Source organism: Taudactylus pleione, unplaced genomic scaffold, assembly GCF_031769625.1.
Source record: "Taudactylus pleione unplaced genomic scaffold, aTauple2 ptg000130l, whole genome shotgun sequence".
In the NCBI taxonomy this organism is placed as follows: Eukaryota; Metazoa; Chordata; class Amphibia; order Anura; family Myobatrachidae; genus Taudactylus; species Taudactylus pleione.
Genome location: NW_028284532.1, coordinates 1,836,860 through 1,981,038, shown reverse-complemented (window position 1 = coordinate 1,981,038; position 144,179 = coordinate 1,836,860). Strand labels below are relative to the sequence as shown.

At 44.5% G+C, this 144,179-nt stretch overlaps 1 protein-coding gene across 1 annotated transcript; it reads left to right on the top strand.

The window, feature by feature from the left end:
- The first annotated feature begins 59,839 nt into the window (after nt 1–59,839).
- Nucleotides 59,840–140,575, top strand: RAB5B (RAB5B, member RAS oncogene family). The gene is made up of 6 exons (XM_088473071.1): nt 59,840–60,025; nt 104,455–104,717; nt 118,618–118,769; nt 119,307–119,429; nt 119,886–119,979; nt 136,450–140,575. Exons 2-6 carry the CDS (start codon nt 104,555–104,557, stop codon nt 136,563–136,565), a joined length of 648 nt encoding a protein of 215 aa, XP_088329197.1. The 5' UTR covers nt 59,840–60,025; nt 104,455–104,554; the 3' UTR covers nt 136,566–140,575.
- Nucleotides 140,576–144,179: the final 3,604 nt, after the last annotated feature.

Sequence of the window (144,179 nt, the reverse complement as noted above, 5' to 3'; positions counted from 1 at the left end):
CCCTGAAGTAGAAAATATGAGATATGGTAAGAACTTACCCTTGTTATCTCTATTTCTACGAAGTCCATAGGGTTCCACAGGACTCCCGCCCTGTCGCACCTGTGCTGCAGATGGGCTTTGCTCTGGTCACCGGTTTTCCGTCTCCCTCTGGTGAGAATGTGATTCTTGTATGTGTCCAGATCTTTGTTCTCTCTCTTCCTTCTCCTCCTCCGGCCTATGGCTTGGTAACTAACTGAGGTGCCTTGGCTCGGGGGCGGGGTATAGGAGGGGGACCTAGTGCATCCTGGGAGGCTGAAAGCTTAAGTCTTTGGTGCCCTGCGACTGACGTCACACCTATACCCCAAGGTATCCTGTGGAACCCTATGGACTTCGTAGAAATAGAGATAACAAGGGTAAGTTCTTACCATATCTCATATTTTTATGCCGCTATTTTCTGTATCCCGCTTTACCTGTCCCCCAATTACCCCTCCTTCCTAGTGTAGCCCTTGACAATTTACTTAAACTTGCAAAGTGCCCCCCATCTGAATTAATTGCCCACCCCTGTTCTACAGTCTTGTTACTGTAATGTGCCCAGGGAAGGCTAGTCATTAGAAAGAGTAAGGGCCTGAGGAGCTTGCTAATGCAGCTGTGACTGTGTTTTTTTGCCGCAGGGTGACTAATGCCGCAGAAAGATAGTGTTTTACAAAGGAGTACAATCAAATTGGCTTTGATCCTGTGAACTAGCCAGTTGATTGGCTGATAGATTTTAGAATTTCCCTGCATGACATTTCTAACTAGTAACACAGGGCCTGATTCAGAGCAGGACTCTTTCAGAGCGCTCGCTCTGAATCAGTGCCCTCCCTCTCTTTTTTTAGAATGGCCTCCTGTCTGCTCGCATAGCTGTGGGTGACCACAGCTATAACGAGCGGCCAAAAAGATGGTCGCGATGATCATGACCATCGGACTTGCGACGAGACCCTTGTGGTAGGGTCTCGTCTGCCGCAAGCCCTGGATTGCTTTTGGCTCTATCAGAGCCAAAAGCACTCCCACTGACATTACTAGTGATGTCAGTGGGGCCGGCCCCAGATGGTAGGCGATCCCATGGGAACGCCTCCATCTGGCCAGGCACGCCCACCAAAGGGAGCGTGCTGTCACTCACCATCGACAGCACGCCCCCTTTGTAGCGAGACCCATAGCGACGGCTTGCCCGTCGTTATCCGGGTCTCGCGCATGCGCACGATGGAGCCAGGTCCGTCGTGCTTATGCGCACTGGCCCAACATCGACCCGCTTGCGAGCGCTCCTGAATCAGGCCCACAGATCTATACCTCTAATCAAAGTGTTTGTTACTTCCACTCATTGTGCGGAGTTGGACGAAGTGGCGATGTCTGACGCAGTGGAGCGATTTTTATTTTGTTTGTTCTGCACATGCTTCCAGGATTTGTAAGCTAATGAAGTTGGAGTTGCGATTGAGGAACATGGGAGATGCACAATCTCTGAAATGTTTTATAAATGTATTTGACATTCCTGGGCGCTGACAGAGAGGTGGGTTAGCAGATGCACCGAGATTGACCGTCTTTGAGCTTGTTCTTAGAGTGTCGCTATTAGTGGATGTGTACAGAGACTCGTGTATATTTACTAAAGGTCGGTTTTTAAATTGATCAACATCGATGTTGTGTTTCTGGGGCTAAATCACACATTTACTTACAGACAATTTTTTCTTTGTGTGTTCTTCAGGGTCTGTAGGGCTCCACAGGTAGACATTTGGGTGTAGGTGGGACCTGGAGGAACAGACACCAACAGCAAAGCTTTTCAATCCCAGGATGCTTCGGTCCTTCCCCATATACCCCGCCCACAGCCTGAGGGCACTTCAGTTTCATGCGTGTCCGGCAGGAGCTGGACCACCATTATAACGGGGCTGCATTAAACAGCCCAAGCTTTAATTTTATGATTTAATTAACTTTTTCCTTTTACGATAATGGGCGAGCAGCACCAGATTGTCCTCCGAGCGTCTGTGCTGCTGTCCCATTGCCCCTCCATGGCGCCATGACACCAACCTGTGCTAGGTACATTCTGCGGAGCTCCGAGGGGGGCTAGCTAGCAGGCTCCCTGGACCCCCAGACTGCAGCCCAGAATCCAGGGGACAGGTAACACGGAACCCCATTTGCGGGGACCCGTGTCTTGGTGCAATCTTGCCTCCAGTCTCAGGAGACAGACCGGAGGCGCTGATGTGGAAACTGGTTCGCCCACGACTCCTGTAGACCACCGGGGCCCAAATATACTGGCACAGAGGCACATTATAAAGGCCAGGAGACCCGATGGTTAACGTCAGCCAGGGGATAAGGCGCTCTCCCTGCAGCCCCTCCCCCAGCTCAGAGCGCCTTTCCACTGCGGTCTTGGTGTTCCCTGGGCTGCTCCTCCCTCTCCCTTCGCCCCCTCAGAGACAAGCGGCAGCCTCTTTATGCAAGCAGGTCTTCGGGAAAAGCTGGGTCCAGTCTCCCTGTATACCTCTCCCACGGGCCAGGTTATACAGCGTTAAATCCTACCAGCCACTGCGGTCTGTGTAATTGATTTTATGCCCATTGCAAACATGCGTTTGTATGTGACTTGTGCTAGCGCTAATCTGTATTTTCTATACTGTCAGTTTATACCTGTCCCTTTTTTCTACTATACCCTGACCTACTAAGCGGTATAGGGGGTTTATTGTACCTCACATATTCTAATTGTGAGGGCTATCACATACTATATAGCACAGTTGCACGCTACATTGTGCCATATATAGTGCGGTTACACACTACATTGTGCCATGTTACAAATACTGCAGGGTGTTCACCGCACTGTATCATACTGTGTATTCTATTATTCTTGTGGCTAGATCTGGCAGAGGAAAGAATAACAAGCAGCCTGAAGCTGCTGCCCCTACTCTGTTGTCCTGTAAGTCCTGCTCAGTGGGCTTAGCCCCAGAGGACCTCATTCAGGATGGTCTTTGTACTAATTGTTACACAGCCCCAAGCACCTCAGGACCTACCCTGGGCGGCCTTTTCACAGATGCTGACAAAACTTGCGGACCACGTAGCAATCCCCGTAGTGGCTCCCCCTGTGGGATGGCCACAGCAGGTACTCCCTGCAAATCTTTTGCCTCCTCCACTGTCTACTTCAGGACAGAGTTTGGCTAATACCTCTACAGATTTTCAGCAAAAGCTGCAAAAGTAAAAAGCATTTACCTACTAAACGTGCTGTGTTATCTTCCCAGTCCACTCAGTTATCTGATTCTGATATATCATCTGGGGGAGGCAGAAGACTCAGACCTCTTTCACTCTGAATCCATCTCAGGAGAAGAGGAGCAACCCTCTAAACTAAATATATCTGTTCTTGTGAGAGCTGTAAAATCTATTTTACAAATAGAAGAGGATGAACCTGTCCTAAGAAAAATAATGCACTTTTTAAATGACAAAAGGTAGTTTTACTAGAATTCCCTCAATCGGATCAGCTATCTGATCACATGAGTGAAGCATGGAATATGCCCGGTAAAAGGTTTCAAATTACAAAACGGTTCAGTTCCTTTTACCCTCTTCCAACTACTGATTGCACTTAATGGGAAGTTCCCCCAGCAGTGGATTCTCATGTAACACGTCTGGTTAAAAATGCCATGTTACCCATTCACACTGCTACCTCCTTGAAGGAGACTACCGATAGACGTATAGAAGCGTGTCATAGATACATTTACTCTCTTACAGGAGCTATTACTCCTCCTGCTAGGGCATACTGGGATTGAAAAGCTTTGCTGTTGGAGTCCGGTCCTCCAGGTCCCACCTACACCCCAATGTCTCCCTGTGGACCCTATGGACATCGAAGAAAGAGAGTTAACAAAGGTAAGTTTTACCATAACTCTTTTCTTTAAGTATTAGTAAATGTCTTTCAGCCCCAGAAACACAACATCAATGTTGATTGATTTTGATCGATTTACAAAAATCGATCATTCTCGCAGTGGCACAAGCGAGAAATTACATAAGCCCCCAGGAGTCAGAAGGTGTGTTTTCCAAAGTCCAAGTTCCAGCTTTTTATTCTCTAGTGTGTCTCTGTTGGGATAGAGACACGTGTCTACTCTCCAATGCATGCATTTGCTGGGTAGAATGGTGGCCTTCTTCAGAACAGTGACTTTTGCAGTGTTCTATTCATGGCACTTTAGTCTCAGTGACACACATCAGGCTCTGAGATCCGATTACTTGACTCAGCACTGCCACTTCGCCTCCTTGAGGTCCCCTGTGGATCTCTGCAGTTGCCAATCTCTCCTGCAGTTGGCACCTTTCCGGATCATTTCCTGGTCCCAGCGCTACATGGGAGTCTTCATATGGGTAACAGTCAACTGACTCCGATTTTCCAACCAGAGGTTGCTTTTCATCCAACGGACTTGAGCAGCCTATAGGGATGTTGGGTGCCCTATTTTAACTCCTGGTGGAGCAGTTCATTGCCAGAACATCTTAACCTGTGACTTTACCTGACTCCAGTCTGAACAGCTTCTAAGCTTCCTGTGCTTTCTTATGTGTCTCTGCTCCACTGTGCAGCATCCAGCAAGCTTCAGAATCTCACCTACTGTGTGCTCTATTTTGTGAACACCAGCTCCACTGTGCAGCATTCAGCAAGTGCCAGCATCTTCTATCTGCTGTGCACTCTCTTCAGTGTTTTACAAGCTTTACTGTGCACTATACAGTGGGTGCCAGCAATTTCTACCTGCTGTGCACTCTCATCAGTATGAATTCCAGCATTCCATCTGCTGTACACTCCCCAGCTGCTCCAGCAGGCGTAGTGTATTCCTTCTGCAGAACGCCACTCTAACTTTTCCTGCCTACTGCTGTGCTTACCGCAGTGCCTCTTCACCAGCCTATACTGCATTCACAGATCCTAGTAAATCTACTGCATACCAGCACACCCTTTGGTGAGGTCTCTCTGAGGAACTACGGAATGAGGAGGAGCTTCATTAGACCAGCATCCACAAACAACCCGTTCTCTGACACTCAGATCCTTGCTCAATATCCCAGGTCCAATCCCTATTCACTCAATACTGTCTGACACTGGGATGGTGGCTTCTCCCATCCAACCTGATCAAGGGTTGTATATTAAATTGGGTTTTGTGACCAGCGCTAACCTTGTATGTATGTGTGTCTAAAATGGTGTATTACAAAAATATATGAGAAGTTGCATATATAAAATAAGATAAATAATCTGATATATTAAGTAGGGAGTCACAATGGTCCTTAAATGGAAAGTATAATTTCCAGGACAAAGTACTCATGTCACTTGAATTGGCTCGTATTAGGTGAAGTAAGAAGGCTACTTTAGGGTGCCTCTTTCCGAGTAGCACTCAGTGCCTACGTTTCCCTATTAACACTCTGAGTGAGAACCTGATTGGTGTATGTGTAAATATCAGCTGGTCTTTAAGGAGACACTCCAAAAAGGAGAGTTAACCTGTTATTGGTGTGTGTATTGTTTTGGTCTGCCCTTATTAAAGGGTGACCTACCATACGAGTAACTGTTATCATATGTCCCCTCACTTACTCTGTGCCAGAGAATAGTGTCTGTCTCAAATCAGTGAGTAAATGCTGAAGGTAATAAAAGACAGGGGCGGCGTCCCCGCACTCCTGTCCTTACTAGATGTAGTAATCAGTCTCCTTCTGACTGGTTGCGTCCCATCTCTAATAACGGTTGTTGGCTTCTCCCTTCTCCTTAGGAGGTGCTTCTTGCAGGGACTGTTGTCAGTAATGCACAGAGCGGGAGCGTCAGTGTGCAGCATGTAATGAGTCACTGCGTTTCAACCAATGGGCCTTTCTCAAGTTTACACGTGCTCTCATGGGTGATGTTTAAGTATGCTGTCAATCCAATCAAAGATCAGTGGGCATCGCCACCTATCAATCACAGCAGTGGTGTCTAGAAAGTTATTTACATGTGCAAGTTCATTTATTCAGTCAACTGCTGGTTCTCTACTATTTGCACTTGTTAGGGAATAATAAACCTGTGTACCCTAACATGTATTCTATAGCAATATTTATCTAAAGCATCCCTTGTGTGTATGGTTAAGAGGGTGTGGGGGAGGGTGGGGAAGGGGTATGAAAAGGAGCGATCTATATGAAATAGAAAGAGGAGGGGAATGGGATAGGGAACAGAGGGGGGAGGTGAGAGAAAGGAAAGGACAAGGGAATAGGAGGAAATCCGTTAGGGGTGTAAGCTCGAGTCCACTATAAGGTTCCTAGAATTCATCTAATGTGTCATTGTTTAATTATTTTAAATGAATGTGTGTACCGCACATATCTCTATAGTTAATATTTTCCAGAATACACATCTACTGCGTAATGTTTCCTTCTGTGTAAATGTATGTGCGTTTGTTAATATTATCAATTAGTCTAGCTACCATTCTAATCAATATGTTAGTGTGAGATTTCTCTCATTTATTTTCTCTGAATGTATAATTCTATTTATCAGTCCGTGTGCTGAACATTCCATCTAATATGGTAGTGTGTAGTATCTATATAGCTCTGCCATATGAATTTATGGTTCTGTGTGATGAGTAACTACGGAATGAGGAGGAGCTTCATTAGACAAGCATCCACAAACAACCCGTTCTCTGACATTCAGATCCTCGCCCAATATCCCAGGTCCAATCCCTATTCACTCAATACTGCCTGACACTGGGATGGTGGCTTCGCCCATCCAACCTGATCAAGGGGTGGCCTTTATCAGTTTGGGACTGGAAGTTTGTACCAACAGACTGCAGCCCCTCAGGTTGAGGTGCAATGATGATGGGTCTCCTGCTTCAGGGTCTGTGGTCCAGGTAGGAGTCCTCTCTTCCCATCACTGCCTGGAAAAGGAGCTTGAAGAAGGAATCCTCTGGTCCTTGTTCCCGTGAGTGCTTAAATGGATCAAGAGGGAATAAGGGAAGGTATTTTCATTAATACCAGACTGGCTCAGGAGGGCATTGTATGTGATTCTGATGCCATGATGTCAGACATCTTTCTCAAAGAAAAAACCTATGCCAAACCTGTTACTTCACCACAGGTTTTGAGTTGTTTGGCTTTGGCAGCATAGCCCAAGGTTTTGTCTTGTCAACCTTCTGGCCCACCTGTCTCTCCTTGAGACTTGAATTTGGCCTTGATGGCTCTCCAGCATACTCCTTGTAGGAAGCTGAAGTCAGTGGAGCTGATAATATCTTATCTGAAAAGTTTTGGCCAGCTGGCCTTCACTTTGTCCTTTCCGGTGCCAGACTTGGCATCTCTGCCTTGCAAATCTCCCTTGTTGAGTTTCCATCCTTGCTGGATGTTCCTGAGGACTCATCCATCCATTTCATCCAAAATTTGTGTCCAGTTTTCATCAGAATCCGGACACTGACCTTTCGGCCTTCGAGGTTCCATGTTGATCGATCTTCAATCCATAGATCACTTGGTCCTCTTTTGTATGCTGCTCACAAATGTTGTTGCCCAGCCTCAAGACGGTATTGCAGGCTGGCTTGCTGCACCGATCTAGCTCGCATGTGTCCAAAAAAGGGCTTGTACAGGAGACCATTTGGGCCCACTCTTTCTGTGGGTGAAGTGACATGGCACCTTAGCTGGCAGGCTTCGCAAGACGATGACCTGGTCTTCTGTGCACTCATTTGCACAATTTTAAAGGTTCAACAGTTTTGTTTCAAAAGGTGTCAGATGGTCAATGACTGCTGAATGCAGCATTGCAGATGAGTTCCCTTCTTAATGTAGGCTTGCTTTGGGAAGTATCAGAGACAGAAGTGACCCAGGAGTGGATGTAAGAGAAAAGGATTTTTGTACTTGGCGTAAAATTAAATTCTTGTAATCTATCTGGGAAAGGACACTGCGTTGCCTCCCTCTGTTTGTGGCTATGGTCCCACTTGCTCTTGTGATTTTTCAGTATTCATTTGGTATTCTCTCCATTAAGGTTTTGTTAATAAACAGACTGCGGTCCTTTTGGAGGTGGGATTGTATAGAGGGGGAGAAACTTCAGTTTGATCAGATAAAACATTTAAGTGCATGCTCCTATTACAGAGTCAGTAGTGTCCCCCAAATGGATTACGATAAATGGATTTTATGATTTAATCCAAAAATCCTCTTTTTTTTTTTTAATTTTGTATAATAATGTATTTGCATTGAATCTGATTGTTTGCCAAATTTGGGTGTTTTATTTACGGAACATCTTTGAGCTCATATTTTAAAGCTGCACTAATCTTAAATGCAAAACATGGCGGGCTATTAGTGCCACTTTACATTTCAAGGTCAATGAAATCTATAACCAGTCATACATAGGTGTTCAGCATTTACAGTGCATCTGGAAAGTATTCACAACGCTTCACTTTTTCCACATTTTGTTATGTTACAGCTTTATTCCAAAAATGGAATAAATTCATTTTTGTTCTAAAAATTCTACACACAATACCCCATAATGACAATGTGTTAAAAGTTTTTTTACGATTTTTGCAAATTTAATAAAAAAAAACAAAACTAAGAAATCACATGTACATAAGTATTCACAACCTTTGCTCAATACTTTGTTGATGCACCTTTGGCAGCAATTACAGCCTCAAGTCTTTTTGAATATGATGCCACAAGCTTGGCACACCTATCTTTGGGCAGTTTCGCCCATTCTTCTTTGCAGCACCTCTCAAGCTTCATCATCATTGTCCTGAAGCCACTCTTTTGATATCTTGGCTGTGTGCTTAGGGTTGTTGTCCTGCTGAAAGATGAACTGTCGCCCCCAATCTGAGGTCAAGAGCGCTCTGAAACAGGTTTTCATCCACGATGTCTCTGTACATTGCTGCATTCATCTTTCCCTCTATCCTGACTAATCTCCCAGTTCCTGCCGATGAAAAATGTCCCCACAGCATGATGCTGCTGCCACCACCATGCTTCACTGTAGGGATGTTATTGGCCTGGTGATGAGCGTTGCCTGGTTTGCTCCAAACATAACACCTGGCATTCATGCCAAAGAGTACAATCTTTGTTTCTCATGGTCTGAGTCTCCTTCAGGTGCATTTTGGCCAACTCCAGGCGGGCTGCCATGTGCTTTTTACTAAGGAGTGGCTTCCATCTGGCCACTCTACCATACAGGCCTGATTGGTGGATTCCTGCAGAGATGGTTATCCTTCTGGAAGGTTCTACTCTCTCCAGAGAGGAATGCTGTAGCTCTGACAGAGTGACCATTGGGTTCTTGGTCATCTCCCTGACTAGGGCCCTTCTCCCCCAATCGCTCAGTTTAGACGGCTGGCCAACTCTAGGAAGAGTTCTGGTGGTTCCGATCTTCTTCCATTTATGGATGATGGAGGCCACTGTGCTCATTGGGACCTTCAAAGCAGCAGATATTTTTCTGTACCCTTCCCCAGATTTGTGCCTCGAGACAATCCTGTCTCAGAGGTCTACAGACAATTCCTTGGACTTCATGCTTGGTTTGTGCTCTGACATGCACTGTCAAGTGCGGGACCTTATATAGACAGGTGTATGCCTTTCAAAATCATGTCCAATCAACTGAATTTACCACAGGTGGACTCCAATTAAGCTGTAGGAACATCTCAAGGATGATCAGTGGAAACAGGATGCACCTGAGCTCAATTTTGAGCTTCATGGCAAAGGCTGTGAATACTTATGTACATATGATTTGTTAGTGTTTTTTTAAAACTAAATGTGCAAAAATCTCAATAAAACTTTTTACACATTGTTATGGGGTATTGTGTGTAGAATTTTGAAGACAAAAATGAATTTATTCCATTTTGGAATGAGGCTGTAACATAACAAAATGTGGAAAAAGTGAAGCATTGTGAATACTTTCCAGATGCACTGTAAACATGGTGAAAAGAGATTTGTTTAATTTGCTAAGACATTTATCTACCTAAATAACCCATTGTTTTAATAGACCAATCACGCTGTGGATCAGTGAAAAACATACCCGATTGTCTACTGTTGTCCACTATAGATGCCATCAGGGGCGTATCTACCTCTTGGATAGGATGGCACTTGCCCCCGTGCCAGGGAGTAGAGTCAAAATGGGACTGCCAAGACTGGAGTCCCGGGTACGCCCCTGTCTCCTAGATGCCCAGGACTGGGCACCTGCTGGCGCTTACCCGTTGCTGTCCGGTACTATGAATGAAAAGGGTTTTTTTTGTTTTTAGACGAGCTACACATGATGTCACGCGCTCCACATCGCTGCACTAAAGAGCCTGCCGCAGCCAGAAGGTGCAAGATATGGTAAATATCATCTGTGGGCTGCGAAGGCTGGATGCTGGGGGCCAGGGGCTGGAGAGATAGAAGGGGGGCTGGCTTGGGAGATAGAAAGGGCTGATTAAACAGAAGAAGGTGCTGGCTGATTAAACATGGGGTCTGACTAGGGAGACATAAAGGGGGCTGGCTGATGAAACATGGGGGGTGACTGGGGAGATGTTATAAGTACAGAGTGTAATTATTCGGAAAATATGGGGAGGTGCCAGTCCATTACTTTGCAATGGGAGCTCGGACCCCTAGATATACCCCTGGATGCCATATGTACACAGCACACTTCAACGATTTTTATTTCACATTATGTATGTGCTGCATTTAGCAAGAGGCTGACAGCACCACTGATGCACCTAAAGAAACCAACAGTCACCCTGAGCTCTGTAAATGGTATGAAATGTACTTGCCAAAAATATATAAAGTGCCAAAATAAGTTTAATCATCTACAGCCAGTATTGGTTAGTAATGGTTTAAGTCCCACTTTACAAAATTATTTATGAAAGGAATCGAGATTGTGATCACTCGCTATAGACAAGATTTTATAAAAAAAAATATAGATTGTCGATTAACAGCTCTGGCATATATGTCTCTGAGGGCCTGATTCAGAGCCGCTCATAAGCGGCCGCTCGTTCGCTCCGAGCGATGTTCGCACAACTGCGCATGCGTATGGGTTGTAATACGCATGCGCGAACCAATCATTGCGGTCGGAAATTGTGTGCTCGCAAAATAGCGAATGCCTGCTAATTTGAGTGACAGAATGAGGCGTTTGTGGGTGGTAACAGGGGAAGGTGCTTGAAAATGGGGAGTGGAGATCCGAACGCAGGCGTGCCAAACGGTCAAAACGGGTGTTTTAAGGGTGTGCATAATTAACAAAGCAGCGTCATCGACCACGTCACTTGATTGTCTTTTAGCCTGAACTGCTCGCATGATTGCGGTAGGAAAATCCTACCACAAGCACTGCGAGCAGTTCATACGCCTTTAGATGTACTCGATTAATCTAATAAATAGCGGAGATGACGGATGCGAGCGGCATGGGCGCGTTTTTTTTTTAAAAAGTGAGCGCATGTTTCGTTCGCTCGATCAGACATAGAGGCGTCAACAGACCGCAAAGAGCGAGCGCTCTATTTAAATATCCGGCCCCTTTTTCTGAACGAGCGAGCACAAATTACGTCTGGCTCTGAATCAGGCCCTGAATACCAAACTCTGCCTGGAGAACACACTCTCCTCTCTCACTAAACAATGTGTGTACCCAGCAATGGAACAACGCAATGTAATTAAAAACAACTGTTTACATAGTGTTTCTAGACATATAGCCCACTGCCATGGAGGTGATGTGAAGTCTTTCTGTATAGGGGATTGAGCAGGTGTTTCCCACTTTAAGGGGGGGCTGACAGGTTAAATTTCCTCTGCAAGAGAGGCATATTGGATATTTGTGCTGGTGACGTTAATACCCGGCGGATTAAACGAAAATATTGAGCTTAATAATATTCACTGATCCTCCACCTCTGTTCCCTCTCTCTTCTGTCTTTTTTATGGGTAATTAATGGATGGTTAGATTAGTTAGACATTACTAATATGCATGGTTGTGATTTAACATATAGAATGAGACAAGAATTTTTTGTGTACAAATTGACACCATAGAGCTATATGACCTATGGGAGTTGATGAATATAAACCGTATAAAGATGTACTAATGGGTGTCTTATTGTTTTTTCATCATGCAGATACAACTGTAAATATAGATATGTAAACTCTCCTAGAGGTCTAATTAATTATTATAAACTGTTCCTTGTTCTATAAATCTTTCCCCACTTAGTTCTATCACCACATGAAATAACATAAAATGCTCAGAGTTCTCTGTATAATATTAGTTTATCAAAATAGGATTACACAGTACATACATGGACCTGATACAAATAACTACAAAACTATATATATTCAAACACACGCACACATATATATATATATATATATATATATATATCTATCCTAATGGTTCAATGTAATAATAATAATAATGATATTTATTGTCCTTGGGATTACAGGCCTGGTTTACACCTTTCCATTCAGCAGTGTCCAACACATGTGTGCTCAGCCTCCGTTCATTCACATATATATCTAGATCTTGGATGTAACCTGACACAGGAAGCAGGAGAAGCAATCTCTATTATTTGATCAAGTGTGTGTGTGTGTGTGTGTGTGTGAGAGAACAAAGTGTGTAGCTGGCAGAGCAGAGAAAGGAGGGGGTTGGGAGAACAAAAGGGTTGAATTATCCTATAACAAATCCCCCTGATGGCAGTTTCCTGTTCTTAACAGATTAGCTGACATAATAATAAAAAAAAAATATATATATATATATATAATGTAATAATATGTCACCATTTTAGTGTGTATATGTACATCTGATCAAAGAAGGTGAATTATGACAATGTACTTTTTACAGTTCAGAGTAAGAAGTAATGAAAGGGTTGAGAAGCAGCGTTTCTCTCCTATGACATAGGTAGATGAAAAAAATTTTTTTTTTTGTATTTATGCACATTTATATAAGGACAAAAAAAAATCTTTGTAAGCAGCAGGTCCTTTCCTAAACATTTGAAGCTAAAGGCCTATAGTTGTTTCTTTAATGTTATCTTCTTCCCCAAATGAGGTAGGGGGCACTTCTGAGGTGTAGTCATCTTTTGGACATCTGGTTTGGATCATCTGTGTCCCGGTCCTTCCGATCTGTCTTCCGTCCAATCACCTTAGGGTCCATGCAGTCATCTGTCAGAAATATCGTCTGTCTACAGCTGGGCCTCCTTCTCTCTCATCTGCATCTAAGTAAGAATTTAAGAGATATCAGTACTTTTGAATGTATCCACCTTTCCTACCAAATCTGACGTCTTCTCTTCCATCCGATCCACCTGCAGCCTTTAGATATCCTGGTGCTGATTTGGTTCCCTGCAGAGGTGAAAAACAGAAATTCTCCTGGGGATTTCTCCCTCAGAGCATTAGTTGTCTCTCCAAAATAAAATATCACTAATTTTGGAAGTCCTATCCTACATTTTCATCCTTCAAATACCCATAAACCCCCCCCCCCCCCTTTTTGCCTCAATCCGTGTGTTAATTGGTAAGAAGAATCAGAGGTCTTGGGCTCTTTTTGGTCCACTTTGGCCTGCTTTTCGATGTACTGCGAAAATAGAAAGAAATATTATTATACATAATGCAGGTATGTCAATGTGTAACTTCTTCCTATCCATTTCCAAACACACAAACTGTCAACAGTTGTACCCATTCAATTTTACTAATAAGACCATTTTTAAACAACTTGCTCTCTATGAATAAACATAACACAACTCTAAGTTTTTGAAAGAAATAACAAAATGAAAAAAAATTATTTATAAATTGTTATATACAGGGGAAAAAATTGTCAAAAAAAAATAAAATAAAAATTTCCTTGTTTTTTTTTTCAATTAGGTGTGTAAACTCTATTGAGTAGAAACAGCACATGTGGTTTACACCTGATCAATATGTACCCAGAATACCCTGCACCTCCTTTGAGATTCTTGTTTAGTTGTCAGTGGTCCTTATACTTTTAGCATAGTATCACACATGACTTCAAGAACTTGATATGGCCCTTCCCAGTTTGCTTCCCAAGGACCTGCTTAACAGAAAACTTTAACCATTACTAAATCGCCTACAGAGTGCTTTGGTGTCTCCCCCTGTAGATAGGGTTTATACAGCCACATAGCTGCATAAGGCAACAGTCCCTTGAGATTATCTTGCACCTGTTGCAGGAACACATCTCTTGCGACAGCATCTTTAATGGAATTTCACAATTGTGGCTCATTAAGGAAACAAAGTGGAATTTTGCAACCTGTCATGAGCTCAAACCGAGTGATCCCTGTGGTAGTTGCTTCCGTAGCCCTAATACCTATGATTATTGCGGGTAAGGCTGTTACCCAAGAAGAGCCCTTCTGTAACAGTGCATTGGCTAACCAGGCCTTGATGGTCCGATTTCATTCGTTCCACAATCCCTGCCGATTGGGAATGATAAGGAACATGGAAGCGCTGCTTTATGTCCAGAAGTTCACAAAGAGCTTTCATGACCTTGCCAGTGAAATGGGTCCCTTGATCAGATACTATGATCCTAGCGATACACCAGTGTCACAAAATCTGTTCCCATAGAACCCGTCCTGTAGTGGCCGCTGAGTAATTCGCTGATTGGCTTCTACCCATTTTGAGAACACGTCAACTACTACCAAGGCATAGTGACAATTTCGGCTAGAAGTGGTCCTATGAAGTCTATTTGTAAGGTTCACCAGGACCCCTCTGCAGGAAGTACATGCTGTAACATTGGCTTAAGAGCTCGTGCCCGAGGGTTGATTTGGGCACACACCAAACACTGTTGGGTGACATTTTCTACTGTTTTGAACATACCTGACAAGTATAATTTGCTCTTTAAAACAGAGAAAAGTTTATCCCGGCCAGGATGTCCAAGGAGCTGATGTTTGAGCCTTGTCAGTTCCACTTGAAGATGTGAGGGTACTGCCGGGAGAGGTTCTAATCCTTCTCCTGGTGAGTGGCATAGTATACCTTGTCTGATAGACCAGGGATCTTGTGGTTAAATTCTGTGAGTCATAAGAACAGAGTCTTTTTGCCTGTTTCTTTTCAAATGACACCGGTCCTTCTTCAAGGACTTTTCTATGTATTGCTACCTTGACTGAGGGCAAAGTTTCAGCATCCGGACCCCGAAAGATCCCAGATATTGCTGCCATTTTTGCCGCTTCATCCGCTGCATTGTTACCTAAGATTAGGGGATCGCTCCCCTTTTGGTGTACAGGCACTTTAATGATTGCTGCATCATCAGTATGGGTCTTACCCCATTCTCAAAGTTATTTTAGAACTGAAATGTGCGCCAGAGGTTTATTCTGGCTGTCCACGAATCCACGCCTCTGCCATGTCTCCAGGTGCAGAGTAAGGGACCGAACTACATATGCACTGTCGCTATATATAATACGTGGTTCTGGAGGCTGAAGAAGTAGTGCTTCCTTTACTGCCTCCAAATCAGCCCTTTGTGCTGACAGGTGGCCTGCTAGTCTAACAAGACTCTGAACTCCTGTAGTCTTATCCAAGACTGCATAACCCATCAACATAGATGACTCTGTCATCTGGATATGTGGTCTGTCTGAAAAGGTGGGTAGGTTCAGTGAATGGAATTTATCCAGTCATGTTCTGTTCCTGCTGTGTTTAGCAGTTGAGACAAAACATATTTGACGCTAATGGTGAGGGTATGTCCACTCAGTTCCATTATCCATCTCCCAAAGAGAGTGAGGAGGAGTCTGCACCACCAGTGGTCTGAAACCTACAATATGTTCTGTCACTTTAACAGCGTAATGGATTGCAACCAGTTGTTTAGCACATTCATCAATACCTCTTTCTACTGGAGAAAGAAGCCTGAAGAAATACCCTAGTGGTCTACTTAAAGATTCTACTTATTGTAGCAGGACCACTGAAATAGACTCTGGGCCACCATGGGCCTGAATGGCCATTTCACCTTCTGGGTGTGGAATCGCTAGCATTGGGGCAGAGGAAAGATTTATTTTCAGGGTAGAAAATGCCACTTCCTGTGCTTCTGCCCATTCTTTTATTGAAGGTTCCTCACCTCTTAGCAGTTCATAAAGGGGCCTCGCTTTTGTTGCAAAATCCTCTATGAACTCCGTCATGAAGTTTGCAACCCCTAATGCTGGCCATACACGCTACAATTATCAGGGCGATCCGCCTGATATCGGCGGATCGCCCCGATAATTGTAGCGTGTGGGGGGGCGACCGAGGGTTAAATATTGCTCGGTCAGGCATGCCGGATTGTCCAGCATGCCAGTCCGATGCGATATTTCCCGGTAAACTGTCGGCCGCATCGGGCAGTGTATGCCCAGCCACGGCCGACAGACAGACATTTCCTCCCCCGGAGGCGGAGCGCGGATGTTGGGCTGATACACTGAGAGAAATCTCAGTGTATGCCGGCGACATCTGTGGCTGGCAGGCTGCCAGATAAAATGTCTGTCGGTCTGACAGGCATTTTATCTGGCCGTGTATGCCCAGCATAAGAAATTGTGTAAGTCTTGTAGAGTGCCAGGCCTGAGAAACTTGACCATTGCTTCAATTACTAAATTTACTAAAGCTAAGATCCACCCATTCTGTCATTACATCAGTTCCAATGATGTTATCAGAACCGGAGTAATACCACATTGGGATTTTTAATGTGAGGTTATTGCTGATTTCTAAAGTTGCCATCAATTCAGACCCCGTTGGAGGTCTTTTAAGGAGTATGAGTCTCCCAGGCATGAATTCGCTATGTACAAAAATAGGTTTTCAGCCTTGGAAAAAATTGGATACAGCTAGTGATTTTTTTTTTATCTCCAGTGACCCTCCCACACAGGAGGGACCGGAGAAAATTGGTTCAGGAACCTATAGGAATAGCCTCACCACAAAAAATAAGGCTAATAGAAGATGTGGAAAATGAGGGGGGTCTTGTAAAACAAGCAATAAATTTGATAAGAAACTATCGTTGAAATGCCACTTTGCTAAAAAGGACACTGGTATTAATTTTTTTTTTTTCCAACATATTTTTATTAAGGTACATTACAAGAAAAATACATGAAGATAGTAAAGCATCAATGACCTCATAACAAATACATCTTTGTCAACAGATTGTCCAGAGGTCATTCACAGTTGTTAAAAGTAAATATACCAACATTTTCAAAAGTATTATATATTTAATTAGTAATAATTATAAAAATATGAGATATGGTAAGAACTTACCCTTGTTATCTCTATTTCTACGAAGTCCATAGGGTTCCACAGGATACCTTGGGGTATAGGTGATGACGTCAGTCTTCAGGCACCACAGAGTTAAAGTTTTCAGCCTCCCAGGATGCATCTGGGTCCCTCTCCTATACCCCGCCCCCGGGCCAAGGCATCTCAGTTACGTCACAAGCCATAGGCCGGAGGAGGAGAAGAAAGAGAGAGAAGAAAAAAAAAATCTGGACACTCACAAGAATCACATTCTCACCATAGGGAGACGGAAAAAACGGTGACCAGAATAAAGCCCATCTGCAGTACAGGTGCGACAGGGCGGGAGTCCTGTGGAACCCTATGGACTTCGTAGAAATAGAGATAACAAGGGTAAGTTCTTACCATATCTCATATTTTCTACTTCAGGGTCCATAGGGTATCCACAGGATACCTTGGGGATGTCCCAAAGCAGTATCCTTTAAGGGTGGGGACGCTCCTGTGCTGAGAGGAGAATCCGCCGCCCGAAGGAAGCATCCTGAGAGGCAAAGATGTCAAAAGCGTAATACCTCACAAAGGTATTGACAGAAGACTACGTAGCAGCCTTGCAGATCTGAACTGCAGAGGCACCACGTCTAGCTGCAAACGAAGGACCCACAGACCTAGTGGAATGAGCCCTCATCAAGGAGGGAACTGGAAGACCTTCATGAAGATAAGCTTCTGAAATTGCCATACGAATCCAGCCTGCCAAAGTCTACTTTGAAGCAGGCCAACCCTTTTTACGGAAGCCATAGAGGACAAACAAGGCGTCCGACTTCCTAAAAGAAGAAGTGCGATCAACATAAATTCTCAATGCCCGCACAACATCCCAAGTGGCGTCACCCACTGAAAGTCCAGGTGAATTGAAAGCCGGCACAACAATTTCTTCATTGATGTGAAAACTGGATACCACTTCGGGAAGGAATCCCGGACGAGTGCGAAGCACCGCCCTATTCCTATGAAAATTCAGAAAAGGGGGTCTACAAGAGAGAACCCCTAAATCCGACATCCGTCTGGCCGAGGCAATGGCCAGAAGGAATATGGTTTCAGCTGTAAGCCATTTAAAGTCCACTGAGTCCAGTGGTTCAAACGGCGGTCCCTAGCGAACTCTCAGGACCACAGCCCAATTCCAAGGCGCCACCGGTGGAACAAAAGGTGGCTGAATGCGAAGAACACCTCGCATAAAGGTGTGCACATCAGAGAGCGCAGCAATCCTACGATGAAACCAGACTGACAGGGCAGACACCTGCACTTTCAGAGAAGCCAGGCGAAGCCCATGATCCAGTCCAGCCTGTAGGAAAGCCAACACCCTAGACAGGCGGAACTCCCTAAGGGAATAACCTCTAGGTCTACATCACCGGAAGAAAGTATGCCACACACGATGGTAGATTCTTGCCGAGGAAGGTTTACAAGCTCTTAGTATGGTTTGCACCACGGAGCTAGAAAAACCCTCTGGACCTTAGCATGACCGTTTCAACAGCCACACCGAGTCAGGTCCGGGTGAAGACAAGGACCCTATGACAGCAGATTCGGTCGTAATGGTAACCTCAGAGGAACGTCTACTGACAGACTCTGGAGGTCGGAGAACCAGTGCCGTCTGGGCCACTCGGAAGCTATCAACAGTAGCGTACCTCCTTCTTGATTTGAATTTCCGTAATACCCGCGGAAGAAGGGAAAACGGAGGGAAAAGGTAGGCAAACTGGAACATCTACTAGACGGACAGGGCATACACCAGAGACGCCTTTTCGTCTCATGTTCGAGACCCGTACACCGGCAACTTGTTGTTGTGCCGGGACGCCATGAGGTCTATCTCTGGAAGACCCCACTTGTCCACCAGACTCCGAAAGACGTCCTGGTATAAAGACCACTCTCCCGGTTCTTCCTTGCTGGTTTAAATAGGCCACCGTGGTGGCGTTGTCCGACGGGACCTGCACAGGGTGACCCTGGAGAACCGGCTGTGCCCGCTGGAGAGCTCTTGACACCGCATGGAGCTCCAGAATGTTTATTGGAAGCTCCGCTACCGCCCGAGTCCACCTGCCCTGAAACAAGTGTGGACCCGTGACAGCTCCCCAGCACCGGAGACTGGCGTCCGTTGTTAACAGGACCCAGTTCGCCACCCAGAACGGGCGTCTGCAAACACCAGGTTAGAGACAGGTGAACATCCGGAGTGAGCCCCATCGTCTGGGACTTGAGACACTGAGGCAATCCATTCCATCTGGACCGGATCAATAGCAGCAGAGGTTTGGAGTGAAATTGGGCGTACTCCACCATGTCGAATACCGACACCATTGAGCCCAATAATCTCTTTGCCAAGTGTGTCGACACTCGACGACACTGCAGACAACTGCGCACCCTCAACTACAAAGCAAGGATCTTTTCCTCCGTCACAAAGATCCACTGCTGCCTGGAGTCCAATAAGGCCCCGAGGTGCAGGATCCTCTGAGACGGAGTGAGAGTGGACCTCTGCCAGTTTGTCAACCAGCCGTGACGTTGCAGTACCGCAATCGTCAGATCCAGATGGTGTAAAAGAAACTCTGGAGACCCCGCTATCAACAGGAGGTCGTCCAGATAAGGCAACAGTCGGACTCCCTGCGTCCGCAGGAGAGCCGCCATGACCTTGGTGAATACCCGTGGAGCAGTCACCAGGCCAAAAGGCAGTGCCCGGAACTGGAAATGTTCGTTGCAGATTGCCAATCTGAGGAACTGCTGATGGCGCAAAAAAATAGGGACATGCAGGTAAGCGTCCTGGATGTCCAATGACACCATGTAGTCCCCAGAATAATGGACCGCAGGGTCTCCATCCGAAACAGAGGCACCCTCAAGGACTTGCTGAGGGCCTTTAGGTTTAGTATTGAACGGTAAGACCCATTGGGTTTCTGCACCAAAAATAGAATGGAATAGAAACCCAGGCCCCTCTGGGAAATTGGAACATGCACTGCGACCAGCACCGGGCGAACTGAAGCAGGTGCCCCCCACTTTGGGGTCCCCCAAAAGGAGGCCTGGACCGTCAGGCCACAGGTTTGTTATCTGACCTAGGAGCCGGACATCTGGTACTCCAGACCTGATTCTTGGGCTTGGACAATTTCTTGGCCCCAGCCTGCCGTGGACAGGACTGTACTTTAGGCCTACCTTGGGCCCTGTGAGGCCAAAAGGACGACCCACCAGCACTAGAAAGAATCGTAGCAGACAGAAGACATGCAGATTTTGCTGCTGCCAACGTAACTACAATTTTGTCCAGATCTGGACCAAATAGTACCTGTCCAGACCTTCTTATCCCTTTTTGGAATCCGCGTCCGCTTTCCAAGAACGCAACCATAAGGTGCGACGAGCAGCCACGGCTGCAGAGGAGATCCTAGAGGTGAGCATACAAATATCTAAGGCCGCTTCATTAATGTAAGTGGCCGAGTCTCGGAGATTGCCCACCAACTCGGTCTGTTCAGCCGAACAGTCAGAGTCCAAAGACGCCTCCAAATTATCCACCCAGCGCTCCATAGCTCTGGCTACCCAACACACGGCCAGAGCCGGTCTGGATGCTTCCCTGCAAGGGAATAAACGGCTTTGAGGCAGATCTCCACCTTGCGGTCAGTGACATCCTTCAAGGATGACATCGAAGGCATAGGCAATGTGGCACTTTTGACTAGGCGTGTGACATGTGAATCCACTTGCGTAGGGGATTCCCGCTTAGAAAAATAATTGACCGCAAACGGATAAGCCACGGCTAAGCGTCTCTGGGGCTGAAACCGTTTACCTGGATTTTTCCACGCCTCCTCTAAATGATCCACTAATTGATCAGAAAGAGGGAACACCGTAGCCTCACCCTTAATATCCTTAAAAAGGCATATATGAATGTGGCCACCAAAGGATCAATATCCTCAATAACTAAAGCCGAGCGGACCGCTCGAATAAGACCAGGGATATACACCCTGGACTTAGCGTCCGGCTCTTTGGTACGGAGAGGTTCTTGGTCAGATAGATCCAGAATCTCCCCATGATCTGACGTCTCATCGTCATCCCCATAAGGAGCAGATAAAGACGCCACCGGCCGTTATGAGGCCGCAACACAGACTCCCCCTGTAAAACATCGGACAAATGCTGAACCGATGTAGTTAAGAGTATTAACCCACGCAGGCTCCGGAGAAACCTGGGAAGGGACAGGGAGACTGTGGGGTACCATCAATTGTCTCGGGAACTCCCGCATGGGTGACGACACCACTGACTGCTGGGACAAACCCGTCTGGGTAAACGCAGGTGGCGGAGCTAGCTGGCCCACAAGGGTTGTAAGCGCCTTAGCGAAACAAGCCCAGGGAGGTTCCTGTACCGGGACCGTGACCATAATCGGCCGTGACAGTGCAAGGCACTGGGGGCATAACCCCTCCGCGTTACCCTCTCCCTCCGCTATTGGTACCTTACATTTAGTACACATGAGCTGGAGAGGAAAATCAGTCTCAGACATGATGGTAAGTATGTGACACTCACACCTATACGTATTGGTATAGTGTGAATAACACCCTGCACACCGCGCACCGCAAGGGCTTTGAGCAGAGCAAGATCAGGGACAGTAATAAAGCTGACAGTAGAAAGTGAAAGTACAGACAGCAGGCTAGCAGTTCAGTCACATACAATGCAGAAGAAACAAATCCCTGCACTATTAGCGCTGGTAGGACTCAGCGCTGCATACACTGACCTGTGACAAACAGAGGAGAGGTATGCTGGGGGACCCAGACCGCAATGCCACCGCTCACAGGCTTCCAGCAGTGTTCACCATGCTTTAAAGATGGCCACCGAGGAGCAGAAGATGAAGGAGGCCGGCCTGGGGAGGACAGCTGACACACTGGCCAATCAGGCAGAGCAGAGAGGCTGTGTGCAGCAGGGGAGGCGCCGGCTGTGAGACAGGGAAAGCGCGCTCCCCTGGCATGCATTTAACCCCTGGGACGCCGCAGCGCATGCCGCTCAGCAGCGGCCCGCTGTCCCAGGGGGTAGTGGAAGCGCAGGTTGGTCGCCTGGCTCCACGCTGCAGCCAGTCCCCAGGGAGCCCCCTGCCTGGGGACTCAGGACCATGTGACCAGCAGGGACCCACCGCGGGACCCCGCTGCTTACCTGCATCCCCTTGGATCCGGCCATGGTCCAAAACATCTGGGGACACCGCTAGCCGTGACCCCAGATGTGTACCAGCATCCCCGGATCAGTACCGGCGTTCTGGTACCGGCGGGGTGTAGGGGAAACGGCATGGACGTCAGTACTGACTGTCCATGCTGTACTCCCAGATGTGCAGCCAGCGCTGCCTTTAAAAGAAACTTCAGGGGCTCTTCATAGCCCCCCTCTGCACAGTGCCTCCGACTCCGGCCAGGCACCGACGAAACTGAGATGCCTTGGCCCGGGGGTGGGGTATAGGAGAGGGACCCAGATGCATCCTGGGAGGCTGAAAACTTTAACTCTGTGGTGCCTGAAGACTGACGTCATCACCTATACCCCAAGGTATCCTGTGGATACCCTATGGACCCTGAAGTAGAAATAAGAATATAGCAACATCAACCTGTGCTCGTCCACACCAGAGGCCGCCGATCCATCCATGGGACAAAACAGAGGCAAGACAGCAAGCAGAGAGAGAAAGAGGGGAAATAACAAATGTCTGACTATAATATAAAGAACAAACAAATTAAATGGTGATAGGAGTTTGGTTATCTAATAGTTGATAGGAGTACCAAGATGTAAATTGAAAACACTATTGTATTGCCAGTTTGGTTGAGGAGGGTAGTGTTTGGACGTATTTGCCCCAGCAATGAAAAAGCGCAGGGGTTAAAGTTTCCTAGTCTAAGGATGCCTCCAGCCAATCCATGTTAAACAAAAAGAGTAGTCTAGAAGTGGCCATACAAACAGTTGGTGGCAAATCATGAATCCACTGTTGCAGGATGGCCTTCCGACCCACTGCTGATAGGATCATTATAAGCATTTTATCAAATTTGGGAATCTCGGGTTGGTCAGTTAGATGCCCAAACAAAGCCCAGGACGCAGTACATCAAAAAGAGATGCCTAGCACCTCAGACCCATAGTGATGTATTTCACTCCAAAATTTCCTTACATATCGACATTCCAAGAGGCAGTGCATAATGTCTGCATCTGTAGTTGAGCATTTGGTGCATCTCGACTAGTCCGATATACCCATCAGGTAACGTTTTTTGGGCGACAAGTACGCCCTATGTAAGAGTTTATACTCCATCTCTTGATATGAACTGGCAGGAATAAGCTTTAAGTTAGTTTGGAAAGTTTCTAAAATTAAATTTGGAGACATAGAGGGGATCTGGGAGGACCATTTATCTAATTCCGGAAGTTCCATTTCTGGATCTATTTCCGTGTGTATACGTGTGTATATTGTTGAGCAGGAATATGTATTAGTGCGTGTGAGAGAGTCTAAGGGGTTTATATAATCCTGGTCATTTAATTGGGGGAGGACAGAGCGTAGATAATGTATGGCTTGGTAGTAATAAAATTTGTGTTGGGGTCTGAGTCCATATTTTTCCATGGCTTCATTAAAGGTGAGGGGGAGTTATGAGTCATTTAAGAGCGTGCGTAGATTTAGGATTCCAGAAGAGCGCCAGGTGGTAAAAGGCAATGTTGTCCCGCCTTTCTGGAAGTCTAGATTGCCAATAAGGGGTAAAGTTAAAGAGTGGAATTGCTAGAGTTTAAGTAATTTTCTAGAGGATTGCCAAGCCTGGATGGTAGATGCGAGGAGAGGGTTGTCTAGATTAAATGACTGCAATCTCGAAGGCCGCATATGTAGTATATAGCTAAGGGAGAGCGGAGCGCATAGCTGGGACTCCAACCTGGCATCTGCATATATATTGTCAGTGATCCAGTCTATGGCGAAGCGTAGAAGACAGGATAGATTATACTGTTTAATATTCGGTAAATTCACAATCCCCCTTGGTATGGTTTGGGACAGTTTTTTTGGGCTAATTCTAGATCTTTTATTATTCCAGATGAAGTTAGAGAGAGTAGCTCTAAGTAGAGATAAGTCTGACTTCGTAAGTAGGAGAGGAGTCATCTGCAGAACGTACAGCAGTTTCGGGAAACAAGCCATTTTAAATAAATTACAGCGCCCCAACAGGTTAATAGGTAGATTTTGCCACAAACTAAGGGCCTGATTCAGACCCACTCGCAAGCGGCTGTCCGCTCGCAAGTGGGTCGATGTTGTGCACTGCGCATGCGTACGACGGCGGGAGCTCCGTTGTGCGCATGCGCCAGATGCGACGAGCGAAGGAAAGTCCTTCGCTCGTTGTGTCTGATCAAAGGGGGCGTGCTGTCGATGTTGATTGACAGCACGCCCCCTTTGGTGGGCGTGCCAGGGGCGTCCCTCCCAGACGGGGGCGTTCCCAAGGGAACGCCTACCGTCAGAAGCCGGCCCACTGACATCACCAGTGATGTCAGTGGGAGTGATTTTGGCTCTGATAGAGCCAAAATCACTCCGGGCCTTGCGGTTGAAAACCTCAACCGCAGGCTCCGGCTCTCAGTTTTGATGGTCGCGATGGTCACGACCATCGCGGCCATCAAACTGCACGCTCGTATAGGCTGTGGGTGGTGACCCACAGCTATACGAGCGTCCAGGAGGACGCTCCAGAATTATGGAGGGCGGCCCTCATTCAGAGCGTGCGCTCTGCTCAGAGCTAACGCTCTGAATGAGGGCCTAAGTTCGGTTTTTATTTTGCGAATGACTGGATCAATGTTTAGGGTATATAAATGTGGCAAGTGAAAAGGGATTGCCACCCCTAGATAAGTAATGTGGTTGTTTGCCCACTGAAAAAGGAATGTACCATTCCATCCCCTCTCCACATGATTGAATATGGCCAAAGCTTCCGATTTTTCAAAATTAATGGAAAAACCAGCAAAGGAGGAGAATCTATTTATGGCATCAATTAAAAGAGGAATGGATTGTCTGGGGTTGGACATAAATATGAGGAGGTCGTCTGCAAATGCTGTAATACGTATCTCTCGATCACCAATTCTACTACCAGTAAATCTAGGCAATTGCATAAGATATCGAATAAAGGGTTCCAAGGCCAGGTTAAAGAGGAGGGGTGAGAGAGGGCACCCTTGTCTAATGCCTCTTTCGAGGTGAAATGAAGAAGAGGTCACGTTAATTACTACTATTTCGGCAGTGGGTGTATCATAAAGGGTTTTTTCTAGATTACAGAAAGTTATACCAAAACGATGATGCAGTACTCTGTCAAGATGGGACCATGCTATTTTATCAAAAGCTTACTCTGCATCTAAATTAATCAGTATGTTATCCACAGCTTTGTGTATGTGGCTATGTGTTATTGCTGCAATAGCGGCTCTTATTCCCTGTACCGATTGCCTATTCCTAATAAATCCTAGCTGTGCAGGGGAAATTAGTTGGGGCAGGCAAGCCTGTAGGCGATTAGCCATCAATTTAGTTAAGATTTTAAAGTCCTGATTTAGCAGGGAGATGGGGCGGTATGACCCCACCAGGGTTGGATCTTTGCCAGATTTTGCTAATACTAACAGGGGTATTCTATATTGGTGCGATAACATCGTTTTTGCGTTAATATCGCAATTATGACGTCATTATCGCAGGTTTTACTTTTACACCCTACTCAATTTCATCTTTATCGCAGTTTTGACAAGTCTTTGATAAAAAATGGCGATAACTTTTCACCATTGAATAGGTGTCGAAAAAAAGTGCAGAATTGGGGTTTAGGGGTGCAGGCTTAAAAAAAAAATAGCCTGCACCCCTGAGAATGACATTTAAAAAAGAACTGTGTCAAAAAAAGTAAAAAAAAAAAATAGGGACACCCTAAAAAATTAATTTAAAAATTGGGGTGCAAAAAAAAAAAAATGGGAAAAAATTGTTAAACAATAGGGAAATAGGTTCAGGGCTATTCTGCAAGTATGCGGCAGATGTTTTCTAGAATAGAATTATAGCGGCAGGTGCACAAATGCAGAACTTAAAAAAAATTACTTTAGGGACACCAAAATATGCTAGTACCCATATTCATGTACCCCAAATTTGATGGGACCACTTAAAAAAACGAAAAAAATAACCTAAGTGCTCTTCTGCATCACTTCTTCAATGTCGGGAAAAAAACACCTGCTGCGGCTATTTAAATCCCCGACTTTCAATTATAGTGTTCCCCCATGTTTTTACAACTTTAGGGGGGTCTTACAATTATTTTAAGGAAAAATTCGTAACTTTACGCAAATCCAACTTCAGAGTTTCCTGTTTTCGTTAATTTTATATTGAATACAGGGATAAGCGGGAGCGCGCACCAGACTTTAAAGCAGGAAAAAACTCAGATATGAAACGTTAACTTCGACAGTGAAGTTAACGTTTCATATTGAATACCCCTCAATGATTGTAGCTTCATTGAATCTAAGAGGGGTCTCTTTCGTGTTGAGAATGTGGTTATAGAGTTTTGGCAGTGTAGGGGTTAGGACTATTGTTATTTGGGATAGATTTAATAGTGTCAATTACTTCTTTTTCTGTGATGGGGTCGTCTAGGGATTCTCTCTCTTCCTGAGACAGTTCAGGAAGACGGGCTTCATCCAAAAAGGAATGTCCCTCATTAATATCATCCGGGCCCCTGGCATATAGTAATTTATAAAAGCTTGCAAATTCAGCGCAAATATCAGTTGGAGTGGTAAGGACATTATTGGAGTTCTTTATAGCGTTTACCCAGGTCTTACTATGTGGGCCTTTAATAAGGTTGGCCAGTATCTTCCCTTATTTGTTTCCCCATCTGTGGAATTTATTCCTCTGATAGTCATGTTTAGTTTGGGCTCGTTCAGTGAGAAATGTGTCATATATCTGCCTAGCAGAGAGATAAGCCTCCCTATGTGTGGAATTATCAGATCGTTTATATGCACGATAAGCCGTTGTAAGTGTAGAGCTCAGTTCTTGTAGACGGGAGGTGAAGTGTTTGCATTTGGAATGAATGTATGAAATGACATGTCCCCTAAGGACAGCTTTGGAAGCCCCCCAAAATAGCGGCGCATCTGCTGCATGTGATGAATTGTCATTGACGTAAGTCAGCCATGTATGTTTGAGAAATAGATAAAAATCTTGGTATTTGTTAAGATATGCAGGGAAACGCCCTTAGAGAAGCGTCGGGGCATGGTCAATTGGATAGTCATAACTATCAGGGCATGATCTGATATGATAATGTTCTTAATAGATGTATTAGTGACTTTATGGAAGAGGTGTTTGGATATAAACAGATAATCAGTGCGAGAGTGGGTGGAGTGTGGATGAGAATAAAAAGAGTAGTCTCTTTGGAGTGGGTGAAGTATACGCCACGGGTCCAGTAGGTCTAATTGTGTACAGAATGAGGAGAGAAAAGAATGAGAGTGGTCAGTTACTTGTGTACTCACCCCAGATCTGTCCAAGGATGGATCGACAACTGTGTTCAGGTCACCCCCTAGTATAAGATTTTGACTGCCCCAGGAAAGAACCTTCTGTAAAAGTGCTGCAAAGAAAGATTGATTAGAGGTATTCGGAGCATATATATTGAGTAGGGTATAGATTACCTCATCAATTTTGATATCTAATAATCTATATCTTCCATCGGGGTCCAAGTATTTCCCACAAATGGAGTACTGTAAGTTTTATGGAGTAAAATGGCCACCCCTCTGTTCTTATTGCAATATGGAGCAGAGATGCAATCTCCAATCCATATGGCCCTTAGGGAATTTCTTGGATCGTCAGTCCAATGGGTTTCCTGAAGGAAGGTTATATGTGGGGACATATGTCCAACGTGTGAAGTCACCTTTTTACGCTTAATAGGGCTGTTAAGTCCCTCGACATTCCATGATATTATGTTAAATGGAAGAAGTGAAACATCTCTCTCTATAGATGATTGAGGTGGGGTAAGGTTTGCCATGTTAACCTACCCCCACAGCTGGAATTAACGAGAAGATAGATTCAAAGACATATAGGGGTCCCTCCCTGTCCCAGCATGAGAGGAAAGGAGAGCCCCCGGTAGATTGGAGCCCCAGGCACAGACAAGCACAAAACATATCAATGGTTAACAAAACAGTAAACATGAAAAAATTGTGTAAAGAAGAAATTTAATATTTCGTGTACATATGTGGTTATTCAGTGTATCCACAGTGTGGCCTATATTTATAAGTGAAACAGGCAAAGTGAAATGCAAGAAGATTTAAATGCATATCAGTCAAGTATCAGGACACAAAAAATGAGCCTTTGCTGCAGCTGGATCATCAAAGAAGAGTGGCTTTTCTCCCTCGAACACCCGCAGTCTGGCTGGGTATAGTAGAGAAAACTTGACTTTAGTATCGAATAGATGCTTGCAGATCGGGGCAAAGTTCCTGCGTTTATTAGTGACATGAACAGAAAAGTCTTGAAACATGAGAAGACGTTCTCCTTTGTATGAGAGGCTAGCTGTTTTGCGGTAGTGATCCAAAAGCTTTGTTTTGTCTGCGTAGTTTAGGATTTTCATTATGACAGGACGTGGGCGATCGGAGGTGTTTTTGCGATCTGGCCCAATTCTGTGTGCCCTCTCAATGGCCAGTGGCATCCCCTTTAGGTCCATGGCTAGTTGTTCCGGAATCCAGTTAGAAAGGAGGTCTAGTAATTCATGACCCTTTATAGATTCTGGAATGCCTATGACCCGCAGGTTGTTGCGTCTACTACGGTTCTCTAGGTCATCCAGCTTATCGGTGAGGGTGGTGATGTCCTTATGTTGAGATTCGATGGTATGTTGGGCTGTGCTCAGGTTATCTTCTAGTGTTAATACCCTCTGTTCCATTTCGTCTAAACGAGTAGAATGTTGGGTTAATTGAGATAGAGTACATTCAATAGCTTCCTTGATTCCTGCAAGTTTTTCATCCAGCAGAGGGCCCAGGATAGCGGCAATATCAGCAGGTTTCATCTTGGATATTCTAGAATTGGATGTTGATTTGCGTTTACGGTAGGTGGTGGAGCGAGTGGAAGAATAGTCCAAGTCGGAGGAATTTCCACCTGGGGTATCGTCACGGGGGGCCTGAGCAGAGCCAGTAGGGGTGATTGACGTGGAGATAATAAATTTTTTCATATAAAATATGAGTTCAGGGTCGAATGTGCAGTTGTATTACGCAGGGGTTGTTAAGGTCACACAAGTGGATACATCCAAGAAAAACTAAAAAACTACATGAGGAGGGTTGAGTAGAGGGGAGTAGATGTTAGTGATGCTGAAAGTGGCATCTCAGTTCATTATGTATTTAGCAATTTGTGAGATTCATGTAATTACGTGATAGAGAAAGTGGCGAGGTGGATGTGTCACTTCCATCAGCGCAGGCAAGCTGTCGGGGTGTCTGTATAATGATCTTCTGGCAGTTCAATTGAAGTGCTGGTTAAGATATAAAATGAAAGCTGTAATGGGATAAGAAGCTGGGGTAGCTCAGGAAAAGTATGCTGAACATAGGTTTTGTGGGCTATTAAAATAAATGCTGCAGTTTTCTACACAGCAGGGTATGTGTGCAGCACTGGAGGAAGATGCTACAAAATGGTGTCTGTCCCAATTCTACATCCCCTTTGTGCACTGGTTTGCCTGTGTCTTCACTCCCTAGTGCAGCCTCCGGGGAAGGAGTTATATCAGAAAAAATTATTTGCAGACGAGGGGAGAAAATCTTGAATCCATGGCCCACAACTGTATATGGGGACTCCGCAGAGGTTTCAGGTCATGCTGTGTTGGGTAAAATGGCAGCCCCCTATGGTCAGTAGTATCCCACACCACCGTCTGCCGATATCCGCACGGGGTAACAGGAGGTATCACAGGGGCACAGATTATCAGGAGGGGGATAGGTGAGGTGCCTCCAACTCAGCACCACCAGAGGCTAGAGGCTGACACCCACCTGGAGACAGGCAGCTGCAGCAGGGTCGCTAAAATGGCGGCCTCCCGCGATTCGCAGGTCCGATGGCGGGTCTCTCCAACGGCCCTCCAGGGATGCGTGCAGTCTGGTCGATCCAGCGGCCAGCCGCCCCTATACAGTCGCGGGGTCTGCGGCCGCGATGCGGTCTTTTGCCACTTCCGGTCCGCGGCGCCGGCTCCAGCCGCTCAGGAAAGGCCGCGGCTTCAGGCGGTCGGGTAGGCCTCAGTGTCTAGGAGGGCGCTTTGTGCAGGAGGCCGGGCCCAGGGTAAACAGGTGAGTGTAGTGGCCACCGGGAAATCGGTTGGGTATAGTAGGCTACGCTGTAGATGGGATATCCCAGGGGGGATGACACTGGTATTCTTAAAAACTGTGAAGAGAATTCAAAATCAGGTTTAAAAAAAGCCTCTAAATTTTATCCTGTGGAGTCCAAGAGTAGCCAGATAGACACTTTGTTATGAGTTGGTAAAAAAAGATATATGTGGATCTGGACCAAATAAGAGAGTCTAATTTAAGTGATTCTGAGAAAAATGCCTTGAAGTTTCTTAAAGACAATTGTGATATTGTGTTAACACAGGCAGACAAGGGGGTGGTCTTGTGATCTTGAATAGAGTGGATTATGAGAATGAGGCTAATAGACTCCTGGGTGATGAGAATCATATAGACTTTTGAAAAAAGATCCTACTGAGTCTTTTGTATCTGAAGATTTTATGAACATTGGTCTTAAAAATATGAGATATGGTAAGAACTTACCCTTGTTATCTCTATTTCTATGAAGTCCATAGGGTTCCACAGGATACCTTGGGGTATAGGTGATGACGTCCGGCATCGGGCACCATAGAGTTAAGTTTTCAGCCTCCCAGGATGCACTAGGGTCCCCTTCCTATACCCCGCCCCCGAGCCCAGGCATCTCAGTTACGTACCAAGCCATAGGCCGGAGGATGAGAAGGAAGAGAGAGAAAAAAGATCTGGACACACACAAGAATCACATTCTCACCAGAGGGAGATGGAAAAACCGGTGACCAGAGCAAAGCCCATCTGCAGCACAGGTGCGACAGGGCGGGAGTCCTGTGGAACCCTATGGACTTCGTAGAAATAGAGCTAACAAGGGTAAGTTTTTACCATATCTCATATTTTCTACTTAAGGGTCCATAGGGTATTCACAGGATACCTTGGGGATGTCCCAAAGCAGTATCCTTTAAGGGTGGGGACGCTCCTGTGCTGAAAGGAGAATCCGCCGCCCGAAGGAAGCATCCTGAGAGGCAAAGGTGTCAAACGCATAATACCTCACAAAGGTATGGACAGAGGACCACGTGGCCGCCTTGCAGATCTGGACTGCAGAGGCACCACGTCAAGCTGCCCACGAAGGACCCACAACCCTAGTGGAATGAGCCTTCACAGAAGGAGGAACCGGCAGGCCTTCATGAAGATCAGCTTCTGAAATTGCCATACGGATCCAGGCTGCCAAAGTTTGCTTTGAAGCAGGCCAACCCTTTTTACGGAAGCCATAGAGGACAAACAAGGCGTCCGACTTCCTAAGCGAAGAAGTACGGTCAACATAAGTCCTTAAGGCCCGCACAACATCCAAAGTGGCCTCGCCCACTGAAAGACCAGGTGAGTTAAAAGCCGGTACAACTATTTCCTTGTTAACATGAAACAACTTTGGGAAGAAATTCAGGACGAGTGCGTAGCACTGCCCTGTTCCCATGAAAAATCAAGAAAGGGGGTCTACAAGAGAGAGCCCCTCAATCAGAAACCCGTCTGGCCGAAGCAATAGCCAGAAGGAAAACAGTCTTAGCTGTTAGCCATTTAAGATCCACTGAGCCCAGTGGTTCAAACGGCGGTCCTTGGAGAGCCCTCAGGACCACAGCCAAGTCCCAAGGCGCCACAGGTGGAACAAACGGCGGCTGAATTCGCAGAACGGCCTGCATAAAGGTGCGCACATCAGAGATTGTAGCAATCCTACGATGAAACCAGACAGACAGGGCAGAAACCTGCACCTTCAAAGAAGCAAGGCGAAGCCCATGGTCTAGTCCCGCTTGTAGGAAGGCTAGTACTTAGACAGACGAAACTCCCGCTGAGCATAACCTCTCGGTCGACACCACTGGAAGAACGTATGCCAGGATCCGGGACACCTCCACGAGAGCCGCCCGACTTCGGGTTCCTCCTTGCCGATTTATGTAGGCCACGGTGGTAGCGTTGTCCGGCTGGACCTGCACCGAGTGACTTTGGAGAACAAGATGTGCCTGCTGGAGAGAATTGAAAACCGCTCGGAGTTCCAAGATGTTTATTGGAAGCTCTGTTTCTGCCCGAGTCCACCTGCCCTGGAACAAGTGTGGACCCGAGACTGCTCCCCAGCCCCGAAGACTGGCGTCCGTTGTTAACAGGACCCAATTCGCCACCTAGAACGGACGACCCTTGTTGAGATGGGTCGTCTGCAACCACCAGGCTAGGGACAGGTGAACCTCCGGAGTGAGCACCATCGTCTGGGACTTTAGACTCTGAGGCAGTCCATTCCATTTGGATAGGATCAGGTGCTGCAGAGGTCTGGAGTGAAACTGGGCATATTCCACCATGTCGAATACCGACACCATGGAGCCCAGTAACCTCATCGCCGAGTGCAGAGACACCCGGCGGCTCTGTAGACAACTGCGCACCCTCAACTGCAAGGCAGAGATCTTTTCCCCCGTCACAAAGATCCTTTGCTGTCCGGAGTCCAATAAGGCTCCGAGGTGCAGAATCCACTGAGACGGGATCAGCGTGGACTTCTGCCAGTTTATTAACCAGCCGTGCCATTGCAGTACCGCAATGGTCAGGTCCAAGTGGCGTAGAAGGAGCTCCGGAGATCCTGCCACTAAGAGAAGGTCGTCCAAGTATGGCAACATGCGGACTCCCTGCAGCCACAGGGAAGCCGCCATGACCGCCATCACCTTGGTGAAAACACGTGGTGCTGTCGCCAGGCCAAAAGGTAATGCCCGGAACTGAAAGTGGTCACTGCGGATTGCAAACCTGAGGAACTGCTGATGGCGCGAAAGAATAGGAACATGCAGGTAAGCATCCTGTATGTCCAATGACACCATGTAGTCCCCAGGTTCCAGCACCATAATGATGGACCGTAGGGTCTCCATCCGAAACTTCGGCACCCGCAAAGACCTGTTGAGAGCTTTGAGGTTGAGTATCGAACGAAACGACCCATTGGGTTTCTGCACCAAAAAGAGATTGGAATACAAACCCTGGCCCTTCTGGGAGGATGGAACAGGCACTATAACTCCAGCCTGGAGCATAGTGTGCAAGACCTTCCGCAGCTCCGTGGCCTTGTTCCAGTCTGATGGTAGACCCGTGGTGAAGAATCGAGACGGGGGGTCTGTACCGGAAGGAGAGGGCATACCCGTGTGAGACCACCTCGTGAACCCAAGTGTCTGTCGTGGTGACCGACCAACACCGGGCGAACTGCAGCAGGCGGCCTCCCACCTTGGGATCCCCCAAAGGGAGGCCCAGACCGTCAGGCCGCAGGCTTGTCATCTGGCTTAGGGGCCGGACGTCTGGTACTCCACGCCTGCTTCCGGGGCTTGGCAGATTTTTTGGGGCCAACCTGTCGGGGAAAGGACTGTGCTTTAGGCCTACCCTGGCCCTATATGGCCGAAAGGACGACGTACCTGAACCGGAAGGAACTGCAGCAGACGGGAGACATGCCGATTTGGCTGCCGCCAGCGTGGCTACAATTTTGTCCAGGTCCGGACCAAAGAGAACTTCTCCGTTAAAAGGCAACGCTTCCAAACCCTTTTTGGAATCAGTGTCCGCCTTCCAAGATCGCAACCCCAAGGTGTGACGAGCAGCTACAGCTGCCGAAGAAATTCTAGACGCCAGCGTACTAATATCCAAGGCCGCTTCATTGATATAAGTGGCCGAATCCCGGAGATTTCCGATCAACTCCGTCTGTTCAGCCGAACAGTCGGATTCGAAGGACGCCTCCAACGTATACGCCCAACGCTCCATAGCTCTGGCAACTCAGCAAATGGCCATAGCTGGCCACGCTGCCCCCCCCCCGCAAGGGAATAAATGGACTTTAGGCAGATCTTCACCTTGCGGTCTGTAGCATCCTTAAGGGAGGACATGGATGGCATGGGTAAAGTGGCACTACGTACGAGGCGTGTCACATGAGAATCCACCTGTGGAAGGGATTCCCACTTAGAAAAATAATTATCCGCGAACGGATAAGCCACCGCCAAACGCCTCTGCGGCTGGTATCGTTTGCCAGGCTGTTTCCACGCCTCCTCTAAATGGTCCACCAACTGACCCGAAAGAGGAAAGACTGTGGCGTCACCCTTATCATCCTTAAAAAAGGCATATTTGGATTTAGACGCAGGAGGAACTTCGTCCTCAATCACCAAAGCTGTGCGGACTGCCCAAATAAGTCCAGGAATATATACCTTGGAACTAGCGTCCGCCTCCTTAGTACGGGGAGGTTCCTGGTCGGAAAGATCCAGAATCTCCCCATCATCAGACGTCGCTTCGTCATCCTCATAAGGAGCAGACAGAGATGCCACCGGCCGCTTATGTGGCCGCAACACAGACTCCCCTTGTAACACCTCCGACAAGTGCTGTACAGAACTAGTCAGGGAATTAACCCACGCCGGCTCCTGAGAGAGCGGGAGAGGGGAAATAGGGAGACTGCGGGGTACCACCAATTGCCTCGGGAAACCCTGCATGGGTGACGACCCCACTGATTGCTGGGACAATCCCATCTGCGAGAACGTGGGCTGCGGAGCTAACTGGCCCACCAAGGTTGTAAGCGCCTGAGCGAAACAAGCCCAGGGCGGCTCCTGTACCGGTACTGTGACCGTAATTGGCCGCGCCAATAAAAAACACTTCCGGCATAGGCCCTCCGCGTTACCCTCCCCCTCCGCTATAGGTACTTTACAGGTAGTACACTGAAGCTGGAGAGGAAAGTCACTCTCAGACAATGGTGGAAAGTATGTGACCCCCCTCACCAATACTTTTAGTATAGCGAGAGACCACCCTGCAGCACCGCACCGCAAGGGCTTTAGCATAAAGAACAGGGACAGTGATAAGGCTGACAGTTAGAAAATAAAAGTACAGACAGCAGCGCTAGCACAGTCACATACAATGCAAAGAAAATCAATTCCTGACCTAACAGCGCTGATAAATCAACTACACAGACACAGAGTCTGGTAGGACACAGCGCTGCATACACAGACCTGACCACAGTGGAGGAGAGGTATGCGGGGGGACCCAGACCACGATGCCTCCGATCATAGGCTTCCAGCAGCGTTCACCATGTGTTGGGAAAGATGGCTACCGAGGAGCATAGAGGAGGCTGGCCTGGGGGAGGAGCGCTGCCACAGGGCCAGTCGGCATGTGCAGAGAGGGCTTTGTGCAGCGGGGGAGGCGCCGGCTGTGAGACAGGGAGGGCGCGCTTCCAGCGCTACCGTACTGCCGCGGTCCTGCTGTCCCAGGGGGGTAGTGGAAGCGCAGGTTAGTACCTGGCTCCACACTGCAGCCAGTCCCCAGGGGACTGCCTGGGGACTCTGGACCATGTATCAGCGGGGACCCACCACGGGACCCTGCTGCTTACCTGCTGACCCCCTTAAATCCGGCCATGGTCCTAAGCATCTGGGGTCACCGCTAGCTGTGACCCCAGATGCCTACCAGCATCCCCGGATCGGTACCAGCGTTCTGGTACCGGCGGGGGTGTAGGGAAGACAGCATGGACGTCAGGACTGACTGTCCATGCTGTACTTCCAGATGTGCAGCCACAGCTGCATAGAAGAAAACTTCAGGGGCTCTTCATGGCCCCCCTCTAACAGGTGCAACGGACTCCGGCCGGGCACCAAACTAAACTGAGATGCCTGGGCTCGGGGGCGGGGTATAGGAGGGGGACCCTAGTGCATCCTGGGAGGCTGAAAACTTCACTCTATGGTGCCCGATGCCTGACGTCATCACCTATACCCCAAGGTATCCTGTGGATACCCTATGGACCCTGTAGTAGAAAATGGGAGTATAAACAAAGATGAATATAATTATTTATTTCAGGATAATCTGATAGTGCCAATCTTTTATTTTCTCCCGAAATTACACAAAAATGTTGAGTGCCCACCATGTAGGCCAATCGTGGTGGCCATAAACTCGCTTATGGCCAATTGTTCAGAATATGGTGATATATTTCTAAAGAATGATGTTATTACATTGAAATCATTTGTTAAAGATACCACATCGGCCTCTTACAGTAGGTGTTCCTCAAGGTTCTGTTCTTGGACCTCTTCTATTCTCCCTCTATACTTCCTCTCTAGGTGAACTCATCAGCTCTTTTGACCTCTATTATCATCTCTATGCTGATGATACTCAAATCTACATTTCCTCCCCTGATCTCTTCCCCTCTCTTCTGACTCGTATCTCCAACTGTCTCTCTGCCATCTCTTCCTGGATGTCCCAGCGATTTCTTAAACTTAATATGTCTAAGACAGAGCTGATCGTCTTCCCACCCTCCCACATAACCTCACTTCCCACTATTTCTTTATCAATTGGTGGTATAACTATCTCATCTAGCCCCAAAGTGCGCTGTCTTGGAGTTATCCTGGACTCATCCCTCTCCTTCAAACCACATATCCAGAACCTTTCTCAGTCCTGTCGTTTCCATCTCAAAAATATTTCTAAGATCAGACCCTATCTCACCCAGGATGCTACAAAAACCCTCATACACTCACTGGTCATCTCCAGATTGGACTACTGTAACCTCCTCCTATCTGGCCTCCCCAAATCCCATCTCTCTACTCTCCAGTCTATCCTTAATGCTGCTGCATGGCTTATCTTCCTCTCCAAATGCTCTACATCTGCCTCCCCTCTCCTACAAGCCCTCCACTGGCTCCCCTTCCCTTTTAGAACCCAATTTAAGGTTCTCATGCTCACTTACAAAGCCCTCACCCAATCTTCTCCCATATACATCTCTCACTCTCCTCTCCACTCTCTTCGTTCAACTAATGCACGCCGCCTTTCATGCCAGCTGATTACTTCCTCCCACTCCCGCCTCCAAGATTTTTCCCGCACTGCTCCCCACCTCTGGAACTCTCTCCCACTCCCCATCAGACTCTCCACCTCTTTGCAATCCTTCAAACGGGCTCTCAAGACCCATTATTTCATCAAAGCCTTCCAGCTGTCATTTTAACTCCCTGATACATACACCTTCCTCCCCATCTGTCACCCGTTTGTCTTCCCCTCCCCTATATATTTTGGGCTTATTAATGTATATATGCAGTGATTAACTCCATTAATGTATTATGTTCTTTATCTCATTATATGGATGTTATTTGTAATGCAGTGATTAAGGAACTTCCTGTCTCCTGTTTTGGCAGCCAGCTTGAGTGGGGACTATTTTTCAGACTATCTTTTTCTAATCCAAATTTGGAACATTTGGTTAAGATTATCATACTGCCAAAGATATCAATCAGTTCACCGTTACTTACATTAGAGGTGACTGGCTTTGTACTATAGATAGCATAAGTTGTAACTACCTAATAGTAGAACTACGTCCTGTTTTAGTAGCCATCTTGGTTGGGGCTAGGTAATGAAAATGATGTGGAAAACAGGAAGTTCCTGACTCCCTAATTGACATGATTGATTGTTTCATTGTTAGTGGTATATTTAGGACTTCAGGAGCAGGTCAGTTTATCCTCCAGATGAAGTCCTGGTAACAGGTGGACGAAACACTTTGAGGCTGTAATTTACTCCGGCTCTGTGACCTGTACGGTTTGTTGCTGTTCCTTCTGGTTCAGATAAGCTTTTTTTTGCACTGATTACAACTCTGTGCACATTCTTTTATGTACGCTTAACTTTTTTTAAGCATACTGCACTATATATATATTGTTTTATTTTGTATATCTGCACTTCTTGTAAAAGTCCCTAGGAAGACCGGTGGAGCTGGGATTTGAATCCAGGATTAATCACTATTACAAGCGCTTTTAGCCCAAAGGTATTCCCTGGGCTTTATATATGGTACGTGTGGAATCTATAGAATTTATATGACACTAGGAAAGTCTAAATTTAATGCACTAGGAGGTGCCTTTTGCCTTTATATTATGACATATATATATATATATATTAAGGATACTGCCTTTGAACCTCTATATACTCCTGCCTATACCTTCTAATATCCTTCCTATAAACCTCTAAGGATGATGCTAATTTGCGTACGCAGTCATTTAGTAAATAAAGACTCCAGACCTAGAACATGTGGTTCCAAAGCACAAAGTATTATTCAAGTAAAAGTACAGCAGTTACACGCTATGATACTCATATAATCTTAGCGCAAAGAGATTATGCAGACCCAAGTACAATTATACATACGCAGCGCTCTCTGGTCCAGATGTTAGGCATCAGCAAGAAACCCCTCGTCAATCAGAATTCAGCACAAAGACTAGGAACCCAGGGTCAGAGCACACATATTTATACCCCCCAGAAATAAACTACACAATAGAGAAGTTTGTTGCTAATACCATTGGTCCTAAAGGAGAGGGCATATGTTACAAGGCATTTAACAGGCTGATTCAAATAGACACAACCCAGCCTCTAACAACTGGGGGTCTCTGGTTTCCTGCCTCATGCAACATCCTAACAGTTGTTCATATAATGTACATTTTGTTGCTTGAAGTCTCTGCGGTCCATAAGTTGAGAATGCATGATGCGATCTCCACACCGATGGTACCGGAATACTGTTGAAAGAGTACGCATCAGTACAATACCAATCACGGCTTACTTATCATGTATAAAACCTTAGTTACCAAATAATCTTTATTTCACAGAATGAACAAACTTAAATCTTATACTTTAAAGCTTATTAAACCTTTTATGTGAATATGTAATGTGTAAGTATGCGGGGTGTGATGTAAAGACGCTAGTTAACTTGGGGCAGATGCGTGCGCATGAAGCTAATAAACAGCGTTTTCATACAGGATCTTATGCATTCGCTAATATGCGATTAGTTAACAGCGCAATTGTGCGTATTAATGTGTGTATGAGAAATGGTGCACTTAAATCTCACTTAAACTAAGTGAACACCTAGCAGTGTGGAATGCTGAGCCTTGTAGTTCCACACGCCCCCCTCTCTCAGCAGCCCCCACCCTTCCCAGGCTCAAAAGTACAGTCCTTTGTTCTCCCAGGTTCTTGTGTAAATGCAAATTAGCACAGCTACAAGACCCAAACCTCAGATAACACTCTTGGCTTTGAAGGTATTTTATTGTAGGAAGCCTGCTAATGTAAGGTGCTACAAACGACCCTCTTGCTGTATTCGAGCAGGGCCACCTGGAGTGAGAGCAGATGTTATGTCCATGAAGCTTGTCTACACAGGCTAGTTGTCACGTGGCCATTTGCTCTGTTTAGCTAATGCAATCCAATTTTGACATACTGTACAGCCATTTCTGAAATATATCCTTTAGGGGAATTATAATAATATACACTTTATCCAGAGCACCCAAACTACGTAAAGTCATGAAATGGGCTTTTGGTGAATCGCCGTAACTTATGGCGATGGTCACAGATGCAATCACATGATGCTAATAGTAATATCGCCACATGTACTAAAATCTGAGTTTATCTAAAATGGCGCTTAGGCGGCCATTCCCAAAATGGCGTCTTGCGATCTCATTTCCAAGATGGCATCTTGCGGCCAGTCACAAAATGGTGTCGCTGCGATTCAATTTAAACTGATCTTGTCTCAGCCAATAATCTAGCTTCGCCAGTCCACCCTTCGATAGCGAACAACATGCTATCACAATCTGATTTTAAAATATAACTTAGGCTTACATTTATATACTATTTAGTGTTATTATGGGATGGCACAAGGTGGTTCTTAATCTATCAATAATGTCTCTCTCAGTGGGGACATAAAACTACTATTATACGCACACCGCGGATCTTGGAAGATCATGTGAAAGGTGTGGGGATACACCAGTCCTATAAAGGCAGTCTTGAAGGGGAATTGACACTTTACATTATCTGAGGTGTTTTTAAAAATAACATTTCAATAATACATGTCTAAATATAATACATTAAATGCTGGTATTTCCTAGTTCAGGGTTGTAATGCAGTTCTGTATTTACCTCGGTATTCATACTGACCACCATCATAATTTCATTCTTTCGTTTTACTCTATTTTTACATTTTCCACACTTCAACACAATAGGAACACACCGGACGCATATGCCAATTATTATGATGACAATCAGTATAAGGATTAAGAATTTGCCTATGCTGGTGATCATTTCCTGGACCCATTCCCCTAGACCTGAGAACCATTTCACTGGTTTCAGCCATGACACCCATCCTTCTATCTTCTCCCTTACTTCAGCCACTGAAGCGTTATGGTTCTTACGAAACTCCCATTTTAGCTGCAGAATTTCACCCATCTTCCGGTCTATCACCTCCTTGGGGTTGCTGGTATCATTGGTGACATAGGTGCAACATTTTACTCCAAATTGGGTGGCCAACGTTACGCAATACCCTCCAGTAACAGCAGTTAAATAATTTAACACTAGCCTGTGTTGCACCAGTTCTTTCTTGTACGCTTGCAATTCTTTCCCTGTATACCTGAATGTGTCATCGTACATCTCGGTGATAATATCTATCAATTTAGCAAGTTCCTGAATATATCTAAAGTTTAATGTACCCCGAGCGATCCTGGTGGGATCCAATGTGACTAAAACTTGAAAGCTAGTTGTCTCACTAATTAACTGAGTGGCTTTGTGCACATCACCAGGTATCATATTTCGTTTGCCTCTGTGTTCATATTGTGTGTGAAGATATGGTGACGGTGTGTTTTTATGTATACCAAGCATTTCAACATGTGTGAGGGTCATAACTTCTGGGACTACTCTTCCCAGGTAACACAAACCTTCGGAACTCGGGGAGAGCCATTTATATGCTTTTCTTCCACATATAAAATATACATTATCAGGGAGAACATAAGGAATGGTATGCATCATTATCATTATGCACATTTCCCTTGCAAACAATCCTATTTCTGAGTCTTCCATCTGGTACATGCAAGTTTCTGGCTGTATTATTTTAGCCCAATAACAATCTGGCACCTTACCAATAATTTCTTTGGTGGAAGTCAATGTATACCGATACCTAAAATGTTTCCCACAAGATTTTATTGAGCGTAACAGATCATGGTTTATGGACTCATTATCAGCTCTTTGTGAGAAGGCCATCATCTGATTATTCCCCGTCACTTCCCAACTCCCAGGTTTATTGGAGTTGGTTATGTTTAAACACAAAAGTGATCTATCTGCTTGGAATTGATATAGTTTGAAATGAGGTGGTTTGGATGTGAGAAATTTTCCATCCAATGTTTTCCCTTTTTGTAATTCTAAAATTTCCGTGATATTCAGCGGAAATGGCACCAACCCTACATTAAGCTGTCCCTGTGGCACATGTGAACACACCCAGCAATCAGTTTGATTTAACACTTTGCCTACCATGCTATGATCCTCTAAAGGATACCCACCCCAGTACGGGTTATATTTAGGTTGGCACCGTTGGATACAGTTCTCATCAACTAGGGACCCACAAAGCTCACAAATACAGGAATCTTCAGACGATAAACCTCCACACCGTCCCCGAGTATCCGGAATAACAGCTCTCTTAACAATAACAGTACTAAGAATGGTCAGACACTCCCCTGATTGGCATAGCACTCCTCCTGACTCCACTCCATCAGCACTGCCATCAGCTCTCATTTCCTCAATCGGTCTCCCATCACAGAAATTGGATATTCCCGAACCGACCAGGATGGTGAACACTCTAAAAGAGAATATGAAAATGAACACAGCAGGCCCATCCATTGTCACAACAAGACCTGCAAATTTCTCTTAGTTCAGGTATCTCACTACGACCTTTTCAATCCACCCGGAAAAAGCTCGCGAGCGACAGGTCCACGCTATCAGCCTTGTCTCCGACTTGTTTCTCCACCGGTTGATTGACCTTTTTGCAGTGAGTGGAATGGACCCAGGTATCTCTCAGCCACCTTCAAAGATGTAGTACTTGTCAGCAGCACCTGGTACGGACTTTCCCACCGATCAGTCAAACAACCTGAACGTAAGAAATTTCTGATCATAACATATTTTCCTGGTTCAACATCATGACAGTTAGTTTCAGGCATATCATGGGACAACAATTTCAGTTTCTGCTGCTGTTGCTTTAACTGCTTACTCATTGATATAAGATACTTTACAGTTACCTCGTTGTTACCCTTCAAGTCTTCCTGTGGACTTATAATCAAAAGAGGTTGTCTACCGAACAGTATTTCAAATGGGGACAGATTTAGAGGAGTGGTCTTTATGCTATGTAGGACCAAAGGTAACGCTTCTGGCCGTCCTAGTGTAGACTCTGCCATGATTTTACTTAACTTATTTTTAATAGTCCCGTTCATCCTCTCTACCTTGGCACTGACTTGTGGTCGGTAGGTGGTGAGAAGTCGGCTATTAATACCCATCAGCTTACACATATTTTGAAAAACATCACCTGTGAAATGAGTACCCCTGTCACTCTCAATGATTTTAGGAAAACCGTACCTGCATACAAATTCCTGAACTATTTTCTTGGCAGTAAACGCAGCAGTATTAGTGGCCACTGGGTAGGCCTCAACCCAATTAGAAAATACATCTGTGCACACTAATACATACTTAAGATTCCTGCAGGGTGGTAATTGGATGAAATCAATTTGTATCACCTGGAAAGGTCCATCAGTCGGTGGAATGTGGGACGGTTTGGTAGGGATCGCTTTCCCTATGTTCTTCCTCAAGCAGGTCAGACAGGACATTGCTATCTTTTCTGCTTGTGAAGAAAAACCTGGTGCGCACCAGTATGCTCTCACCAACTTGCACATACCTTGTTTTCCCAGATGAGTCAGACTGTGTGCTGCATCAGCCAGGCTGGGGTAATATGCCTTGGGGGCTACTGGTTTACCTTGTCTGTCCCTCCAGAGCCCGGAGGACTCTTGCCCACATCCCTTGGACTTCCAAATGGACTTTTCCTGAATTGAACACAAATTTTGCATCTCAATTAATTTCAGCATATCAATTGTTTGGAAAGACAGAATTTTTTCAGTGGGAGAAAACATTTTTAACCCTGCTGCCCATTTTGCAGCTTCATCGGATCTGTTGTTGCCCAGTGGCACCAGATCATCCTCACATGTATGGGCTTTACATTTAATTACTGCCACCGCTTTGGGCAGTTGGATTGCTTCTAAAAGATGTTTTATGTGTCAGGAATGTGCAACTGGTGTGCCTGCTGCTGTCATAAAATTTCTCAGACGCCATAGAGCCCCAAATTCGTGCACCACCCCGAACGCGTACCTCGAGTCAGTGTAAATGTTAGCAGATTTGCCTGCTGCCAGTTCACATGCTCTAGTTAGAGCTACTAACTCTGCCACCTGGGCTGAGTGAGGAGGACCAAGAGGTTTAGCTTCTATGATGTCTGTGTCATTTACAACAGCATAACCTGTACATAATTCACCTGTGTCTGTTTGTCTATGACAACTCCCATCCGTATAAAAAGTCACATCCACATTCTCTAAAGGTGTGTCGTGTATGTCAGGTCTAGCAGTAAAGGTCTGATTCAGATATTCCATACAATTGTGCGTATCATTATGTCCGCTGAACTCACCTCCGGCCAGCAACTTGCCTCCTTCCACCCTTTGTACATCATGTTGTACATATGGTAAATACGTTGCTGGATTCAGCGTGCTGCAACGTTTATCAGTGATGTTTGGCGGGTGCGATTAGAGCTAATTCCCATTTGGTAAAGCTAGCCGAAGAGACGTGTCTGGTTTGAGCTGAGTTCAACAGAGCAGATACAGCATGGGGAGTGTAGACAATCATATCATGACCCAATACTACGTCCTCACTTTTACTCACCAATAAAGCGTTAGCTGCTACACTTCTCAAACAAGTGGGGAGTGATCTTGCCACAGTGTCCAATTGGGCACTGTAGTATGCTACGGGCCTACTGGCATCACCATGTTTTTGTGTAAGGACACCTGCAGCACAACCATCGGCTTCCGTACAATACAAATCAAAAGGTTTTTCATAATCAGGTATTCCCAATGCAGGAGCTTTTGTCAGACTATCCTTAAGATTAAGAAAAGCCTGCTCTGTTTCCTCTGTGTGTATGACACGATCGGGCTTTGAGGAAGAGACTAATTCCTGTAAAGGCAAGGCCAAAATAGAAAAACCTGGGATCCACATTCTACAGTATCCACAATTCCCAAGAAGGTACCAATTTGCTGTTGATTTTGCGGCAGTGTTATGTTCTGTATGGCCTGGATTCTATCATTTGTAAGATGTTGTAACCCCTGGGTTAGGCAGTGTCCCAAATACTTTACTCTTGATTGGCACGGCTGTAGTTTGTCCTTAGCCACCTTGTGCCCTGTATGCGAGAGATGAAGCAACAAAATTTTAGTATCATTCAAACATGACATAAACGAGTCAGAATATAGCAATAAATCGTCCACATATTGAATTAGAACAGATCCATTGGCAGGTTGAAAAGATTGTAAACAGTCGTGCAATGCCTGGGAGAAGATACTGGGGCTGTCTATGAAACCTTGGGGTAACCGTGTCCCATGTGTATTGTACACCTCTGTATGTAAATGTGAATAGATACTGACAGTCAGGGTGGAGAGGCACAGAGAAGAAAGCAGAACAGAGGTCAATGACAGTGAAATGGGTTGCATTTGGTGGGATCTGCATCAGGATGACAGCTGGATTTGGCACTACAGGGAATTGGCTCTCTACTACCTTATTAACACCTCTAAGGTCTTGGACCAGCCTATAACCCCTCTCACCACTCTTCTTCACCGGGAAGATGGGACTGTTGGCTACACTAGCTGTACGAACTAAAATTCCCTGTTGCAATAATCGCTCAATTATTGGAAAAACCCCTAATTCTACCTCCTGTTTAAGTGGGTACTGGGGAATTTTTGGAGCTTGCCTACCACTTTTTAAATTTACCATTACAGGGCTTACGTTTGCCATTAATCCAATGTCCTGTCCATCCTTAGTCCAAAGGGAATCTGGGATTTGGGACAACATTTCATCTACCTGAGATGGATTTTCATTTAAACTTGTAGAGTGATACATTATCCTTTGGGGAGTGTCCAACATATCCCGCACCTCGTGTGCAACTCTCTCAGGGATGTCTAAAAATACACCATCAGGGGTGCAATATATACCACATCCCATCTCACATAACAAGTCTCTACCCAGCAGGTTAGGAGTTGCAGAAGCTAGAAGGAAAGAATGCCTGGTGTGCAATGGCCCAATAGTAACCTCTGTGAACTTTGTTAAAGGATAATGTTCCACTTTACCTGTTACATACATTGTTGGTACTGCCTCGTTGGTCACCTGTAAATTAACGGGAGATTTTATCACTGACCTGGTCGCCCCTGTGTCTACAAGAAAAGGATATTCAGTACCAGCTACATCAACAATCATGACCAGTTCTTCCCTAGTACTTCCCGTTAACCTGACTATCTGTAGACTACAGGTATGACCTGAGCCCTAGCGTTGGCTACCATTCTCCACTAAAGCATTTACGGCCACAATTGGAGCTGGTGCCTGCTGGACATCTGCTGGTCTCTGTGCATATCCCTTATGGGGATGTCCAGGTCTTCCCTGATTTGGGGTTCCTACTCTTTTTACTGTACAGTTTCTACTTAAGTGTCCTGTTTGTTTACACTTAAAACATGTTCGTGGATCGGGTGAAGACGTGTTGTGAGGTTTGAGCAGAGGGTAAAGGTGGTGGTTATGGGTAAGGATAAGGAGGGTAAGGGTATTGTGGGGGATATGAGGTTTGTGAGTAGTATGGGACCTGTGGTTGTATAGGGTTTGTGGAATAGAGCTGTGTTTGCATGGGGTTAGTGAGGGCATATCAGGTGTAAGTGTGTGTGCAGATGCGAGTGTGTCTGTTGGCTGTGATGTTACCGTCATTCCCTCCAGAGCTTGTATACTGACAGCCATTAGTTTTTCGCTCTGGGTCTCTCTCTTCTTTGAGATGTTTTTATCATGTTCTATGTCAGATTCTATGAGGGTATCTATTGTGACTCCCCTCCAGCCAGGTTGTGAGGTGTGAACCCGAGTCTTTAAATTCTCCTTCAGACCGTCCATGAGTACTGTGACTATCATTCCCCTGTGGTGAGTGCTATCTTTAATATCTTCTAGGCATACTGGGTGATAGCCTGCAGAGCCTGGTCGCAATAATCTTCTGCAGATTCACTCTCCTTTTGCTTAATGGTGAAAATTTTGTTCCAGTTAACTACTACCGGAAAATATATACCCAATAGAGTTACAATGCTGGAAATGTTACCTTGGTTTACTTGGTCTGTTAAGGGAACGTCACCATCCAAAACACAATCCGTGATAAATTTTGTCACGTCGGTATTGCGTGGTAGACAGGCCCTTAACACCACATGCCAATCTTTATTAGTTGGCTCATGAGAACTATCCAAATTTCTCAAAAATCTTTGACATTTGGCTAGTTCCTTTTTGGGATCGGGGAAATCATTTATGATGGAATTTAGTTCTGCTCTTGTCCAGGGACAATGCATTACTACTTCCCTCGCGGGCACTACACCGTTCGCATCTGCATTTCCATTCGGAACGGCTATTGTCCGAATGGGATGCAGACCGGCAGCGCTGCTACCTTTGACCTTGTTACCTGGCTGGGGATTTAGGGCCTGATTCAGAGCCGGACGCAATTAGCGCTCGCTCGTCCAGAAAATAGGGGTGGCTATTCAAATCAACCGTTCGCTCTTTGCGGTCTGTTCACGTCTCTAGGTCTGAACGAGCAAACAAAACTTGCGGTCGTTTTTTGAAAAAATACGCCCCCTGGCCGCTCGCACCCTACGTCATGTCCGCTATTTATTAGATTAATCAAGTACATCGACCAGGGTATGAACTGCTCGCTATTCTTGGGGTTGGTTTTTGCTACCACAATATTGCGAGCAGTTCTGGCTATAAAATAACCCAGTGACGTGGTCAATGACGCTGCTGTTTTAATTATGCACACCCATAAAACGCCCGTTTTGATCTTTAAGCACGCCTGCGTTCGGATCTCCACTCCCCGTTTTCAAGCACCTTCCCCCGTTACCACCCACATACGCCTACTCCTGTTACTCAAATTATCAGGCATTCGCTATTTTGCGAGCACATGAATTTCGGCCGCACTGACTGGTTCGCGCATGCGTTTAACGATCCGTACGCATGCGCAGTTGGACAAACATCGCTCGGAGCGAACGAGCGGCTCTGAATCAGGCCCTTAATCTGTTGCTGCTACATATGGTATTAACAACTTCCTCTACGGGTGCAGAGGGTGTTAACACTTCCCTTACTGTTACTGATGGAGATGACGGCACCACTCGTGATTGTTGTGATGCAGCATCTATCATCTGTACAGCATGGGAAATGGCAGACATTACAATAGGCTCATCATCCACATCATGAACATTTTCTTTATAGCTGCTTAAGAGAGGGTACAAATTGCTTGTTACATTTTTATGGGTATTTTTGGTAACTGTACTTGCACCTCCATCCACATAAGGTGGGGGTGGTGAGCGTGAACTGCTGGCAATACTCTCCACAATGCTACCTTGCTGCACGTGCGTGCCATTTTGCGGCTCGCCCGCATTGTAATTCAGCGTCGCGGATGTATTCTCTGGCAATGCGCTCGCAACGCTAGTTTGCGTTGCTTGCGCATTTTTAAGCCACGCATCCCCTTCATGCTGCCACAACGTTAAACATTCATAATATTTGACCTTTTTCTCTCGGGAGCGCATCAGACTGATATGATCCCTGATATTATCTAGTACATTTTTATCAAAACTACCCATTCTGGAAACAGTCTAACACTCTTCATCGTCATTTTAAACCATACATCACAATACCTTATCGCATAAGTACCGTACTTAGTATACATAATACGACGGGCCGATCCAAACGGCGCTTCCATTAGCAGCACGTCATTGTCTAACATCTCTATTGTTTGTATGGCCCCCATTCTGAGACAACTCCTATGCTTTTCAATAAAGATTTAAACTGGTGAAAGACAATCAAGATACTTTCACTTACCTGTGGACAATTTAAACGGCAGCGCCCACACACCCGGATAAGATTTAGTAAGGCAACTTCCACACCTATGGAAGTTTAAGTCGGCTACTTCCACGCACCTCTCTACAACAAAGACAACATGTACACCTGCTACTGTGTATAGAATGGTAAGCTGCTTACCGAGCGACTAGCACTTAAAGGTCATACGGTAGGGAACAAGTTACCCCTACCAACAAATACTCACTGTTACACACTTTTTCCTGCGCAGAAAAATACACGTTAACCCAGATATTGATAACAATTGAAAAATGTAAACCTCAACGGCTTTATTTAAACACGTGGCAGCACAACCGGAAGTACGTATACGCTATTGTGTGACCAGTCACATACACAATAATGCGACTACCACACAACCGTATGACAACTTTTTAGCTGCGTATGCAAAAGTGCATCTTTACTGTGCGCAAAACTGCGACTCAGCCGCGTGTTCAATACTGCTGCACCGCTTTAAACGTTAGGTTCTATCAACAAAGGAAAACAAACTTTTTCCTCTCTTGTCCCTGGATTCTAGTCAGCTTCCTTGGCTCACACGAAAACGGATAGCGATCTTTCAGCACAAAGCGGTTGCAGGTAAACCCTGCATGTGGCCACTCCACCCTTTGCTGAGATATTGATAACCGTATGAGTGGGTAAGTGACTTCACTATGAGCCCCCAACTAAGGATACTGCCTTTGAACCTCTATATACCCGTGCCTATACCTTCTATACCAGTCATCCAGTAAATAAAGACTCCAGACCTAGAACATGTGGTTCCAAAGCATAAAGTATTATTCAAGTAAAAGTACAGCAGTTACACGCTATGATACTCATATAATCTTAGCGCAAAGAGATTATACAGACCCAAGTACAATTATACATACGCAGCGCTCTCTGGTCCAGATGTTAGGCATCAGCAAGAAACCCCTTGTCAATCAGCATTCAGCACAAAGGCTAGGAACCCAGGGTCAGAGCACAAATATTTATACCCCCCCAGAAAGTGAACACCTAGCAGTGTGGAATGCTGAGCCTTATAGTTCCATGACTTGCTCATGCCCCAGCAGCCCCCACCCTTTTCAGGCTCCAAAATACTGGTCTTTGTTCTCCCAGGGCCTGTGTGGATGCAAATTAGCACAGCTACAAGACCCAAACCTCAGATAACACTCTTGGCTTTGAAGGTATTTTATTGTAGGAAGCCTGCTAATGTAAGGTGCTACAAATGACCCTCTTGCTGTATTCGAGCAGGGCCACCTGGAGTGAGAGCAGACGTTATGTCCATGAAGCTTGTCTACACAGGCTAGTTGTCATGTGGCCATTTGCTCTGTTTAGCTAATGCAATCCAATTTTGACATACTGTACAGCCATTTCTGAAATATATCCTTTAGGGAAATTATAATAATATACACTTTATCCAGAGCACCCAAACTACGTAAAGTCATAAAATGGGCTTTTGATGAATCGCCGTAACTTATGGCGATGGTCACAGATGCAATCGCATGATGCTAATAGTAATATCGCCACATGTACTAAAGTGTGAGTCTATCTAAAATGGCACTTAGGCGGCCATTCGCAAAATGGCGTCTTGCGATCTCATTTCCAAGATGGCTTCTTGCGGCCAGTCGCAAGATGGTGTCGCTGCGATTCAATTTTAAACTGATCTTGTCTCAGCCAATAATCCAGCTTCAACAATATATATATAATACTGCAGTTGTACTTTGTCTAATTATAATACACACAAAGACTTTCAACAAACCAACAGACACGTATAACTACATCCCGAAAAGTAGTGAACACCACCAGAATTGGCTTAATGGTGTCCCCAAGGGACAGTTCACCAGGATCAGAAGAAATTGCAGTGAAAACAATGTGTGTCAACTCCAAATAGAAGAAATGAAGAAAGAGTTCTTAAAGAAGGGCTACAAAAAACAAGATCTCGAAGACGCTGCCACAACCATATTACAGACAGAAAGATCCAATCTCCTGAAAACCAAACAACCCAGAAATATACAATCAAAAAAATCTAGACTCCAATGGTCATTCATTACGGGATATGATTCAGACCATAAAAAAATAGAATCTATCATAAGAAAACATTGGCACCTTTTACAAGAAGATCCTGTCTTGAAGACCATAATTCCCACTAAACCCCAGTTCACCTATAGGAAAGCACCCAACCTAAAAAACCATCTCATCAGAAGTGCATTGGAAGTAAAACCCCCTAACCCAATCAGGACAAAAGGCTTTCATCGCTGTGGCATGTGCATAGCCTGTAGACAAATCAAAGACACAACCACCAAATACACAGAAATAGAGATGAATGGCTCTAAATAAAAAATTAGAGACTTTATTACCTGTAACTCCATCAACGTAGTGTACCTGATTGTCTGTTTTTGCGAAAAAGGATATGTTGGAAGAACATCAAGACCTCTCAAAATTCGGTTAGGAGATCATCTCCGAAATATCAAGAAAGGGGTCATGACTCATAATCTGTCTGATCACTTTCGTACACACCATCAATGTTCAGCCAATCACATAAAATATTTCACAGGTCTCAAACAGATAAAACCCACCTGGCGAGATAGAAATGTTGAGAGAAACCTGGCACGTACAGAGATGAAAAGTATATTCAATTTACAAACCCTTGTACCAAAAGGCTTAAATGCAGATTTCGAAATAAAATGGTTTTTGTGATCATCCTGTATACCCCTATATCCCATCCCCACTTCATGTCACCTGATACATCCTCTAACTGATCTCACCTTCTTTCCTTTCACGAGGCATCACATACCAAGAAAAGTCATCTACAAGTGGAATACAGAACACCAATCAAGCTAACAATAACATATATGGACACATTCTTCTATTCCTACAAAATGTCAGCTTTCAAAAAGGAGACATAGGAAGAAAGAGAGGAAGAGAACGGGGGAAAAAAGGGAAGGGAAAGAAAAAAGGTAAAAAAAGAAAAAAAAAAATCTTTTTTTCTTTTGTGCACTACCAAGATGGCCGCTGGAGCACTTCCGGTTTGGCGAACATAACCACACATTGATGTGATAACCATCATCAACAGCCTTCAATAAAGACACCTACTCTGGTAATCAACACATTGCTATCCTGGGCCGCACAGAAAGATGCCAGGATTCCTTAACAAGAAGATCTAAAGTACTGATGACATCACTTCCGCCCAAAACCGGAAGTGGGGCAAGGAGGAAGCTTTAGCAAGTGCACCTCATACCCAGAGACTGCTATAAAAGACCCCCAGCAATACAGGTATGCTACAGCCTTGAAGAAGAGACCCAGTATCTCGAAATGCGTCGGCAAGCTACACCTGTAATCACTTCCAAGGACTCTGGACTTTTTCCACAGGATCTGATTTCCGTTTGGGTAAAGCGTAAGGAGCCTTGCAGGGCAACCCGGGCACCCTGCAATTCAACACCCGCTGGCTCCCCATCACCCACCGGGTATGATATCCTGTACTTTTTTGCCTACTACCAAGTGTACAATTATTACCATTTATTTGTACATTGCACGATAGTGCTTATTTTAAAAACAGGAGTCACATTTCCTGCTGCAATCAGAACTCACCAGACCTGTCATTTGTCTTATGTTTCATGCCTTGATTCATCCACAATATATATAATTCACCTATTGCATATGTCTAATGTCCATGGCAGATACCATTTTTCTGCCTCACCCAGTATTTATCAACTGATTCTGTGAATTCTCATCCCTTTTGAATCTACAGCACGTCTTGACTGTATGCATTTATATTCCATGCATCACCTTGTATTCATGAATACATTTTATTTTATGTCTACACTGACCTATGTCATCTATACGGTCGACTCCGTCACAGCATTTATGTTGAGGAGCGCCTAAATACATGGTAATACCTACCTTTAGACACATAATTCAGACTTTGTTTTTCACTAGGGAAAACCCATTACCATTCACGGCCCGCTTACCCTCAACAGGAGCGCCCGGTTTCACCAATACACCACAAAATCTCAGTACCATTTCCCTAGACTAGTGATACCAGGCAGCACCATGCTGAATCATTATTCAAGAAGATCTGAAGATGTCAAAGAAGTCTTCAATATTAACTTTAACACTGAAGAAATTGAAATAAATTCAGAGAATCTTGAAACAGCCATGTACAAAATGAGTGAATGGCTATTAAAAGAAAATAAACTATGGTGGGAGGTGGCCACCCTGGACAAATATCGTACAGAACAAGTTATTCCTAAAGGCCTCAGACTAGAAAAACACCCCTCTTTCACAGATGCCACTGAGGACTTTATTCAGGAATGGTCCAAGATTTTGGATACATGTTCTTTTTCTCTAATAGATCTTATCATAAATGAGAGAAAACAGAAACTAAAAGATACACAGGAGACGATTGAAACACTGAAAACATTGCTAGAACCATTTAACCACCTCTCTACATTCAAAACTTTAGAAGAAGATATATGCCTCAAAATCGAACAAAATACAAAGGATTTAATGAAAAAGAAACAAAGGAAGCTACAAAGAGACTTTGATTTTTACAATATGGAATAACAAAATAAAAGAAAATTAAAAATGGATAAAAAGGAGGAATACCTCCAAATAATTAAAAAAAAAAAAAAAAAACATACAAGAAATATCCCACTTAATTGGAGACATCAGAATAAAGAAAATGATAGAAAAAAAGAAGAAAACGAAAATGAAAGACAACATGAAAGATGGAGAGAACCCTATCCCAGGTACACACCTAAGTGGAGAAAAAGACTGCGTCACACACCACCTTTTCACCAGTTTACGTATAAGAATGAGCCATACTATCCCAGTCTGAGAATAAACAGAAGACCCTACAAGACAACAATAAAAAACAGATTTAACATTGGTTATAAAAGGTCGTTTCAAAGGTATCAAAGAACTCCAAGCCCAATAAAGACCTACACCCCGCAATGGAGAAACCGAAATAATGAAAAATCAAGGTTCCACACACCAAACAGAAGTAGAAGAGATTCCCACAGAAAAAGGACTCCAGAACGCAGGAGGAATAGAAAATTCTCAATAACCCCTCCTGCCGGCCACTATAGATTACACGGAAGAGGAGTGAGACACCTGGAAAAAGAAAGCACTCCAGAAAGCACCCCACAAAAATCCAGAAATAGAAATAGAAGACACTCTGAAAAGAGAGAAAAAGGAGACATCCCCATAGTGTTTGAATTAAATTCAGACCTGGAAAACACAAACAGAGAATCATCTCGAACAAATAGGAATTATAAAAGTCCACACAAAAGAAGAATCACTATAGACAGATGGCCAAGAATAACCACTCCCTCAGATCAACACAACCCACGAGGAAACTCTATATTGGTAGAAGAAGAAAGCACCAACCAAGGGAACGAAACACGTATAAGGAATGTACCCCCTTTTCGCGAAGAAAGGAAGGGAAAGAAAAAACGACAATAAAAAACGACACAAAAAGAAAAATAAGGTATAGGGGGAAAACTAAAAGAAAAAGAGGCACAAGAGCTGGGAAACCAAAAACAAATAAAAAGAAAAAGGAGAAGAAAACTGAAGAAACAACTATCATTAAACCAACAGAAGAAAGACAAATCATCTACAATCTAAGCTCTAGAGTTCTCACAACAGCCGAAGAGAACGTGCTAAAAAAGGGACTTAAATTTGCACCTACTACATCACACGACGAATTCGATAAGTTCATCGATGTACAAAAGTACATCAGGAAAATTTCTTTGAGAAAATTCTTTGAACTAAAAAAATTAAACACACCAAATGAAGACCTATCAAATAATCATGTAGTAAATGAGGCAGAAGAAGAAAGACCCATTACATTTAGAAAAACATCGACCTTTTATCCGGCTCACATCAAAGGAAACTTTATAGAAACCTTCCAAAAATTGATTATTGAAGACCTCAAAACAATTAAAAAGCACAAACAACACACCCAGAACCTGAATAGAAAAGAAAGAGAAGCGATGAAATCCCTAAAAGAAGACACAAATATAGTAATTAAACCATGCAACAAAGGAGGAGGAATCACCATCCTCAATAAAGAGGACTATAAAAAAGAAGTCCTGAGACAACTATCGGACACCACTACCTATCAAAAACTAAAAACTGATCCTTCACTACGCATTAGGAACAACTTCCAAAAACTCATCACAAGACATTTGGACAAAGGTGCAATAACCGTAGAAGAGTATGGTTTCATCAACATTGTAGAACCAGTCACTCCAACCATCTACGTACTGCCCAAAATTCACAAAAGCATTACGTCACCACCTGGAAGGCCCATCATTGCAGGGACTAGGAGCCTAACCTCTAACCTCTCCGCCTTCATAGATTCCCTGCTACAACCTCTCGTCGTCAGAAATCCATCTTACCTCAAAGACACCTCGGACACAATTAGGAAACTACAAGGGGTATCCTGGGAAGAAGAAATGATCCTGGTCACTGCAGATGTAACATCCCTGTACACCATCATTGAACACACCCAAGGAGAAGAAGCCATCTCTGAGTTCCTAAACGAAACAGAATATGACACAAACAAGAAAGCTTTCATAAAAGAGTCAATCCAATTTATTTTAGAAAACAACTTCTTCTTCTTCGATGGTGAATATTATCTGCAGAAACGGGGTACAGCCATGGGTACCCGTTTCGCTCCCAGTTACGCGAATTTGTTCATGGCGTACTGGGAGCGAAACGAGATCTACACAAAAGAATGTTTTAGTAACAATGTGATAACTTGGAATCGTTATATAGATGATATCCTCTTCATTTGGAGAGGAACAGAAGAAACTCTTGATGATTTCTGCAAATAGATTAACAACAATAACAAGAATATAATATTGACATTCAATAAAAGCAAAAACGAAACACACTTTCTGGATTTGTCTGTATACATCAAGGAGAATATGATACACACACAGACTTTCAACAAACCAACAGACACGTATAACTACATCCCGAAAAGTAGTGAACACCACCAGAATTGGCTTAATGGTGTCCCCAAGGGGCAGTTCACCAGGATCAGAAGAAATTGCAGTGAAAACAATGTGTGTCAACTCCAAATAGAAGAAATGAAGAAAGAGTTCTTAAAGAAGGGCTACAAAAAACAAGATCTCGAAGACACTGCCACAACCATATTACAGACAGAAAGATCCAATCTCCTGAAAACCAAACAACCCAGAAATATACAATCAAAAAAATCTAGACTCCAATGGTCATTCATTACGGGATATGATTCAGACCACAAAAAAATAGAATCTATCATAAGAAAACATTGGCACCTTTTACAAGAAGATCCTGTCTTGAAGACCATAATTCCCACTAAACCCCAGTTCACCTATAGGAAAGCACCCAACCTAAAAAACCATCTCATCAGAAGTGCATTGGAAGTAAAACCCCCTAACCCAATCAGGACAAAAGGCTTTCATCGCTGTGGCATGTGCATAGCCAGTAGACAAATCAAAGACACAACCACCAAATACACAGAAATAGAGATGAATGGCTCTAAATTAAAAATTAGAGACTTTATTACCTGTAACTCCATCAACGTAGTGTACCTGATTGTCTGTTCTTGCGAAAAAGGATATGTTGGAAGAACATCAAGACCTCTCAAAACTCGGTTGGGAGAACATCTCCGAAATATCAAGAAAGGGGTCATGACTCATAATCTGTCTGATCACTTTCGTACACACCATCAATGTTCAGCCAATCACATAAAATATTTCACAGGTCTCAAACAGATAAAACCCACCTGGCGAGATAGAAATGTTGAGAGAAACCTGGCACGTACAGAGATGAAAAGTATATTCAATTTACAAACCCTTGTACCAAAAGGCTTAAATGCAGATTTCGAAATAAAATGGTTTTTGTGATCATCCTGTATACCCCTATATCCCATCCCCACTTCATGTCACCTGATACATCCTCTAACTAATCTCACCTTCTTTCCTTTCACGAGGCATCACATACCAAGAAAAGTCATCTACAAGTGGAATACAGAACACCAATCAAGCTAACAATAACATATATGGACACATTCTTCTATTCCTACAAAATGTCAGCTTTCAAAAAGGAGACATAGGAAGAAAGAGAGGAAGAGAACGGGGGAAAAAAGGGAAGGGAAAGAAAAAAAAGAAAAAAAAAAAAAATCTTTTTTTTTTTTTTTGTGCACTACCAAGATGGCCGCTGGAGCACTTTCGGTTTGGCGAACATAACCACACATTGATGTGATAACCATCATCAACAGCCTTCAATAAAGACACCTACTCTGGTAATCAACACATTGCTATCCTGGGCCGCACAGAAAGATGCCAGGATTCCTTAACAAGAAGATCTAAAGTACTGATGACATCACTTCCGCCCAAAACCGGAAGTGGGGCAAGGAGGAAGCTTTAGCAAGTGCACCTCATACCCAGAGACTGCTATAAAAGACCCCCAGCAATACAGGTATGCTACAGCCTTGAAGAAGAGACCCAGTATCTCGAAATGCGTCGGCAAGCTACACCTGTAATCACTTCCAAGGACTCTGGACTTTTTCCACAGGATCTGATTTCCGTTTGGGTAAAGCGTAAGGAGCCTTGCAGGGCAACCCGGGCACCCTGCAATTCAACACCCGCTGGCTCCCCATCACCCACCGGGTATGATATCCTGTACTTTTTTGCCTACTACCAAGTGTACAATTATTACCATTTATTTGTACATTGCACGATAGTGCTTATTTTAAAAACAGGAGTCACATTTCCTGCTGCAATCAGAACTCACCAGACCTGTCATTTGTCTTATGTTTCATGCCTTGATTCATCCACAATATATATAATTCACCTATTGCATATGTCTAATGTCCATGGCAGATACCATTTTTCTGCCTCACCCAGTATTTATCAACTGATTCTGTGAATTCTCATCCCTTTTGAATCTACAGCACGTCTTGACTGTATGCATTTATATTCCATGCATCACCTTGTATTCATGAATAAATTTTATTTTATGTCTACACTGACCTATGTCATCTATACGGTCGACTCCGTCACAGCATTTATGTTGAGGAGCACCTAAATACATGGTAATACCTACCTTTAGACACATAATTCAGACTTTGTTTTTCACTAGGGAAAACCCATTACCATTCACGGCCCGCTTACCCTCAACAGGAGCGCCCGGTTTCACCAATACACCACAAAATCTCGGTATTAGAATTAAGTTAACTTGATATTTAATGGTACATTGCGCCTGGTGTACACACTACACGATCCAGTGTACGACGGCACTATATATATCGTCACATGCTGCATGTGTCATTCATTGCATTGTCCCATCTGTTGCATACACACTGCATGATCCGTTCGATTATGTATCGTTCTGATCTTCGATGGAACAATATATCGTACGACACACACGGTACAATAATTTGTGTCTGCAGGCAACAGTGAAACACGGTGGAGGTCCCTGGTTCCTTGTAAGTTTGGAACTGCATTTCAGCAAATGGAGTTGGGGATTTGGTCAGGATTAATGGTGTCCTCAATGTTGAAAAATACAGGCAGGTACTTATCCATCATACAATACCATTAGAGATGTGTCTGATTTGCTCCAAATTTATTCTTCAGCAGGACTCCCCCAGTATATCACACTCACAAACAATCCCCATGCTCCCCCAACATATATCACATTCACACATGCTCCCCTAGTATATATCACATTCACACACAATCCCCACACTCCCCCAGTATATATCACCTTCACACATGCTCCCCCAGTATATATTATATTCACACACAATCCCCCAGTATATATCATACTCACACACAATCCCCATGCTCCTCCAGTATATATCATACTCACAATCCCCACTCTCCCCCAGTATATATCACACACATTCCCCCTGCTCCATGAGTATATATTACACATGCCCCACGCTCCCCCAGTATATATACCACACATAGCCCCAACACTCCCAGTATATATCACACAGCCCCCACGCTGCCCCAGTATATATCACACACAGCCCCCACGCTCCCCAAGTATATTACACACAGCCCCCACGCTCCTCCAGTATATATTACAAACACACACAGCCACCACACTCCCCCAGTATATACCATCACACAGAGCCCCAATCTTATGCTGTGTGCACACTTGACCAATCCTCAGATCAGACTGATTATACAATCCTTCTGTAGACCTGGTCACAGATTCTACATCCAATCTATGCATACACACTTGAATCTGATGAAAGGATTTTGTCACCATACACACGCTTCCAATCTTTGGCAGACCGTCTGCCACTCACTGGGATGAGTTGGGAGAATAATTGGACAAACCAGTCTCAGTAGCGTACACACTTCTAAATTGGTCAGGTGATTGGCGATCTGGTCTCCTTATTATTCAGCAGGTTTAAAAACTTTTCAGAAGACTAGAAGACCAAGATTGTATGAAACCAGAGGTCTTGTGAGCATACACACTCTACCAATGTCTGACAAACCAGTTGGTCTGAAATTGGATTGGATGAGAATTGGACAAGTGTGTACCCAGCTTACGGGGTTACCAACCATCCAGTTTTCGGCTGGATTTTCCAGGATTTTAACACATTGTTCATGATCCAGGACAAAGGGCATATATTGTCCAGCCTTTTGCAGATTTTGAAAGATCTAGTGGCTAGATTCTAATCTAGCCACTAAGCCACACCACTAGTCATCCGATAGCTGTGCAGTGCTCTGTGCCGGCCATCGCCATCTTGGATTCGGTTGGCTGGAGCTGCACGTGTGTTCTCCCAGAGTCCCCGCTGTGAGCAGAGCCAGAGAGCCCTAGAACTGCCTCCTGCCCGCTTTACTAACTCAGTAATAGTGAGTCTGGACCACCAGCTATGGTGCTGTGGTGACTGTGGCCTGCAGCTGATGGAGAGAGAGACTGTCTGTGCCTGAGGACAAGCCAAGCCGCCAGGTTCTGGCTGAATGTGGGTGCAGGCTAGAGGCTGTGGTGTGGCTGTTTGTACTTGCACTGCAGTGCACAAAAATATGCACAAGTAAGCATGTACAGTGTAGTCATCTTCTAAATATTTGTCTTTTTCATGTTCACACTAGTAGGCCTGGCAGGTAGAAGGAATTGTCCAGCCCTGGTATTTCCCATGCTCCCCCTGTATATACCATAACACATAGCCCCCATGCTCTCCATGTATATACCAACACACACATACAGCCCCATGCTGCCCCTGAATATACCATCACACACAGCCCCATGCTCTCCCCGTATATCAAACACACACAGCCCCATGCTCTCCCTGTATATTATAATGTCTAAATCCCCTTCACGGAGAGGTGTCCAGCATCATTCCCTACCATCCAAGTAGGCATAGAAGGGGAATCTAACCATGTGGCGAGCCCGAAGCGTGGCGAGCAGACACCTTTCTTCTTTAGGTAGAGACAACTTTCCACCATCACACGTCACTTCCAGGGCCCTAGCATGAAGGGGAAATAAGCTCTACCATAAAAGAAGAGGAAGCTAAAAGTGAGAATTATAATAAACAGGAAAATTGACAGGTCTAAACAGCTCCCCCTGCCCTGCAGTGCCACAGGTCACACCACCCTAGTTAGGGCCCTGCACATAGCCCCATGCTTCCCGCCCCCCAATAATGTAGCTTAGCATCACACAGCGTCCTCTGAGGCTCACTCATTGGAGGGAGGGATTATTATGTCCTGTCACGTTGGCTGCAGGCTCCCGCCCCATGTCAGAGCTGTGAGCAGTCAGTGGTACTGTGCAGTCAGTCTGACTACTGCAGTCACATGGTACAGTGACGTCACTCCACAGCGGTCACATGACTGTGATGTCAGCAAAGGTCCTTTAGGCCCCCGGAATCCGGCATCTCCCGTTCGGCCAGGCGGAGTCGGAGCGGTGACCACCCCGGTCAGGAACACGGCCCCTGCCGCCAATAGGTAATGTCCTCCGGAGGAGTGTGCAGTTTCTGCCTCTCTCTGTGACCGCCCAGTCCTTGTCCTTATACAGGGCCTTGCCTTGTGTCTGCCCCGCTATGGACCTGACGCTGCATATGTGTTTGATCCATACCATGTACTACATGTATACACATGGAAGGAGGAATCGTGTGTGTTATGTCTGCAACTATACGTGCATGAACACACCGTCACTAAGCCTGGCAGTGTGACATGGTGTATTATACATGATGTCCTGAGCTGTCATCACATCGCCAGGCCTTATACATTGCATGCAGTGCCATGGGAGACCCACTCCCCAGTATACTATATATACACACACCACTGCCTTATACATTGCATGTAGTGCCATGGGAGACCCACTCCCCAGTATACTATATATACACACACCACTGCCTTATACATTGCATGTAGTGCCATGGGAGACCCACTCCCCAGTATAATATATATATATATATATATATATATATATATATAAACCACTGCCTTATACACTGCATGCAGTACCATGGAAGACCCAGTATACTATATATACACCACTGCGTTATACACTGCATGCTGTACCATGGGAGACCCACTCCCCAGTATACTATATATATATATATATTATATATGTATACCACTGCCTTATACACTGCATGCAGTGCAATGGGAGACCCACTCCCCAGTATACTATATATATACCACTGCCTTATACACTGCATGCAATGCCATGGGAGACCCACTCCCCAGTATACTATATATACACACCACTGCCTTATATACTGTGTGCAGTACCATGGAAGACCCACTCCCCAGTATACTATATATACACCACTGCCTTATACACTGCATGCAATGCACCACTGCCTTATACACTGCATGCAATGCCATGGGAGACCCACTCCCCAGTATACTATATATACACACCACTGCCTTATATACTGTGTGCAGTACCATGGAAGACCCACTAGTATACTATATATACACTACTGCCTTATACACTGCATGCAGTACCATGGGAGACCCACTCCTCAGTGTACCAACTATAAATCACTGCCTTATATAAATATATATTGCATGCAATACCATGGGAGACCTAATCCCTAGTGTGCTATACATACCACTGCCTTATACACTGCATGCAGTACCATGGGAAACCCACTCCTGAGTGTACTATTTATAAACCGCTGCCTTATACTTTCCATAAAGGTCCATGGAAGACCTTTTCCCGCTGCACTATATATACCACTGCCTTATACACTGCAGGCTGTGCCATGGAAGATCCACTCCCTATTGTACTATATAGTCTACACCACAGGTTCTCAAACTCGGTCCTCGGGACCCCAAACAGTGCATGTTTTCCAGGTCTCCTCACAGAATCACAAGTAAAATAATTGGCTCAACCTGAGGATCTTTTAAAATGAGTCAGGGAGTAATGAGTACACCTGTGCACCTGCTGGGTGACCTGGAAAACGTTACCTGTGTGGGGTCCTGAGGACCGAGTTTGAGAACCACTGGTCTACACCACTGCAGTGCCAGGGGAGAACCACTCCCAGTATACTACATACACACTACTGCATGTAGTGCCATGAGAGACCCATTCCCAGTTTACTAAATATACCACTGCATGCAGTGCCATGGGAGACCCGTTCCCAGTATACTATATAAACACTACTGCCTTATACACTGCATGCAGTGTCATGGGAGACCCTCTCCATCCCTAGTGTACTATATATACCAATGCATGCAGTGCCATGGGAGACCCTAGTCCCTAGTGTACTATATACAACTGCCAGCATCACTGTTACTGGCCAGTACTATTGGATGCACTCATTAGATGCTAGCTTGAATCTTCTTATTTGCTGCCTATTTTTATGACCACTCCAAGTTCCCTGTTCACTCTGCAGCTACTGTAGATCCACACCTCTCTCATTTGTTATGCTGCTCAAAAGCTCTCTTTGGCTAAAGTGCAGTAACACCCAGTCTCAGGGAGAAAAGCAGCATATTGTTTTTTATGGGTCATACTCTGCAGAAGCCTATGGCTACATCTGTAATTGGGCACACTGTTGGTCCATATCTGAGACAGATGTGCTTATTTTATTTGTGTTCAGTTGACTAGATACGTGTGTGTATATGTGTATGTATGTATATATATATATATATATATATATATATATATATATATATATATTACACTCTACCTACCTGCCAGCGGCACCCTGGAAGAAACATCAGAAGCGCAGGTAGTCTCAACGTTTCGATGCTTTTAATGCATCGTTTTCAAGATAACAAAACACAATGAAAAAACAGTTACTTACATAGACCCCGCACCACACCACGTGTACAGCCGCAGCATCCGGGTTCAGCCTCAGGGCGCCACAGAATGATGTCACAAGCGCGACCCATTGCCTAGGCAACAAATAAAGTGTCTAAAAACAAAAGCACGGAGGAATGTGATAAATGACATTATCCACATGTAGCAAATACATACAGTTAATCACATTAAAAGCGCAATTATATGTTATTACAAAGCATGTAAGAATAGAACTACTCCCAATAACATCGATCTCAAAACCAAATATAGTGACACAAGCTATATTGAATTCAAATCAAATTCAAACATTGATCACACCAAGTCAGCATAAAAAATACATATTCCGGGAGATCCGGACAGACGTCCGTAATCAATCACCCTATAATAAATCAACATATTTTAACCGACAGCACTTACACAAGAAACAATGTAGCCCTAAGTTATCATTAAGCCCCTTCAGGTATAATGTCCCCATCCTATGGATCCATTGTGACTCGCATTGTAACAGCTTCTGAGATCTGTTACCCCCACGAGTCAGGTTCGGGTAATGATCGATGATGATGTACCTAAGGGATGACAGTTTATGGCCAGCCTCCACAAAATGTCTGGCCACCGGTTGGTCACTAGAACCAGAATTGATGGCCGCTCGGGTGGCCGACCTATGCAATGCCATACGATCACTTAATGTCCTATCCGTCTTGCCAATATAGCTAAGTCCGCATGGACACGTCATCATATAGACCACGAATTTCGTTGTACATGTCACTCTATAACGTATATGATAGCGTAAGCCACTATGAGGATGGTAAAATGAATCACCTGTTGTCATATACCTACCTGCTGCCTGAGAGCTAGGATTGAGCACTGATGTTAGCAAGTAGGCCTGAGTCGGTGGGAAAACAGGGCTATATGTTGGCAGGTAGCAATAAATGTGCAGCAGGGCCCATTGTCTCTATGTGCAGCGCTCCCTGACCTGGGACTGATGTAGGGAATTATTAAACTGATGTCAGTCTTCACCAGCCAATCCCGTATGTTTTTACCCCGGGAGTAACAAGGCGTTATAGTTGTATCAGACAAATTGAGATCACTATTGTTCTGCACAATTGGCCAGTACTGCTTAGAGAGAGAATTGATCTTTTGGCTCAGAGTATTATAGTGGTTAACCCATGGAAATCGATTTTGCGTAACTACTGGATCACTCCACGGGATTGGCTGGTGAAGACTGACATCAGCAAACTTGGCAACAGTGGAGAGGATACATTTTTAAGCTTGAAAAAGGGTTGCTTTAAGTGTTTAAATTGTCTCACCTGTAGGTATATGACAACAGGTGGTTCATTTTACCATCCTCATAGTGGCTTACGCCATCATATACAGTCAGGTGCATAAATATTGGGACATTGACAGAATTTTCATATTTTGGTCTCTGTTCACCACCACAATGACTTTGAAATGAAACAAACAAGATGTGCTTTCACTGCAGACTTTCAGATTTAATTTGAGGGTAATTACATCCAAATCAGGTGAACGGTGTAGGAATTACAACGGTTTCTATATGTGCCTCCCACTATTTAAGGGGCCAAAAGTAATGGACAAACTAAACAATCCTAAATCTAACGCGCTTGTGACGTCATTCTGTGGCGCCCTGAGGCTGAACCCGGATGCCGCGGCTGTATACGTGGTGTGGTGCGGGGTCTATGTAAGTAACTGTTTTTTCATTGTGTTTTGTTATCTTGAAAATTATGCATTAAAAGCATCGAAACGTTGAGACTACCTGCGCTTCTGATGTTGTTTCTTCTGGAGTGTCGCTGGTATATATGATACACTGGGAAAGCGCTACACTTTCCACGGAGGGCACCCAGGCTTGTATTTCTTTAAATGGGAGTGCCATCCATACGCTATTTAGATAGATAGATAGATATAATCTAAATCTCTCTATTATACACACACGTTATTTAATGAGATTGAGCTGTATCTTTTTAGTTATCAAAATATAAGTGTTAATACTATTTTCCATTATTCGTTTCTTAAAATTAAAGTTATGTTTAATTAGGCATAGATATTATTTTTGCTAGACACCTGTGCTCACCGGAGTGGGCATGTCTTGTGCTGCCCAGGGGATGTGCTTACATTTTTAAATAATTTAAGTTAGAAGCAGGTACACCAAGAAATAAAAAGCGATGGTGTGACACAGCTCTGAGAGGGTGGGTGAAGCCTCATTAACAGTATTACACAGTGACCAGTTACTATATCAGTTTGTAGCAAAGAGATAGTTTCGCTGATTCAGTACAGATCGCAATTGTGAATGCAATAGAGATTATGCACTCGGTCTCACTGCGATGATCTGCTAATCCTCAGTGATCGCTATGCCGTTGCAGCACAACATAAGGACGCCCACCTTACCTTACATCCATAATATTAAACAAGACTGCAAAACCATCACTAGCGTCGAGTACAATCGCAGCCTCACGCACACTTGCACAAGCTCTACCCTTACTCAGGAATTGCTAACATCGTCGTCGCACGCAGTGAGTACACAAGCTGCATATGGCATTGCAGTGTATAATTTCTGCATAACAATGCAACGGCGTTGAAACACACAGGCACGCCTGCGTTTTGCCAATCGCCCCCCAGTCACCAACCTCAAATGACAGTTCCTGTCAGTCACTCTGCAATGGGTCTGCGTAGTGACTGTGATCACAGTCCCGATCGCAGTGGAGTGTTCGCGCACTGCGATCCATGTGCAGAACGCAACAATCGGCCGATTCCATGCGTAATTGCAGTTGTGATCCTTGCTGAATCAGTCTCTGTTACCTTCATAGCAGTAATGTGGGGATATTCTTCCAGTGATGAGAATTCATAACTGAAACTTTGAAACTCCTTTTATTGAATCACTTCTGGTGCTTCATTTATTAACAACAAATGCTCATCAGCATATGTAAAACATTCTACAGATAGGCTTCATATAGCTATTATCCTAATTCAGCAAACAACTGCATGGAGCTCTAAACAAGCTTTAAACAGCATCGATCCCAGAAATACAACATCAACACAAAATATACAGCAGAAAAATGTACAATAGGCCTGTTTCATTACAGATCACAACTGCGAATGCAATAGCGATTACGCACGCAGTCTCACTACAATAGTACGCTAATCGGGCGGATTGGGCCGCCGGGACGCCGGGCTGGTTCCCGCTGGGCCGGTCCCTTAGTTGCCTTTAGGGGCCGGCGGCTGCACTTCCCTTACCCACCCCTCTACTTTGGTGGCCCGGCTGCCGCGATCGGGGCTCAGCTCCGATCGCGCAGCATTACAGTTACACTGTATGTTAAATAAAATGGCCGCCAGGGGAGCTGCTGCGCATGCCCAGCAGCAGCAGCTCCTCCCATAATCCTTTGCGGAGCCTGTCACTGACGGCTTTGCCTCCAGGCTTCTGTGGCCAGTCTCCGTCCAGGATAACTACGTGCACGCTGGCTGCTACAACAAGCAGCCTGTGCACACACAGAACGCCGGGCACAGTAGCAGCCTGCAAATACAGTGTGACTGCTGATAATTAAACAGTAAGTAACCTGTTTAATTATATCTAACATATGTCTGCCTGCCGTTCCACTTGCTTATATATATATATATATATATATATATATATATATATATACACACACACACACAGTATATGTATATCTATGTCATATATATATATATATATATATATATATTTATATAATTATATACATATAGATATACATATACTGTGCGTATGTGTGTATATATATATATATATATATATACACATGTATGTGTATATGTGTTTGTTTATATATATATATATATACATATATACGCAATATATATATATATTTATGTACATATATATACGTTTAGAGTGCCACTCATCCACTTGCTATATATATATATATATATATATATATATATATATATATATATTATACACCCTCCAATAAGACCCGTTCCATTAGGTACAAAATGCTCTGCTCCTGGACTTGCCACAGGTGGCTGCAATCATACATTAAGAGGGAAGTCAAGGAGCAGAGCATTTTGTACCCAATGGGACGGGTCATGTTGGAGGGTCTGTGTATATATAATATATATATATATATATATATATATATATATATATATATTTGTGTTTACTTGTGTGTGCATGTATATGTATGTGTATATATATATATTAGATAGATGGAATGCCATCACTCTGGTTCCCGGCAGTCAAAATCCTGACTCCGCTCCTGGTTCCTAAAGCTAACCTCCCCCTCCCCGCGCCCTAAACCTAACCCTTTTCCCTCAGTACCTAACCCTAATCCTCCCCCTAAACCTAAAAATGTTGTGGCACCCCTCACTGCATCTGTATTGGTGTTTCGCTGTATTTACCGCTGTGCATCATGCAAGGGGTTAGTACTGTAGTAGCCGCGACTGCATCCAATTTAGAATCAGGCCCTATAAGGAGGGAGTATCCTGTCCTCTCCCCATACCCCGTCCTCTCAACTGAGCCCGTCCCATTAGGGCTGCTTCCAAAAATTTCCCGGGCTGGTTTTCCATCCCAATCCGCCCCTGACGCTAATCCATTGTGATCACTATGCCGTCGCAGCACAACATAAGGACGCCCACTTTACCTTACACACCTCCATAATCCTTAGCAAGACTGCAAAACCTTCCGTACCATCACAGCCTCACGCACACTTGCACAAGGTCTGACCTTACTCAGGAATTGCTAACTTCCTCGCATGTTATGAGTACTCTGTCTGCGTAAGACATGGCAGTAGATAATTTATGCACGCCCATGCAAAGGTGTTCAAATGCACTGGCACGCCTGCGTTTTGCTGATCACCCCCCCCCCCCCCCCCCAACACCACCCACAAACAGCAGCTACTGTTAATCTCTCTGTGATGAGTCTGCGCAGTCCCGATCGCAGTGGCCGGCACGCACACTGCGATGCTTGTGCAGTACACAACAATCGGCCGATTGCATGTGCATTAGCAGTTGCGATCCTTGCTGAATCAGCCCAATGTCACGTGTTGTCAACAAAAAGCAATACAGACACACAGCAGACGTGCAGCAAGTACAGTAGATAAGGGGAAAGAACAAGTGGCACGAGAGATGAACAGAATTGTACACAGCATACTGCAGTGTATGATCTCACAGGCTCACTGACACTGTGTTTAATAATCCCCTACATCAGTCCCAGGTCAGGGAGTGCTGCACATAGACACACTGGGCCCTGCTGCATATTTATTGCTACCTGCCGACATATAGCCCTGTTTTCCCACCGACTCAGGCCTACTTGCTAAGATCAGTGCTCAATCCTTGCTCTCAGGCAGCAGCCATACTGCTTGTAACACGTGCTGCTCTTCTTACCACAATGCTTTCAACTGTGATGCGCTCAATATCCCATTTGTGGGGATTCCGGCACTCAGAATGCTGGCGCCGGAATCCCAACACTTGTCAGAATCCCGGCATCCCTACCGCCGGAATCCCAAAGGTAAGTAGCGGGGCTAGGGGGTGGGTTAGGCTTAGACACTAAGGGGGGAGGGTTAGATTGACAGTGCGGGGAAGGGGAGGTTAGGTTAAGACATCGAGGAAGGAGGGGTGGTGGGCTAGGATAGCTACCGACAGGTGTCTGGTAGCAGTTGGGGTAGAGGGGTGGAACAAGCAGCAGTTGGGGTACAGCTGTGGGTAAAGGCAGAAGTTGGGGTAGAGCTAAGGCTAGAGGGGAGTAAGGTCAGGCAGAGCTGGGGGTAGAGGGGGTAAGTGCAGACAGCAGTTGTGACAGTGTAGGGGGGGCAAGGAGGAGACTAGAGGCAGGCAGTACTGGGGGTAGGGTGGGGGCAATGGTAGATAGCAGTTGGGGCAGTGGTTACCTTCTTGCTGGGAGCCCCCATCTCAGGGGCAACACATTTTGAAAAGCCCCCTCCCCATCTATAACCATGATGAGAACTTTTATTATTGTTAGTATTTCATTAATTTAAAAACACACACACACACACACAAAACCAACACAGCAGGCTCAGGATATAAACAATAGTATTAAATGAACAGTAAACCCATAGGGTGAAATAGGTGAGGACAACCAATGTGGCACAGTGAGAATGATGCCTACACAAGTAATAGTAACCCAACAGCAGAGAAGTATAGTAAATTGTAAATGGGCCAGGGAGTCCAGATAGAGAACAGGCCAAGCTAGTAGTGATAAAACACTGCCTCACTAGGCAATGTCCACATGTTGAATACAATGGGGCCATATTAGAAGGAGGGGGGTAGAACAAGTGACAAAGAAAGGGGTAAAACTAAAGAAGACAAAGGGGGTCAATTAGCAGGACTACTAATGTCAATCAGAGCAGGGGCAGGATGGAGACTCCAGCAGGTCACTGCAGAGTCTCTGGAGACTGAGCACGCTGGCGGGTATGGAGGAAGGTGGTGTCTGTCAGCGGCATTTGGGTAGGACGGCAACTATTGGATAAGGAGACACCGCCGATTGGTTGAGAAAACACAGCCGGCGGCAGTCGGTTGAGAAGACACCGGTGCGGCGATTGGCTACAGCGGCCCTGCCCACAGCGCGTCCCGCGTGCCCCGATCAATTTAAAAGAAACTGGTCCTCACCTCCCTGTACTGCACAAAATTGTGCTATAGTGCGTATTTTGCGATCACTGGTTAGTAGTAATACTGTAATGTCTTGCTTGTTTTTTGTTTAATTTCTTACACAGATAATGGGGGTAATTCAGCTGTTCTAGACTCCCACTGCTGGGTATCTATACGAATAGGCACCCGATGGAGCATTTCAATTGTTGCTCGATTTGGACGCCGAAAGCTGTGGAGGGCACATTTCTTCTCACAGCCTGCTGGCTCTAAAGTCAAATTTTTTGGCGTTTGGGTGCCTTTACCACTTCATTGGATGGGTTTAGCCACTGTGCGCAGCTAAAACCGGTGCTTGTGGCCGCGATAACTACTAATGGGCACCCGAATGGAGAAACAATTGAATTGCTCCGTCGGGCGCCTATTAGTATAGACGTCCAGCAGGGGGCGTCTATAGCATTTGAATTGCCGGTAAAAAGCAGCTCAGTCAGATTTAAAAAAAAAAAAAAAAAAGGTGGCACTATAGGGCAGGCTAGCCATAGACACCTATGATTTACACAGGTTCTGTGGCTGGCTAGATTTAAGCCTGCATTTCACCTGTTTTAATCAGCCACAGCATCTGTGTAAATCATAGGAGTCCTGGATTAAAGTGACATTATGACATACCTACCTATAGGTAGGCTTGTAATATCATCCCTTTAATTTGGGACACCTGTGAATTAAAGGTTCTGTGGCTGACTAAAGTCAGGTGAAATGGAGACTTGAAGTCAGCCACCCACAGAATATTCGTAATTGACGTGTCCTAAATGATATGACATGCCTACCTATAGGAGTCGTTTTATTTCCAGAATGGCCAAAGTCTTAATAGGCTCCGCCCCTTCCTCCGTTCAACTTGTTTTTAACAGTATTAGAACCACAGGAGAAGGTTTCACAAGAAGCCTTTACAAGTTATTACCATTGCTTTCCAAACCTTTTCCCGACTGCCCACTCCCAGTCCTGACATTAGGGATACCTGTGTTTCAGCACAGGTGGGTAAATTTATCAAACTGACTGATGTAACTTTTATTTATTCGATTAAATATAAAATTGTTTTATTATTTTTTTCTAGCAAAGAGTGCGCATAATAATAGTCACCTATGCTCATTCATGGATATCCTTAGTACCTGGACTGTGAGTGGACCATGATGACCAGGTTTGGGAAACACTGAGTTGTTATTTGTGTGAAACTGCCTTAAAAGGAGGTGTGCATATTGGATTCCACTTGCTGGTTTTTGTTTGATCCCAACTCTGCTATGCCACCCATTTGTAAATTTCAAATCTGTTTTGAAGTATTCTGCTGCCAAAAAAGAGAGAGACAGCCATATAATTAGGAGTACATTTATGCTGGAAAACAGTACAGGGAGACATAGGTTATTTTTTTGTGCCTAAAGAGTTGGTCCTATTTATATTACAATCTCATGTATTCCTATTGATTTTATTTTATTTATATTTAACACACCAGGAGCTCCAGGACCCAGCTTAAGGCAGAAAAACACCTGGGACATATTTAAACAATACTGAATGTGTGTGATACCTACATGTTTTTATACTCTAAACTACTTCTGTACTACAATTTATCCACTGCTAACTGAGGTCTATTGATAATACCTAACAAACCTGGTATTGTTGTGCTGTATATTGTTTCATGCAGGAAGTGCTCAGTATTGTAGAAGGTGATATGAAAAATAAAATAGCTTGTTTTTATGGAGTCCATATTTCATCAACCAAGTTTTGCATGTGATGGAACAGACACTCAATAAAACAAACCAAACGGAAGAATGGTTGATGTATAAGCCATTGACTTGACTTGGTGTAGTGTTCATTGTAGCACTCTGCACCTGTCACAACCCGTTTAGTTCCTCTTTCCTGCCTGGGGTGTTACACTCTGCTCTGGTGCTTCTAGCACACCCTGCTAATGCAACAAACTGCTGAGATAGAGCAGTGTGTGCTAGAAGTATCAGAGCAGACAGCGACACCCCAAGCTGGAAAATGGTGCAGGGTGCTACAATGAACACTACATGGTGGATGTACTTTTTCAGATGGATGTAACCAGCAGGCAGCTCCTCTGATGACTAATTCCTTTTGTACACAACCATTCACTCTCTGTCTACAAATGTTAGAAAAATGAATAGGGGGAGGATTAAAGATTGTTCAATAGAAAATAGTGCTCGAGTGTATTTCATTGCTGTTTTTATGGACAGTATACGTGGCACACTATAGCAATTGATATGACCCGATGTTATGGGATTTTACTGGTGGTTTACTCTAGTAGCATTATGTTTAGAATAAGGTGTGAGGGTCTCCTGTCAAGATACCTGTCTGCATGAGTCCAAAAGATACAGCTAGCTCTCCCTGTCACGGCCAGGGTATTTCAGCATGGCACTAGGCGAGTGTTACCTGTGAGGTCATTGTGGCGCGGGCTGTCTGGTGGAGGAGCTGGTATCTGGCGGGGGGCTTTGGCTGCGCGCGTTGTTGTGCGGGCCTGTTTGTCACTCTGCGCTAGTAAGGCCTGGCGGCGTCTCCATTCCGTTTGGCATGGGCGCCGCCATCTTGCCTTCTGGCCATGTGATGCGGCTGGCCAATCCTGGAGAGTCACATGTTCCCTCCGGCCAGTAACAGCACGGCATGGGGTATTTAGGAAGGGTCAGTGCCTTCCTTCTTTGCCAGTGCAACGTGTATGTCAGCCTAGCTGAGAGGGAGTTCTCTGTGCTTATCCTGTTCCTGTGAATTCGCTGTCTGCCAGTCTGCCTGTCAGCTCCTAGCTCCCACTGGACTACCCCGCTTCCTCCATCACCCTTGCCCATACCTGAGTGCCTGAGCCTGCTGACAACCTGCGCTTCAGTTCACTACCTGCATACCTGGCTTGATTATTTTCAGTTCACTGCCTGCATACCTGGTTTGATTTTTTCCAGTTTCACTACCTGCACACCTGGACAGCTCTAATTGTTTCTACTTGGACATTTAACCCTTTTACTCCCACTACAGAACTCTTGTGCACATTTATATATTCCTGGACTTTTATTTACTGCCACATTATATGTCTACTCAAGCACTTATTAAAAATCCTAGTTTTATTTTCAAATCTGCTTCTGTGATCGCTCCTGCTACCCCCCCGGATCCACAAACAACCCAGAACATAACACTCCCTTCTTGTTATACAGTATACATTTACTTGTGCTAACGTAGCCTGTTGGCAACCCTATTGGTTAAATAGGGGCCCATTTATTAATAATCATATTTGCAATGCAATCTGGGCACAATATTAGCACCCATTAATGCATTGCAGGATGCCAGCATACCGCTCAGATGTATGAAGAACACGTGAAAGGAGCCCGTCCCTGCGATGTGTTGGGAGTGAAGTGACCGTGTCAGCGGTCTCTTCATTCACGTGCCTTGGATCCTGTGCATGTGCGGTCTACTGACTACACATGCGGGGCGGCCATTGTCCCAGGGAGGTTCCTATGGATTCCTCTTCCAGATAGTTACGTGTTGTATATCCCATAAGGTGCCTACACACTTGGCTATGTGCTCACGATGTGTGCGATTTCCCTTGAACTCTCCCCCGGCAGCTCCCCGGCAGTCCTACACACTATTTGGAGTAAAAAATGTCCAATCTGACTTAAGATCTATCGTGTATCCAGTGCATTGTGTCCCAGATTGGCAAATCTGCCCTACAGCATGGCATCGGGGACGCGCGTCGCATCGTGATCGTGAGTGGGGAGTCACGATTTGGGCATTTTTTTACACTATCTGTTCCAATGCGTCGGAATCGGCCAGATCGTGTAAAAAAAATCGCCAAGTGTGTAGGCACCTTTAGGCTACACTGGCGGCTGCAGGGACCAAATTCCAGAATGCTTTGGATTACAGAACTTGGTAAATCTGACAGCATTGCATCCCCCATAGAAACCTAGCGTTCCTGCTAGGCTGTTTTAGCGGGGCGCGGCGCCCTGCCCTCCTTCTGGAGGGCAAAAAGCACCCTGCCCTCCAGGAGGTGGGCAAAAAGCGCCCTGCCCTAACAGCCTGCGGGAGCCGTTCTCACCCGCGGGACGCAGTGTCCCGTGGGTGGACAAACATGCGGTGACCCGGTCACCGCCGCAGAATAGACGCCGGGCGCATGCGCCCAACATCTATTCTCCCTTTCTGCAGCGCTTGGGGGCTGCCCGGCATGTCCGTAAGCGCCGGGCACGCCCCCAAGTATGACGAAAAGGGGACGCGTCTTATAGACACGCCCCCTTTTCTGGCTCGCGCGCCTTCGGCGCGCACACAAGATTGCCCTCTCTAGCTCCGGCGCCCTGCCTGCCGCCGGAGCTAGAGGGAACACTAGAAACCTATTGAGGCTTCTGGCAGAAATGGGGAGACAGTAGCAGATATTGGAGATATCTGCTGCGATCCCTCCATAATACTTTCAGGGGATACTAAATATTTGTGGGTATACTCCGAAAACAGGTGATAAAAGGGCCCCTTAATGATGATATGAAGTGCCAATTATTTTTAGTATAGTGAAGTGACCAGCTCTCATAATGAATAATATAAGCAATAATAAAAACTTGACGTTTCTTGTGTAATGCAGAGGTTCCCAAACTATTTAGAATCACGGCGCCCTAGAGTATCAGCATTTTTTCCATGGCATCCTGGGCCAAAAGTTTCTTATTGTGAAATTCAGCCAAAATAAAATGAAGTAAATTGTGCTTATATGTCACCGTTAGGGTCAGTTATGTGGTGGTTGACAGGGCTGTGCTGCTTTTAAATTGGCGGCCATTAGTACTGGTTTTACCTATCACTGACTAAAAATCATTTTATTTGGTACTGGACCACTAACCAAAAGCACCCCCTGTACGTGCCCTGAAGCACCTAGTTTGGGAACCACTATTATAATGTTATCCACAAAAAAGGCTAGCAATAACATTGCATGTAAATCTAAAATTACATTAAACCATAAAATACTTTTCAAAACCAAACGGGTGATAGTGGACCAAAATTTAATTGGATCATTTGGTACTTTCGAGTGTATGTACACATGCCCATGAACAATGTAGTACTGTAATGATTCTATTTCTGCAAAACAATTTCTTGGTACTATTTTATTCAGTTTAGCAATGTACTATTTGCTGTAGTGAACATTTTTGTGGCTTTTTGATCATTCTACCACCCTGCACCTGTCACAACCCATGCATTTCTTCTTTCCTGCCTGGGGTGTCTTTCTGCTCTGGTGCTTCTAGCACACTCAGCTGATGCAACAAAACTGCTGTGGTGCTAGAAGCACCAGAGCAGAGAGCGACACCCCAAGCAGGAAAGAGGAACTGCATGGGATGTGACCGGTGCAGAGTGCTAGAATGAACACTAGGCTTAGTTGTACAGTTCAAGCTTGTAATACTGATGGAAATGGGTTTGTAGTCCTACCCTGTTGTCTTCAGTATGACATTATACTTATTTCACCTTTAAACCCTGACCCCAAACACACGTCTTTCTCATCATTGACCCCACCACATTATTCTGAAGTTTGTTGCCTTGGTGTTACCCTCATCTCTGCTGTCGTCTTCACTCCACTTTTCACGTTCTCCATCTCCCCGGAGTCCTGCTACCACATGTATATTCCTTCACCTCCTATGTCTCCTATACTGCCTCCTCACTCTACCATATTTCCTAAATAATTCAATTTAAACTTCTCTCATCCACTTACAAAGACCTTAACAATCTCCCCCACACTGCACTAACAACTCCAGACATTATCTCCTTATAAACTCCCACCTACTGCAACTGACCTGTCCTTCAGCTCCTCACCTCCCATTCCCACATGCGAGATTTGTGTAGTGCAGCTTTTCACCTATGAAACACTCCCAAACAGACTCTCCCCTAGCCTTCAAAGTTTTTCAATCCTACTTCTTTCCTCTTCATTAAGCCCAGCCTGTCTTAGCACACAATGCTCTGCATTGCAGCTGGCCCTCATGTTTGAGCTTCATCCCTTCCCATTAGATTGTAACCTCTGTGGCACGGCCTTCTTTCTTCTTGTCCATTCCTATCTTTGGAACATTTATCTTCCTATTTTCTTCTGGTATGTAGTCATTATGTCAACATGGTCTGAATGTTGACACTGTGAATGTCGACAGTACATGTCTGAGTTAGGGCTTAAGTACATGATGGGCATGTTGACATGTCAAATTTCAGACCATGTGGCATTTTGGACTGTACCCTGTATGTACTGCTGTATGAGGAGTTTGTCTGATTTGTCACTTGGTTCAGTATTTTGCTCTTTGGGCAGCTTGCTTTTTTGTGTGTTTTTTAAAATAAAAACATACAAATCAGTAAAATAACTAGTTGGGGGCTGTGAGCAGCCAGCAGATTGATCTGGTGACTGCATCTCACGGATCCGACCAATCATCTGTGTCTTATTTATTTTCACACAGATGCATGCGTCACGGTTCTCCCTGATCCGTGCATGCATCTGTAGGCTATCGTGCATGATCTAATGATATGCAAATCATTAGATCGTGCGCAATAGATCATGTCGCACATCGTGCAGCATTTGTTGCACATAGTGTCCTGGAGAGCTGGGGAGACTTCAAGGTAAATTGCTCCCGATATCACATCGTTGAGCACATTGTTCCGTGTGTAGGCACCTTTAGAGCCCGTAGAAGAAGTTTTATATTAAACAATGTTTCAGTGGAGGTTGCTGATCCAGATGATAGCATGCATCCAGACGAAGAACAGATGATACATAGTTTTCCATATGAACTTTGCTCATTTAGAGGTTTGACAATTTTAAGTAAAGAGTATTATTATTATATTCATCTTTTTTTGTTTTTTAATATGGTGCTACAGGGGTTAAAACATTTACATAATTACATTAGACGGTTATAGACCAATTTGCATGTTTGAATATACAGTCCGGTGCATAAATATTGGGACATTGACAGAATTTTCATATTTTGGCCTCTATTCACCACCACAATGGCTTTGAAATGAAACAAACAAGATGTGCTTTAACTGCAGACTTTCAGATTTAATTTGAGGGTAATTACATCCAAATCAGGTGAACGGTGTAGGAATTACAACGGTTTCTATATGTGCCTCCCACTTTTTAAGGGGCCAAAAGTAATGGGACAAATTAAAAACAATCCTAAATCTAACTTTCACTTTTTAATACTTTGTTGCAAATCCTTTGCAGGCAATTACGGCCTGAAGTCTGGAACGCATAGACATCACCAGGCGCTGGGTTTCATCCCTGGTGATGCTCTGCCAGGCCTCTACTGCAAATGTCTTCAGTTCCTGCTTGTTCATGGGGCATTTTCCCTTTAGTTTTGTCTTCATCAAGTGAAATGCATGCTCAATCGGATTCAGGTCACGGGATTGACTTGGCCATTGCATAACATTCCACTTTTTAGCCTTAAAAAACTCTTTGGTTGCTTTTGCAGTATACTTCGGGTCATTGTTCATCTGCACTGTGAAGCGCTGTCCAATGAGTTCTGAAGCATTTGACTGAATATGAGCATATAATATTGCCCGTAACACTTCAGAATTCATTCTGCTGCTTTTGTCAGCAGTCACATCATCAAAAAATACAGGGGAACCAGTTCCATTGGCAGCCATACATGCCCACACCATGACACTACCACCACCATGCTTCACTGATGAGATGGTATGTTTTGGATCATGAGCAGTTCCTTTCCTTCTCCATACTTTTCTCTTCCCATCACTCTGGTACAAGTTGATCTTTGTCTCATCTGTCCATAGGATGTTGTTCCAGAACTGTAATGGTTTTTTTCCATGTTGTTTGGCAAACTCTAATCTGGTCTTCCTGTTTTTGTGGCTCACCAATGGTTTACATCTTGTGGTTAACCCTCTATATTCACTCTTGTGAGGTATTCTCTTGATTGTTGACTTTGACACATATACACCTACCTCCTGGAGAGTGTTCTTGATTTGGCCAACTGTTGTGAAGGGGTTTTTCTTCACCAGGGAAATAATTCTTCTGTCATCCACTACAGTTGTTTTCCATGGTTTTCCGTGGTCTTCCGGGTCTTTGGTGTTTACCTGCTTAATTGATAATGAAATAACGAGGGAATGGCCCACACCTGTCCATGAAATAGCTTTTGAGTTGATAGGCCCATTACTTTTGGCCCCTTAAAAAGTGGGAGGCACATATAGAAACCGTTGTAATTCCTACACCGTTCACCTGATTTGGATGTAATTACCCTCAAATTAAATCTGAAAGTCTGCAGTGAAAGCACATCTTGTTTGTTTCATTTCAAAGCCATTGTGGTGGTGAATAGAGGCCAAATTATGAAAATTCTGTCAATGTCCCAATATTTATGCACCTGACTGTATACATAATAGCATAAATACTTAGAGAAGGCAGTAGAAAAGAGGGCCCTGCTGGAAGAGCTGTCATTCTAGAGGGCATGTGCGTTAAAAAGAAGATGAAGATTGACCATCCCGCTTGTGCCCGCTGTGACTCTATGACCTCTCCTAGTGCTGTACTCAAGGCCCAGTATAGCGGTGATCTGCTACTCTAGGGTGGGGGACGAGGACACCAAGCACATTCCCGAGTCAGCGCTCCCCAGTTCTCCTGCATCGGGACGGCTTTCTTCTTCGGGCTCCATGGGGTCCACAGCCATCACATTGGGGGTATATGGATTCATCCAGGCACCAAACAGTTAATCTCGGCTCCCAGGATGCACCAGGTCCTCCCCCATATACCCCGCCCCTGGTCACAGGGCGTCAGTGTACTGTTTGGTGCAAGAAGGCACCGTACTAGCAGTGGGACTGTGGGGCAGTCCTGAAGACCAAGTTCTTTTTTTGAAAAAAGAGTAGGACCGTGGGCGGCCGCTGACGCTGCGGTCACGAGCGGTCCGTCCCCCGGCATAGTGACTGGCCGAGGGACTGCTGTGTGGGCAGTCAGCCGGCTGGGTCTGCTTTCACAGGACCACGGGGATATAAAGTCTGACAGCCGGGGGGACGCCCAGCCTTCCAATTATTTAAGTCGGCTGCAGACCACTCTGAGTGCTCTCTATGGCTGTTGCTCAGGAAGTATTGGGTCGTATCTGCTGGAGGAAAAGATTGCAGTACTACACAACAGACGAGTCTCAGTGCATGCAGCCACGCGAGTGCTAGGGTCGATGGTATCCACCTTCAGCATGGTGCAATATGCACAGTTTCACTCCCGGCCATTGCAGCGGTGGGTTCTCTCACGCTGGAACGGTGATTATCGGTCGATAAAATCTACTTGTCCCCTGAAGTAAGGTTGTCCCTGTCTTGGTGGTTACGGTCGGACTACCTCAACCAGGGTCGCCCCTTCTGGATATCGGAATGGACTCTCCTCTCCATTGATGCCAGTCTTCGGGGTTGGGGAGCAGTGTGGGCCCGCACGTCTTCCAAGGGAGATAGACAAGGGCAGAAAGTTGTCTGCCCATAAACATACTAGAACTGAGGGCAGTTTTCAGGGCATTGGTACAGGCCCAGGATGTTGTGCGCGGCAAGCCGGTGCAAGTACAATCCGACAATGTTACCACAGTGGCTTATCTGAATCGGCAGGGGGGCACGCGAAGTCGGGGAGCCATGGCAGAAGTGTCAAGGATCCTAATATGGGCAGAACGTCATCTTCCTGCGATAACGGCGGTTTTTGTACAAGGGGTACAAAATGTGGAAACAGACTTTGAGTCGGCAAGACATAGACGCAGGGGTGTGGGCTCTCCACCTGCAGGTATTCCAGAACCTGGTGGACAGATGGGGTCTTCCAGTGATGGACCTTATGGACTCGAATCGCAACCACAAGGTCCCCAGGTACGGGTCCAGGACCAGGGACCCATTGGCAGACTTAACAGATGCTCTATCAGTAAGGTGGAAGTTTGGACTGGCGTATCTCTTTCCGCCTCTAGCCCTTCTTCCCAGAGTTGTCAGAAAGCTCAAACAAGAAGACACCGTGGTGATACTGATAGCTCCTGCTTGGCCCAGGCGCCATTGGTTTACCGATCTACAAAACCTCTCAATGGACACCCATGGCCACTTCCTCTGAGGCAGTATCTATTACTACAGGGTCCCTGCTGGTATCCGGATCGCCCTCGGTTGGCTTTGATGGCGTGGCTCTTGAGGCCTCCGTTCTAAGAGCCAAGGGGTTATCAGAGCCAATAATGTAGACCATGTTGAGGGCACGAAAGCCTTCTTCGGCCCAGGTTTACTATAGGGTTTGGCGCTGTTTCTTTCAGTGGTGTAAACAGAGGAAATCTGATCCTATTGTGTTTAGGATCTCCCGAGTGCTTTCTTTTTTCCAGTCATGGTTAGTGCGGGGTCTTCGTCTGGCCTCCTTAAGAGTGCAGACTTCTGCGCTTGGGGTGTGGTTTCAGCTTAGGGTCGCTCCGCTACCTTATGTTAGGACATTTTTTCATGGGGTATTGATGGTGCAGCCTCCATTTGTTCCTCCAGTAGCACCATGGGACTTGTCATTAGTCCTTTAAAGCTTTACAGGCTTCCCCCTTTGAACTGTTAGATTCGGTAGATCTCAAATGGTTGACAGCAAAAACAATATTTCTTTTGGCCATCGCTTCTTCCCGTAGAGTGTCTGACCTGGCAGCCTTGTCAGTCCGCTCTCCTTTCCTAGTTTTCCATCAGGATAGAGCGGTGCTGCGGACTAGAGCAGGGTATCTTCCTAAGGTGTTATCACGGTTTCATATAAATGAAGAGATTGTGGTCCCAGCTTTTCAGGTTTCAGGGTTGTCCTTAGGTGAGGCTTCCCTAGATGTTGTGCGTGCTCTACATATTTACGTGGATCGCACCAGCAAGTTGAGAGAGTCTGATTCTCTTTTTGTTCTGTATGGCTGCCATAATCGGGGTTGGCGAGCCAATAAACAGACTTTAGCAAGATGGCTTCGTATGACCATATCACAGGCATACACTCAGGTGGGTCGTAGGGTGCCAGATTCGATCAGGGCACACTCTACGCGGTCTGTGGCTCCTTCATGGGCAGCTCGTTGGGGCGCCTTTGCGGAACAATTGTGTAAGGCAGCCACATGGTCGTCTGTCCACACCTTTATAAAACACTATGCATTTGACACCTGTGCCTCTCAGGGTGCCTCCTTTCTTCTGAAACACAGGAGCGTTCCTGCCCTTAGGGGTACTGCTTGGGTATATCCCCAATGTGATGGCTGTGGAACCCATGGACCCCGAAGAAGAAAATAAGAGTTATGGTATAACATACCTTCGTTAACTCTTTTTCTTCGAGGTCCATGGAGTCCACAGGACACCCACCCTAACGCACCTGGTGTTATTGGATATCCATTGTATCTCTGAGTGTTTCCCTCGTGAGAGAATGGTCTGGAGAACATATGTCCGTCCTTCCTTACCTGTTTTGCCTTCTCTTGGTGGGCTTTGTGACAAACTGACGCCCTGTGACCAGGGGCGGTGTATATGGGGGAGGACTTGGTGCATCCTGGGAGCCGAGAGGCTGGATTATCTATTTGGTGCCTGGATGAATCCATATACCCCCAATGTGATGGCTGTGGACCCCGTGGACCTCGAAGAAAAAGAGTTAATGAAGGTATGTTATACCATAACTCTTATTTTCTCCTGCATCAATGTGGCCTCATCAGTGGCTGCGGTCACTGTTTAGACTTTGGGTCTCATACTGTCCCCTTCTACCTCTAGAGGACCTGCCAATCCAGTATACTGGACCGCATTTCCCCCCATCTTGCCTGCTAAAGGGATCTGCAGGGGCAATCCCCAACACTTATGTAAGTGGCTGATTCATTCTAGCTCACACAAAGTTCCAGACATTATTTCTGCAACAGGGACCCAATACCACTGTGGTCCAGGGGTGATTTGGTTGGTGGGTCCCCAGAGATGGGTGAACATAATTTGCCCCCCATATATACCAAGATTCTCACGTTTTACTATATTACTTATTTCTTCTGCTGCCAATTCTGAAGCTACAGCTCCACCTGGTGGTATATCTCTATAACTACACTTTTTTGTATGTAACACAAATTTCATATATCTACAGCTCATCTATACCGCTGGATATGTAATATTATATCAGGAGTCTAGTCCTGTGCATACCAATGATGTCTTAGGAGTTCCCCCTTCTCTCTACCCGGTGGAAGTTCTCTCCTCTAACTCCCTCATCATGCCTAAAAGGGGAAAAAATCTGGATCCCATAACCTTATTGGATACTTTAAGAACCATGCACTCTCATCTTCTCATACCTCACCTACTGACGAGATCTCTGATAAGGACTCCGATGAAGAAATCTCTTCAACACCAGCCACTACAGCTAATATTGCGATGCTTCTTACTGAAATTAAAAATATTAAAAAGACAATCCGTGAGGAAGTACAAGATGCTCTCTCAGGAATTAACACAGCGGTGGCTATTTTGGGTTCCAGGGTTGATGCTACTGAAAGAAACCAAGAGGAACTTATTGCCTTTCAACAAGAATCCGAACAAGAAGTAGCCCAAATTCGCACCGATGTGATGCTCATGGCCTATAAGCAGGAAGACTTAGATATTAGAGGCTGCCAGAACAATCTCCGGATTTGCAACATTCCTGAATCTGTTGAATCTGCCCACCTAATGGACTATCTTCTTCACGTCCTTGCTTCCTCCATTCCCGATAATATGCTGCTCCTAGACAGGGCTCACCGAGCACTTCGCCCTAGATCCCTGGACGCCAACACTCCTAGAGATGTAATTCTGAGATTACATTATTACACGGCAAAAGATCAGAGCTATACAAAAGCCAGGCTATCCTCTTACATTACTTTTGAGGGATCCATGCTCCTTATCTTCCAAGACCTTTCCCCCATCACGCTGATAAGACGACGGGAAATGAAGGATTTCACCAAGATACTGTGAGAGATAACAACATTAAATATTGTTGGGGCTTCCCCTTTGCCCTCCAAGTCCGGTCTAATGGCAAAGTTTTGGCTGCCAAGACACCCGATGAAGCAATGCAATTGTTTCGACACTTGAATATTACCAGTTATTTATATAGCACATTCATATTCTGCAGCGCTTTACAGAGAATATTTGGTCATTCACATCAGTCATATCTCGAGATCTTCAACCCCTCCACAGCATTCTCCTCCTGTCAACACCTCCCCACCCCATAAAGCCCGGTTCCAGAACTGCTATATATCTGGGTCAACCTCACGCACCCTTCCAGACACCTGAATCCTCTCCATTTTCTCTCTCTCTGCTGTATTTTTATGCAAGTTACCCTCTGTAGGCCCCCATTGTTGCATTGGAGACTTCATGCTCTCTCCTCAACATGGATTCTGAAGAAGACTGGACTTTGTGAGTTATGTGGTCTTCAAGGGCTTACATACAGGTCCCTACTATTACCACTGTTACATAAATATTACTATATGTATTTGAAGTTACAATATTGGTGCCCTTACGGCCAGTTTGTTTGATCTAAGTGATTTTCCAGAGGACAGAGTACAGATTCTCCTACTTCTATACACCCCTATGGGTGTTTCATTACAGTTTCGTACTTAGCCTATAATGTGCCCGACGATGTACGGGGTGGGAGGCACTGTGTCCTTATCTGCCTTGGAACTTTAGGTATATTGATTTGATGTTGCTCTGCTTATATGGGCTTGTTAAAAAAATGTTTTATTGTGTGTTCTACCTCCCAGATATTTTTAGAGTTATGGTATCTCGCGGGTTCCCTGACTATGTTCCCCGTGGGTTGTATTTATCGTTTTGGTGTAGCCTGTCAGAGTTCTCAGTGATGTCATTACATCTAGACACATGTATCCCTGTTGTGACTCTATAACCTTCCTTGTCCTCCCTGGGACATTCCCCCCCCCCCCCCTCCCCCATATCCCTACAACTCCTTTTTCTTACTATGATATGACTAGTACCAAGAGTGCTTCTTTTGATTTTACCTGCACATCGGACTTAGACTCCACTCCCTCTACTTTCGTCTTTTCTCTGAACGGCTGTGACCATACCCCCCCATCCGTCCCATATGGCTTAGTAGTTATGGATGGGGACTTTAATGTGACCCTTGATTGCCACCTGGACAGGCCCAAACCCCTCCCTAAGTCCCTAAAACACTCACTCTCGTAATTCTGCTTCCCTGAATCTCCTTTAATCGCAACACCTTCTCTTTGATGCTTGGAGAGTGAAGGAACCCACTGCCTGAGACTATACCGACTACTCTCCCATATATGACGTATATACAAGGTTGGACATGATATTTTTGAGCACTGAACCAGCCCAGTGTATACTGGACACCTCCATCCCACCCCAGTACGTGGTCCAACCATGGTCCAATTACAGTGGCTGTATCTGATCCCCAAATGTCCCCAAAATGTCCATTCGCCAGCCCTCATGGCATTTAAATGACAAACTCCTTCTTAATCCCTTACTCAAAACCCAACTAGAAGAAATAACACATTACTTTAGATGTAATAAGAAACCAAATATTACCCCTATGCTCTTATGGGATGCCCATAAGGCAGTTATGCGGGGTTACTTAATCAGAGCTTCCTAAAACTCGCTACTAAAACTCGGACCAAACGCATTCAGGATCTCTCAGAGCAAATATGATCTCTTTCTTTAAAACACAAACACTCAGATTCACATGTGGACTTATCCGCTCTGTCATCCGCTAAGGGTGAATGTTTGACAGCTAAGGCCAAGAAGAGTCTAAAATGGCTCAACAATCTTTCTACGAGAAAGGGGACCAAGCCAACAGGCTTCTGGCTTCCAGGCTGCGGTCTCAACTTGCTCAAAGTAATGTTCTTTCCATCCGATCCTCCACATGTAAAATTTCACGTAATCCCAAACTCATCACCCAAGCCTTGTTTCATTTCTATGACAAACTCTACTATGCTTTTGGGTCTTGCCTGATTTTGTTGCAGAGATCTGGGATTTCCTCTCACACTGCCATGCTGACATTTCTGAGGAGGAGGTTGCCACCGCCATTAAAACTGTAAAGAGAAAAAAAGCGCCGGGCCCTGATGGCTTTACAGCTAGCTATTACAAGACCTTCCAACATCATCTTATATCCCACTTGTCGGTTCTATTTAATGACATCCTACAAGGCGCTTCCTTCTCTAGCTTAGCTCTTGAGGCTAAGATTATTGTTATACCTAAAGATGCAACGAATTGTGCTAACTATCGACCCATATCTTTACTTAACATCGATATGAAGATATTTGCTAAAATTCTGTCCTTCCTTTTAAGCACTGTTTTGCCTCAACTTGTACATAATGAAGAATAAGTGGGGTTTGTCCCTGGCACACATGCATGGGACAACACAAGCGCATCATTAGCCTTATGCATTCTATAAACTCTCTGCATACCCCCTGCTGTTTTGCTTTCTCTGGACGCAGAGAAAGCATTTGATAGGATTAGTTGGCCCTTTATGTTTGAGACTTAGGCATTTTGGGTTTGGTGGCGACTTCCTCACTGGAGTTCAGGCCTTGTACTCTGGCCCATTGGCTAAGATTTCTGTTAATGGACTAGCTTCTTGTGCATTAGGGATTACGAATGGCACTAGACAGGGGTGCCCTTTGTCACCCCTGGTCTTTGCCTGGCGGCCTGTATCCGCACATCGAATTATATCACGGGGATCGATGTTGGTGGGTCCGATTATAAGATTTCATTGTGTACCCGCCACTTCAAACTCCTCTCGTCTCTTTCTTTCCTTACCTTTTATGGGATAATCCTATCTTCCCACCAGGTCAATCCTCGATACGTGCTCGTCCCTGGATTTGTAGAAATATATGTTTTATTATAGATGTTTTGGATAATATCTGTATGTCGGTACCTGATATTATAACTAAATTTTAACTTCCCGGAGGTGAACCCATTTATATGTTTTCAAATAAGGCATTTTGTGACCTCTGGCTCCTATATTACTCTGCTCTCTGTCAGCCCTAGAATCTGTGTTACCACAGGCGCCTAGCTCAGGACATTTGTATCTGCCATTTATTCTCTCCTCCTATCGTATAGGCAGTTTCCTTATCCATCGTTTGTACTTCAGTGGGAAAGAGACCTTGGTCCACCACCTGATGAGCAAGCATGGTCTGATATTTATATGTCTTATTTCAAAGACATCATTTCAACTTTCGTTAAGGAGAACGCCTAGAAGATCTTTTACATATGGTACTTGGTCCATGTACATTGCCTTGTTGCACTGTATTGGAAGCGTTTGGAAACTCCTCCTCTTCGCCTAGTGTTTGATAAAATCTGGTACCTGGCTAGTATGGAGAAGATCACCGCATATCTTAATAATAGATCCTTCGTTTCCTACAGATTTGGAACACATGGTACAGTTTTCAAAATCCCTCACACAAGTCCCATTTGTTGGGTGGACTTTAAGCCCTTCTGTTCTGATCGTTTATTTTTGTTTATTCGTTTGTTTTTTGTGCTTATGAACACACTCTTAAATCTAATATTTGGTACCATATAATAACACCCCATACTTTGCTGGGGTGTTTATACCAGCAGAGCCCTCCACTCTTCCTCCCCCCCCCCCTCTCAATATGTTCTCTTCTTTCTCCATTTTCTTCCCCTCTACTTTTTTTTTTTTTTTTTTTTAACTTTTCTTTTACCTCTTTCACTCCAGTTAATTTGAACCAGTTATCTGTAATATATTACTATGCTATATACGATCGTCTAAGATTGTTAATGATACTGTTTTTTTGCATTACTTCCTAAATAAACTCCGGATGTATATCTGATTCACAATATTCTCTTATTCTCATATAAAAGCTTCTGTTGCTATTGTCTTATGTATTTGAAATAAAAAATATTCCGTTGCGCTTTTCAATTGGAAACATAAAGAGAACAAAACTGGGTAATAACACACAGATATATAGGTAGGAAGGCCCTGCTCGTTTTGGTAGGTTCCGCTGTGAGATGGAGATGTTGGAGAAGTGGCAATATGAGGACAATGTGGAAGTCATAGACGGGACAGAGACTAGATTGAAACCCAGGTAGTGAACTTGGGGTATAGAGGAGAGAGCGGTAATGTCAATGGGAAGGGAGGATGGTGGTGGAGAGAGGACATTGGTGGAGGAACGTATGTGGTGGTATTTAGCTCACATGCTTTCAGGAAAACATGCTTCTTCTTGAAAGTGAAAGGATATTTTTGTGTATAAATGGCACTTCTTGCACTATTGTGGTTTGTCACTGTTGCACAGAATGTATGATAAAATATTTTTCAAGTTTCAAATCCAACACATGGATGCAGCATGTTTCTTTTTGCTAGCAACATAAGTGCATAGATATTTGGGTTCGTCAGTGCATAAATTTTGTGGTATACCCTGGTGTACACATTTGTGGATATATCGTTTGGACAGTGAACTATATATCTGTAGTGCATCGCCAGGTGTGTACACCCAATTATATGTCTGTGAACAACGTCGTTCACAGAAATATCGCATTGGCCCTGCAGCACAGCCGACGCTGATGTATAATCCACAGAACCCACCGACACTGACATCACAACCTACCCAGTTGTGATGTCTGGCCGGACATATTGAGCAACCGATTGGTAAGTGTGGAAATCGGGCGCTCATTCGGCGCAATAGCCATTCGGCCACCTGGTTGCTCAAGAATGTACCCAACATAACGTGATACACCATGACTTTAAAAACTGGAGTTTCCATTCAAAAATAACTTTGCAACATGCTACATTAACATTGGTGCTGAAAAACAGAATTCTACTGTGAGGAAATAAAATAAAGAGTGCTCATGTGTCAGTCACTGTGGGGGCGATTCAATTGTTGTAGATGTGGGCGTCTATACGAATGGGCTCCCGATGGAGCAATTCAATTGTTGCTCCATTCAGACGCCTAAAGCTGCGTGGGAACACATTTCTTCTCACCGCCTCCTGAGGTGCGAGAAGAAATGTGTCCAAAGTACGTTTTGTTTGGGTGCCATAACCACTACTCTAGATAGTTTAGCCAAGCACAGAGTCGCTAAACCCAAGTTCTTGTAACCGCGATAAATACGAATAGGCTCCTGAACAGAGAAACAATTGAATTGCTACGTCGGGGCCTATTCGTAGAGACGCCCAGCAAGGGGCGTCTGGAACCTGTGAATCCCACATGCCACCCACCTTGGGAATCCCTGCTACCCCTCCAGCAGTGCCATCTAAAGACAAGTTAATCCAGTGCCAAGATGAAAGTAAACTTCTGCAGTGATATGAATCTAAAATGTCATTGGAGCGTGCCTAGAACTGACGCGTTTCGCCTTTTACACAGAGGTTTTATCAAGGAGCGATTATTATTGTTGGTAGTGGATTCAAGAATGTCCTTGCCTAAATAAAATGGGTCATAATGAGCTGTCCTGATGTAGTATGAGGCATCTTACAGAATACATATGCTTCTTTGCTTTTAATGTGCCTGTGGTCCTTTGTGTGGAGGCAAGTATTATTTAGAAACCTATTAGAGTGCTGTACATTGAGGTGCTCACAACCTAATCCTATTACATAAAGTGGCATGTAACATAAGATAAAAATGGTGCTGCCCAAATGCGTCCACTGTGCCACCTTCCTGCAACAGCATTATCAGCCACCCATAATAAAGCAGCCACTGGTAACCAGCATTTCTGTACAGCTGTAGGGGGGGTGGTACACTTGGAATGAGGATGCTGGATGCTGAAAAACTTGAACCAGCCATTCTACAAATTTTAAACCAGTCAGTTGATTGCAACCATATCTGTCCATCACCATTTTTCTTAAATTAAACCACCTCCTTCTAGAGAAGGGTGTCTGTGAAGTAGCCGTGTGTAGCCAGGTGACTGTTACTATCATTGTTCCTGTTGGAAACAGGACACTTGTTCCCCATGTTTGGTGACAACTGCTGCCACCAATCTGATAGCGGAGGACTCCTAAAGTACTACAGATATATCAACAACAATGAGACTTGGAGATATATTTACTAAACAGCAGGTTTTTAAAGCCACCAATGTGCTGCAATAGCAATAAATGCTAAATGAAGCTTGTCTTTGAAAACCAGCTGTCAAGTAAATATACGCCTTGAACTCTTAACAGATCTAGCATCTGAAGTGCGATGATATCCAGGATTTCTCTTAAGGTAGCCAAACACGGCACGATATACTTGCCGATCCGACGGATCGGCATGGTATAGGTGCTATATCGTGCCGTGTATGGGCACGATATCGTACCTGATATCGTGCTGCGCGCTCCCGCGGGGTCGTACATCGCATCCCAAGATCTTCCTGCAAAACCATCTGATCTGGGATGCGATGTACGATCCCATTCAAATGGAGGAGGGGGAGCTGGCATATCGTGCTGTCATTGGGGTCCGCACGATTGCCAGAGGGGACTGCACGAACCGTCTGCTGACGGATCGGCAGTCGCCCTACACGGTGCATCGCTCAGTGTATGGGCACCTTTAAACAACCCTGTTCTTGGTGTGATGATTTCACTAATTTTTTACAGATTTATTTTTAGGAATTTATTTAAGTAGGTCAGGCAGCTGCCGGTTGCATGTTCATTTTATGTTTAAAACATGTTTGCATGTTATTCATGTTTGTTTATGTGGATTAATGAGAGAGATCAATGAAATATTAAGGAAATGTTACAAATTGAGTTGTTTCTATTGTAGTTTTGCCCTCGCTGGTGCACAGAGTAATTTGCACAGTCAAATAAGTCAAATATTTCTTTCTAGGTCAGAGCTTACATTCCTGTCCTTTGGACCATGCATGATGTACTTAAACCTCTGAGTGCCATGTTATGTATAACAAATTTGGGATAAGCTGGTAATTCCCTCCTTTGTAAGTCTCCTGTCTCAATGCCTGATTCAGAGATGGAGACAATGTCTGTCGGGCGCAGTGGAGCAATTTTTGTGCCACTGCACATGCGCCATAGTTGGGCCGGTGGGTTTGAGATGGTGGATGCAGTGAGGAATTTTTTTCGCAAAGTGAGTGCCAGATAGTCAATGTTTGGGGGAGGTAACGTGGGGGGGGGACTACAAAAATGCAGGTTTGTCTGTACCATATTCTGGGCGTGCTCTAGTGAGTCTCTGCAAAGTCGTTATATTTTCGCAAGTCCGCTGCATACGGAATCGCAGCCAGGGTGGGATTTTTCGTGCCCCTCTGAATCGGGCCCTCTGTCTGGTAGTGCTCATGACACCTGAAAAAGTCTTATTGAAGCGAGGTGGATTTAAGTATTTATGCTTTTTTATTTTTGTTTTAGTTTATTGATTAAATAGCTGATTCATTGATGAGGCATTTTTTCCAACTGTTTATTCAGTCAGAATGAATGTCATAGACATAGATAGACACATTCTATGTACTGATAAAAAGGGGAGAGAGACACCAAGTTGTAAAGATAAATGTGATGTAACCTATATAATCATTTGATATAAGGAAATATTTGTAGTATTAAATTAAGATACGTTTACCCAATTGTAAAGAGCTCTCCTCAAATACAGGGCAATGCAGATCTCATTCTGGGGGACAGTGTGTGTAGCCTGGGGCCCGTTGGGGGGGTCTGCATTGTCATTGCTTTTTACAATTTTAACATTGTTTATCTTATTTATATCCTTGCACACCTAATTGCTCCTGAATATTCTTCATGATATTATATTGTAGTTTTGCCTACACAATGTCTCATTTTTTTCAATTCCCCCCCCAAACCTCCTTCTCAATCAGTGGCTATATACCTGTAATTCTCTATTCTGTCACTTGGTCCCACCTCCTTCTTCCCTCCCACCTCTCTGGCACTTTTCCCCCGCATATCTGATTTACTCCATTATCAATCACTTCTCTTCCACCATGGTCCTGCTACTCCACCACAAGTGATCACTCTAGGTCCGGCAGCAGGCAGGGCGCCGGACCTAGAGGTAGGGTACTTCTGCGCTCCCAAATAGGGTGCATGGCCAGAAGGGGGCATGTCTTTGTGATGCGTCCCCCTTTCGTCACTCCTGGGGATGTGCCCGGCACTTGCGGATATGCCGGGCTGCTCTCAAGCGCTGCGGTCACAGTGAATGGATGCTGGGCACATTTTGACCACCCACGGGACACTGTGACCTGTGGATGGAGACAGAACCAGCAGACGGCACGCTGGAGGGCAGGGTGCTTTCTGCCCTTCAGAAATAGGGCAGGGCGCGGCGCCCTCCTAAAACAGCCTAGCAGGTACGCTAACCACTATGCCACGATGCCCTGCACCCTCCCTTCTCTCCCAGTCAACTCCACTCACATCAAACTAAACTTCCACCTCAACTCACCACCTGCAGTTTCCCCGAAGTCCGCAAAAATGAGCACACATCATCTCTACACTCTCTTCATCCCCCTGCTCAAAAACAATCTTTCCTCGACACTACAGCAACCCTGATAAGCTCATTGGCTGTTGGGCATTGCAGGTCAATCTGAAGATTCGGCAGATGACAATGCCTCTGGATGCGTTGGGGGACTGATATATCTGGCGGTCTTACACCAGTTCAGTGTGGACCGCCCCATATATCATGCCGTCGCATCTGCCGTCGCTGTGTACACACATTGTCTAGTGTTTACGCAGCATAACACTCACAAAACCCACACCCAATCCTCTTATTTACATCTGAGCTCATCTCCCTTCACATTCCCACCCGCCCACTTTGCTCCACAAATGATTGCCGCCTCTCTTCCCAACTGGTTACTTCCTCCCACCTTCACTATTTTACTTGTGCTGCTACTTACCACTGGAACTCACTCCATCTCCCTATCAGACTTTCTACATCTCTTCAAAATTCACTTCTTTATCAATGCCCTCCAGCTCTCATCCTAACCCACTGCTACATGCTCCTTGCTCTCTATATCTTCCGCTCTGTGTCACCCCCTCTCCCATTTCCCTTTTAGATTGTAAGCTCTCATGAGCAGGGCCCTCTTCCCTCATGTACTTTTTCTTTCCTTACTTATACCATCATCAACCTTCCCACTGTCAACAATAGCCCCAAACCTTGGGTTTAACCGTCGCGATGCTTATTTTGGGTACTATGGGCCTGATTCAGCAGTGCTCTCTAATCTGAACGCAGATTCCCGAAGTTTGGGAATCTGCGCAGGCACCAGACCCGTTGTGAGCATGTGCACAACGGGTCTGCGAGTGTGCTTTCAAATAGTCAGCAGGCTGTCAGTGATTGAGAGTCTGCTGCCGTTTGGGGGAGGGTAGGGGGCAGCGACAGCCTCCATTACCTGAAACGGAGGTGTGCCGCCGCTGTTTGGGTGGGCGAATAGGCCAGGATCTCCGTCGGGTGATGGAGATTTCCTGGCCTCTTCCTCTAAACTGTGGTGGCTGGCTGCAGGACCCTATGGGTCACCACAGTCGGCCGATGGTACGCAGCTCGGCTAAGTAATGCACAGGGGGTGTGATGCATCCTGTGCATTACCATATCTGCAAAGGATCGCAATTGCAAATCTGCCTGAGTGCAGCTTTGCAATTACGATCCTTACAGAATCAGGCCCTGTGCCTGCTGCTGCAGAAATGTTTATTAGACATGTCCATGTTCTGCTATGTGTTTACCGACCTCGGGCTGAATTCAATTAGAGGCGAAAAGTTTTTGCAGGTTTACATTTGCTTAAGGCTGCAGCAGGTGTATTTTTGAGTTTTGTTAAATTTTCACTTGAGACCCCAAAATATACTAGTGCAGTACTTCTTTTCTCACATTACATTATATCATTTATTCACACTTATGCAAACATGCATGTAACAGCCATTTGACTCATATTAAGGTCACTAAATACTTTTATTAGGGCTATTAATACTCTTCTATATTGATTCCCAGGCTCAGTTAGGCTTTTCTTGGGGTACAGACTAGTTTCCCCAAAATATTCTGTCCTTTTCGCTAGTTTCGTTATTAAATACATTCGCCTATCCGCGCCTTCGCCTGTTTTGGAATTGAATACGGAGAGAAGTGCGGATGCACATGGTGAAAACACAGGCGAATGAGGCGCAATCATCAATCTTTTCACCGACCTCTGCTTTTCCCAGCGAATTGAATTTGGCCCCTTGTAGGCGACGACACCCGGCGGGGTGCCAGCATCAGCAAGTGCATACACACTTGCGTTTGACGGCGCGATAGATGCAGCATGGCCCTCGCTAACTGTTGCCCCTCAGACCTGCATGCAGGTTCTTCGGTCAGTGGCGCTGTCGCACGGGAGAGCGCATCGTTAGTCACAATGAGGGTACACACTAGACGATGTGCCCTGGATCAGACGACATATCTTGTGTGTGTGTGTGTGTGTGTGTGTGTGTGTGTGTATACCTGGCATAAGACACATTCTTGAGCATAAAAAACAATTGACACAGGCAGAGTCACAAGGGATCTGGCTCTCTGAGAGGGACTGTTTGGAGCAACTGCAGCAATAATGTATGAGGACACGTCTGTGTGTTTTCATGTACAATTTTTCTGTCTGTGTGTGGAACTGGCTCAGTGAGTAACAGACCTTGGAGCTTCTATGTCTCAGTGAGTAAGCGACCATGTGTGAGCCTTCAGATACTGCTGTCTCTCCAGTTGTGCTTGGAGTTAGATGCTCCTATACCTCTAATAACAGAACGTGACGTTCCACACTGGGACTTGTTCAACAGCTTAGGTGCCACAGGCACCCTACTTCTAATGCAGAGGTTTACTGCTTTACTGAACAATTATTGTCACCTCCCTGTATCCTGTTTACAACAGTTATTCGATGTAGACTTTTTTTATTGACCAATTAAATACTTTAAAACCTTGTAATTCTTTTGAGACTTGTATCTTCCTGTCTTTTTGTTTTTCCCCATCATTATTATCCAATGAGTAGATTAATGTGGATAAAACTCTTCCAAAGTTGGTAGTCTGGCTCTTCCATTTATTTTTGCACTTTTCCTGCATGTATTTTTCTCCAATGTTAAGTGGTATTTATAGTCCTACTCATATAACTGTTTTTTATTAATACGTACTAGGATATTACTAGAAATGTAACCATACTATAGCAGAATTCTGGCGGAGCCCCAACATCATCAAGCCAGATAGTTTCTAGGGTTGGGGAGAGTCAACTGTCACACAAACAGCTCATTGATTATATAATTACTTGCTTATGTACATGGTTTAACCCGGGTAGACCTTAGATATTTACTGTTTCCATTTCCATCTCACCACTCCAATAACACATTAACCCTTCACCTCTATAGTAATTAATCACTGCTATAGTAAGACATTACCTTCACTTATCTGTGTATTAACACATTCCACTCACTCTCCTCTGTAACACATTTCCCTCCCTCACCCATATTGTAACACATTCAACATTCCTCACCTGTGAAGAAATACAACCCCTCCCTCACACCTGTAGTAACACATTATCCTCCCTCACACCTGTAGTCATTTATTCCCCTCCCTCACCCCTGTAGTAACACATTACTCCCACTCACCCCTGTAGTAACACATTCCCCTCCCTTGCCTGTGTTGTAACACATTCCCTTCCTACTTTGATATGTGAATGATAAACCTGAAAACTTGGTACTGCATCAGGCGTTCGAATTATACCACCTGTGATATTGCATCAGGCTGCAGAACGAATACTAACTAATACTATTATATGCATATAAATATATCTGGTTGCTAATCAAATGGAATTCTTCTGTTATCTGCTATACTGCCCTGATGTGTAAAAGATAACTCGGTCTCTTTTCAGTGCCTTTCATGTACTTTTCCTCAGGTCTAAATTATATTTTTTTGCTGTATGTTTTTGATTACCTGTGGTATCACACTACGGCCCATATTCAATTAGGAGCGAAAAGTCCAAGGCCAGGTTTTGCCGTCGAAAACTTATCCTGCGCGTCCCCGCTTATCCCCGTAATCAATTCCAAATCGGTGAAAACTGGACCTGGAGAAAATGTCGAAGTCCTGTAATTTTTGGGGAAATCAGCCTGACACCCCCCAAAAGATGCTATGACATGGGGTTTCACTATGGGTACCCCCGAATAGCCCTGCAAAAGCTATTTGGGGTCTTTGAATGGTCTCAATCGGTGCTATTTAGCGTCTTTGGGACAGTGGTGAAGAATAGCATTTAGCCACTTTTAGGGGGGAAAATAAGTAGTACCATCAAATTTGGGGTACATGAAAATGGGTGCAAGCATATTTTAAAGTAGTTAAAGTCAAGCATTAAAAAAGCGCCAAAAACGCACCTTCAGCAAATACCTGCAATCCAAAAAACTCCTCCCCCATACTTGCAGACCCCACCCCAAGGCTATTTTGCTAGTTTTTTAATTTGTACCTCCACTTTGAACTTCACCACTTTTTCAGTGCTTTTTTGGGGTGTCCTTTGTGGGTTTTTCTTGTTTTTTTTACGCAGTTTGCGTAAAGGGGGGTGTAAAAAGGGTTTATTGTGGTTGCTGCAAGTTTACCCCAATTCTGCATTTTATTCCTCCGGGTATCCATTGGCGAATCTTTTCTGCTGGTTAGAAGGCACAAACTTTTCACATCGGCGTAAAGTCGGAGAAATTGAATACGGGGATAAATGGAATTGGCGAAAATGACGTAATCGGCCAAAATTTAGCGCCTAATCGAGTACGATCCTATGTATTAACAAACATATCTATTAAATGTGCCTACGTATTGCCACATAAAACCACCTATTTAGTATTGGTGCTAATAATAATAAAAAAATATTTTCGCCCATACGTAGAGTAATATTGAGAAATTTTAACTATTAATAAGTGGAATCAAACTGTTTAATTGTTCTTTTAAAGGAGGATATTTATAAGGCCTCTCTGTGTGTCTTCTTGATCACCAGAAAAACTATATGAACATTTTTTCATTTCTATTTTAATGCATATCTAATAAAAATTTTATTTTAAATAGTATTATAAATAAGAGTGCCCCCAAAAAGAGGTTTTCCTTTTTGTTTTGCTCCCTTGTCAAAACTTACCTATATAAAACGTTGTTATGTTGGCTTCACACTACGGAATGGATCTTTGCTTGAAGGGCAGTGTGACATTCGGAGCTTTCTGGAAATCCTGTTTGCTCTGGACCGGCCTATCTGGCTAAAACTGGAAAGTTAAATAATTTCTGTAGACTTTTAAGTTTGACACTTCACTGTGTTTTTGCTGAATGTACAGTCAGGTCCATAAATATTGGGACATTGACAGAATTTTCTAATTTTGGCCTCTATTCACCACCACAATGGCTTTGAAATGAAACAAACAAGATGTGCTTTAACTGCAGACTTTCAGATTTAATTTGAGGGTAATTACATCCAAATCGGGTGAACAGTGTAGGAATTACAATGGTTTCAATATGTGCCTCCCACTTTTTAAGGGGCCAAAAGTAATGGGACTATCAACTCAAAAGCTATTTCATGGACAGGTGTGGGCTATTCCCTCATTATTTCATTATCAATTAAGCAGGTAAAAGGTCTGGAGTTGATTCTAGGTGTGACATTTGTATTTGGATCTCATATTGAGAGTCGACAGCAACTGATTCCAAAGAGCTGTCACTATCAGTGAAGCAAGCCATCATTAGGCTGAAAAATCAAAACAAACCCATCAGAGAGATAGCAAAAACATTAGGTGTGGCCAAATCAACTGTTTGGAACATTCTTAAACAGAAAGAACGCACCGGAGAGCTCAGCACCACCAAAAGACCCGGAAGACCACGGAAAACAACTGTGGTGGATGACAGAAGAATAATTTCCTTGGTGAAGAAAAACCCCTTCACAACAGTTGGCCAAATCAAGAACACTCTCCAGGAGGTAGGTGTATATGTGTCAAAGTCAACAATCAAGAGAAGACTTCACAAGAGTGAATATAGAGGGTTCACCACAAGATGTAAACCATTGGTGAGCCACAAAAACAGGAAGACCAGATTAGAGTTTGCCAAACAACATCTAAAAAAGCCATTATAGTTCTGGAACAACATCCTATGGACAGATGAGACAAAGATCAACTTGTACCACAGTGATGGGAAGAGAAGAGTATGGAGAAGGAAAGGAACTGCCCATGATCCAAAACATACCACCTCATCAGTGAAGCATGGTGGTTGTAGTGTCATGGCGTGGGCATGTATGGCTGCCAATGGAACTGGTTCCATTGTATTTATTGATTGTTACCGCTGACAAAAGCAGCAGAATGAATTCTGAAGTGTTTCGGGCAATATTATATGCTCATATTCAGTCAAATTCTTCAGAACTCATTGGACGGCGCTTCACAGTGCAGATGGACATGACCCGAAGCATACTGCAAAAGCAACCAAAGACTTTTTTTTTAAGGCTAAAAAGTGGGATGTTATGCAATGGCCAAGTCAATCCGCTGACCTGAATCCGATTGAGCATGCATTTCACTTGATGAAGACAAAACTGAAGGGAAAATGCCCCAAGAACAAGCAGGAACTGAAGACATTTGCAGTAGAGGCCTGGCAGAGCATCACCAGGGATGAAACCCAGCGTCTGGTGATGTTTATGCGTTTCAGACTTCAGGCTGTAATTGCCTGCAAAGGATTTGCAACAAAGTATTAAAAAGTGAAAGTTAGATTTAGGATTGTTTAGTTTGTCCCATTACTTTTGGCCCCTTAAAAAGTGGGAGGCACATATAGAAACCATTGTAATTCCTACACCGTTCACCTGATTTGGATGTAATTACCCTCAAATTAAATCTGAAAGTCTGCAGTTAAAGCACATATTGTTTGTTTCATTTCAAAGCCATTGTGGTGGTGAATAGAGGCCAAAATCTGAAAATTCTGTCAATGTCCCAATATTTATGGACCTGACTGTATGTGTGGCGAAGAGGCCCTCACAAAATATTATATCGTACAATGTGTGCCGTTCTGTCATTTATATTCTGTATAAACATGGTATGTCAATTTGCTGCATTTGATTGCCCTACATGTGTCCAGAGAGGCTGATGGATAGGCTGCGGTTTACGACCCTTTGAAGACAGCTACCCCAGGAAGAGGGGTTGATAACGATCTATGTCAATTCCTGTGATTTGGGAATGTTTATATAACTGTGTCTGATCTCCTGACAGACAGTTATGGGACCCTTTGACCAGTTGAGGAAAATGTGAAATGGTCTTGTGATCTTTGAAGAGCAGAATGTGTGTAATGGTGCATACACATGGTCAGATTTTTCTTCAGATCTGAACGATAATGATTTTAAAAATCGTTCATATCTGAAGGAAAATCTGACATATTTTACATGTTTGAACGATGCGCGTTCCCGATGGTCCGATAACGATATCTGACATCTGATGTGTTTTTGAGTCAGTTTTGGACGATTTCAGTAATTTTAATGCAGTCAAAAATCATTCATAGTTCAAATTGTTGGTCAAATCGTTCAGATCATTTGTCTGACACATCTGGCAAATCTGACCGTGTGTATGCAAATAATTTTTTACAGCTGGGAGAGTTAATCAGAAAGGTGGGGGGGCTAAGAGGGAGTTATATAGTCACACATGTTTAAAGCAGGGACCCTGTTGGTTTGGCCAGGTAACCCTGTATTGGAAATCTATTGATCTCAAATCTTGCTGACCTGATGAGGAGAACCTTCTTAAGTATGAACAAAGAATTAGGAATGTATAAAAAGAAAGACCCTCCAGCATTCAGTGTTCACTCATTGGGGAACGGATCGAAGTGCTGTGAGTGCACCTGGATATTCTTGTTATTATTATCCTTATATGGCGCCACAAGGGTTCCGCAGAGCCTCACAAAGTACATTAACAAATGAGCAAACTCGTAAAAGTCACCTACAGTACAAGACAATACAGAATAAGAACATAGTTTATAGACATTGCTGCAGCGATCATAACACTTAAAAAAGCAGTAGGGCGTCAGCTACCAAGTGTTAAGTGACCTTGTGGAGAGTTTTGAGTAGATGATGGTATGAGTGAGGGAAGGAAAAGCACATAATTGAAGAGGGCCCTGCTCACACGAGCTTACATACTATAGGGGGGAGGGGGGGGTGTGACACAGGGTAGACAGTGAGGAAGAAGCATGTAAGCAGCAGGTTAGGATGAGAGCTGGAAGGCTTTGAAGTAGTGCGTCTTGAGACCCCGTTTGAAGATTTGTGGAGAGTCGGAGAGGGAGAGAGTACCAGAGGAAGGGAGCAGCACGGGCGAGATCTTGGAGGCAGGAGTGGAAGGAAGTGATCAATAGGCAAGAGAGGTTGGATGCATTTGTAGGAGAGGCAGGAAGATTAGTGTGATGTAGATGAAGGTGTGGTGAAGTGATGGGGAGAGGAGGGTGGGTGCTGAGCTTAGTGGTTGGGTAGTAGGACCATTGTGGGAGAGATAAGAATGAAAGAGGAGTAATGGGAGAGGAGAAGGAGGGAAGCAGAGGGGAGGAATGAGGGGAGAGAAGGGGAGGAGACTAGGGGGGAAAGGATAGAGGTGGGAACAGGGGGCAGAATAAAGGATTAGGTAGGCACTGAGTAAAGTGAGAATTTGAAGAAAACATGGTCACGGTGTGGATGAGGCAAGAATAGTGTATGTGTGAGAACAACCGTGTTGAAGGTTTTTCAAAAATGCTGGTGAAAGAACACAGTTGGTGAATGCGTATGCTTGATGCCGAGTTTATTTATTTTTTAGTTTTTTTTATTGAGGGAAATATACGTGTTTTGAAAATGAGTAATAAAAAAAGAAGTTCAAAGTTGTGAGGCTAGGCAAAAGCAATGGTAAATCAGACCGTATATGCAAGGTTTAGAGGTTACTTTGCATTGGTTCAAATAAGAATTTAGTTTTTAGTGAAAAAAGAGGCAGCACAAATAGTAGCAAGTGAGATAATGTCATGGAGGAGACATTGCAGGTGGCTGACGTTGGAGGTGAATAAGCACAGTGTATATGAGTGAGCAGCAGGTAGTTTGGGGCTGTGCATGGAGTACTAAAAGGAGTTGGATAAGTTGGTTCTCTACTGTATACTGGTTTATACAAAGATGGGAGCTCTAGTGGAGTGAGCTTTGTGTACTACTAGGCATCCAATGATGGTGGTCTCTAAACTGTATAAAACAGAGGTTCCCAAACGTGGTCCTCAAGGCTCCCCATCAGCTCATGTTTTAGAGATATCCATGGTCGAGCACAGGTGATTAAATCAATTTGACTGAGGTACTAATTAAGGCCCTGATTCAGAGCCGGACGCAAGTGGCTGCTCGTTCGCTCTGAGCGATGTTTGCCCAACTGCGCATGCGTACGGATCGTTATACGCATGCGCGAACCACTCAGTGCGGCCGAAATTCATGTGCTCGCAAAATAGCGAATGTCTGATAATTTGAGTGACAGAAAGAGGCGTATGTGGGTGGTAACAGGGGAAGGTGCTTGAAAACGGGGAGTGGAGAGCCGATCGCAGGCGTGCTTAAAGGTCAAAACGGGCGTTTTATGGGTGTGCATATTTAAAACAGCAGCGTCATTGACCACGTCACTGGGTTCTTTTATAGCCAGAACTGCTCGCAAAATTGTGGTAGCAAACACCAACCACAAGAATAGCGAGCAGTTCATACCCTGGTCGATGTACTCGATTAATCTAATAAATAGCGGACATGACTTAGGATGCGAGCGGCCAGGGGGCGTATTTTTCAAAAAAACTAACGCAAGTTTTGTTCGCTCGTTCAGACCTAGAGGCGTGAACAGACCGCAAACAGCGAACGGTTCATTTGAATAGCCACCCCTTGTTTTAGAACGAACGACCGCAAATAGCGAGTGGCTCTGAATGAGGGCCTAAGTCACCTGTGTTCAACCATGATATCTCTAAAACATGAATTGTTGGGTAGCCTTGAGGACCGTGATTGGGAACCTCTGGACTATAAAGGCATCCAGTAAGACTGGATTTTGTGCTGTATACTGACAGGCATCCAGTAATGGGATTTCTGTATTGTGTATATAGGCTGGCATCCATTGAGTGTGGGTTCTGTATACTGACAAGCATCCAATGATGGGTAGTCTTCATTCTAGCAACCTGTACTTGTCACAACCTGTGCAGTTCCTCTTTCCTGCCTAGGGTGTCGCTCTCTGCTCTGGTGTTTTTAGCACACTCAGCTGATGCAACAAACGGCTGAGTTTGAGCAGTTTGTGTGCTAGAAGCACCAGGACAGAGAGCGACACCCCAAGCAGGAAAGCGGAACTGCACGGGTTGGGACAGGTGCAGGGTGCTAGAATGAAGACTAATGGGAACTCTGCACAGTATAAAGTCTGGCATCCAGTGTGCGGGTTCTGTCGTATTCTACTCAAACTGTATTTTTTGTAACTAAAGTTTGAAAAGTTTTATTATGACCACTAGCTGTCACTCTTCTAATGTATAATATAACATCTGTGCTAGATAAAGACAAACAGGGAGTTGGTTTTATTAGTTCTTTATAGTGGATTGTTGGTGACACTGGAATCAGGTCTGGCTTGGTCACAGGCATACGGGCAGTTGTAAATAGAGTGCACATTGCACCCAACTTCTGAGATTATATATTAATCTTCACATTTAAAGAAAGAAAGTTCACTGTCAGGGTGGCTGATCATGCCCCCGTTGCCACACAAATCTCAGCTTTCTAGGTGATGAGGTTAATGTGCTCAGAATAAAATAATAATTACAAAAACCCTTAACCATGTGATATTGACTTGCCTGCTCTGGTCACAAGATTAACTTTTGCACTCAGCCTTTGTTTCCTTCTTTCCTTTCTTTTTTTATTTTGTTAAAATTTTATTGGCAACTGTGGAAGAATGTGCAAGTGCCAGTTACCCAAGTCCCCCTGCGATGACCACGGTGCTCTAATGACATAGTGGTACTCTTATTTTACTCATGTTTGTCATAGGATCCATACAGATTGAATCAGATGATTTCTACTTTTTATTTCTCTTTTTGATTTAACATGCATTATACTAACTAGTCTGGTCTATTCACATGATGCATTTATATACTGTCACTTCAGATCATATAGTTGCATTGGCTTGGAAAAATGGTACTTAATAACACTTACAGAACTAATAATAATTCTCTCTTTTCCAAAAGCACTTTACATTATTGCAGAGGGTGAGGCCTACCTCTTGTGTGTGCTCACTTGCTGTTCTTCAGTCCCTGCCTCATTGGAGCTTCTAGCCTAAGGGCCTGATTCAGCAGAGTACGCATGGAAGTGTTTTACAGATTCCCGACGTTCAGGAATCTACGTATGCGCTGGACATGTGCAGTACCGGTCTGTGATATCGCTCACAGTCCGGCAGCAGACTCAGTGATTATCAGTCTGCTGCCGCTTCGGGGATGCGATGGCCTCCGCTCCCCAAAATGGCGGTGGGGGAATGAGGAGGCCATGTTCTCAATCGGCTCACTAAGATTTCCTAGCCTCTTGTGTGACTCCAAGGGTCACTTAACTGGCCGATGGGATCGCAGATGATCTAATATTGCATTGTAGAACACAACTCGGATTAGTAGTGCATGTAGGAGGCATGACGCCTCCCGCTGCATTACCATATTAGAGCTATCGCAGCTGCTACTATGTTAATAACAGCGATAGTGCGGCCACAGCTGAATCGGGCCCTAAATTTCTTATCACACCCACCCTAAGGTCCATTTTTGTCAGAAGCCAATTAACATACCAATACAAATGTGAAGACCATCGTGACCATCGGGGCTTGCGACGAGACCCTTGTGATAGGGTCTTGTCTGTCGCAAGCCCCAGTGAGCTTTCGGCTCTATTAGAGCCGGAAGCTCACCACTGACATCACGAGTGATGACAGTGGGGCCTCCCCCAAACGGCAGGCGTTCCGTTGGGAACGCCTCCGTTTGGCAAGCCACCGCCCCGCCTACAAAACGGTGCGAGCTGTCGATCACCATCGACGGCCACCCCTTTTGTAGTAAGCCCCGGAGCGAGAGAATTTCTCTCGCTTCGGGGCTTGCGCGTGCGCAGTGTGGCCACTGCGCGTGCGCAGGGCCTCTACATCGACCCACTTGCGAGTGCATCGGCGCTTGTGAGCGGGTCTGAATGAGACCCTGAGTACACAGTGCAGAGCGAGTACACAGTGCAGAGCCGGGAGCAGTGAGCAGGTGGGTGTACAACATGGCATGCGTGACCTATGTCATGCCGCCGCGATTCCATAGGTCACGGACAGGGCACGCCTGAGCCTCCCAGAAGAACCCAACACTGCCCAGGCTAGCAGTACAAGTAAAGTCAACTCTGACTTCGCTGACCTCGCAGCACACTTGACAACCGCTCGCAGCACACTAGTGGGTGAAAAATGCTGTTAGAAGCTACATGTTTCACCCATACATTGGGCTTCATCAGGCCACCCCTTTCTTTTGCATGTCACTGCAGTGCGATAGTGTATTAACTATAGAGACTTTCTACTCCATACAATAGTTGTCTGACATTCTTTTTGAATGTATAATAAATACTGTTTTATGAATGAATGTAATTTTATTTATTTTGCTGATTCTGACTTCATAAGTGCAGGGTTTTTTTTAGGGTTTACAGATTTATTTATTTTTTTTCTACTGTGTACATTTAACTGACTGCATATAACTAATACATATATAGATGTACAGCACATTAATATCAGAGCAATATATTGAGCTTTGTATTACAGGTATTCATGTTTTACAAGTACACCATTCATTTACATTTTAGTATATAGAGAAGAGGCAGATTATTTTTTTAGAATTATTTTCTATTACCTTTTATTCCATTTCACCTATTACCTATTACCTTTTATCTTTCAATACTCTACACCTTACTGCTCCCCATATCCCCCATTAATGCGCCAAGGGATATTTCACTATATTTACTCTGTTTGCCTTAGTATGAGGCACTTTGTTTTATTCCCATCCAATTAACAGCATTTTGGCTCTCTAACACAATACTATAATATACAGCTATTTTACGCAGGTACTATACAAAATATTCTAGTACCTAACCTGCCAGTATATGTTTGGCCTGTGGGAGGATATTGAGTACTTAGAGGAAACATGGGGAGAACCTACACACAGAGGCTTGGTTGGAATTTACTCTATTAACCCAGCAATTATTTATTTTTAACCAAGTATTGTTAAAGCAGGGCGCATACAGAGCAAGTCATACAAGATTTTCACAAACGTTTACATGAAACAATACCACACTTATAACTAGGGTGGTGCGACGTGCCACAGCACAGGGCCCCGCAGGACAGGGGTGCTACTTAGGCCTGTCAATTTTTTGGTTTACAATCTTCCCATTTGTAACTTCCTCTTCTTTTATCCCTGCCATCTCCTGGCCTCCCCTATCTCCTCCCTGGCTGACTCCCCCCTCCATCCGGCCGCCTCCCCAAAAGCACCTACAATCACATCCTCTTTCAGTTAACACATACATTTCAAATTACTGTCATACATGGCAGTCAGACACCTTACACACACAAACACAGCTATCTGCCCCACAATTTCTGATGGCAGCCCTGATAGGCATAGCCACAGATTCCTGACCCAGGTGTTACCAGCACACTTCAAGTACCTCTGTCAGTGAGTTCAGCTGCCGGCACAGGGTACATACATGGATCTCACCACAGCTGATATTTTCTGCATATACACTACAAGCAGCACTCTTTCTATACCTTCAGTCTGTGATCTACACTGCCTGCTCCAGGCATGTGCAAATCCTGCTGCAGGTGCAGCTTTATTAGGGCTCTCCTACATCTAGAGCTGGTGAGTTATACTGCATAAGTATTGTGTATAATTACTGCAGCCTTGGATTTACACTGTATTTAACAGTGACCTCAGGATAACAGTGGCACCACAGGGTCGGTACCCCTTCATCATACGGGACAAATCAGATTGGTCATGGCCCCTTCCCATGAGACCACGCCCCTTTTTTGCCCATGCATCTTACATCCCTATTTGAAAATAAGGAAGACAGAGGCGCCGCTGCTCTTTCACAGGGCACCAAAAGTCTAGTTACAACTTGGCATAATACATACAGTGGATGTAGCCATTTTGTATGATCGTCCAATATTCAAAAGATTGCTTCATTTCACTAGAAACTATTGGCATCACATGATGTTGTCATTCTTAACGTCAGTAGTTTCTAGCATCTTGATAGGATGCATTCTATATTATATCAACCCAAATAGTGGCTCTCTGTACCGTGCGCAGGCAGCTGGTATACCTTTAATATACAGCATTTTATCAAATGACATGACATGCCGTGTCGTTAATTTGGGTTCAGTATATTTTGTCGATGATCAAAATGTCAACAGTCATTATCTAGACACCATAATGTCACCCAGTACGTTATATCGACACCCAATTTTTATACTAACCACAAACCTTCAGGTGTGAACATGTTAACCATCTCAACATGCTAACTTCATCCCCATTAAAATAACACTGTATTAATTTTCATTTTTTGTGTTAGAAGGTTGTAATTTTTGTTTCGTGATCTGTAAATACCGCTATGAATTTTATTCTAGTTCTCACAATTGTATTCACCAGGACATTTATCAGTCATTATCACTTTTTACCTACAGCTCATACATTATGCAAAAATCTTTTGCAACTTTAGTTTTTGTTGAGACCGTACGATAAATGAATAGGGTTATCCAATTTGATAATGGGTAATTTTTACTGCATTCTAGATCCTGCCTTTGAATCTGCTGCCTGTCACCAGCACAAGCCCAAAAAGGTTCTTACAGTTCTCCATCCTCTGGAGCATTCCTTGTAAATTGTTCCAAGGAAATGGCCGGGAGAGGAGCAGCAAGGCCGAATGGTCAGTCACAGGCCAGTAAGATCTGCCAGTTCAAGTTGGTTTTGCTGGGTGAATCTGCCGTGGGGAAGTCCAGTCTGGTATTGCGCTTTGTCAAGGGACAGTTTCATGAATTCCAGGAGAGCACAATCGGAGGTAGGTGGTCTGCAGGGACCTGTAGAATTTCTTTTATCAGTGGGCCTTAAGCTGAGTACACACGTAAAGATTTTCTGTCCAACCATCCAACTAGTTGATTGCTTGGAATGAAAATCTGGTAACGTATGGGAGTAACTGATGATCAGCAATTTGCTCCTACATGCCGGAAAACAAATGAAAATGGACGTTCAGACAAGTTTGTTAAATGTTTGATCTAAACAATTTGTTCACACAACAGTTTTTGTCGATTTTCCGGCATTTGGGAGCAAATTGCTGATTGGCGTTTGCTTTCATACCTTACCAGATTTTCATTCCAACCAATCAACTAGTTGGATGGTTGGACAGAAAATCTTTACGTGTGTATGCACCTTAAGATTGTAAACTCTAACGAGCAGGGTTCTTGTACTTTCCCCTGTCCCAATCTTGTTCACCTATGCGTCCTTGTCTCTCACCTCTAGCATGTTCTTTTTGTGAGCTTTTATTATTTTGTATGTACTGTACATTAAGTTTATGCTTTGGATTTTACATTGTCCTATGCTTTGATTCCTGTTTTTGTTTTGGCTGCTCTTATTTAATCACTATTCAATTTCCTCTACTCCACACTATACAGCGCTACTGATATGTTCAGTCTTTTAACCTCCAAAATTATTTTTGTTTATTTAGTAAAAGCTGTGTGGTTTTCCATAAGGACTTTGTAAGGCTTTCTTTATATATTTTACATTTCCAGGCACAGGCATAGAAAACAATTAAAATGTATATTATCTGTAAATAAAACCTCTATGTACAATGGGTTAATTATCCTTTCTTAATAAATCCAACAGCGATCTCCATGTTGGCTGATCACTGAGGAGAGCACATTTTCAATTTGAAGAGCAAAATTATGAACATGACAGATTGTGTTCTGAAAACTGATATATAAAGTTGTAATAATGCATTTTAATGAGTACATTTACACACTACATGTTATTACACCTTTTTGTATTTTTATTCTTCACCACAGCACACCTTATTATTTAAAGGGACTTTTTAAATTCAATGTAAAAACAAACAAATAAAATTCAGGAGCATATATAATCCAATTTTTTACAAATGTGTACAAGTTAAACAGCTATTTTGTATATATAACTCTGATATACTACAAACACATTAACTGCTATCCTTAAATAACAAGGAGCGTGTAAAAATATAAAAAATCAGTATTTAATAAAAAGAATACATATTCACATAAATAATATTGCACAGTATACACTTATAAACAATCTGAAATGTATTGTAGTCTTCAATACTATTTGGTAAAAATTTGCTAATAAGAAAAACTCAGCTTTATATAAGCCCAGTTTTGGGGGCAGCCAGTTTGTATCCTTAAATAAAACACAGTTCAATAGCCTTTAATAGAAAACTTCCTCCTTGTCTCCAGAAACAATAGCACCAGCTATAATATAGAACTCTACTTTTCTCATAGTTAGTATTATTAATGACATCCAAGATAGCAGCCCACAGTATCAAGTGGTGTTAAAAATCATATGATTTTGCGAGAAGTGTAGCAGTCTCCTTAATTACGATCTTACCACTTCCGCAGTTCCAAACGACACACTGATGGTGGAAGAAAGGATTCACTCTACAGGAGGGAGTATGATAAGTTGTCACACTTGTCCAGCTGGTAGACAGGAGATCTATTATTACGGCAATAAAATAGTCATAGGCGGCTTAACGCATTTCTCTGCTATTAAGGGCAGCGGTTTCTTCAGAAGGCAGGAGAATAGCAGAATTGTATACCAAACAAAATTTCTCTTTCATCCACTAGGGGACACTGGAGGTGCTTACGCTGGGTATAGAGGCGTGGATAACTGGAGCTGGCACTTAAAAATAATCTAGAAGTGTCAAGCTCCTCCCCCTCTATGCCCCATCAGCCCTCAGTTTAGAAAATGTGCCTCATGGAGCTGGTCACATTATGCTGTGCTCCAGCAAATACATTTATTTTATTTAATTTTTTTTATTTAAAAGCATCTTTTACACTCCTGTAGGTACCCTTCACCACCTATCTAAAAGGTGGGGTCTGGGTACCTGGCGCCCTGGTGTTTTAGCAAACACCAGGAAGGAGTGCACAGGGCTCATTACAAGAGCTTCTGACAGCTCCTTATCGCCACAGCTAAGTCTTCACACAAGAAGAGAAGACTGCTGACCTGCCAGAGAGAGACTACAGGGGACACGTAGTGAGTAACAAGCTGCGCATCCCCCGGCTCCTGCCCCGCTGCCCAGCGCTAACACAGCATGTTGCGCTGTGTTGGTGTGTGCATAGCACAGTTAAACAGCGCTACACCTGTGCGCTGTGTAAGGGAAGCCCACTGTCGGCGCTACCCTGCGCTGTCTAAGGGAAGCTGTGTGTACACAGTGCTACACACACGGCTCCCTGCTTCTCCCCTCTCCCCGCTGATACACGCGGCTCCCTGCTTCTCCCCTCTCCACGCTGATACACACGGCTACCTGCTTCTCCCCTCTCCACGCTGATACACACGGCTACCTGCTTCTCCCCTCTCCACGCTGATACACACGGCTACCTGCTTCTCCCCTCTCCCCGCTGATACACGCGGCTCCCTGCTTCTCCCCTCTCCACGCTGATACACACGGCTACCTGCTTCTCCTCTCTCCCCGCTGATACATGCGGCTCCCTGCTTCTCCCCTCTCCACGCTGATACACACGGCTCCCTGCTTCTCCTCTCTCCCCGCTGATACACGCGGCTCCCTGCTTCTCCCCTCTCCCCGCTGATACACGCGGCTCCCTGCTTCTCCCCTCTCCCCGCTGATGCACGCAGCTCCCTGCTTCTCCCCTCTCCCCGCTGATGCACGCGGCTCCCTGCTTCTCCCCTCTCCCCGCTGATACATGCGGGTAGCACGGAGGGGAGGGGGGAATGGACCACATAGCAGCCATAATGGAGCCCTTAGGGCATGAAGAAGGGGGCGGAGCCTAAGCAGCGCGGGCTCTCTCTCTCTATACGTGGCAAGCGCCTGTAGATAACAGCGTGGCTGCCGTTTAACTGTTTCTTGCCTGTATCTCTCCCTTATCCAGGAAGAGTGCAGCAGAACTGAAGGCTGGATTCTTTTGCTCCCCATTCCTGGCTACAAAGCTACAAGTTAAGCACAGAAGGATCTGGTACAGAGGCTGTGCATAATACACTGGGGGTGCAGGGAATCTGATCTGTGGGAAGGGAGTGGGGTGTATCTCCTCCTCTGTGTCCCAAGCCAGCCTTCTGTTTTTCTTTACTTCTGTATATGCTCTGTCCCTCTGTGTGTGGTGACTGTGTGTATCCATGTCAAACAGAACAAAGGCGTCTCAAAGGATGTTTATTTATTCTAGGTGTAACAATAAACTAACCAAGCCGCATGCTGCTGGGTCCAGGTTATGTGATGCTTGTATAGCAATTGATCCACCTATGGCTATTATTGCCTCACCTGCGCCTACATGGGCCGCTGACATGGTAGGAGTAATGACGGGTTTAACGTCTGAGTAGCTGAGGCATGTAAGTCTCAGCCTCCCTGGGTTGCTGGGCTAACCAAGTCTCTTGACACCCTGGTACAGGTTATGGGTACAGCTGTGTCCGCACCCTCCACTTCCTTACAAGGACCGACACAAAAGCGTCCTTTATCGGCTGTTCTCCAGTCAGAAGAGTCTGACGAGGAATTCCTCGCTACGAAGAGGAAGGGGAATTGGAGGAAGCATTACAGGACGATACCCCTCTAGAGTTAGAGTCCACCTCTCCCGGGGTGGAATCTCTAATTTTGGCGGTCAGAAAAATCCTTAAATTACCTGAAGATGTTATTCCTGCATCCCAGGAGTGTGAATTATTTCATAAACAACCAAATCGGCGTTTTTTCCATTCTCACTGCATCTTCAACAGCAGCTGTCAGTGGCCTGGAAACAACCAGATAAACTGTTCCAAATTCCGCGCCGGTTTTCCTTCTAGCTACCCTTTTTCATCATCCATGATGGAGAAGTGGGAAACGCTCCCTCCAGTTGATGCGTCCGTCTCCCTAAGGCACTCCCAGTACCGGGAGCCACATACTAAAAGATCCTTCGGATCGTAAATTGGAGACAACGCTAAGATCTATTTATACTGCAGCGGGTGCTCAGCTTAGGCCCACCCTTGTTACTGCTTTGGTTAACAAGGCTGTGGTTTGCTGGACTGACCAGTTGATTACAGGTTTGGACTCTGGTACTTCCAGAGCAGGTTATGCATACTAGCAGAACACATCCGTGAGTCTGCAATTTTCCTGGGAGAAGCGTCAAAAGCTATTAGTCAGATTAGTGCTCGCATATCTGCTTCTGCTATTTCGGGCCGCAGAGCCCTCTGGTTGCGCGCCTGGCATGCGGACACAGAATCCAAGTGTGCTGTGGAGGGTTTACCATTCAATGGCGACATGCTGTTTGGCCCGGAATTAGACAAATGGATATCCCAGGTCATGGGGAGGTAAGTCTTCCTTCCTCCCGTCAACTGCACCGGCTCCCAGAAGAGCTTACGCTGGACCTTCGTTTCATTCCTTTCGTGCGCCACTTTCCTTTCGTGGGAGAGCCAGAGGGGCTCCCTCCCAAGCAAGAGGCAACAGAGTAGAGGCCGCCCACACACGGTTGCACGTAGACAGGAGCCTAAGCCAGCTGAGAAACAGGTGGCATAGCGGTCTTCCGTCCCACCTGGGACCACCTACAGTGGGAGCCCTTCTGCAAAGATTTCAACAAGTTTGGAACCAGACGTCTCCAGAACCGTGGATCCGCAGACTAATTTCCCTGGGGTACCGAATAGACTTCGAGGTCCCCCCTCCACCTCGGTACTTCACTACAAGTCTGCCAATACCTGCAGACAAGGCCAGGGTTCTACAGGAGGCTATCCAGTCTCTAGTAGTATCATCTGTGCTAGTTCCGGTTCCAGAACATCAACGAGGTATGGGGTTTTACTCTAACCTGTTTGTAGTACCCAAACCGGATGGATCGGTCAGGCCCATCTTGAACCTCAAGTCATTGAACCTGCATCTGAAGATGTATCGGTTCCAAATGGAGTCTCTGCAGTCAGTTATTGCGAGCTTGGAACAGGAGAGTTCCTATTATCCCTGGATATCACTGATGCCTATCTCCACGTTCCCATCTGGGAACCACATTCCAACACGGTTGGGTAATTAACTTCAAGAAATCAAATCTCTATCCGTCCCAGAAGCTCCTGTTTCTGGGCATGATCTTAGATACGGCATCACAGACGATCTTCCTTCCAATAGACAAAGCCCGGGATATCCGGTGGTTGGTTCAGCTGCTCCTCAGACCAAAAAAGGTGTCCCTCCTTCTTTGTCTGCGTCTCCTGGGAAAGATGGTAGCGGCCTTCGAGGCACTACAGTTCGGGCGATTCCACTCCAGGGTGTTTCAGCTGGACCTACTAACACAGGGGTCAGGGTCTCATCTGCTTCTACATCGACAGATCCGTCTGAGCCCAGCTACCAGAGTGACCCTTCTCTGGTGGACACAATCCAACAATCTTTTAGCGGGCCGGAGATTCAGAGTGCGGAACTGGATCATCGTAACAACAGACAGCCTTCGAGGATGGGGAGCAGTAGTCCTCGATTTATCACTTTCAGGGTCGATGGTCCCCTCTAGAACAAAAGTGGCCCATAAATGTGTTGGAACTCAGAGCGATTTACAATGCTCTGATAGAAGCAACAGAGTTTCTAAGAACTCGTCCGGTAAGAGTTCAGTCCGACAACGCGACGGCCGTCGCGTACATCAACCGCCAAGGAGGGACTCGGAGTCGCAGGGCCATGTGAGAAGTAACTCAGGTGGGCCGAGAGCCAGTCAGTAATCCTGTCGGCGGTATTCATCCCGGGTGTGGACAACTGGGAAGCAGATTACCTAAACCGCCAGGATATCCATCCCGGGGAATGGAAGCTTCATCCAGACGTGTTCAACGTGCTGATACGTTGATGGGGATGTCCTCAGGTGGACCTCATGGCGTCACGATTGAATCGTCAGCTCCCGGTATACGTGTCAAGAACTTGAGATCCGCAGGCAGTGGCAGTAGACGCTCTGACAGTTCCGTGGATTTAGGACTTCGTTGACCTTTTTCCTCCGATTCCACTTCTTCCTTGACTGCTAAAAAAGGATAAAACACGAGTCAGCCTCTGTCATTCTCGTGGCACTGGCCTTGGAGAAGTTGGTTCTCGGACCTTCGGTCCCTATTGGCAGACAATCCGTGGCCCCTTCCTCTGTGCCCGGATCTGCTGCAGCAGGGTCCTTTCATACACTCCAACCTAGCGCAACTGCGTTTAACGGGGTGGCTCTTCAAACCATTGTCCTAAGATAAAGAGGAATCCCATACTCCGTTATTCCCACCATGCTACGTGCCAGGAAACCAGTTTCGGCTGCGCATTATCATCGCCTCTGGCGTTCTTATATCTCGTGGTGTTCCAGTCGGGATCTTCCCTCTAGGACTTTTCGGTGTCCCGGTTTCTGTTTTTTTTTCTTCAGACTGGTCTGGATTCTGGCCTTCGTCTTGGAACTTTAAAGGTGCAGGTTTCTGCCCTTTCCATTTTCTTTCAACGACAATTGGCCCTCATTCCTGAGGTGCAGACGTTTCTTCAGGGAGTCTTGCGATTGCAGCCTCCTTTTTTTGTACCTCCGATAGCTCCCTGGGTCTTGAACTTGGTGCTTCTGTTTCTTAAGTCGTCCATGTTTGAACCTTTGGAAGAGGTTGATATTCAGTACTTGTCTTGGAAGACTGTCATCTTCCTGGCTCTAGCATCGACTCGTAGAGTTTCTGAATTGAGTGCTCTGTCCTATAAGCCACCTTACCTTCTGTTTCATGCTGATAGGGTGGAACTCCGAACGGTAGCCGCCTTCCTTCCCAAGGTAGTGTCGGCTTTTCATATTAATCAGCCTATCGTGGTACCATCTTGGGTGGAGGACTCTGGTGGTTCTTCTACCTTGGATGTGGTTGAAGCTCCCCGCATCTATGTTGACAGGACTGCTTCCCTCCGTAAGTCTGAGTCGTTTTTTGTCCTCTATGATGTGGTTCGGAGGGGTTGGCCAGCGTCTAAGCAGACTTTGGCACGTTGGATCCGGCTGACATTCATCAGGCTTAGGTTAATGCCGACCGCCGGCCTCTTTCGTCCATTTCGGCTCATCCCACACGTTCTGTGGGTGCGTCATGGGCGGCCGGTAGGGGAGCCTCCACGTCACAATTGTGCCGTGCGGCCACTTGGTCTTCAGTTCACACGTTTGTCAAGTTTTACAAATTTGATACGTTCGCTGTTTCGGCATACCGTTTTGGCCGCCTAGTTCTGCAGGTGCTGCAGAGCGCTCCCGCCCGTGGGGAAAACTTTGGGACGTCCCCAGCGTAAGCACCTCCAGTGTCCCCTAGTGGATGAAAGAGAAAATGGGATTTTGGTACCTACCGGTAAATCCTTTTCTCTGATTCCACAGGGGACACTGGACGCCCACCTCGGCGCTCTTCGCCTGCCTGTTCGTTTTTGTTCCGTATGTTGTATGTTTTGATTATTGTGTGTTCTTCTCTCCCTTTTACTCTGCTTGTTCTCCATCTCCTCTCGGTCTTCATTTTCTAAACTGAGGGCTGATGGGGCATAGAGGGGGAGGAGCTTCACACTTCTAGATTATTTTAAAGTGCCAGCTCCAGTTATCCACGTCTCTATACCCAGCGTAAGCACCTTCAGTGTCCCCTGTGGAATCAGAGAAAAGGATTTACCGGTAGGTACCAAAATCCCATTTTTCTATTCTTGAGGCTTAAAGAAGTTGCGTATGGGGTCCTGTTTGAGTATGCAATGAAGTGAAGGCCACCAGGTCACGTAAAGATGTGGTGTAAGATCTACCTTCAGTAAGATCAGGATAGTAAGGAGGTGTTCAGGTTGCTCCTCCGATTGCTGAGCACCATTATTGCTTCCGGCGCTGGAGAAGGGGTGTCATAGTCATGGGCAGTTGTGGAGATGAGACTCAGATGTGCTGGCTTTGGGAAAGCTGGTAGTCTCCCTGTGATTCTTGTTCGTGGAAGCACGAGGGTAGCACCTGTCATCTGGCATGAGGGAAAATCTGGAGCCCTGCTATCCTTGAGCAAGAAGGGCTTTACTGCAGGAAGACTGACTGGGGAATATAACTTGGACTGTGTTATCTAATGGTCCAGTCAGTGAAGTAGTTATGGTTGGCCACACACAGATGGGAGATGCAGATCAGGGTGTCCTGCATTGTGCACATGGTGCACGCCTGCATCTATGAAATATGCAGGTGTGCTTCTGACAAGGTGCTCTGGAAACTTACAAAATGGGTGCTGCATTGATAAAACAGCCTAGCGAGAACACTGCCAAACCGTGTGTGTTACAGTTTTTTTAATATGGCTAATAATGTTTTCAGTGACCACATCCAATACTCTGCAAACTTTTTTAGGCAGGTGTGGAAAAACTGCTACAAAGCAAGAATGCTTTCAAAAATAGAAGTGTTAATAATAGTTTATTTTTTTAATCAATTAACACAATTCAAAGTGAATGAACAGGAGAGAAATCTGAATCAAATCAATATTTGCTGTGACCACTGTTTGCCTTCAAAACCGCATCAATGCTTCTAGGTACACTTGCACAAAGTCAGGGATTTTGTAGGGTTATAGTTAGGTGTATGATTAACCAATCAGGTGATAATGATCATCATTTTCATGTAGGTTGAAACCGTCATTAACTGAAACAAACAGCTCTGTAGGAGGCTTAAAATTGGGTGAGGAACAGCCAAACAGCTACGAAAGGTGAGATTGTGGAAGACTGTTTCATGTCACAGGTCATACACCATGCCAAGACTGAGGACAGCAACAAGACACAAGGTAGCTATACTGCATCAGCAAGGTCTCTCCCAGGCAAAGATTTCAAAGACACTGCTTTCAAAATGTGCTGTTCAAGCTCTTTTGAGGAAGTACAAAAGAAACGGGCAATGTTGAGAACCGTGGATACAGTGGTCGGCAAAGAAACTTAGTGCATCAGATGAGACGCATCTTGCTTACTTCCCTTCGAAATCGGAAGATGTCCAGCAGTGCCGCCAGCTCAGAACAGGCAGAACCAGTGGGACCCAGGTACACCCATCTACTGTTCGGAGAAGTCTGGCTAGAAGTGGTCTTCATGGAAGAATTGCGGCCAAAAAGCCATACTTTCGACGTGGAAGACTAACGATGCACGAAAACATAGGATCTGGGTTACAGAAAAATGGCAGCAGGTGCTCTGGACTGATGAGTCAAAATTTTAAATATTTTGCTCTAACAGAAGGCAGATTGTTTGCCGAAGGGCTGGATAGCTGTATAATAATGAATGTCTGCAGGGAACAGTGAAGCATGGTGGAAGTTCCTTGGGGCTGCATTTTAGCAAATGGAGTTGGGGATTTGGCCAGGATTAATGGTGTCCCGAATGCTGAGAAATACAGGCAGGTACTTATCCGTCATGCAATACCATCAAGGAGGCATCTGATTTGGCTCCAAATTTATTCTGCAGCAGGACAAAGACCCCAAACATAAAGTCAGTCATTAAGATCTTCAATGTAAAGAAGAACAAGAAGTCATGGAAGTGATGATCAGGCCCCCACAGAGCCCTGATCTCAACATCATCAAGTCTGTCTGGGATTACATGAAGTGACAAAAGGATTTGAGCATGCCTACATCCACATCTCCAAGATGTTTGAACAACCTTCCTGCTGAGTTACTTCAAAAACTGTGTGCAAGTGTACCTAGAAGAATTGATGCTGTTTTGAAGGCAAAGGGTGGTCACACCATATTTTGATTTAGATTTCTCTTCTGTTCATGCACTATGCATTTTGTTAATTGGTAAAACTAAACTATTAACACTTCTATTTTTGAAAGCATTCTTAAGCTAGGTACACACTAGACGATATTTTGAACCGATTGCGATGCATCGGAATGACAAATCGTCAAGTGTGTGTGTGCGCGCGCTATGTGCACTCCCGTGGTGGCGTCCCTCACTTCTTCAGATCTTTTGTAGATGCAGGAAGATCTGTCAATCTCGTTAACGATTCCCCTCAGATCATGCAGTGTGTACGCACTACCGAACGTCCAGACAATATGGTTACATTATATAGTTAACGATCTAACCACCAAACGATGCAAGATATATTGTTTGGTCGTTTATATAGTGCACACACTGTGCAATGTAACAGTTTGTCTGGGAGGTCAAGGGAAATCGTTGATGACATTGCATCGTTTGCAAGTCTAGTGTGAACATAGGAGTGCGGCATTTACTTTGTCTGCTATCACACTAACACTGATAAGATCTGATTGCTCGACAAGGTTGCTGTGCCTATTCTACATGAGGCAGAATGTGTAGCTGTGCCACTAGTCACTGGCTTTGAGAGGGTACAGCAGCTTCAGAGAAGTATTCAAAAGCAGAAAGCCTCATAACCCTTTATACCCCAAACTCAGGGCCGGATTAAGGGCAGGGCGACAGGGGCGGTCGTCCAGGAGCCCCCACACATAGGGGGGCCCCCACACACTGTCCCCGATCCCTGGCCACATGCCCGGCGAAAAGGCTGATCGCGATCTACTGGAAGCTCGTGGAGCTCCTGCCCGTAGATCGCGATCAACTAAGGTAAGTGGGAACGTTGGCCTCTGAATACTGATCGCTTCAGAGGCCATCGTTCCCAGTGATGCATTGCGCGGGTGACGTCATGACGTCACCCGCGCACCGCAGAGGAGATGAGCCTGCGCGCCTCTACTGGATCCAGTTAGATCCAGCAGGCAGCGGCAGCAGTAACGGTGATGGCGAGGGACTCGGGAGCCGTGACAGCGTGGAGTGAAGACAGGTAAGTTTTTTTTAACAGGGGTGTGGGAGGGGAGGGAGTGCTACTAGGGGCACTACTTTACGGGGCACATCTACAGGGGGCATTTAAGAAGAGGCACAACTACTGGGGGCATTGCAAGGGGCACAACTACTGGGGGTATTTAAGAAGAGGCACAACTACTGGGGGCATTGCATGGGGCACAACTACTGGAAGCATTGGAGTAGGTGCTCAACTACAAAGGGCATAAAAGAAGGGGCACAAATACTGGGGGCATTGCAGGAAAGGCACAAATACTTGGGGCATTGCAAGGGGCACAACTACTGGGGGTATTTAAGAAGAGGCACAACTACTGGGGGCATTGCAGGGGGCACAACTACAGGGGGTATTTAAGAAGAGGCACAACTACTGGGGGCATTGCAAGGGGCACAACTACTGGAAGCATTGGAGTAGGTGCTCAACTACAAAGGGCATAAAAGAAGGGGCACAATTACTGGGGGCATTGAAGGGACACAACTACAGGGGGCATTGGACATCAGGCAGATAGACGTGTGTGTGTGTGTGTGTGTGTGTGTGTGTGTTTGTATAATATATATATATATATCTTATTGATGGGGGCCCTCACACGTTTGTTGCCCAGGGACCCCCACAGGCCTTAATACGGCCCTGCCCAAACTTGAGTCTGTCATCAGAGGTGCCTTTTATGAATTCCATTACCATGTTATAATCCAAATCTTTTTTTTTTTTTTTTTTTTTTTATAATCCCTGAGATTTTTGTAACTCGTAACAAGCAGATCTATTGGTTGTTGCTGTGTCAGAGTTGGTTGTTGCTGTGTCATCAATTTATGCACGCCCCTGCAAAGGCGTTGAATCTCACTGGCACGCCTTCATTTGCCCAACCCCCCTCCCCCTCCGTCACCACCCCCCAAATGACACTCCCTGTCAATCACTCTGCAATTGGTCTGCGTAGTCACTGCGATCGCAGTTCAGATCGCCATAGCTGGTTTGCGCGCATTGCAATGCATGCGCAGGGCGCAATAATTTGCGCGTAATCGCAGTTCCGTACAGTAATGAATCAGGCCCTTTGTTTTTGCCATGTTTATGAGAATTAAGCTCACTAATACCATACAAATGATCTACCCCAATTGGACAAAAAAGTTATTTTTTAATTGAAATAATGAACTAAAAGCAAATGTGTATTTATGAAAAATACTGGCTTCGACATTAATCAGCATTCCAAAATGGCAATAAGTCACATCTACACCTAGGTTTTCATGTAAAGATCTGTACTTGAAAATTATTTCCTGCTGCTTTTTTCTTTTTTCTGTTTTTGAATGGAACTACGATGTGTAGAAATAATGTGGCAGCCCAACAAGTTGGGAAGCCGGCAGACCTAATTCCGACAGCCGGCTTCCCGACTGTCATATCCCGGCAAGGGTCTAAAGACAGGCGTTGATATGCCGACGCCTGTCATTAGACATACTCCGGGAGCTCGGCACCCCGATCGAAGGGAAGCCGAGCGCGGATAGCCGCGGGGGGGGGGACTTGGGGTTAGGCACCCCCCCAGGAGGTTAGGTTTATGCTAGGGGAAGGGGGGCTAGCGTTAGGCACCCCTGGGGGGGACTTAGGGTTAGGCACCCCCCCGGGCGGATTTAGGTACAGGCGGCGAGGAAGGGGGGTTCCAAGTTTAGGCACTTAGTTGGGGGATTAGGGTTAGGCACTTGGGGAGGGGGGGGGGAGGTTAGGGTTACGCACCCCTAAGGGAGGTTAGGGGGTAGAAATAGGTTAGTCAATACTTACCTTAGGACGATCGGGATTTCCTCCTCTGCCGGGATGCCGCTGTCGGGATTCCAACCGGCGGGCATGGGTCCGGCGGTAAATCATACCGATTCAAACAAGGCATACCATTTTAAATACTAGACAATTTACCAAATGAAATGGAGGAGAGGTGGCTGTGTTTATTAAAGCCATGAGTGGGATGTTCATCAATCTTTGAATTTTATGACCTCTACAGTGCTAGGGGTGTTCTCTGGTGACCCGATGGTTTACATACTAATCCGATTGCTTGCATGTACAGTATGGGTTCTGGGATCTCGCTCGCAGATCCCCCAAGTTGCAGCACGATTGACATGTTGCAAAGAGGGTACGAGTCTGGGCAGCATTCCCGGAAACTGAGCGTGTCGCCACCATTTTGCGGGAGTGCCGGGGCCAGTTTCTGCGTCTGTGTACGCAGATTTCCTGGCCTTGCAAGCTGCCACCGTTGGTCGCGATGATGATGATCCAATGCAGCGTCTATGGATCGCTATTGCTGTCAGGAGGCTTCTGCTTCCTATAGTCTCCTCCTGCAGCAATTACGTATTTGCTGGACGGCATTACACAGCCACTTTCTTGCGGCTTAGCAATACCGTCCACATCTGAATCAGGCTCATTATCACAAGGCAATAACTTTTTTGTGTGGAATAAAGCACTTTTCATTCTATCTGCCCTATTTACTGGCTTTTGTAATCTTCTGTAGTGTAGTTCCTAGAGGGCGAGGGGCTTAATATGACATTACACCCTCAGTGTGGTGATGTCATCAAGCCCAGCCCCTTGCAGCTACAGCAACTATCAAAGGAAGACTTTCAGGTAATAATCCTCCCCATATGAACCCCTGCAGTGCTTAGGATGAGCCCCATTCATCCTTAAAGGGAAAGAGAACAAAACGGGGAAAAAACTGATTATCTTATAGTAAATCAAACTAGGCTGTTCTCCACAACTTGGTATAAAGAAGCTACTTCATAAAATTGATAGTGATATTTTTCTACTGGCCCAATCCCCTCAGACATGAAGGAATGTTATAGCAGTTTCTTGTGGCTCATAATTGCGTCTATGATGTTGTACACAGAAATGTTACCATTGCTTGGCTGCTACTCATTTAGGAGGCCAATAAGCATAGCCCAAAAACATTTTTTACAGACTTGATTCAACTTTTTATTGAAAGATTCAATATGACTTCCCATGCAGCAGAGTTAGAAGTACTTTGGTATCTTTGGAACTTCGTAAATCAACTTCTGTCTTTGGGTTGTTTTTCCCCCTTTTGTCTTATCTTTGTAGCTGCATTTCTTACACAGTCGGTTTGTTTGGATGACACAACTGTAAAATTTGAGATCTGGGATACAGCAGGACAAGAGCGATATCATAGCCTGGCACCTATGTACTATCGGGGAGCCCAAGCTGCAATTGTGGTGTATGACATCACCAACCAGGTACGTAACCTGTTGTGGACAAGTCGGCAATCTTCATAAATCTTGTTGCTCTACACCTGATCAAAACCGCGTGGTTGTCAATACTATTCTGTTGCTGTTCACTTCCCATATAGTGAATTAGGGAGATTTCTGCAACACGTATGTGATATTACTAACTTTCTTAGTGATTAGAATCTATCCAACATCACACACAGCAAGACCATAGCAGATGTGAAATAAGAGCGCAGTGTAGGCAATGGCTATTCATAAGTGACTGTAAACCAATTTGGGACCGCATTTGTTAACCCATTGTAGTAGGTATGGTTCATAAATGAAGCATCATAGAAGTTTAGTAGGTAACTTCCAGCTATTGTTGATCTACATAAATGTCTCTTAGATGATGTGATGACTCTGGATGATGGAAATAGAAACTCTGCAACAACTGTTGGCAGTCACTATTTGAATTGTTTTCTTATGGTCACATTATATTATTTCTGATCTATGCTGTTTTGAGCAATTAAATATACGTTAATACCTTGGTTTGTTGTTTCATAACAGGAGACGTTTGCCAGAGCAAAGACATGGGTTAAAGAGCTGCAGAGACAAGCCAGTCCCAACATTGTGATCGCCCTGTCTGGCAACAAGGCTGACCTCACTAACAAACGCATGGTGGAGTATGAGGCAAGAGCTCTTGATATTATCGTTCCATACAGGTGTTATATATAAGGGACTATTCAGTCTCCATACTAGGAAGCAAGACATAAGTGTGTCAGCTTTAAGTTGTACATGTACGAATAATAATAGTATTTTGCGCTACACGGCCAATCAATAATCAAAAAAATGACCAAAATTATGAAGTTCCACTTCTGCACTCCCTTCTGTACAGGTGGCAGCTGTCTGATAAATCTTTTTGAAAGTACCAGATTACAATGAAAATCTGTTTAACTAGCAGTGATGCCTCTGATTCTGGTTCCACACTGTAATCACTGTTGATAAAAATAAACAGATTTTCACTGTATATGTGCATCCTGGAAGGGTAGTTGGCACCCTTCTATGTGTAGTCTGTAATGTCTTCCTTATCCAATAACCTAAGAGTCAGTGACTCGGGAGTTTGACCTTTTTTTATGTACTTTGCAGGAAGCCCAGGCGTACGCAGATGATAACAGTCTGCTATTTATGGAAACCTCCGCCAAGACGGCTATGAATGTGAATGACCTATTTCTTGCAATAGGTAAGGCAGGAGAATGTGTCTAATCCTCAGTGAGCTCTAAATTACTTCATTTCATAAAGATTTCAAAATCTTTTATACCATTGGCTATGAAGATTTGCTTTTGCTAGTCACATAGGAAATGTCTGATTTTAATTATTTTTAACAATGTTTTATGCATCTATATCGTCTAGTCTAAAAATTCTTTATGCTAGAATTCTGAGAGGATGACTATTAAGGGCTCATTGAAAAGCAACTAAAAGCCACTCAAGGTACCAATTTTACAGCAGCGGACAAGGGAAATATTTAAATTTTAAATGCTTTTGAATATTCTGTCATCAGAGATCCAGATCTACAGGGTATTCACAGACTGGTTACGGGGAATCTAACCCTACATTTTTTTTTTTTTCTCTTTTTTTTTGTATTTGCTAAATTAAAAATGAATGGATGAATGTATTAAATATTATTGTTCCAGGACTTTACCTAGTTTCTACAATGCCGATAATTTTTCCACAGTTCCATTATTTGTTTTCTCCTCCCAGAGCTTCTCTGTCTGTAGGGAAGCCAATCCATGGGATCCTGGAATTTGGCCTCAAAAAGTCTGGTATTTTACTCACTGGATTGGAGGCAGCAAACCCGGGATTAGTAAAATGGCCAGGCCTACTTGCAGAAGGTCAGGGCACACTGCAGTGCACTACTGGGTAAATCCCATTAGATTCTGTAGAGGGGTAGGAGGAGCATGTGCTGTGCTCTGATTGGAGGAGCCCATCACATGCTCCTCTGACCTGTGGCGATCAGAAGCAGCACAGCCTCATGGAAGTGATTCATCTGGGAGGCTGTAAGTGTGACTGCAGTGCCGGCTGCCTGAGGCTGTGCCTGCCAGATGAGCACGATGCATATAAATACAGTTCTTTGTTCTTTTCACCACTGACACCAATAACAAGTGTAATCCTAACCCTCATTCTCCACCTGTCAGTCATTTATTATCTCCCTTTTGAATCTGCCCATATGTATACATGTTTTGTAAAAAGTGTCATCTAAAACTTTCAAATTAGTTTTCGAAGGAAAAAATAAATAAATATGATTCTTTGAGAATAAAACAGAGTACCAGACCTAATACATTTTGAAGACCACAGAATAATAATAATTTCTTTGTACAATTCAATCCCATGAATCCCGGGATTGAGATTTTTTTTTCAACCCCAAATCCTAGGATTACAAAAATCGAACAGGATTGGCTTCCCTATCTATCAGCCTACATTAGGTGTCCTAACACGCTCTACTATATAGCTTGAGAGTATGTTGGAGGGATTCATGTTACTTCATTGACGTGGGTTATGACCCCACAGAGCGTGTGAACAGGTTCAGAAAAGTCTAAAATATGTCTGGAAGCAGCAGAAACAACTCCCTCAAGTTGCTCACAGCCTCCGAAGAGGAACCAGATAAAACTAAATGTGCACTTTACAGTAATTTTGTATATTTTAGCAATTGTGAAGGCATAATTATATATTCAACTTAAATATTAAAATTGGATACTTATTTTTAACACTTGAAGGTGGATCTGGAAAGTGCCATTTCCGCCTAAAGATATATATATATATATATATATATATATACATACACACATAATTTGCTTTTTATAAGCAATGTGGACGGGACAAACCTGTGACCACACTTTTGTAAAATGGATTAAACAAGTGCATAGTGTAAAAAAAGCCATAACTCGTCCGAATTGTTACGGACACTGCACCAAATCTGGATATGTGTTCTGTTTTTCAGCACACAATGCTTTGACATCTTGATGTGAGAGCCTTTTATCTTGTGTATGTTGTCTATGATTTGTATCTTCTATGGGTCAAATTTAATAGAGTGAGAGTTTAGAAAATGTGAGAGAAAACTCTCACATTTTTAAACTCAGCCAATGTAATAAAGTCACAGAACAGGCAAATTTGCATGTAATTCTGACTCAAAAAACTCTCCAGATTTAAACTCTCATCCAGGTGTTTCCTGTTTTGAAAATACTCAATAAATATATTAGTGTGAGAGTTTTACTGCCAAACTCTCACATTTTCTAAACTCTCACCCTGTTACATTTGGCTCTATATTAGAAGATTTGTTACATTGAGAGTGAATTGATGGACTCATGAATGTACAAAGTACGCGGAACAAGCTGGGCAATGACTTGCAGCTTAATAACCTTGTTTGTGAACTTGTTCACCTAACAGAAGTCAGCACTTTCTACTATTATGATGTTTTACACTTATGGATATTATTGCCAATTTTACCGGTGAGAATTAAAATGACAATGATAAGCGCAATGGTTATGCATTAATTATTGCAGTTTTTAATTCCGCCAGCAAAACCACCAAAAATAAATGCCTTTGGAAACCCATGTCTTAGTAAATGTAGGCCATAGTTTTGTAAGGCAAGAGTCGTTATAGTGGACTTGGACTTTCCACTATATCAGAGGTAGGCAACCTGTGGAACTCCAGCTGCTGTAGAACTACATATCCTAGCACGCCCTGCCACAGTTTTGCTGTAAGGGCATGGTAAAACTGTGCCATGGTATGCTGAGATGTGTTGTTCCACAGCAGCTGGCCTGCCACAGGTTACCTACCCCCTGCTCTTTATGTTTTGATGATGATAATCTCTGAGCACACACAAATGAAGTATGCTCAAGTCCCCTATAGGAGGGCTGGCAAATGAGGCAATTGAGTCTACATTCCCCCTAGCTCATGGACAGAAGTTTAATCATTTCAATGCTCCTTTCTCTTGTCGTTGACCATAGAAGTTTATGACGTTGCTGAGTGTGTCAGATAATGTCTACTTTCTGCTGTGTTTTATGAGTGCTAGCTATGGAAGCAGAGCATCAAGGGAGATGGAATAAGCTCACAGGGATCATTCATCAGTAATTCCTGTGGCGAAACACCCAATCACAAATACAGATTTTAACAAAATTGTTGAGGAGACGGATTCCTGCTCTCTTAAGCTTTGGACCTCCTGGTGAGATTCTCATAGATCCCCACACACACTTTTGTCATTGCATAATTTTCTTTTCTTTTAGTTTATTATTAGGACACCTTCCCCAGTTACCTTATAAGCCTAGGTATGACCATGTTGTGAGCTAACCATGCAGGTTAGCTCTCCTCATCTCTCATTTTAAAACCCCTTAATGTGCGGATATTGCTAGTCTTGTAAAGGCATCACAACTTCACATAAGTGGTTTTTGTCAAGTTGAAAACCATGTACACACTGAGCTCAAAAGTTGTAGTTAAAGCAAAGAATTTTGCACGCTTTTCTGTTTGCGTTTGGTCTTGTTTGGTCTAATAGTTGAACTTATACTTATTGTATAGATTAAAATAGCAAACATGCCTCTGGTACTGGGAATCATTGACCAATTCTTTTCACCCCACCTCATAAATTAACCATGCAAATGTATTAATTTTTGGCCACTGCATTACGATGTAAATAAAATAACTGTACGTGGCTGTTTATGCATAGTGCATTTATTATATATATCAGGAGTTGTGTTTATGGAGCTGATTTATACACATGGAAGCGCCTACGCTTATTAATAAGTCCACCATGCACTCTTACTTCTCTACTAGGAGGAAGATGCTGTGCTAACACTGTGGGGGAGATGAACTAAGCTTTGGGGAGTGATAAAGTACCAACCAATCAGCTCCTATCTGCCACTTTTCAGGCTGTGTTTGAAAAATGGCAGGTAAGAGTTGGTTGATTAGTACTTTATCACTCTCCACTTTATTACTCTCCAAAGCTTAGTACTTCTCCCCCTGTGTGATTTACAGGTTGGTATGAGTATGCATACAGTGTGTGGATACATTTTAGTATACATGGGCAGGATCGGTGATGTCACTAGTTCAGATGAATGCAGCTTTTTTACCTATATCCGTTCCTTTTATTACACGGTCCCAAATATGACATGGGTTGGATTCAGCAGTCTGCAGTGCAGCGGAGAATTAATAAGAAAAGTATTAACAGAGCTGTGGGGAAATGTTGGCTAGCACTGAGCACTGTATTTTAGCTACAAAGCTCATATCCAAAGAAGTTTGTTTGGTCTAATGATCCTTTTAATGACTATTATAGCTGCATTCTCTTGGCTGTTTGCAAATAGTTTTGGTACAGGATATGGTGTTTGCATTGTAACTAAACCCAATAAACATGGTTCCCAATATATATAAAGCATGACCATAAAATGGAGTGTTCAAGTGCATAGTTACTCCATATTACATGAAGTACAAAAATCTAAAAATAACCCACAGTCAGTGACTTAAAGGTGTCATCCAAAATATAACCTGACAGCTTTATCAATTATTTATTTTTGAAATATAATTTTTTTTGTAGGTTACAGCATTATAATGGCTATTCAGCATTTGACAACTTTTGGCCTGATTTTATACAGGCAACAGCAGTGTAAATAATGGGCCCTCCTTATTCCAGATCACTCGCTTTACATGAGACAATCACACAGGCATTTGTATACAGATCATAGAATGAGCGAAATCACTCACTGATTCAGCCAAAAAATAAAGTTTTGTCATTTGCCAAAAGTCCATAATATCAACATCTTGGTTCTTCACAAGGGCCTTTCTCACAGTGACCCATGGCTTAAGTGATGTAAGAGCATTGGCCTGGGTATTTATAGCAGTATCTAAGTTACAGTAGTTCCCGAATACCGAGAAAAGTTAGCGCTGCATGTAACTGTGGAACCATGTTCAAAATGAAGCTATATTACGTACACAGATCTTGCTTTTGAGAATCCCATGTACTGAAATGCACTATAGATAAAACCATTTGGGGGTCGGAGAAAAGCAGGCGTGCCTGTCCGTTTACACTCTGTTGCATGGGTGTGCAATAATTGGCCACTGCGACAGCATACACAGCTTGTGTACTTGCTGTGTACCACAAGGTTAGCAATATCTGAATAAGGTCAGAACTGTAATTCTGCATGAGGGGCTGATGTTACCGATGTATATGCAGGACTGCAAGGTATTATGGATGTGAGATAGGAGAAATGAGCGCTGACTGTGTGACGGAATTGCGATGGCATTCATTAGCTTATTTTCGCAGTGGAGCTGCGTGCATAATCACAGCTGCGGTCGCAATAGAGATCTGTGGTGAATCAGGCCCATAGAGCGCACACAGAAGCAAAAAGTGAAATGATCTACAATAAGTGTAAATATTGTTCACATAGGAGTAAATATGTGGGTGATTCAATAAATAAGGTAACAAGACCTCATTTTGTACATTTAGTCAACTCTTACATAGATGTGTAATCAATAGTATGGCCTTGGTACAGATTATTTTTACACTTAGTCCCCATACTTGTCAAAGCATTTATTCCAGCGGTACACCAAGGCATCTACCCCAGCATAGAAGAAATCGGTATCAAGCGCCTGAAGCCAGGAAATAGCGGCTTACTGAACTTCACTGTCGGTTGGGAATCTCCTCCTGCCCAGGTGCTTCTTCAAAGGTCCAAAGAGATGGAAATCACTTGGTGCCAGGTCAGGGCTGTAGCGAGGATGATCCGGTAGCTCTGTAACAACTCACGCGTGTGGTTGGCTGAGTGTGACCTGGCGTTTTTGTGCAGCAATATAACGCCTGTATGAACCGTCTGCAGAGGGCGATTAGTCAAAAAACGACCTGGATTGCTGCAATGTGTCACAATAGCGGTCAGCATTCACAGTATCTCCCATTGGTGCGGAAATCAACAAGAAGCATGCCCTTGTGGTCAGAAAAACACTGTTGCCATAATCATATTTGCAGATGGAGTTGTTTTAATATTTTGACAGTGGGACAATGCGTGTTTCCATGTCATGGATGCTTGCTTCGTCTCTGGTGCTACATGATGCACCCACGTTTTATCGTCTGTAACAATACGCTGCAGGAACTGCACTCCCCTCATCAAGGTACCGCGCACGTACACGAGAGATCCCATTCTATTGGTTTTGGGAACTTCTGTGAGTTGCTTCTGTACCCAGTGTGAACACTTTTTCCTGTACACAGTTGCTCATGAACGATATTGTGCACAGTACCCACTGATGCTCAGTTTGTCAGCAATATCTATAACTCAAATGTGTCTGTTCTCCTGAATCAGACCTTCAATGTGGCACAAATTGTCATCTGTGGTGGATGTGCTTGGCCGGCCGGATCGCTGCTCATTTTGAACGTCTGTCCTGCCGTTATCAAAGGCAGTGCCCCAAACCTGTTACCATGACATAACATTATCACCGTCCACCTTGACAAGTTGGCAATGAATTTCAGCTACTGATGTGTCACTATGCACCTCAATGTTTTACCATGTGACCGCCCGCCCCGCCATCTTACACCTGATATTGGGACATTATGGCTGATATGAGGAAGTGAGGAGAAGCTGTGGTCTACCTGTTCTGGCCTGGCGAGAAATTTAGATTGAAATAGAGAACATTACACACTTAAGAGGACTTGTTACCTTCCTAAATTAGCCACCCTCGTACTTAAATACTCTTCAAAAATGAGCACACAAGGGAGTGAATCAAATCTACTTATTAACACTGAGAATTAATAGATACTCAATATAATGAGAGTAATATAGCACATTTTATTTACACATAGATCATTGTAACTCAACATGAAGAATGATCCTGACCTGTAGGATCATATTCCATGCATTGCTGTCACTAGAGCTGCAGTATCCACATATATTTAGACTAAACAAAAAATAGGGAATTATCACGTCTCATAAATGTATTTACATAAAAGCATGTCAGAGCTATACTGAATGTCTAGTACCTATAAGCAAAATTAGCAAGAAAGCCCTATTGCATAACCTATTATAAAGAAAACATTAATGCGAGTAGTGGTGAAGTAACAAGTGTATATGTGTGTGTGTGTGTGTGTGTGTATGTATATACAGTCAGGTGCATAAATATTGGGACATTGACAGAATTTTCATATTTTGGCCTCTATTCACCACCACAATGGCTTTGAAATGAAACAAACAAGATGTGCTTTAACTGCAGACTTTCAGATTTAATTTGAGGGCAATTACATCCAAATCAGGTGAACGGTGTAGGAATTACAACGGTTTCTACATTTTTAAACAATTTATTTGTATATTCTTTCGGAAAAAAAATATTTGGACAATCCAAAAGTTTAACTCAATACTTTGTAAAGTAACCTCGATTGGCAATTACAGAGGTCAGATGTTTCCTGTAGCTCTTGACCAGGTTTGCACACACTGCAGCAGGTATTTTGGCCCACTCTTCAATGCAGATCTTCTCTAGATGTCATGTTTTGGGGCTGTCGCCGGGCAACACAGATTTTCTATTGGGTTGAGGTCTGGAGACTGGCTAGGCCAATCCAGGACCTTGAAATGCTTCTTACGAGGCCACTCCTTAGTGGCCTGGGCGGTGTGTTTGGGGTCATTGTCATGCTGGAAGACCCAGCCACGTTGCGTCTTCAATGCTCTTACTGAGGGAAGGAGGTTTTTCCCTAAAATGTCATGATACATGGCCCCATTCATCCTCTCCGAGGTTAAACTTTTCCCTGCGGCTGCTCAGTTCTGCAGGCGCTGGGTAGGGGGTCCTGCTTTGCTGATTGATCAGCAGTGATCGGCAGCACAGCAGACAGAGGGGGAGAGGGTGCTGGCAAGCATAGGGACTGGAAGTTCCCTCTGAGAGCAGCAGCTGCGGGAAGATTTTCTTCCAGCAGCCGCCCTCATGTTTATCTGTCTGGACAAAATTTTATGTCCAGTTACAGATAAAGAACAGCCTGGTGTGGACAGAAAATTACGTTCATGCTAGGCAAGTGGTTAAGAAATATCCCTATGTCTACCTGATTAGATTGTTTGTTTACAAAGACTGTGACTATAGAGATTATGATCGTACTGTACAATATATTACATCCGGGCTCGACAAATCCTGGTCGCCATGGTTTCAGACCTGGCGACTGCATTTTGGAAAGCCGTGCTGGGATCAAGTGGCTGATTCCAGCATCGGCACAGCTGCAGGGGCAGGTAAAGGAGATCTGTCCCCTGTGGGACACATCCCTGACCGGTGCTAGGATGCTGTTTCTGCTCCCAGCGCCGCGTAAGCAGAAGCGGCTGGTACCTGGTGAAGGGACCCGCCTGGTCCTGTTACGGTTGTCTGGGGCTCCAGACAACCAGAATACCTTAAGGAGTGAGACACCAGGAGACGTAGGGTGAAATCAACATAAGTGACTTTATTGTCACAAAAAACGGGCATGAACGTATGAAAGAATAGTTCAAAGTACAAACTGTGCGGCTGAACGCCAATGGTACGCCTAAGGAGCTGATGGTGCAGCGAGGTGCTGATGCTGTGACTGAAGAGCCAGTAGAATGGCCGGAGGCCGATGTTGCGGCTAGGGAGCCGATGATGCGGTTTAGGAACCGTTGGTGCTGCAAGGTACCGAGGATGTGGTTGGAGAGCCAGTAGTGGCCGGAGGCCGATGTAGCGGCTTGGGAGCCAAGAAACAGTCTGTGCACTGGTGCAGCTTGGATGCTGGGAAAATGACTCCATAAACAGGAACTGCAAAACTTGGAATACTGGCTAGGACTTCTGAGAACAGACCAACAAACGCATGTCAGACAATATAACCTGCCGTGAGTGCAGGGCTGTCTGTATACTTATGAGATACAGGATCCAATCGGAGACCATTCCTGGAGAGTAATTCCTAATCAAAGGCATGTGTGTACCTGCTCTGCAGACAGACAGTTATGTAATGAGCACATGAGATCAGTACACAGACAGGCAGGAATAACAGGCTATGAGTTGTACACAGACAAGACAGGCTTAGATGCAGTATCCCAGTCACAACTATGGCTGGAACCTGCCACCAAGATGATCCGCTACCCGCAGATCCTAACAGGTCCCTTCCACCAGCAGTAAAGTGGCGGCGGGCAGGACTTGGATTCGGATGCGTCACCTGGTAGCCTTGGTGGGTGTTTGGATCTGGCCAGCAGCCAATAGGAGGCAGACGCGAAGAGACAATCGCGGCTCGCCACGTCATAGCGCACTCGCGGCATCATGTATAAGATGCCGCTGAGGGGGAAAGAGCAGTGCAGAGGGGGAGGAGATAAGACCTCCCGAAAAAGACAGAAGCGTTCCGGCGGCCGCGGAAGAGGCCAGAAGACGCCGTGAGCAAGACAGGAGGCGCCGGCTGAAAGAAGAGGTGGCGCCCCTGGCCAGGACGGGCCAGCGGCAGAAAAATGCGGCTGAGGAACGGAGAGGACTGTGCGGGGGTGGAAAGTGAAAGAGCTAACATAGAGGTAGGCCCTCTGTGAGACCTACTATTAACCCTTCCCTTAGACCACCAGGGTTGTCGGGCACTAGGCCCGTTGGGTAAATCATGCAATATAGGCTGGCACAAGGCCCGGACCACATAGGAGGCATTAGGCCCAATATAAGTTATCTGCCCCCAAAATAGGTAGAGTGACATGGGCGTTAATGCCCCCATACATCAGAGATCGATTGCAGCAATCGTGCAATTTGCAATCGATTGTGTATAAAAATCTTTACCTTTTTCAATCGATTGTGGGATCTCTGCAATCAGCAATCGATTGAAAAAGGGAAAGATTTTTATACACAATCGATTGCAAATTGCACGATTGCTGCAATCAATCTCTGTTATATGGGGGCCTTTAGACCCAGGTCACTAAATGGTTAACAGGTGGGCCACCCCAAGCATGCGGGGTAGTGTATGCAAGGTTTTGGATTGGTGATGATGATCTGGCTCCTATATTTTTAAGCTGGCTACTAGATTTTAGAAAAATTTGTTGAGCCCTGTATTGCATATTACTTTAGTGAGGGCTGCAAAAAAAAAAAAGTCTTACAATTTGCAAATGATAAAAGATATTAATCAGCGTGTGAAATTTTGAGTCTGAAGAATCCAAAAACACAAATTATATTCTCACTAGCGACCCGTCCTGGCTTCGCACGGGACAAATTTCATGTCACCGCAGTCCACTGCTTCTCACTCTTGCCCTCTGTGTCTCACCAGTGTCACCACTACCTCCACTGCTACTCTGCAGCTGGCTGGGGCCTGGCCACTGGGATGTGCTGGGAAGGGCAACAGGCTCATGGACGAGAGATTTGTATTGCAGCATGTTCCTGCAGCCTCCATGCGCACACCTCCCCAGCTGCCGAACATGGGGACGAGCAATGTCCTCTTTGCACAATATACCCTGTATTTCCTTGGTTTCCTGTTGAGCTACCTCGCTGTGGTGCCCCTGTCCGAGAACAGCGCTGACTTCCATGGGAGGTGCCTCCTGTTCACCGGGGGGGTGTGGCTGAGCAGGAACATCACGCTGAAGAGGGAGCACTATACAGCGGAGGAGTGGTGACAGGAGTCCTACCTGCAGATTCAGCATGGGGATGGACATCGGAATCCGATGGTTACTGACCATCTATATTTTTGTTCCGATGGTTGTGTTTTTATCATTTGATGGTGGCGGTCTGATATTTGCTACCATTGAATGGAAATCATTTGAGGGTGCTCCGATGGTTTTTTTGTGTTAAATTCCTGATAGCTATACCTACCCTGGCCCCTTTCTAGCTTCTGTGTCTGCATCAGGGCATCTTCATGGGTTCATTGGAGGCTGTCTCTCACTGTCTGTCTCAGATGTGACCCTGCTCAGTCCCTGACTCTCTCCCCTCTCTAGGCTGCTGCTAAGCAACAGGGTACATTTCTATCTCTGATGTCTCCCACTGTCTCAGAGAGCCTAATCAGAGCTAAGGCTTGCAGGAACAGTCAGTCACTTTTTTTTTTACTTCATTCCACGCCTCAGTTTCAGATGGCCTCTTGCTGTTTCAGCATCTTGACCAGCTCCTATACAGCAGCTTGGTGCAAGATTTTTTGTCTGTGACTTTCTTCACAAATAGTCGCTGCTCGGCTCCCTTTTGTCACAGATGAATGGTTCATACACACAAAGCTCCCTTGACCAATGCTGTATAGAATAGTGAATATCCCATAAAAATTCGTAAAATAGTTCAAGAGATTAGCCTGAATGAACAGACAGACCCCGTAAAACGGAGACTTATTATATATATATTATATATTTAAAGAGAGCCAGTTTACAGCTTGCTTAGTGTTTTTCAGGTGTTTTGTATAATCCCTGGCTCCAAAGCTTTTTGTGATATAATAAGACATGCTGGCTAAGGGGTTCAACATTCACAATATCGACATGTTCATAATGTCAACATAAAGCATGTCAAGTCTGATGTTATGTCGACATTATTAGAATGTTGGCATGTTTTTCTACTGATTCTGTCCCTAACTGTAACCGGAAGTCTGTAGATATCGACATTACTGATGTAGGAATAATCAATGTTGTTCATCTACTGTTGACATTGTGAATGTTGATATGTTAATTGACGACATAGCCCTTTTCTACCAAATTCCCGGGTTGGACCCGAAATTTGGAACACTGTTCCAAGCCGGGTCAGCAGGGGTGTATCTAGGGATCCGAGTGCCCTGGCAATGTAATGGACTGGCGCCCCCCTACCCCCCATAATTTCAGGCACTGGCCCCCAGTAGTATTCCCCCCCTATGCATTGCCCCCTGTAACGGCCACCCTCCCCATACAGTTCCCCCAGTAGTAGTCCCCCCCCCCCATGCAGTGACTCCAGTAGTAATCCCCCCCCTATGCATTGCCCCCAGTAACGGCCACCCTCCCCGTACAGTTCCCCCAGTAGTAGTCCCCCCCCCCCCATGCAGTGACCCCAGTAGTAATCCCCCCCTCTATGCATTGCCCCCAGTAGTAATCCCCTCTATGCATTGCCCCCAGTAGTAATCCCCCCTATGCTGAATTGCCCCCAGTAGCGGCCACCCCCTTTACAGTGTCCCCAGTAGCGGCCACCCCCTTTACAGTGCCCCCAGTAGTGGCCACACCCCCCCTCCTTCCCTCCCTCCCTCTGCAGTGCAAGAAAAAAAACACAACTGCCGACAACTGCCAATGTCCGCGCCTCCCGGCCCGCTCTCCAGTATGGGAGAGACATCATGACGTCTCTCCCATCACTGGCTGTGGGGGGAGCCGGAAGACTGAGCTCGTGATTGAGCTCCACCCGGCTTCCTCCGTGGCCGCAGCAGCCAATGATAGTCTGTGTGACTCTCATTGGCTGGATGCTATAACAAACACACAGCCGCCGATGGCAGCTGTGTGTTTGTTACTGTGTAGGGTAGACCGCTGTCACTGCGGGATTTACCCCTGTTCACACTGCACATGGGTGCAGTGCTGGCGCTTGGAGATATCATCACCAAGCTTTTGAAACTCCAGCTCTCCCCCTGAACGCCAGTCCGGAGTGGACCAGCGACCCCCCGGGGAGGGGAAGGGTTGTCCTTTTGGGAAGCTCTGATGTCACATCTGTCACCGGGGAGACGGGCAGGGGAAGATTACAGCCTCCCCGGGGATGGGGTAAAACCGGAACAGTCCTGACCAAACGGGGCGGCTGTAATCTTTCCCTCCCTTGTGACAGCTGTCACACAGACCGCTTCCAAATACCAGCCAATCACCGTGCTGGAAACTGGTCTCTGATCGGAAGACCCGAGTTACCAGTTTCCACTGAGCCTGACCAGGGTTTTACCCGCTAAATACTCTGCTCGATACCCAGGAATAAATCCTGCGTCAATCGATCTGGGATTTTTTCCTAGGAGCCTTTTCCACTGAGCCACTACCCGGGGTGACACGGCAATAACCTGGGTATTTTCGCCAGTGGAAAAGGGTTATAAGTGATTGGTATTTTTATATAGAAGGACCCTTGTTATAGAAACAGATTTCTGTCTAGTTACTCATACATAACATATCGTAAGCCATGAATAGTAATAAAATCTTACATTTATATACATGTATTCTTTATTTCTTGTGATTTCCTGCTGTTTCTGTGCATAAAGTCATATTGGATAGAAAGTAAAAATTTATGACATAACCTTTCGGAAACCCCTAACTCTTTCTTGTATTCACTTTTTTAACACCCAAAGAAATTCACAGCGCTGTGGACATTACTTTTCTGTATTTTTATTTTAGAATTTTTTGATTTAAAGGATAATGAAGACGCTTAGGTTTGAATATATTTTAATTCATTGAAGGTTTCAAATATTAATTTTGATTTTTTTTTCTGGATCAGAGTGTCTCCAATGGGATACTTTGTGTATAATGTGGTATCTAGGACTGCAGCCTCCATGGGTCTGTGAGATTAAGGACTTTATTTACGAAGCAGCGCATTGGAGCTGAAAATGTAAAGCAGCACTTACATTCAGTGTAAAGCACGCCGGCCTTTACACCCAATGTTAGCACTGCTGTAAATGGGCAGCTCCATCCCCCACGAGAAGAAGCAGCTTACATACAAATGCTGGTGCCTTGTAAGAAAAGCCTTAAGTTTCAGTATGATGGTGCTCACTCTAGGGTTTTCTTCTGACAGGTTACTGATAACTGAGGAGGGGGGGTGGTATAAAATGTAGGCTACAATTTTGGATGCGACACGTTACAGTTGTGGCGTATTAAGAATGGTGAGCAGTATTGCGTGGCACAGTATTATATGTAAAATATCATTTTCCTATTCAGCCTTCCATATGTCCTTTTAATTCTTTTTAGGCCACCCCACATGCCCCTTCAATGCCCCACAAAGTAACTGGACAAGCCTGTGTAAAGCATTCCAGCAGAGAGGTTGAAAAAAACAAACAAAAAAAACAAACAAACACAGGCCGCCTATATAAAGATATAACCGTATACAGTACTGTGGAAAAAATGCTGCAAAGTATGAATACTTTCAAAAATAGAAGTTAATAGTTTTATTTTTGTCAGTCAACAAAATGCATAGTGAATGAACAAGAGAAATCTAAATCAAATCAATATTTGGCGTGACCACTCTTTGTGTGCAAGTGTCCCTAGAAAAATTTATGCTGTTTTGAAGGCCGTTTTTGAAGGCACTCGGCAGGGAAGTTGCTCCAAACATCTTTGAGAACTAACCACAGATCTTCTGTGGATGTAGGCTTGCTCAAATCCTTCTGTCTCTTCATGTAATCCCAGACAGACCTGATGATGTTGAGATCAGGGTTCTGTGGGGGCCATATTGTATCATCACTTCCAGGACTCCTTGTTGTTCTTTACGCTGAAGATAGTACTTATGGACATTGGCTGTATGTTTGGGGTCATTGTCCTGCTGCATAATAAATTTGGAGCCAATCAGACGCCTCCCTGATGGTATTGCATGATGGATGGTACCTGCCCGTATTTCTCAGCATTGAGGACACCATTAACTCAACCCCAACCTTGCAAGGAACCTCCACCATGCATCACTGTTGCCTGCAGACACTCATTATTTTACCACTCTCCAGACCTTCGACGAACAAACTGTCTTCAGTTACAGCCAAATATTTAAAATTTTGACTAGTCAGTCCAGAGTACCTGCTGCCATTTTTCTGCACCCCAGTTCCCATGTTTTCATGCATAGTTGAGTCGCTTGGCCTTGTTTCCACATCAAAGGTATGGCTTTTTGACAACAATTCTTCCACGAAGACCACTTCTGGACAGACTTCTCTGAACAGTAGATGGGTGTACCTGGATCCCACTGGTTTCGGCCAGTTCTGAGCTGATGGCACTGCTGGGCATCTTCCAATTTTGATGAGAATTAAGCATGATGTGTTTTTCATTTGATGCACTATGTTTCCTTGGCTGACGACTGGGTCTACGGTTCTCAACTATGCTTGTTTCTTTGTGCTTCTTCAAAAGAGCTTGAACAGCACATCTTGAAAGCCCAGTCTGCTTTGAAATATTGGGGAGACCTTACCGATGCACTATAACTACCTTGTGCCTTGTTGCTGTGCTCAGTCTTGCCATGGTGTATGACCTGTAACATGAAATGGTCTTCCACAACCTTACCTTTTTGTAGCAGAGTTTGACTATTCCTCACCCAGTTTAAGCCTCCTACACAACTGTTTTTGTTTCAGTTCATGACTGTATCAACCCACATATTAATTTGATGATCATATGACTATAATCCTACAAAATCCCTAACTTTGTGCAAGTGTACCCTGAAGTATTAATGCTGTTTTGAAAGGGTGGTCACACCAAATATTGATTTGATTTAGATTTCTCTTCTGTTCATTCACTTTGCATTTTGTTAATTGATCAAAATAAACTAATAACACTTCTATTTTTGAAAGCATTCTCACTTTGCAGCATTTTTTCCACACTGCCTAAAACTTTTGCACAATATTGTGTATGTATGTATATGTATATATAAAGGATTTGCAACAAAGTATTAAAAAGTGAAAGTTAGATTTAGGATTGTTTAGTTTGTCCCATTACTTTTGGCCCCTTAAAAAGTGGGAGGCACATATAGAAACCGTTGTAATTCCTACACCGTTCACCTGATTTGGATGTAATTACCCTCAAATTAAATCTGAAAGTCTGCAGTTAAAGCACATCATGTTTGTTTCATTTCAAAGCCATTGTGGTGGTGAATAGAGGCCAAAATATGAAAATTCTGTCAATGTCCCAATATTTATGCACCTGACTGTATGTATATATATATATATATATATGTGTGTGTGTGTATACATACATACAGGTATTATGCTCAGAGGTGTTACGGACTATGATGCAGGCATCTGCAAGATCCTCGCGAGTCTGGCCGATGTTTTAAAGTGGCTGTCATTTAAAAGGCAAAATCAACCTGATTTTGCCCTTTTCAGTGATCGCCATTTTAAAATATTTGCCAGGATTTTACTGATGCCTGCAACTTGCTATTACATATACTCCTAAGCCCGGGTTAGAATACAGAGAGGTCCCATAGAAGTCATAGGGATATTGCAGATGATTCCAAAACTATCCAGATTATATGCAGTAGAGATTTAAAGACGCTGGAGTATAGAGGCCTATCCATTAGACGACTTTTTGAACAATCTGACCAAAACCAGGAGGTTTTGGTCGGACTGTTCAGAAAGTAGTCTAATGGATAGCCGGCAAGGACCAGTGATGCGCGTGCAAGCTGGATCCTTGCCGACCCCGACTATCTATGGAACATGCTGGTCAACCTGACGACGTTCATCAGGTTCCTCATGTTCTCAGATAGGAGGTCGGTCTCCTGAACTGAAAGACGTTCAGTGAACGCCGTTCAGTGCGGGCACCGCATCTGGCGACCTGAAGGTATGGATGCTAGACGTTCAGTATTTCAGGTCGCCTAATGGGTAGGTCCCTTAAGGTAGTGAGCCTTAATACTGCAGCAACCAAAGTGGTGCATATACAGAGAAGCCCAATTGAAAGAGCCCACTTCTGTGATAATGGTGATCATGTGACCTCAGGAATAAGACCAGGTAAGTGCCACCCTATAGCAAAGGGAAATGGCGCCAGTCACTCTGCCTGTGAGCAGCTGGGGAGTGAAGGGCTGTGTTATCTCCTGAAATGGTGATATGGTTGGCAGATATTTTAATTTTTAATGCACCCATTTCCTAAGGATTTCTCTTTCCTTCTGACAGCTAAGAAGCTGCCAAAAACTGAGCCCCAGAACACCAGTGGGGCAGCTGGCCGGAGCCGAGGTGTGGACCTCCATGAGCAGACGCAGGAGAACAGGAGCCAGTGCTGCAGCAATTAACGGGAGAACAAAGGGGATCCAAGATAAGATTATAACCTTTCCTCCTGCACCTGCCCTTCCACGCTTCAGAAATACAACTAAACACCCTTCCAGCACTTCACTCTTCTGCCAGGACTTTCCCTTCCACACTTCCCTCCTCCTCACTTACCAACGGATAACCACACACATGGGAACAAAGCGACCGGCTTGAACCTTCCCCTTCTACCTCCCACACCACTGCAGCCCTCGGAGAGCGCCCTACTAACTGCACTATTGTGGGTTTGAATTGTTTTGTTCTTCTTAACGCTTCCAACAAACACACACAGACTACTCCTGGTGACACAGCAAGGGATCGTATCTGGGGACCGGACCTTCTGAATACAGCAAACGAGAAAAGAAACAAAAAACAAAACAAAAAAACTGATACTACTTTGTATTATAGCTGCATATAGTGACTTTAATATTGATTTTGTTTTGATTTCATGTAAGTGCCCCCCCCCCCCCTCCCCAATCCAACTATTTTCTGCTTTCTTTTTCTATTTCTCCATATTTTGCAGCCCGTCATGTACTCGGTAGATCTTCAGATTTCACAGGAGCCTCACATTTCTTACATCTTACTGTTTGCTTTGCCTAAGAAATGCATTATTTGTGTGCCTGGACTTTGACTGCTATAGCTGGTAAATGATCCATTCTGAAGAACTCTTAGGTGCTTTTAGCCCCAAAACATGAAAGTTTGCATAGGAGCAGGCGGGGAACTGCAGCGAATGAGGGCATTTTATAAGGTGTACATGAGATTTCTGTATTGCTGTAAGCACAGCGAGTTGTGAGTACATCTTCTGTTAGTCTTCTGTATGGCTGCTCCTTTCCTCCTTCCAGGCTTGTGGCCTTTAATGAAGAAGTGAAATTCTATCTTCATTCTCTATCGTAAATTAACAACACATTTGTGTCTGGAATTTTAAAGTACCTAAAATGACTTACTAGAACTTAAGGAAGGAAATTGAGTGTAGGATTGGATAATCAAAATAAGCAGCTTGAAATGGTTAATACCGCAGTGTTCAGGGATATTATACATCATCAGTGTTTTTGCAAGAGAATTGGAGAACATCAATGTCTGAGCATAGTCAGCTCGTCTGCTTGCGACCTATTGCAGTTCCATTGTAAGCGTCTGTACACTGGGGTGAGTGTGGCTTAAAGCACTAGATTGAGGTTGGATGTTTCACAACCTGGAGACACATACTGTAACCAGCAGTCTACAATACCTGCTCCAGCATGGAAATTGGCTAGGAGGACTAAATGCTTACCACTCTATTTAACAAGCACTTGTACAAGTAACACAAACCTAGAACAAAACTTTATTTAAAAGGTTTAAAGGAAAACTCACAATGTTGGTGTAAGTCGGGTGGGATGAATACTGTAAATCAAAGGCTCATTTATGGTCACTCCCTCGATATGACAAGGCCAGCAATAGGCAGGTCCACCTGCAGCATTGACCATGTTTAGATGAAACTGCCCCGGTAATGAGAGAGGATCTCCTGCTAAGGCTGTTACAGATACCTAGGGGACCTGCCAGACTGGGGAGCATTGGTAAGTGCGTTTTTGCTATTTTACTGAACCTACATGAAATGAAGAATTGTGTACATTTTCTAAAAATGGTTTATAAGGTCAAAGGCAGTTACTGACTGTGGAACAACCCCCATCCACCACCACATCTTTGTTAAAGGATTTTACTATGGTTACTGATTACTGTTTTTTTGGTTTTTTTTCTTCGTTTTAAATACTAATTGTGAAGCGTATTACGCACAGCGATGGCTGCTTCCAGCAGCATGCACTTTAGTTCAGAAGTGGTTATAAAATGGCTCTGATGTTCACTTACACACATTGTCTGCTTACTTCTATATATTGCTATGGGATTCATTACCTCCTGTGCTGTCTGTAGCTGGTTTCACACCATTCATTAGATCTCACGGCTTTCCTGTGGTTTTTATTACGTTTTCTTATCACCCATCACAACATACATTTATTTTCTGCAACCGTTTACAAGGGTAATCTAAACAAGTCAATGTACCAAATTACACTGAAGTGTCGCTTTAGTTTTCCTCTATACACCAGTTGGCATGGCGGGTATGTGCCTTCCTCTGTGTGTGTGTTAAGTGTTCTTACTAATGTCTGTGGCTTTATGGATTGCCAGTTTTCTCTTGAAATGTGCCTTCCTCCCCTTGCTGGACTGGAAAAGTGTCACTGTTCTAATTACATTTTGTGTTAGATAATCCAAACAGGACACCAGAAAGTAGGATTTATCTAGGTAGTGATCTTTCATGGTCCTATAGATCCTATGTGGGCATGGATTTTGTGGAGGGTAAACAGCACATGCATGACAAAGCATAGAACATGTCCTACAGTACAGGTCCTTTCCACTTTGACTTGCATGTCCTAAACACACACAAAGGTTTTCTAAGGGTTTATAATCACTAAACTGGAGCTAAAACACTGTTCTGCAATTGTGCTCTTACCTTATGTTTACCCTCTCGTTGCAGAGACTGTCCGGAGCTCCATTGCAATTTTCTTTATTATTATTTACTAGAATTGCCCCCTTTTTTTTTTTGCTGTTGGATTAATGTTTATGCTGCTTTTTGCTTTCCAGACAGAAAGGGTTAAGTAATAACATTCTTGAAGCTGTACTTTTTTTTTTTTTAATACAATTAAACCTTTGTGCGATGTTAATAACCCTACACACTGCTATTGTATAGTTGGAGCTACACTACAGTGTAATTAAAGGTTTAGGGATCTCATAAATGGAATGGTTTGGAGTTTCCTGTAGCAGGCCCTAAGGATAAAAGGGTAACAGGAATATGACTCGGCATATACAGGTCAGTGAATGTTACACAATGAACTTATTTGGCTGGTTTTTTTTTCTCGAATTATTTCAACCACTCGCTTTATAGAAACACATTTTAAACCTCTGTATTGGTTGGGTCTGAAGCATGGGTTCTATCTAGAGTTAAACCTAGCCTATCGGATAATAGTGTCTCGCATTGATTTCATAAACAGGTATCATTCTGTCTGAAGGCACAACAGTGGCAATGGCTCATTCCTAATAGACCATTTATGCTGGCCACAAACCCTACAATATTGCACAATTCGCCTGTGATCCCAGCATACATGGCCTAATGATGACCACAATTTCCAATAGTAATGCGATTGACAATGTGGGTAAAAGCTCATGATGATCGCTATCGGCCTACTGTATGTGTATGGTTTTCTTCCAACCACATTACCAGGGCTGACTGATGTCTGAGCGGATCCAGCAGCTTGGCCTGAAGGGCTAGTCAGAATGATCTCATCCATTTTCCAGCAGGTACAACTTGAGCACTCCTGCCGAGCAACCACCATGCTGTTGAGAATCCCAGTCCTGTGTGGAAGCTGCTGGTTAGGTACAGTGATTTGTGATATTTATTTTTTTACCATCATGGTTAAAATAAATAGTAGTTTGCAAGCAATGTATGCAGGGTCATTTCATGGGAAGTCAATGATCCATTAAGAACATATCTAACAATTTTTGTAAAACCTGTCTTTAGATAAACCTCTCCAGTCGGTGGATTGGCCTCACTACACTTTACCTTGCAGCAGACATTCACTGCTACAATCTTAGTGCTGATATTCTTGGACAAGTGAGATGTTGGTGTTGGGCTGTCATGTTTAATGTAAGGATGTAGAGACTCTACACTGCCACATAAAACTATAGCTGTCCCTAGGAGGTACATGGGGCACATCATTTTTAAAAAAAAAATCTATTTGGCCTGTTGTATGTTGCTGAAACCTGGACCAAGTTGGTACATTGCAAATTTGAACGTTCAAATACCCTCAATTGTAATGTATTTGGCTCCATTGGTCTTATTTGCATTTTAAAATAAAATCTAACTTCAGTTATAATCATAATGGACATATACCCCTGATCTACCAATGTATTTAATGTAAGTAAAAACAAAGACTGTGTGTGTGTGTGTGTATATTAAATGAACTTCGCTTCTTAATAGTTGTCTGATTCATTATTTCAAGGGAAATTGCTTATTAATAAAATATGGTTTAATTCTGTTCAGGAGCATCACTTTATCTAATTGCACGGTGATTCATTGTCTCCAGCACCACTCACTTTCTCCCAGGTGGTGGTCCAGTAGGTGCCAATAAGGGGGCCCTATCCAATGTACAGTGCAGAGTCCATACAGATAATGGTGCATTATAGATAATGCTGGAAATAGTCTGACCAATGACTTTACCAGTATCTATACCAGGGGTTTCCAACCACAGTACACAAGGCACACTAACAGTCCAGGTTTTAAGGATGGCCATACTTGAGCACAGGTGTCTTAATTAGTACCTCAGTTATTTTGATTTAACCATCTGTGCTCAAGCATGGATGTCACTAAAACCTGGCCATAAACTAGCACGATTTCAGGCCGATTGCCTGATTTTCGACGCGTCATAAGATAAATTGTGTATTTTTTTAAGTAGAATACAATCCGATGCGCGCTCCCGCAGCTCCTATAACGTATCGTATGATCAGATGTGCAGCCCTTATGATCCGTCATTTTCGTATGCTGATCGTGCAGTGTTTTTCACCATGTGATGCATGGTGCATCATTTCAGTGACGTTTTGAAGAATGATGATCAGTTTTTCAGCAGGCACATCGTATGCACATCGTGCATTCGGGACTGCCAGGGAGCTGCCGGGGAGGTCAAGGTAAATCGTAAGATGAATCTTATCTTATGCTGGTCTTACTAGTTTATGGCCAGCATTATAGTGTGCCTTGAGGACCGACGTTGGGAATCACTGATCTATACTGTGATTTGCATGTTAACTAAGCAAAATACATCCCAGTATGGTCGGGGTCAAGTATAGAAATGCAGGACTGTTCTGGTTGCGTATAGATATGGCTAGCCATACGGCTCTAATGATTCTGTGAAGATGAGGAATTCCTTTTTCCTGCACGGTTTGAGGGCAGTCATGTACATCCCCACATCACGTGTGGTTGTCCAATGGGTAGATGAGCATGACCTTTACATTATCCATATATCATGGTCTGCTCAGGCACTAGGGACCTGATTCAGACCCGGTTGCTAAGTCACGCTCATGCGCTCTGAGTGATTTTCGCCCGTCTGCGCATGCATACAAATTGCAGTGCGCAAGCCAGTGTTTGCAATCGGATTTTGGTTGCTCGTAAGCCATTATCAGGTCGCTACTTTGAGTGACAGTGCCGTTTGTGGGTGGTAACGGGAAGGTGCTTGTAAACGGGGGAGTGGTGTTGCGGACGCAGGCATGTCAGGCCGACAAAACACTGTTTAATGGGCGTGCATAATTCGCAAAGTAGCGTAATTGCACACGTCACTCGCACGTATTTTCAGTGCTTGCGGCAGGGAAAGGCAACCTCAAGGGCTGCGAGCAGCTCCGATGGCTCTCTATGTTACTGATTAATCAAACAATTTCAGGAGATGACGTGTGTTGCGAGGGGAAAGGGGGCGTCTTAATACACTAGCGAGCGCTCAGTGCCGTAGCTCGCTAAGACATAGAGGGCGACCTTACGCCACGTAATGCGATTGAGGAATTTGTCTATCCGGCCCCTTTTCGCCAGCGAGCGACAGCATCTTGCGAGCAGGTCTGAATGAGCTCCAAGATCTGAATCCAGTTGGACAGTTATAGGATATACAGGGCAACACCCTGACATGGTATTTTCCAACAACCATGTGGAATAAGAGTGCAGCATGGTTACAGGCATTGGGCATACAGGTTACATGTGACTATCAACATACTATTAAAATACTTATTGAAGTTTATGTATGAATTTTATGTTTCCTCTTGGTGACCCCATGCACTTTTAGTTTTGATATAGGACTTATCCTTTCTAATTTATAACCTAATACTATTTTTTTTATTATTAACCTTTAATTAGAACAACAGATGTTTTAGCCAGTGAAACAAAACGGGAGATCCACTTCTCAAGCGCAATTCAAGCAGCCAATATCAACAAAAACTTCTAGTGTCCACCCAACACCAAATTCATATATTATACCAAAGAGAATGAAGTTCTCAGATGTAGGTGCTCTAAACTGAAATAAAATGCAATGAAATAAAATAAAAATAGAAACCAAGTCAATCCTGGGTTTTTTTACTTCCGTTTATGTCCCAATCTTGCGTTTTCTCTTTATCGCTCGATATTTCCGAGACATACATAAAAAAGAGAAAAGAAGAGGGAAGCAATCAGTCGGTCTTTCTTTTACCCAACAATATAATTTCTCAATATCAGCAGATGGGGAAGAATTGTTCCTATCACGCACCCCACTCGCATATGCATATGAGAGGTTAGACGTATACAGGGTATCTTTAATCTTCCAACTTCAACCACCGTCTGACCATACTTGTAACATTAGCAATTTAGTGTTGGTGAGCGTACCATACTCACGTGAAATTCCAGATGTTCTTTCCCATAAAGGTATCTTTAATCAATCATACAGCTAGATCCGAGGTAAGTAAAAAAAATATTTTAATTCCCAAATGGATAAATAAATAAAAAATGTTATATTAAAAAAATGACTAAACAGCCTCACACAATAGGCCCTATATAGTCAAACAAATAAAACAATTAAAGTCTTCCAACGCGTTTCAACCCGCAGGTCTTTTTCAAGGCATCACACATATGCAACTTGGATCTAGCTTAAATACCCTCCCCTCCATCTTCATTGGATGGTGCGGGGTCCTAATCAATTATAATACAAAAACACTTTTTGCAACTCAGCACAATATAAAAACATCACTCCGGTGGATATTAATCTCACCGCTAACATCAATAGATATATTCTCATTATTTCGTTATATGTAATCTCCCATAAATGAAATTACCACGATGCGTCCAACAGCCTGGAACGCATCCTTTTCCACTGGAAATGTAGGGGCACATCCTCTCACTAGAGGCTAAAATGCTTTCCTCTAGTGCACGGTGGTGAGAGCGGATCCACCCGGCAAAAGACCTCCCTCCGTCCACTTCCGCGTTTCCCTAATGGAACGCTAGAGGTGTGCACCCTCTCACTAGAGGGAAAACTACATCCCTCCAGTGTCGGGGCGAGGGAAACGAGCTTGTCCGGCCGACATCCTCCTCCCATCCACTTTTGCATTGCTCTATTGACACGCACGCCAGGAACGCACATCACGTGATTGTTCTGACGTGCGTCAATCAGCAATGGGGGTTTGTTTCATTTCCGCGTTCCACTCCTGGAGCACAAATATATGCAGTATAAATTTCTTAAATACACTGTTCTTATCCCGTTTTAAAATATATATCTAATTTCTTCCATTATCCATCAATAGTATTTATATGAAAACAATTGACTCATATAAGTCAATTAATTCCTCCCTCTCAGTTAGATCAAGAACCATTTTAATTCAAAATCAGAGTTGAGCCCCTTGGGTGCAAGGGTTCCCAACTTAAAAATTGCCCGCATTTCTGCCCTAGCCAGCCTCTCCTCCTCATCACTCTTCCTCCACATACTAGGTATATGCAAAATACCACAAACAAAGGTTAAATGGGCTGAGTTCCGGCCATGTACGCTATCAAAATGTGCCGACCCCCTGTCGCCAAACCTTTT

Excerpts from the sequence above, each read along its gene's own strand:
- RAB5B (XM_088473071.1), top strand. The coding sequence starts at position 104,555 with ATGGCCGGGAGAGGAGCAGCAAGGCCGAATGGTCAGTCACAGGCCAGT. Across the intron at positions 118,770-119,306 it reads TGTATGACATCACCAACCAG|GAGACGTTTGCCAGAGCAAA; the intron begins GTACGTAACCTG and ends GTTTCATAACAG. Across the intron at positions 119,430-119,885 it reads AACGCATGGTGGAGTATGAG|GAAGCCCAGGCGTACGCAGA; the intron begins GCAAGAGCTCTT and ends TGTACTTTGCAG.